Genomic DNA, 144,179 nt, shown 5'->3' with positions numbered 1-144,179 from the left:
ATAACGATGAAAGTGTACAGTGTTTTAGCAGGGTCACCTAATCTATGGAGAATCAGGAAAAGCTTTCTAGAGCAAGTGATTTCTGGCTCTGGCTTTTGGCTGAGATGAAGGATGATGAGTAGAAATTGGCCAAGTCCATAAAAGAAGGATGAGAGTTCTAGTCAGAGGAAACGACGTGAGAAAACTCTTTGGGGTAACAGTGAATGTGATGTTTTACAAACTGAAAGATGCTCACAATGGCTAGAGTGCCAAAGGACAGTAGCCAGATAACAAAGCCAAAAAGGTAAGCAGTGTCTGTATCATGAGAGGCTGTGTTACTTTTATTAAGTAGGTTGAATATTTTCCTGGGAGAAAAAGTAAGCTTTTGAAGAGTCTAAGTAGTGGCCAAAAATGAAAACATCAAATTGCCATTTTAGATGAAACAGTCTGGATATGTTGCCAATAGTTTGGAAGGTAGTAGCAAGAGGAGCGTCAAAGGGTCCAGGGAGGAGATTGCAGTAATTCAAGCAGAAGTCGGTAAATCCTGGCTTGACTTAAGTAATGGCAACAGGATAAATAGATATGAGAGGATTATAGAGAATTGACAGGAGTTGCAAGTTGATTAGCTATCAGGAATAGTGAAATATCAAGAATTTCAGGGAAATGCAAATCAAAACCACAGTGGGATAACCATTTCATACCTTTCAGGATTGCTGTAATCGAAAAGACAATAACAGGTGTTGAGTAGGATGTGGATAAACTGGAACCCTCATAAATTGCTGGTGGGAATGTAAAATGGTATAGCTGTTTTGGAAAACAGTTTCTGAAAAGGTTAAACGTGGGTTTAGCATATGACCTAGCAATTCCACTCCTGTGTATATACCCAAAGCGAAATGAAAACATAACTTCACACAAAATTTGTACACAAATGTTCATAGTGGCATTATTCAAAATGACCAAAAAGTGAAAACAAATAAAATGTTCATCAGCTGACGAATGGGTAGCCATCAAATGGAATATTATTCAGCAATAGAAAGAAGTGAAGTACTGACATATGCTAGTGTGGATGAACCTTAAAAACATCATGCTAAATGAAATGAAAAAAGAAAACATTATGTTAAATGAAAGATTGCATAAGACCACAAATTGTATAATTCCATTTCTGAAACATCAAGAAATAGGCTAATTTATAGAGACAGAAAGTAGATTAGTGGTTTCCTAGGGGAGATGGTAGGGGAAAATGGGGAGTGTCCGCTGATGGGAATGGGGTTTCTTTTTGGGGTGATAAAAATATTCTAAAATTGATTTTGGTGATGATTGCACAACTCTATGAATATACTAAAAACCATTAAAGTACATACTTCGAATGAGTGAATTGTATGGTACGTCAACCACAGCTCAATAAAGGTATTATTTAAAAAGAGCAAGAATAGGGGCGCCGGGGTGGCTCAGTCGTTAAGCGTCTGCCTTCGGCTCAGGGTCCCAAGGTTCTGGGATTGAGCCCTGCATCGGGCTCCGTGCTCTGCTGGGAGCCTGCTTCTTCCTCTCCCACTCCCCCTGCTTGTGTTCCCTCTCTCACTGGCTGTCTCTTTGTCAGATAAATAATCTTTTTTAAAAAATTAAAATTAAAAAAAATGAAGAGCAAGAATATTCTCAAGTTCTCTACGTTGGGCAGTTGGGTAGAGTATATTGTTATTTACTAAGATAGAGAAAGATTAAGGGGGGTATTGAGTTCAATTTTAGATTTGTTGAATTTGTAGGATTCACAGTAAATCCAAATGAAGATAATCTAGGAAGTGAGCTATCCATATCTGGTATTTAAGAATGTGGTCTACACAGAAAATACAGACTTGTGTCACTACCATATAGGTGGCAGTTGAAGAGAAGAGTGCATAGAGCAAAACCTTGAGGAAGACCAAGATTAATAAGACAGGAAAAGGAAAAACAAAGCCTGCAAAAGACAATGAGGAGTAGTAGCCAGAGAGAGTAAAAGGAAAATTGAGTATGTGATATGATGGAAACCAGTGAAAGAGATTGCTTTAAGGAAGGTGGAGTAATCTGCTGTGTTGAATGTTACTGACAGTTTAGGTAAGATGAGGTCTCTACTTGGTGGTGGCAGGTATCAGTGATCTGGAAAGAGTAGTGTGAATGGGAGTAGTGGAGATAAAAATAAGATTGTGGTGACTTGAGAAATATGTGGGAGATAAGAAATTAGAGTCAAAATTTGGATTCAAAGAGGAAGAAGGAAGATTAATTAGGGATATAGAATGCAAGGTTTTTGTTCTCGTCTTGGGGAGAGGGTTGCTGTTAAGATGAAAGAAATATGAACATTTTTTAATGCTGATGGGAATGAGCTAGTAGGGAGGGAGAATTTTTAGATATCCTGGAGATAGAGGAGATAATGTGTAGCGTGACATTTTTAACAGTGTTGAGGGGGATCTGAACACAGGTAGGGGTATTAACTTTAAATATGAGGAAGGATGAATTTCCATAACAGGAACAAAGGAAGAAAGGTAAATGGAAGCAAATGTATTTGTAGGTTTGTTGATAAGACATTCAAGGAATACTCATTGAATTACTTCCTGTTTTCTCTTTGTAGCAAAAAATCAGATCACCTGTTATGACTGAGTAATGGTGTTTGTGGAGAGTGGGGAAGTTTGAAATAGCTGTGAATATTGCAGAGAATAGTAGTGTAATAAAATAGGACTGGCAGTCAATACTGAAAGCACAGTTGAGACAAATGATCTTTTAGAGTGATGCTAGTTTGACTTACTATAAGATTCTCTTCTCTTGGGTTAAGGCAGGGGTCAGCTTACTAAGCTGCCCATAGGCCAAGTCTGGGCCCATGGCCTCTTTTTGCAAATAAAATGGGTTTTGTTTTTTTTTTTCGTCTATGGCTGCTTTGACACTACAGTGGCAGAAATAAGTAGTTGGAAGTGACAGAAATGAGTAATAGTCCTCAAAGCCCAAAATATTTACAGTCTTACCCATTACAGAAAAAGTTTGCTGACCTCTGGTGTAGATCAGAGTGGATATAGGTGCAGAGAAGGCAGACATTTGGAGTCATCCAGGGTTGAAGTCTTGACAGAGTGAAAGAATTAATGATAAAGGAGTTGAAGAGATGATGGCTGAAGTAAAGTATTGAACCTTGAAATCCACGCTGAAGAAGGAAAAAAAGCAAAGACGGGGAACTGATAGGAGTTTCGGGTTTTATTTGGATGTCTTGGAAGTAGTTGGGAAAAACTAAGCTGAAAATGGTAGAAGATTGTGGTCGTACATTACATACATGAAATGTATGATTTTGAAGGAAGAGCGAGGGTAGGTGAAGAAAGTACTGGGATATGGTAGCTGAGGCTGAATGGGACCGAGAGGCAGAGAACTGGCTAGATCACCTGTGTAGATGATGAAATTCCCCAGACTGGAGTGGAGAGGAAGATGGTGAGCCAGGTGGTTGTCTTTTCTTCATCCCTCGAATTTATTAAAGTTCTTTCTCTCACAAAAGGTACAGAGTGCAGTAAATAACATAGTATTTTTTTTTAAAGATTTTATTTATTGGGGCACCTGGGTGGCTCAGTCTTTGAGCGTCTGCCTTCGGCTCAGGGCGTGATCCCGGCGTTCTGGGATCGAGCCCTGCATCAGGCTCCTCTCCTGGGAGTCTGCTTCTTCCTCTCCCACTCCCCATGCTTGTGTTCCCTGTCTCGCTGGCTGACTCTCTCTCTCTCTCTCTGTCAAATAAATAAATAAATCTTAAAAAAAATAAAAGATTTTATTTATTTATTCATGAGGAGAGGGAGAGGCAGAGGGGGAAACAGGCTCCCTCCAGAGCAGGGAGCCCAATGCGTGACTGGATTCCAGGACTCTGGGATCACAACCTGAGCCAAAAGCAGACACTTAACTGACTGAGCCACCCAGGCGCCCCAGTAACATAGGATTTAAAATTAACAGGTTTTTGAGTGTATCACAATTCTATGTGTAAGTCAAGTAAATTACTAACAGTCATTTAAAAATTGGTAACAGTGTGGAAATAAGTAAATAGAATGTTTACTGCTTTTGTGATTATAATTAGAACTTACACTTTTCAAATGTCTTTTGATTATCAGACTGCAGATGTATTTAATTTTGAAGAAACTGTTTATAGTCATCATATGTCTCCAGTTGCCACCAAGCACTGTTTGGTAGCAGGTTTGTACCTGTACTCTTTTGCTTCTCAACATATTGAAACTTGCTCCCTTTTAATACCTAGTTAGTTTTGATATAGACATTTTAACCCAGATGAATATCACAATTCTTAAAAAAAAAAAAAAAAAAGCTCAAGTGTATAGTATATTTACATTTAGTTTATTGGTATGGTGCAAGTTGGGCACTGTGCTAGTGGATAGGATTCAAAGATTAAGAAAGCACATTTCTGTTCCCTAAGGAGTTAATTTTCAACAACCAAAGTTTCAAAGATTTTATTTACATGAACAAAATTGGGCAACTTTTTCAATTCAACACAATAAAAAAAATGGAATTTATTTCTTTTTCTCTAAGATTGTGTTACTCAAACATCCATTTTTATGAAAGCACCTACAACAAGAATTTTCATGTGTGAGGAAGAAAAAATGTTTTTCTGGTATCAGGTCCCTATGATTCCATTATTTGTTTGGCACTGCATGAATGTCTTCACCTGCAGATAGCAGTCAGCTGCATCATCTGTAGAGAAGAGCTGGGCACTAACCTGTCCTTAAGGTCCACTCAGTCTGTGTCCAGTGTCTGGAGGTATATCATTAATATGCAAAGGCTGAGGTAGTAAGTAAAATTATTTGATATAATAAAATAGCATAGAATTATGCATACACATTGCAGCAATGTAGATTTCCTGGTTTTGATATTGTGGTATAGTTAACTAACATAACAATGGTTGGGACAACATGCGTGAAAGTTACACAGGATCTCTCTGACCTATCTTTGCAACTTTCTGTGAATCTATAATTATTTCAAAACTAAACGTTAAGAACATAATGCAGTAATAGAGCTCTCTTAGTAGTAAGGTATAACTGCAATTACATTTTCTAATTATAAACATTAAAAATGATTTGAAGTGTATTTTTGGCATACATTTTTTTATATTTCTGTGTGGATGCAGAGAAGATACCATGATTCATAATGGTAGTTTCTCATTTCCTTTTGGTGATAATTTATAATAAAATTATCTTAAACCATTCTTGTTTTTGTTTTTACAGTTGGTACTAGAGGGCCCAAAGTACAACTTTGTGACTTAAAGTCTGGATCCTGTTCCCACATTTTACAGGGTATTTTTTTTTTATTTGAAACAACAACTACTTTGAGTAAACCATTCAATAAAAAGAAACATTACTAACAATGTGTTCTTTGTAACTGACATGACTGATGTATTTTGTGCTAGTTGTTAAAAGTCAACAGGGAAATAAAGATCCTTCTGTGCATTATTCTTATAAAACTGAACTATTGAGGAGACATTTATATAAACAATAGCCATAGGGTAAACTCAAAGGATATGGAAAGTCTAGCTGAAAAGCTTATCTTACTTCTACATTAAAAAAAAAATTATTTATGAACTTAGGTTGGCACATTTGTCTTATGAGCATTGTTTAGGCTTGTTCTAAGTAAGCATTCTTAATATTTAGGTGCTTTTTTATTCCTGAATGCAAATATTTTAGAAAAAGCTATTAAAATAATATTTTGGTTAAAATATATTAATTTGAATATTTTTGCTACTTTGTCATCAATATTAGACTACATCAATTCTAAACAATGGAAAGATGGCTTATAATTCAGAAATTTACATTTTTATTCATCCCTGAGAAACACATAATGTATCAAGAGAACCTGGTGAGATGGATAGCATCTGTTTTACATTGTCATGAATCTCTAGTAATATAAGTCAGGTAGATGAAAATATCTACTTTGAATAATGCACTTAGGCAAAAGTGGATTAAAATGCTGAAGTCAGTTGTCCTATGAATGTATCACCTGTGCTTTCTAGAAAAAAAATTTTTACCTAATGCTTTCTACATTCATGAATTTTTTTTTTAAATTTCTATTATAACTTTCTGAAAGTTAAAAACCATTTTTATTCTTTAGATGTTTAACTTATATGGTTTGTTGCAGTGGTTTTTTTTTTTTTTTAGTAGATATAAGTACTAAGCTTAAGCTATATTACTTAATAGTGGATTCACTTTTTAATCTAACAGCTGTATCAAAAAAGAAAGACTCACTTGCTCTTTCCAATGCAAAACCTGGCCATTAATAATGAGATAACATGGTGTGAGAAATGCCCCACAGACTTCATATTAATATTTAAACATAGATTATTATAAATGTGAAAAAGTGATGATCATATCAATTTTTTAAAATATTTAGTCTTCATTTTCTTCAAAATCAGACATATTTAATTACACTGTATCTTCTGATTTTTCAAGTATTTTACAAGACTTTTCATACAGTTATATTTGCAGGTCACAGACAAGAAATACTGGCAGTTTCCTGGTCGCCACGTTGTGAATATGTCTTGGCCACTGCAAGGTAACATACAAATTACTTGGTTTTGAAGTTAGTAATTAGTGATAAAAATTCTGGAAACACTATTTTTATAAGATGCATATTTAGTTATTAATTAGGCCCTTTAAATAATTGAGTTACAGTTTTTAAGTCCTATCACTACATCTTGAAGGTGCTCACCTTTTAAAATAGAGAAAACAAGAGAATCTCTGTAGCAATGCAAATCCGCTAGTACTACCCGTAAAATAACTGTGTTGTCATTTTTTTCTACCTAAGTAGAAAAAGTAGATTTAATTTTAAAACAGTAACATTTCAGTTCATTTTCATAAATACAGAATTATTTTGAATCTGATTCAACATTTACTCATTGATTCAATTTACTAAAATTTAATGACTGCCTACCATGAACCAAGCAGTTTAGTCCCCAGAGAAGCTTCCGTTAATAGTTTACAGAATGTGATATTGAGATCTGTGCTTTCTGAAGTAGAACAAGTCTAGAATGTACCCGTAAGAAGGCTGCCTAAAGAGGTGTGAAGGTGAAAAGCTAGGTGCTGGTTTTGGGTCCACGATAGGGCAAATTTATACTGTTCATGCCTAACTTGGTTTTTCCTCAAACCATGGGGAAGCTAAGAGGCTTTCAGTTTTCAGAGTACTGCAGGAATTTGAATAAATATGAGAATGGACCTAGTAATCAGTGTTAGGAATCAGGTAAGTCCAAATCTTATCTGTGTCAGAAAGTGCTTAAATCCTCAGACTCATCCCATTACAGACTTTTTCCCTAGCTGGAAAGAAAGAAAACCATTTTGAAAATGGTAAATGGCTAGCTTTTTGCTTGCTGTTCTAATTGGCTAGGTTTGATGGTGATCTGTGAAAAGAATCAAGACCACAGGAAGAGATAAGCCCTGTATCTGAAAAAAAAAGATTTATAAGTTAGAAATAGGCTTATAAAATGCATTGTATTGCTCTTTTTTTTTTTTAAAGATTTTATTTATTTATTCGACAGAGACAGACACAGCCAGCTAGAGAGGGAACACAAGCAGGGGGAGTGGGAGAGGAAGAAGCAGGCTCATAGCGGAGGAGCCTGACGTGGGGCTCGATCCCATAACGCCAGGATCACGCCCTGAGCCGAAGGCAGACACTTAACCGCTGTGCCACCCAGGCGCTCCTGTATTGCTCTTTCTAATTAAAGGAGCCTGGATAAACCCAATTTGTTAAAATATTCTTGAAGTCTTTTTTGAGAACATGATACATTAAACTGATTTATATTTTCTTTAGGAGCAGTTGATTTGAAGTTGTTACATGATCATAGTTTTTTGCCTTTATTCTTTTCACTTACTTGATATAAAACAAAAAGTGTCATTGCTAAGAAACGTTAAAGTTAGTTCTTGTCTATCTGGCAAAGATTGATTTGAGTATAGGAAACCAAATATAAATATATTGTCCATATTATTCACCTTAATTTTTTCATAAAAAAAGAAAACACCAAATTCATGCCAAATGAATTCTTAAAGTAAAATTAGCTGCTTGATTGTCCAGAAAACATTTGAATAACAAACAACAGAAAGGATGTAGTAACAAACTTGCTAAGGGACAAGCTCCAAAACTATCTGGTTTTGGCGGAGGAACCATTAAAAACAAGCAGAATTCTGTCCGTGTGATCTAAAAAAGGTTACCTTTTTTTTTCCTTGCTATTTTTTTCACTGCTTTTTGCTACTATTGACTTTGAATATTTGATGAAAAGGCAAAAGTTCAACAAACCAAAAGTACCAATATATTTGCACTAACATGCTGAGACTTCTGTGTGCCATAATATTGGAAAGGTAGGTGAAGAGTACAGTCATTGTCCTAGCTATATATGTCAGTGTAACATTTATTTCTTCTTAGTGCTGACAGTAGAGTAAAATTATGGGATGTGAGAAGAGCATCAGGATGTTTAATTACTCTTGATCAGCATAATGGAAGAAAGTCACAAGCTGCTGAATCAGGTAATGAAGAATACATTAATATAGAAATATGCCAATGATAGTAATTTTTATATTGAAAAATTTTAACTGAAACCAAGTAATTAATGTATAGAGACAAGTTGCAAATTTTATGATTTAAGAAACGGCATTCACAATAAATTTATTTCTAAAAGTACATATCTAAATTATGGTTGTCATTCTTCAAGATAGAAGTACGACATTTCATCTATCCCTAAATTTTCAAATGCAGAAACTTTTCTGAATTAATTTGTTACTTTTTTTTTCCTCCAATGAGGTCAGCTAATATAAATTTATTGCCACTTAGGAAACTATAATAAATTGAAGGAATAGTAACATTTTGTGGCCATTGTATGAAAATAGAATTTGCAAATTGTGTTAAATATATCAGCTGCTATCCAGGTGATAAAGTACACCTCAAGTGCGTTTTTCCAATAGAATTTAATTTCTTTTTTTTTTTAAGATTTTATTTACTTACTTGAGAGAGTGCGCATGCATGTGTGTACAAGCAGGCGTTGGGCAGAGGGAGAAGGAGAGAGAGAATCCTAAGCAGACTCCTACCTGAGGCAGGACCCTGAGATCATGACCTGGATGAAATCAAGAGTCAGACATTTAACTGACTGAGCCACCCAGGTGCCCCTAGAATTTAATTTTTGTGTAGGATAAGATTCTGATTTAGAATTAATTGTGGACCAGAAAAATCTAAGGATGAACTATATATAATTTTATGATTGTTTATTAATAATCTTTTTAATAAAATTAGGCTCTTGAGAATTATGCTTTCTCACATTTGGTCATTTTGAAAGTAATACAAGTTTTGAATGAAACTAGAACACTTATTCTGTCCCTTTTGAAGTTTTTTTAAAAATAGTAAATACTAGTATTACTGATTTTTAATAGTCCATGGAATGATTTTTAGATTAAAAATGAAAATAGTATATGAGAAATTTGGAAGGTATTTAACTTAAAAATTTAGTGTTAGGTGTATTTGAGTTTGACAGCACAGCTTACTCTCTGAAGAAAATTATATTTGGCAAGATTTCTTTCTCTTTAGTTTTCCTGTTTTTCTCCATTTTTATGGTTCTAATCTATATAGATTATAATATTCAAATAATCCAAATATAATCAACTTGTATATTTTAAAGTAATTCAGATAGTTGTCCTTTAATATGTTTAAATAACTGTATTATTAAGCATTAAGTGTGTGCTGAATACAAGAATAGATTAACTGAATTGTATTTTTCATTGCAGCAAACACTGCTCATAATGGGAAAGTTAATGGCTTATGTTTTACAAGTGATGGGCTTCATCTCCTTACTGTTGGTACGGATAATCGAATGAGGCTCTGGAATAGTTCCAATGGAGAAAACACACTAGTAAGAGATTTTAAATATCTCCAACTTTTTTTTTAATCTACACCCAATGTGGGGTTTGAACTCATAACCCTGCGATCAAGAGTCGCATGCTCTACTCATTGAACCAGCCAGGTGCCCCTCTAATCTTTTGAATATATATTTAAAAAATGGATCTGTTAAATACACTTGGTGTCCTTTTGTAGATTTAACTCTTTTCTTGTCTCTGTATCCCAGTTTTCTTTTTATATTTTTCCATTATGTGAACTAATAACTCTCAACACAGGATAGCCCACCCTACCACGCCCCCACCACACTCTCCACTTAGTGGAGAATTATTGCTCTACTGTGCATAATGTGAGCGTGCTGTATTTCTCAGGTATGTTGGAGAAGAATAAAAGATTGAGAAGAACTGATACAAATTAAACATATAAAGATAGTCAAATTCTATACTATATATGACTTGTAAACAAAATCTAAATGAATGTTATAGTACCAGAACATATTGTAGTTTAATACTGGAGTAAATATGTTTTAGATGTGCTAGAGTCTTATGAGGTATTTAATTTCTAACACTTTTTAAAAATTTATGTTATGGTCCTTACCAGGTGTACTTGTGGTTTAATAACATTTGGAATAAGCTAATAAGTTTGTAATTTGGTGGTAATATTAATAGCTAATATTTATTAAGTGCTTATGTGTCAGATACTGTGTTAATTAACATACAACATGTGCATATAGGGTCTTATTTAATCATCGAATCAATACTGTGAAGGTAGTTACTGTTATAATACCCATTTTACACATGAGGAAATGCTCATGCTTAGAGCTTCCAAGTACCCAGCTCTCACATGTAGTAGAATATACTGTGATCATCATTTCATGGAATGAAGGAAAAATAACTTACAACAGTGTGGCATAGTGGTTTTTGATTAGTGCAGTCTAGATTTAGTTTCTGATTCTGTAATTTGCTATCCCAAAGACCTTGATCAAAATACTTAACCTTTCTAAATGTTTTCTTTTTGTGTATTAATGCTGACTAGCTCATAGTATTGTTTTGAGTATTACATGAAATAACACATGTTAAACATTAAGCACATTGTCTGATATTTACAGCAAATGTTGGCATTCAGTAAATATTACCTGTCATTATTATCATGCTGATCATGGTTGGGCAATAAAATATGCTGCCTTGTGATGGAATCTCTGTGTCACTATAGGTATTAATTTAGTGACTAGATGTATATATTTCCTGGAACAGTAAAAGGGATTCATAAGATAAGGGGTTGGATTTGCCATCATCCTTATCCAAAGTCCCATGTCTTCCTCCACTCAAAATCTTTTCAAATCCTATACATACCACCTTTAAGACATCATAGCCAAAAGTGGCCTCTCCTCTACAGTACTTTAATAATAATATACATCATGTTATTTATTATACATTGGTAAGCATACATAGTCATAAAGTGGGAACCTTAGACAATCAGCTTGTATAACATATGACACATAGCATTAGCGAATGATAGGTCCTTCCTTTCCTTAATCTGTTATTAGAATTTTATTTCAAAGGTACTGAAAAGATCCTGATGATTTTGAGCCACAAGTGATTTGATCACAGCAGTGATTTACATAGATTAATAGGACTGTAAGTTGCAGGATGGAGTGGGGATGCCTAAGGACGAAGACAAGAGTTAGAGAGGCAGTTCAATATTCATACCTCATTTAATACTTTCTACTTCATATTTGGGAAAGAATATGGTAGAGTGGAAAGAACTCAGGCCTTATAGCTAGGTCCTCTGATAAATGGGAATAAGGTCATCACAGTCTAGCAGTTCAAAATTTTTCTAGCAAGAGCAGAGAATTTCTAGTTGAGATGTTTGTTTTTTCTCCATTCCCCCCCACTGTCATTCTACAAATAGTTACACATACAGGATCAAAAGATGCAAATATATGGGAATTAATAAATCTAGGGACTTATTGGATAGCTTTAAAGTTCTAGGTCTCTCATGTGCATTATTTTATCTGATTTTTCATAGTAACTTTGGTAAATGATCCTATTTCTATTTAATAGATTATAAAAATGAAACTCAGAGGCTAAGTCATTCATTACTCGTAAGAGGCAAAAGAGTAGAGAAGAAAAAGGTGGGTGGGGAGTGGAGTGGGTTTCTACAAACCAAGTCTACCAAATTTAAGTTTAATATTTCAATGTTTCATTCTACCACTGCTACAGTGGGATAGCTGAATGCACATGCTCATTTCCGTCACGTGTTAACCCGAAGGGTGGGTAAGGCAAGTGTAGTGTCCACGATGATCAGCATATATCCATTTGGGCCTCAGTATTTGTTTGTTTATATATATATATATATATATATATATATATATATTTTGAAGATTTTATTTATTTATTTTAGAGAACGCAAGCAGGGGGAGAGGGGGAGAGAGAGAGACTCTGCTGAGCGCAGAGCCCAATGCCCAGCTTGATCTCACAACACTGAGATCATGACCTGAGCCAAAATCAAGAGTCGGGCACTTAGCTGACTGAGCCACCCAGGCGCCCCTGTGTATGTATATTTATAAATATACACACACACACTCTCCCAACCTGACCTTTACAAAAAGAGAAAAAGGTAAATCACTGTCTGTCTAAACTCTAGTGTTAGCCATAGTATTGGGAGTGTTGGTGATCTTCCTGCTCATAATTCTCAAATGTTTAGCTACTGGTTTTACACCTACCCTAAACTACTTAATCTAAATAATCAACAGGAAGTAAACTTCACTTCCAATTTCTTTTGCCCAAAGCTTCTCAGACTGATGAGCCTTTAGACCACCTAGGGATTTTATTAAAATGAAGATTCTTGTTCAGTAGGATTGGGATAGGACCTGGAAATTTCCTTTTCGAACTGTGGAGGATATGGTGATATTGGGCTTGCATCTTTGGCATACAGGTGCAGAATTTTTATTTTTGTCCTAAAAATGTAATTATAGAAAGTTACAGTTGTATACTCACTATTTGTGTTCTGTGCTTTTTTTATACTTAGTTTTTATCCTTATTTCCTGCATAATTTTCATAATTATGATTTTAATTACTATATAAACTATAGCATTATTGTAACATTATTAGGGATTTACATCTATTTTTAGTTATTTTCCCATTCTAGATAATGCTGCATTGAATTCCTCTGGGCATATAGCTTTTTGGTGTTTAATTATTTCCCTAAGATAAAATCCCAGGAGTAATTAATTACTAGGTCAAGGAGTAAGAATAACTTTCTTGTGTAATGGGTACAAAGTTTCAGTTTTGCAGGATGAAAAGAGTTCTGGAGACTGAGGATGCTGAAGGCTACACAACAATGTGAATTAATGTCACTTAAGTGTACACTTAAATATGGTTAAGATGGCAAATTTTATGCTGTGTGTATTTTACCACAATTAAAAGTGTTTTAAAATAAGAAGAGAATTATTCCCTCCTCAAAAAAGAATGTATCTTGTTGCATAATAAATCATTTGGCCTTTTAGAAGTAATGACCAAATTACAGTGCCACTAGCATGTTACCTCACTTGTAACAGTATTCACTGTCTCAAGGTTTCTTGAAATTTTTTGCTGAATGGTCTAAAATGATTATTTAAGGTTGTCTTAATTTGCATTTTATTTCTAGCCTGGCTTAAATGTAAACGTTTGCTTTTGTGGATTTCTTTACTATTTGTATTTTCCTCTTATGTGAAACATATATTTATGTCATTGACCCTTGTTTCTTTCTGTTAGGACCTTGATCGTTTTCTTTAGATTTAATACAGCCCTTTCCATAGTATGTTATAATATTTTAAGTAAATATTTCTTCTAGTCTTTGTTGTCTTTTAAATTCAGATTTAAGAAATGAGTAATGTTATGATTTTACATCCTACAGGTAAACTATGGAAAAGTTTGTAATGATAGCAGAAAAGGACTGAAATTCACTGTCTCCTATGGCTGCAGTTCAGAATTTGTTTTTGTACCATATGGTAGCACCATTGCTGTTTATACAGTTTACTCAGGAGAACAGATAACAATGCTTAAGGGACATTATAAAAGTGTTGACTGCTGTGTATTCCAATCTAATTTCCAGGTGAGAATGATCCTTAAGGGAATTTAAAATGTTCAGGTAACTAGCTTGCCAGACTAGTTATTTATGAAAGAGTAAATTTGATTTCAGTCTGAGGAATTACACTTGTAATCCACATTTGAGCTAGGGTTTCTTTCTTTCTTTTCTTTTCTTTTTTTTTTTAAGATTTTATTTATTCATTTGAGAGAGAGAGACAGAGAGAGTACAAGCAGAGGGAAAGGCAGAGGGAGAGGGAGAAACAGACTCCCCCATGAATCGGGAGCCCGACGTGGGGCTCCATCCCAGAACCTGGAGATTGCGACCTGAGCCAAAGGCAGACGTTTAACCATCTGAGCCACCCAGGCACCCTTAGGGTTTCTTTAACAGAGGATTATACAGGATAAAGTTTCAGATAGTAGAGGATATTTGTATGAATCAATACAATACTGTGCAACTTGACTGAGATAAATTCTTTCTTCTGCTTATGGGCTCCATTTATTTACCAGATGAAAATCTCTAGCAAATTAAAATAATGTCTTGCAGTCATCTTTTGGGAAAAGATGGAATACATGTGTCTAATCTCAAAATACAGTTTTTGTATCTTGATTTATATATGTGTGAGTCTGTCTCAGATTTTATTTCTTCTTTATTTCCTGTCAGTGGCTAATCAGTTTACTTTTGAGTTGATGCAACTTACACGATACCTTAAATACCTATGGCTTTTGTTTGTTTCACATCCTGACCTTTCTCTTTCATCTTACCAACAGAGCAGATTATTTTTTTCAGAGAATATTGGCAAAAATTACTTCATGTGTTCCTTTAAATGAGTCTCTAATATAGCAAGACTGTTGGTATTTTCTGTATTTTGTAGGTAAAGAAAATGAGGTTCATGAGAGGTAGATACTGATAGTATAAAAACTATGGATTATTAGAGCTAGGAAGGACTTCATTCACCTGGTGAAGTTCTTAATCATTTATTCATTAATGCTAATTACTTAATTTGCATCTGACACTACAGTAAGATATACAGTACTTATTTTTCAGCCAGCGCACATCTGTATGGTAACAGCCATTATTAAAATATTCAATACATATTTTACTCTTTGCTAAATAGCTGTTGCACCAAGCCCTCTAAGATGCCTCTAGCTTCACCCCCTTTCCTGAGGCCTCCTAGATTACACCTCAACCCAGCACCTAAGAGGGACCATCAGGACCCTGCTCCCACTCTATGGCTGTTACGTCTGCTGATCAGTCAGTACCCTGATGTACTAGTTGTTAAATATTTTTAGTATTACTTCTGGGAGAAGAAGACTAAAACACCAGAGAAGTGACATGCATTGCCTCAAACCTGCAAGTAGGTATTCACAGAGCGTGGTTATCTATTCAAAGAAATTCTTGGAATACTGTACCTCTTCTCCTTATGTAGAGTCAGAGACACAGCCAAGATTTTAAACCAGATATCCTGACTATAAAATCTTTCTACCAAATCAGAATTCCTAACTCGTGTTCCTAGAATAGATTAAAAGTATGCCAAATACTGATTCCCATCAGCCCCTGGAATAGCCGAGACAAGCCGGTCACAGCCAGAAACCTGGGCCAGTTGCCTCCTGACAAATCCCATTTCTCTAGGTGCTACATACTCAGATTTGAATCACTGTACTACATCAGACAGCTTCCAGCTCTTATCCCATTATATCCATTATGATTTTTGAAAAGGAAAATAGTTCTAAGTCTCAAAAGCGAAATAGGGTAGTACTTTGCATCCACTTAGCAGAACTCCTTTTCAAATTAAATATTACACAATTCACAATGTGAAAACAAAATTGATAGTTATACTAGTTCTATCATAACTATAAAACTCTAACAAGATATACCTAACATCAAAATAAATAATGATGATACTGGATTATAACACATTGACTAAAATAAGGATCCATGAATTCATTCAGGTATAAGTAAGGAAACTAATAAATTGAAAGTCTAATGAGTGGGATATTTACATAGTCCCAAAGTACCTCCCTACAAAATATTAATTACAAAGGTAAAATGTATAATTTTACCTTGAAGAAGTCTGGCATACATCACCTCAGTCAAATGATCAAAGTACACGATATTCCTTCAGTGATAATCCTGACAAAGATGCATAACTCAATTCAATCATGAGGAAACAAAACTTGAAGGGCTTTCTACACAATAACTGGTATGTGGCTTCAAAACTGTCAAGGGCAGGAAGGCCAAGGGCAGACTGAAGAACAGTTCCAGATTGAAGGAAGGTTAGGAGACATGACAACTAAGTGCAGCTATGATTTTAATCTGGACCCTTTTTCTATAAAGGACATTTATTCAGACAATTGGTGAAATTTGAATGGAGTCTAAGAATTAGCTGGCAGTAATATACCCTTGTGAATTTTTTTTATTTTGTTCGATGCACTGTATTTGTATGAGAGTGTCCTTGTTCAAAGGAAATATACACTCAACCATTCAAGAGTGATAAGACTCATATTGTCAACTTAGTCTCTTATGTTGAGATTTTTTGTTAAATTTCCCAAATGAATACCTAAATTTATCCCAAAATCTTTAATACTCAATTCAAATCCCTCCATTTACCTTAAGTCCTTATTAGTCATTCTAGTTTAAGTGCTGTCTCTTGTAAGCTCTCTTTCTTGAACATCCACAGAATTTCCTTTGTCTCCATCATTGTGGCTGTACTCAACCACAAATTGCCTTGTAAGCTTATCTAAGTTATCTTGGAGGTGTGTGTGTGTGTGTGTGTGTGTGTGTGTGTGTGTGTGTGTCTATATTGTCGTAGAAAATTAAATTGCTCAAGGGCACTGAACATTTGAAAATATCTTTGCATCATCCACAGTTAATGTAACTATATATTCAAGATTAAACGATACAGTCTGTACAGTTTTGTTCCCTTCAGGAAGTTTGATATAACTAAATCAAATTTAATATTTTTACATCTATATTTCCTATAAATAACTTTATAATCTTAATTTTTCTTTATTTAGAACCTTTATTTTTTTTTTAGAAAAATACTAATTGTACCATACTTCAAATTTTGTGAGATGAACAGAATTGAAAGTAAATATTTGCATAGCAGAGCAGGAAAAAACTTCACTATTAGAAATGTTTGGGGGCGCCTGATGGCTCAGTCGGTTAAGCGTCCGACTCTTCATCTCAGCTCAGATCTTGATCTCAGGATTGTGAGTTCAAGCCCCATGTTGAACATGTTGAAAAACAAAATGTTTATGTAGAAATACAGAAATAAATCTGTGTGGAAAAAACCACTTAGTTGCTCATAGTTTTACAGCCGATTATCATTTTGCTGTGTTTTCTTTTTAGACTTTTTTCTTTTACATAGATTTTTCTTTTTTTTAATTGACCTCATGTTTTACATCTTGCTTTTTTCCTTCACATGATGACTCTGTGGTTCATAGCCTTCTCTTTTCTCTTGACATTGAGTATTTTCCCATGTTATTAAAAATTCTTAAAAAATGAATTTAATGATTATATGACTCCCATACAATGAGTGCAACATAAATTTATAGACAAATCATTACCCTACTTTTGGACAATTATTTCCATATTTTGTTATTTTAAATATAATACTGCTGATATCCTTGAATTTCATACATGTCTTTGTCAAGACTTCTTAGAAACACATACAGAAACTTTTGACATGTATCAAGATTCTGTTCTGCATAGATATACCAATTTATATCCTCTTTATATGAGAGTATCTATTTCACTGCTTCATAGGAATGTTTTTAGTACTAGGCAATATAACATATTCCTCAAGTTTTGGGGATGGAAATGAACATTGCTCAGCCGTGTGTAAATAGCATATTCATAAATACATTGACATAGACTGTGCATCAGCCCAAACTTCCCCTTATTAAATAAACTTCTCACTAAGCATGGCATATGGATGTAAAAGCTCTTCTGTTGAATAACAGCCTGTTAGACAGCTGTGAGCTAAATAATATTTTTTGTGAAGTTCTGGCCTATTTTAGCTAGAACTCATATGGGTTTTTTATTGATGTCTTTCTTAAAACTCAGTTATTGACAGAGAAGGACAGACTCTTGATTCCATCTTTTTTTTTTTTTTCCTAGTCTGACACTTGAAATAAATGGATACTGTGACTGATTAAAAAAATCACTAGGTGGTTGAATCTTTTTGTAAAATTTCCAGGTTAGCAAGCTCTAGCATATACTAATGATATTTTAAAATATAAAACAAAGCTTTATTGCATTTTAAGCAAACAAAAGATATCTGCTCAGTTTCTTTGGGGAGTAGAAATAGAATTAATCTAATTGCTCTAATGTAAGAATTAGTCCTTTAAATGATGTATTCGTTTCAGATTGGCACCAGCTTTAAACTGACCCAAAATTACATCTTTATTTTCTATGTTATAGGAACTTTATAGTGGTAGCAGAGACTGCAATATACTTGCTTGGATACCATCCTTATATGAACCAGTTCCTGATGAGGAGGAGGTAAATATTATTTACACAAATTACACAGTGACTTTCAAATCATAAAGAAAATAGTTTTATTAATTTACTTTATATGAGAGAGACCTTTTTTTAAAGATTTCTTCATTTGAGAGAGAGAGAGCACAAGTGGGGTGGGGCAGGGGGAGGCAGAGGGAGAGGGAGAATCGGACTCCCCACTGAGCAGGGAGCCTGTTGCAGGGCTTGATACCAGGACCTAGAGATCATGACTTGACCAGAAGGCAGACGGTTAACCATCTGAGCCGCCCAGGTGCCCCATGACAGAGACTGGCTGTTTTCAGATTGTGAAAATAGTTTCCCTATTATAACACATTTGAAAATCCAGAAAAATATTGAAAGAACAACTTAAATTTCTAAAGTTGGATTACTATTAACACTTTCGTTTACTTCATTCTTGTTTTTTCCTATGCATATATGTTTGTTTAAACATAGTTAATATGCTTGGACACACAACTTGGCATCCTACTTTATTAACTTAATAATAAACCTTCTTCCCTTTCATTAATAACTATTTGTAAATTTGTTTTTAATAACCTAGCATGCTGTCAATTATATATCACAGTTTACTTAAATATTTACCTATTTGGAGACATTTTTTTGATCACTATAAACAAAATAAGGTAACTATTTATAAATTACTTATATTTCTGATTGCTTATTTGGATAGATTCCTAGAAGTAGATTTTATCTCTTGAGTTATCACATATGACATTTTTAAGGTTTTTTATTCACACACTTGAATTTTACCAATTTACAGTCCTCTGTCAGCAGTCTGTTAGTGCCTATTTTAGATGTAAATTGATACAAATATGACCTATGGCCATGGGAATAAAGAGCCTTAAAAATGTGGTAAACAAAGATGAATAAGACATGCCCCCTGGTCTTAAGTAGTGGCCTCTGTATTTTTTTACTTCTGTGTTACACTGTCTAAAGGTGCTATCTTTCCCACCAAAGATTATTTTACTAAGCACTGTGAATCATCCATATTTATCTTAATTTCTAGGATATAAAAAGTCAAATGTCTAAAAACCAATATTTATGTATATAATTTTTTAAAGTTGGAAATATAAATAATGCAGTTAGAAACACCTTGAGTTAATCTTACTCAGGTCTCGGTGTAAAAGTAAAGCATCTTACATGGAGATGAAAAGTATTGGTAAAGCAAGTTTAATATTCTAAAAACATTTTTCACATATTTAGTTCCTTTGTGAAAACATGACTGTCCAAAACCACATGGAAATGAGTTTTTGTAGGGGTGGTTGATACCATTTAGCAGCTATTGACAGAATCTATTTCATACCTAGATATGCAACTGCTGTGGTTTACTGCAGTGTAAAGCCTGTGACTTATTTTTCTTTTGTCCCTAATCCAAATAAAAGAGAGAAAACACATAATGGTAAATCTTCAAGCAGCTGGCCAACGGCTGTATGAATATTTTCAGATTTCATCACGTGTAATTTGGTTTATTATGGCTGTGATTAGTTTTGGTGTACAGCTGCATTATATGACAGAATATTCTTCTGTAGAAGCTCAGTATGGTAAAATACTTTGGCTCAGCCATTTATTTGCATTATTTAATTACTGTGTCCTGCTGTTTAGGAATTACTCTATGCAATAAATCCAAGTTAAAACATTATAAAAAAAAAAAAAGGACCCCTCGAGGCTATGTTAGGAAGTATAACAATCACCAAATGAAAACAATAAAAATAAATTAAAAGTAAATCTATGACTTACATATGGAGAAAGGTATTAGAGGAAAACTAAATTGCTTAATTTATAAAGATAGTCTGTGACTCTGATGTTTTATTTATTTCTTACAATGTAGTTATAGTGATAGTTTGAACTCCTCATCTAGAAGAACTTTTGCATATGGGAAACTAAACGGAACAAGTAGAAAAGCAAATAGAGATACACAAAAAACAAGTTATCTTTATATTTAAGTTTTAGAGGTATAAAACCTTATCTTTTAAAATGTACTGTTTATACGCTTTAAAATAGCCATCATTCTCATAAAATGGTATGGGCTAAAATTATTTTCACAAAATTTTAGTTTGAAAGATTCCTTTGAATGTAGGTAGAACATGAATGAGATCATGGTATAGATCCAAGAGGAGAAGTCTGCACCAGACCCTACTCCTTACATGTATATTTACTATTTAACTCATATTTAGAAGTTTTTTAGGGGCGCCTGGGTGGCTTAGTCAGTTAAGCCTGTGGCTTAGGTCATGATCCTGGGTTCCTGGGATTGAACCCCACGTCAGGCTCTCTGCTCAGTGGGAAGTCTGCTTCTCCCTCTCCCTTTGCCCTACTCATGCTCTCTCTCGCTCTCCTTCTCTCTTAAATAAGTAAATAAAATCTTGAAAAAAAAAAGTGCTTTTATCTCAGCTATCAAATAAGTGATGCTGCAGTTTCCCAGAAGTGTGCAGGAACACATTTCAAAACAAAACACGCACATACATGCACACACATTCAGTCTTCAGTTTCAGGTAAACTAAATAATAATCATACTGGTAACTGGGTTTGAATTCCTGTTCTGCCATCCATTGTGGACTGAGGACAAGTTTATGGTATCTCCAAATACCAGATCGTCAAGCAAAATTGTTCTTTAGTTTCCTTTCAAATCTACCCTTGAGATGAGATTTACTTCCCCATCAACCAAGATATAATCCCTTAGTGGTATTTCTTCTGATAGCCAAGATAAAGTGGGAATTTAGTCCTACTGTAAGAAATTGAAAAGCACTGGATGATAGGGACAGGTTTTATGTTCTTTAAGCATAAATCTATATATTTAATTGGCAGGCTGTTTTATTATATTCTGAGGACTCTGCCTTCCTTTTGCCCTCTTTTCTTAAAACTTGGTCATGGTCAAGGCAAGCCTATATAACTCCTAATCACCTTTTCCTTCTTGAGACCTATAGGGCAGCTACATTATAGTTTAAATCTGACCTCTCACCAAGAATCTTACTTTATTTTGATAGTCACACAATACATAGCTGTTGTATTTACCACTTGGTAGATATGTGCAGTTGACCCTTTAACAACGAGGGTGCTGGCATCCACCCCCATGCAATCAGAAATCCTTATGTAACTTTCGACTCCTCCATAACTTAACCAGTAATAGCCTACTATTGACAGGAAGACTTACCCATAACATAAACAGTCAATTAACATATATTCTGTATATGTATTTTATACTGTATTTTTACAATAAAGTAAGCTAGAGAAAAGAAAATGTTATTAAGAAAAGCATAAGGAAGGGAAAATACATTTACAATACCGTACTGTATTTATCAAAAAAAAATCTGCATTTAAGTGGATCCACGAAGTTCAAAGCCATGTTGTTCAGGGTCAGCTGTAATCATTTGCTGACACAGACAGCCCTATTTTGTTCCTGTAGAGACTTCCCAGTAATTAACAGTAAGGAATTTAGAATATATCAAGATATATATGTGGTAGATGTAAGGGTTGGTGTTGTTCTTCCTTCCCATTATTTGGGCCTGGACTAGATCCATTCTAAATCATGCTTCTCTATCTCCATAACATTTACAACTGTCTCTCAATAGAACAGACAACCTGGTGAGGTTCAAGCATAGAAAGGATGTCCACTAGGAAGAGATGTTATAGAGAAAATTTAAGTGATGGTAGTTCCACTTCATCTGTGGGTCTCAAACGGTAATATGGCTACCACATCTATATACAACATTCTTACAGTAGCTTTTAATTACAAGTGTTTTTTTGTGACTTTTTAGCAATAAAATGTAACTGTAAAAATCGTACTATAATGCATTTATAGTGTTATCCTTTATTACTATAAACAGTAAAATTTATAATATTTGTGTATTAGTATAGTATTTATCAAAATTTATCAATAGTTCATTTCAATTTTCACATAATTATTTTGGTTTCTTTGCTCACTGTAGCAACAATAATTTACAACAAAATATAATTTTTCTTCTTTCTTAAGCCTTCAGATGAAATTCAAATGTTTAATAGGTTACATATTGGGCTTCCATAGTGTAGTTAGGAGGCATGACCTTTGTGTGGCTTATCCACACTCAGGGACATTTTTGGGAGATATCTAAGGCAGAGTTAAAGGCTTCTAAAGATAGAGTAAGGGAGAGGAATCACCTAACCCCCAAGGACAATACATCTTTTTTTTTTTTAATTTTAATTCCAGTATAGTTAACATAGAGTGTTATGTTAGTTTCAGGTGTACAATATAGTCACTCAGCAACAATTCTGTACAGTGAACATTGGATGAAAAATAAACAGACTTTGCTGTGGTACAGTCATTGATTGCAGATCAGTGGACTGCTGCTAGAAATAAGTGAATAATTAGCTGATGTTTGGTAATAGTTTTTTATCTAGACATTTGAGATGCAATGGAATTTTGTTTCTACCACTAAGTCATGATAGCCAACATTAAGTTTTAATAATGGTGCCAATAGCGGGCATTCGGTTTAGTAATAGATTCTGATCTATAGCTTTAATAGCCATAAGAAATACTTAAATTAATATGTCCTTTCCAACTATCCTGGGTGATATTGGGGAATTTACTGGAAGTTCACACTTTCTCTACTGTTATCATTGTTTAAATTTTAAGATTCTACGTCATCATATTAAAAAGGCAGTGAACATGCTTAGACACGGGTTCCTCTTAACATAAAACATTGCTGAATGTTGTAAAAGGCAATATATAAGGTAATATATAAGTGGTCTTGGTGCTAATACACTGTTGGATTCGGGGTCTGAACACACTTGTAGCATATGTAAAAGCTGCTCAATAAGAAGCAAATCTGGCTCAGAATGACCAGGTACTCAAAAAAATGAGACCATCTTAAAGCCCTTTAGTCACTTGCCAGAGAATAAGAAGGTAGCCATACAAAAAGCTTCCTCAGAAAGTGAATTGATTTGAAATGCCACAAATAATTAAAATTCCTCTAGTTGTTGACTACTTTTCTTAGGTAGGGCTCTAAAGTTGTAAGAATATTGTGATGTTTTGTTATTTTAAATAAACACACCATCCAAGTGCATGTTATCTTTCAAAGAAATCTCCCTGGAAAACCTGTAGGCTAATGACAAACATGTTACCATTTTTGACATATTTTTCATGTACTTGGGAACTGCTTTACTAGCTATGAAAAAATAAATAAGTAAACCTCACTACTTAATAACTCAAAGTAGTTTTTGGACCAAAAATGGTGTTATTCAGTTTGATGAACATCTTATTCCCGATATATGGATAATTTGCGTATTTATAGTCAGGTCCGTCCAAACAATAAAAAGTTGCCAACATTAGTATCTTGGGCTGTCAGGTCAGACTATAAACCTGAGTCCAGTCTTAGCCACGTGGATGTTAATGTGCAGCCTTCTCCAGGTAATTCCAAAGAGTTGCATTTCTGCATCATGATCAGAATGGCAATAGCTGATCATTTGTGTGTGTGTGTGCGCACGCGTGTGTGTATAGATGCATTTTATGTATGTGTTTTTGAAGGAAGCAGGTAATTGGATAAATTCTGGCTTGTCTATTTAAAAGGAAGTTACATTGTCTTACACTCTATGTAGGGTGTTTGTTACATTACTTTTGTTTTGAATTAGCAATTATATTACTTTCAAAATAATGTAATTGCTCTTCATTTGATAGATTTCATAACTATGTTATGAACCTAAAATTATGAGGTAAAATAATCAAATTTTCCTTTTTTGTCCCTTTTTTTAGCCTACAACCAAGTCACAATTAAATCCAGCATTTGAAGACGCGTGGAGTAGCAGTGATGAGGAAGGATGATTCTCAATCCTGAGTACCTTTGTGTCTCTATTGATGAAACTTTTAAAATGGGACTGTTTTTTGTTGTTATTGTTTTCTTCCTATGTGATGACAACTAAATTAGCCCTGAATTTGGGTGGTTTTTTTCACCCATGTTTTAAAATGAGGGTAGTATTTGCATGAAATCCTGAAGCAGACTTTTATATAGTTTATTTAATCAAAAGTGTCTCCTTGATCCCAGTTGTTGTGGCCTGGGGCATCCCCTATTGTTATAGTACTCTCTCTATACTGAAAGCTCTATATTGAGACAGGTCCTGGCAACAGCCCCCGCTCCCCCGGCCCTCTCATGTGGACCTTGAGCACATTGTGTGAACTGTAAGATGCAGTCTCAGAGGATGAGTGAGTAAAGGTTATCAGCACTGACTTTCTCAGACTGTTAGCATCCAATTTTTAAATTCTTTTTTATTCATGCATTCAGTTTTTGCAATGATTTCATTAAGCCGACCATTATCTAGCTTTAATTAAATATTTTTGGACTCAGTCCAAAAAGTGTGTATCACAGAAGGTTTTAACCTAAGGAAAATCCCATGTTTTCTTTATTTTAATGTGTTAGAGGGTAGTTTGTACTCATGCTTGAACTCCTTTTCTGTGAATCTTGTTAAGATGTGACCAAGTCCTGTTTCATTCATTAAAGCAGAAAATGCCCTGGCAGGAAATCTGGCTCAACATGAAATGTTGCCACAAAATTTCTATTTTATTGTCTACTCTTCTTGTATAATAACCCACAAATGATTATCATGAAGCTAATCTTAACTCCCTTTCTTTCTGATTCTTATCAGTAGGAGACTAGGAAAAGAGGTTTTTGTAGCTTGAACAAGTGTATAGTCATTGAGTTTTTAAGGGTGTGTTAGGCCTCATATCAGACCTTTCTGGCCAAATGTTTAACATATGTTTACTTTATAGTTGATTTTCTTAAGCTCTGACCAATACACTGTCACTTCTTCCCCCTCACGTTGGTGAGGATGCTTATGATCTTTGAGAATGCTATAGAAATTGGATTTTTTTTTAATTTAAAAAGAAGACTTCCTCTAAGCTGCAAATAACTATATTGCTTCTTTCTAGTTATATAAACATACATGCTGATTGTAAGTAATTCAAACAACATTAAAACTTACAAAAGAATATAATGGTCATTTGGAATCATATCACCCTAAGGTAATAACTACTATTATTTTGGTGGCCATTCTTCCATGCATCTTTTTATGACATAATTTTACATAATGGGGTGTTTGGCTTGCTGTTGCTCTCATGGAAATTCCTGTCCTCCCACATCAGCACCTCCCTCCCCATCCAACAATCCACAGTATTAACCACATATGCAACAGTGCATGTAATTAACCAAGTATAGTGTTCCTTCACATTACAATCCTATATGGACCTACATAGACATAGATGGAGAAATATTTTTATTTTGCAAAAATTGAATATATACAGTCTGTCTTGATTTTATTTTCCAGTTATAGCTAATAGAAATCTGTCATTTGGTATAAATAAGTGTGTTGTCTCTGTTTTTATTTTCTGTATTCTTGATACTCTAGCCTTTGGAGTCTTCATGCTGGTGATACTGCCCCTCCTAGGACTAGCTAATTCCTAGAGATAACAGAGGACTTCCTTGGGAGCATGCCTTTGATACACAAACCAACCAATCCAGAGTCCATACCCCCAATCCTCATACACCAAGGCAATATTCTCCCTGCCCTAACTCACTCCAGGGCTACCCCTATGTGCCAGAGTCTACTGAAATTATTCAAACTATCCAGTGCTAAACTTACTCAGTGTACTTACCCTTCCTCATTCAGTCCTTCCCATGAAAACTCCAGTAAAGGCTCTGAGCCATGCTGTGCCCTTCCCTTTGAAAGGTGGACTCCTGACCATCCCTGGTCCTTCCCCTGTGGCCCTAAATAGCATGATATGCCTTGTCTTCTGTTTTTAAGGATTTGTGAGTATAACTTCCTTCATGGCAATCATTTCTGTGTCTGCATGTCTTACCATACCTGATGAGCACAAATCCCAAGTGAAAATCTTAACACAGATGGCACAGCAGTCTGGGTGGTTTGATACCAAATGGAAATGATATGTTCTTAAACTTCTGTATCCTAACAGTCAGTGGCCACTGCCTGCAAGAGCACCCCTGATTTTGATAAACTTGCTGCTTGGTGGCTACTGCATTGTGGTGTTTGTTGTTGTTGTTGTTGGGTATTGCCTTGATTTCCTGATCTAAAGGGAGCACTCAACATATTTCCCCACATTGGGGGACCCCCCAGAGTCCAGGACAGAACCCATGGGGGTGTATAAGTAATTGGCTACATCTTGAAACGGTTCCTCCAAAGAGGATGAGAAGTGACTACCCTCCTAGTGCCATGGGAGTTGACACTGACTGGGGAGCACTGAGAAGCCGTGAGGCCATCTCAGTCATGGAGATGAAAGTACCTAATGTCTAGAACATTAAAAGATGTGTCTGCTTGCTACTGTCTCAAATAACTCGTTCCCCAAACCACTGGGGTGAAAGAGGTCCCATCTCTAGAGAGAGTGGCACAGTGTTTAATGGAAAAGGGGAGGAAGGGAAAGGAGCATCTGGTTCATTTCCGTTCTCCACCGAAAACCCTGAAGAGGTAATCCAGTTAATTTTTAAAAATGCAGAACACCTAAGCAGCTGTCTTAAGAGTTGCTGCTTATCAGCATGCAAAGGGTCTTATGCTCAAAACAAAAAACCTGTGAAAGATAAAGCTGATGCCACTGTTGCTCTCCAAAACATGGACTGTAGCTCCTCTAAGGTTGATTGGGACATCCTAGACAAGAGAGCTGCTGCTCACAGCAGACACCACCCAGGACCTCCAGGAGCTTATCAGACAAACATGTAAAAGATTAAAAAGGAGAAAGGTTAGCTGCCTAGAAATACAAACCCTTCTAAAAGATTCTGCTTTTTAAAAGGTAGGACTGTGAGGAAGCGAGTGAATATTCTGTGGACTGGGCCATTCCAGGGAGAGATTGCCTAGAGTCTTCAGGACTGTGCTTTTCCTCTTATCAACCAGAAAAAGAAAGTAAAGACTGAGCCTTCAGGGGCAAAAGCCTGAAACAGGGAGGAAACAAAGGAAAAAAGACTGCCATTATCTGTAGGCACAAGCCCAGGGGAAAAAAACAGAGACTTGAAATCATAGACACTTAGCAAATACCACTCTAGCAAACACAGTGCTGGTCCTCGATCACTTACTGATTTAAAAACAATAACAGGGGTACCTGGGTGGCTTAGTTGGTTAAGCGTCTGCCTTCAGCTCAGGTCATGATCCCAGTGTCCCCACATCAGGCTTCCTGCTCAGCAGGAGCCTGCTTCTTCCTCTCCCTGCCTCTCCCCCTGCTTGTACTCTCTCTCTGTCAAATAAATAAATAAAATCTTTAAAAAAAAAAAACAAATACAAAAAAAGCAGGCCCTTAGATACAGGGGGAGAAAGTAAAAAGTAATTAAATAATATATACATATATAATATAATAATATATGTATATATCTAATACATATATTGAAGTTTTATAATCCAATTGGAAATCTGAAATTTATATATTAAAATTAATATAATAAAGACTTTATATAACAAAAATATAAAGAAGGCATCTTATGGTGGGCTACTACAAACATTAATGCTGGGGTCCCATCCATTGGCCTCCCCATACCCAATATCAAATAGTAGGATTACTGATTCTGTTCAAACAACTGGCAAATATTTTGCTCTTGTAGATTTGGCTTATGTGTTCTGTTTAGTATCTATTTCAGTAGCCTCTCAGCTGCAGTTTGCTGCCACCTCACAGGGATGCAAGGAGACTTTCCCAGGCTCCACATCAGGTACCGCTAAGCTTTGCCATCACATACAACCTGTAGACCAGATCTCAGTTGCATCCGCCTTTTTCCAAGAGCACAGGTATAACATGACTTGACGACATCCTCTTCCAAGGAGACTCATTTGAAATACTCATTTAGGATATACAGTTCCAACATCTTTTAGTACTTTTGGGTTTCTGTTATCAACATATTCTTTATTTATGAATTTTACTTCTGAATTAAAATCAACAGGAACTCCCATTAGTGCCCTCAACAACTCCACTAAAGAGATTTTGGCAACCTCTTGTCATGCATCCTGGAGTCTCTGGACCTTAAGTTGCCCAAGGGCTTCTGATGCAAGAAACTGCCCCTCTCAGCCCTGTACTATATATACCCCATTAAGACAACAAATAAAAGAGATGCAGTGTTCTCCGGAAAATAGAGGCTCTCACAGACCCTGAGCCTGTGACCTTTCATGCCCAGCAGCCTATTAAGTTTTAAGTCATGAAAACAGCCAACCAGAATCTCAGTATAACTACCAAGGCCTCTTTACGGTAGGATAGAGCCAAATCTGGGCTCTCTGGTATATCCCACCTGCAGGAGGAGGTGGCTCTCTCTATCCTCAGTCCTTTGTCAGATGGCATGGTTCTGGAGAATGTCAGCACTCCCCTAGATCACTTGGCTGCCTGGGAAGACACTTGGGATTAACTGAATGAATAGCAATGGGAGTACCTACACTATGCAAATGGCACTGCTAGCCGTCATACGTGATGGAGCTCAGTGAAATGTTGCTCCTTTCCATCTCTTAGCCAAGATGTCCCTAATAAAGGACAGGACCCAAGAAACAACACACTTGGCCAAACTTCATGCAGTCATCTTAGTTTTCGATGCCCTGGCCAATAAGTAGCGTCATCTTTACATTTATAAACTGCTGGGCCATTGTCTAAAAATTGTCCCTTTCAAGGAGAAACAAACAAGCAAACTCTGGGACTCTCTTTCTTCACAGATACCCAAAATCTAAATCAAAATTAACACATCTATATCTGTATTAAGGTCACAATACAGTACCTTGCCTGGACACTCCGTATTACTTTCAGAGTTATAGACATTACTTATAATAAGCAAGACACGCATTTTACTTAACAAAATACACAATGCTAGCCTTTTGGGAAAGGTATTCAAGAGAACTTTTGTATCCCTCTTAGGTCCCAAATAGCTGGCTTAATTGAATGATATAATGGTCTTTTCAAATAACTCCTTTTCGAGTTCTCTATCTTACTTGCTCCAGGCTTTATCCTCTCTTAATTCAAGACCTTTTGGCCAAATTACACCTCACACCAACTTAGAAAACTTTTCCATTGCCCTTTCCCGTTTTTAAAGGGAGAAGTGTCTTGCCGCCATGTATATAAACATTCTTTCTTTATGAGGCCCTTTTTATAATGTTTTTGCCTGTCTTTATAAATTGTTTATCATTCCGCTATCCCAGAAGGGCTGGAGGCCATATCAAGGGCGCATACTCTTTTGGGACCCATTATCCAGATTGTCCATACATCAGACAGCTGTTCGTCTAATATATGACTCATTTGAGCCTAAACTTCTACCAAAAAACAAAAACCCTATGAGGTATAGCCACATATCTTTCTGTTGACTGTTGGTCTTATTACCACTGGTCTGCGCGATTTCATTAATTTACAATCTGGAGACCCAAACTCTCTAAATAAGCCATTGTTGCAAATGCTGAGACCCACATCACCTCAAGTGGGTACCCCTTTGGAAAGGATACCCCAGTTCCACATACTAGATGACATTGCCCCAGTCCAAGACCTCACTCTTAGGAGGTGAGCCCACAGGTACCTATGGGCTGCCTCTCCTAAGGCGGAAATTGGACACAGGACATTTTTGCTTTTCTTCCTTTGATAGTAGGGATCCCATTATGGGTCTGAGCTTACTGTCTGCTTAGCCCATGATCCAGCTACAATCTTTGTTCCCTGCCAAAGGCACACTCCTACCTTCTCATGCCCATAGGGAAATCTGGTAGAGTTTACTACTATCTTCCATTCTTTTTTTTTTTTTTAAAGATTTTATTTATTTATTCGACAGAGATAGAGACAGCCAGCGAGAGAGGGAACACAAGCAGGGGGAGTGGGAGAGGAAGAAGCAGGCTCATAGTGGAAGAGCCTGATGTGGGTGGGGCTCGATCCCATAACGCCGGGATCACACCCTGAGCCGAAGGCAGACGCTTAACTGCTGTGCCACCCAGGCGCCCCTACTATCTTCCATTCTAAATATTAATGGAGATTATTGCTTTCTCCTTCAGCACCTGCCTCATATTAGTAAAATCCTTCAACGCTCTGGGGAGAGAACCAGGTACTTCCCAAGACTTTGCCTCCTCTCATTTTGCTCTCCCACCATGACCACCACAACCATTCTTTTCCTCTTGGCTACATGATATCACTAATCTTTACAAACACTTTACTAACATACCATTTCATACCCTGCAACAAGTTAACTGCTCTGGACCCACCACCTTGATATATAGAAAGAGATAGATACATATATATCTCATACTTTTAACATACTTTACAACTCCACCCCAAGAATTTCAGATCTATTTTCTTGGCTAATGGCATCTTATGCCATACTCTCCACTAGCGCTGCCTCGAAGTTCCTTGATATGTTACAGTTGTATTAATTACATTTTCTTATTTTCTGTATTCTTGATACTCTGGCATTTGTGGCTTTCATCCTAGCAACACTGCCCCTTCCAGGACTAACTAATTTCCAGAGATAGCAAATGACTCCCCTGAGAGTGAGTCTTTGATATACAAACCAATCAATCCAGAGTCCACACACCCACAACCATCTCCTTTATCAAACTCAGTTTGATCAAACTCACACCAACACAGTATTCCTACTGCCCTAAATCACCGCAGGGCTAGACCCCAGACAACCAGGGACTACCCCAATAGCCCAGAGACCAAAATTATTCAAACTGTCCAATCCTAACTTTATTCAGTGTACCTACATGCTTCATCCATTCCTTGCCACAGAACCCCAGCAAAAGCTCCGGGCCTTGCCCTGTCCTCCCTCTCTGCCTCCTGACTAGCCATGGTCCTTCTCCATGTAGCCCTGCCTCCTGGTTGTGGGGATCTGTGGGTATAAACTTTCTTCTTCATGACAATCATTTCTTTGTCTTTGTGTCTTAGAACAAATCCCAGGTACAAAACTGAACACACTAAGTCATTTTTATTAACTGCCCAATACTCCCATCCTGTGAATGTACCACAGTTTCTTTAGCCAGTCCCCTGTTCAGGACGACATGTACAGTAGCAAAGATTATGAATGACCCATTTTCCTTAGGTGATATATTTGGACTATACCTGTAGTCATTAAATATCTTCTTTTCCTCTGGCAGAAGAAATGGTCATCTTGCTGGGTGTAGGATTCTTGGGTAATAGGCTTTTTCTTACTTAGTATGTAACTATATGTCCACTTTCTTCTGGATTCTGTTCTTGCAAATGAGAACTCCAAAACCACTCTGATTTTCTTCCCCTTTCTTGGGACCTTATTCTTTATAGCTGGAAGCTTGTCATCTGTGAGATTTTTTCCAAACCTCCTTATCCTTAGAGTTCCATAATTTTAGGAAAATATCTGAAAGATCAGTCTTTCCCCACCTTCTCCATCACTTCCTGGGCCTTTTATGAGCTTTTTCAATTTGAAGCTTCAGGTATTTTTTTTAGCTCAGGGATATTTTCTTTTAGTATTTGTTTGGCTTCTCCTCTTTTTTTCTTCTTCTCTATATTACCAAATAATTGCATGTAAGGTTGACTCTGATCTCTCCTTCATAGTTTTATCTTTTACTTCCTGCTTGCCTTTTTTTAAAAAAATCCTAGAACAGGAGCTAGTACAGAGTAGGTGCTCAGTAAATACTTGTTTTGTTATTTCTGTTGTATTGGAGATTTTGCCCTTGATCTTTGAAGTCACTAATTCAGGCCTGACTATAATCATTGAAAGAGGCTTTTTAATTATTGTTTTATTCTCTTCTCCACCTTAAACCTTTGTTTTGTTCTCTTTCTAAACATTTGCAGATTATATTAGAAAACTATGAAAGCTCCATGGAGGCTTCCATTTGAAACTTTTGTTTCATTTAATTGATGTTTGTTCTGCCTTATTGACAATTTATATCAATGAACCTATTACAGAGGTAGTTGGACTTCTCTCCGAGGCCTTTTACATTATACAAATTGTTCTTCCCCTCCTCTTCTGGCTAATAGTATGTGTCTTTTGGTCCTGTGAGGTGCTTGTACCAGACCACGGATCAAAGAAAACTTAAGCCAGTTGTTTACTTCCCCTCAAATTGATCCCACTTTTCATCAAAGTCACTCCTGATACACCCATGAAATGCCTACTTTTAAAAAACAGAAATAAATGCACATCCTTTATTGACAGAGCCCTAAACCTGTGTTTAATAGCAAGCCTGAAAATAGCATCATAGATAAGCTTTTAACTTTCTATTAAGCCTTTTCTTTATAATTAATTATGGAAGCAGGAATGGGGGGAAAAAAGAAATCTTCCTTTCAAGTGAAACAACTTTTCTGTTCAGTTTATACTAAAAAACTACATTATTTAAGCTAAATAAAAACATTTAAAGAAAGCTCTGGAGACAAACCCTTTAACTGTAACAGTTGTATTAACAGATAAAAATAACTTCAAAATGAAGAAATGGATACAAAGATGTAAAGCCTACTATTGGTGAGGCACCAGAAAACAAAACCTTTAGCTCTGTTACTTAAAATCTAAGTGGCACAATGATCGATGATCAAAAAAGTCTGTCTCAACTCATTTATCTTTGAAAGAAAAGTTACTATCTCATATTGGAAAGAAAAACCTCAAATTAGATATTAAGCTTATGGCTGCATAGCTCCAATGCAGAAATATTTCATCATTGTTCATTTATATACTAACACTTGGTTATTTCTATAAAAATGATAAAACTACTAAAGATTAGAAAAGCTAAAGACCTTTGAGTTATAATTTTTATAAACAAATATATTGATTACTTTTGTCTTTTTAAACGTAATTTTTTTTCTCTATATTCAGATGCTATATACTGAACCTGAATTTTAAAAAGTTTTGAGTATCATTAGAGCACTAAACTTAAAAATCAGCCAAACCAGGCCAGAAATGAAACTGGCAAAAAGCCTGGCCTGCTTGGGATTTTGTCTTTCAAAAAGTATAACAGGGAGAGCTAATTACAGAAAGGAAAATAATCACTTTGCTTTGTATTGTGATGAAGTTTCTAGGTATCTGAAGATTAATTCCAGTGCTAGGATAGGATTGGTTCTTCTGTTTTAACTCTGGAAAAATACTAAATTCAGGAGACCTATCTAACAAAGCTCAATCATGAACATGGCTTTTCGTCTTTACAAAGAAATATGTACAGTCCTGTGCTGCCTAGAGTCATGGTATTAAACCTTGGTGCCTAGAATTTATTACAAGTCATTTATTGTAATACAAGCTTGTCTGTCTTATTAGCTGTATCAGCAACATCCTCACATACAGAAGGTGTAATTGTTTTGCTGCCATCTAGATTTTTATTTTCTGCTTTTTAAAAAATTAGACAAAAAATAGAAAAAAAGAGGCACCTGGGTGGCTCAGTCAGTTAAGTGTCTGCCTTCGGCTCAGGTCATGATCTCAGGGTCCTGGGATCGAGCCCCTAGTCTGACTCCCTGATCAGTGGGAAGTCTGCTTCTCCCTCTCCCCCCACTTGTGCTCTCTGTCTCTGTCTCTCAAATAAATAAATAAATAAATTAATTAATTAATTAATTAAAAATGAAAAAGAGAAAAAAAACTAAGGAAAATAATAAGATAAACAACTGTATTGTGACCCTTTTTATTTCTCCATGCATAAGAGTCTGCAAATGGCCTATATGCTTCTGACTAACCACTTCTGTTTATCCTTACAAGGGTACTTGTAAACTTCGTTGCTAGTAGGTTAGTAAGGGCTCTCCTAAGGCTTTTTAAGAAATAAAATGTCACAATCCTAACCTGGTTTGTTATTTTGTCACTAAAAACACAAGGGAGTGATGTTTAAAACCAGGCTCCTCAAGCTTATATCTTTATGCCCTCACAGTCTGTCAGTGGTTACTGCATAGGGCTGGTAGCCTTAGGCCTGGCCACTGGCTTGTTTCCTTGACATTGGTGGTCAGCTCTTGAAGGCAACAAACAATTGGCTCAAGTGATTGGTGCAAGCCATTTCTTTTTTGTTCATCTCATTCTTGGTGGCAAGAGTTAGCAACATCACTAACTTAGGGTGTCTTAACACCTTCCTGTTCAAACAGCAGCAGGAGCTGGAGAGCTACTCCTTCCCAAGGGGCGCACGCTCAAATCCAGCTGCTCTTCACCCTGTACAGTGACATCATTCACTGTCATTTGAATCTTTCTATTTTCTATATAACTATACTGTTGTGCTAAAATGAGGAATAATCCTAAGTCTTTGATAATTGAGTTATTAATTTTTTGTACCATTTTAGTGTTATATATATTATATATGCAAAATTTTGTTAGAGTTTCAGTAAGAACTGTGGGGAAAAAAAGATATTCCAAATGACTCAGTGGTGATTACTATGAACATTAAAGAATGGTAAGATTATCAAAACTGTGACAGTTTCATAAAGAAATAAATAATAATAAATGGACTGGAAATCAGAAGACCAGATCCTTAATCTTAGTTTTATTACCAAGTAAACATACGAGTTTGAATAATATTTTTTTTTAAGATTTTTTATTTATTTATTTGACAGAGATAGAGACAGCCAGCGAGAGAGGGAACACAAGCAGGGGGAGTGGGAGAGGAAGAAGCAGGCTCATAGCAGAAGAGCCTGATGTGGGGCTCGATCCCATAACGCCGGGATCACGCCCTGAGCCGAAGGCAGACACTTAACCGCTGTGCCACCCAGGCGCCCCTTGAATAATATTTTTACTTCCTTTTTCTCATTAGTTAAAAGAAAATTGGAATAGAAAATAGTTAAATTCAGGGGCGCCTGGGTGGCACAGTGGTTAAGCGTCTGCCTTCGGCTCAGGGCGTGATCCCGGCGTTATGGGATCGAGCCCCACATCAGGCTCCTCTGCTATGAGCCTGCTTCTTCCTCTCCCACTCCCCCTGCTTGTGTTCCCTCTCTCACTGGCTGTCTCTATCTCTGTCAAATTAATAAATAAAATCTTTAAAAAAAAAAAAAAAGAAAATAGTTAAATTCATTCCTGCTCCAAAATCACACATTGTAATATGTAGAAAGCATTTGAAAATGGTATTTACTGTATGAAATGTGTAAGTAGAGGGTTATATTCAAGATTAAGTGAAGTTCATTGAAGGCAAAGGTGGAATGTCTTCATATAAAAGTTTTAGGAATTAGGTCATACTGAATGAACATTGAGATTCTAATGGAATGAATGAACATGCTCTTTTGCCTACACTAAAACTAGTTTCCATCTACATTATGATGGAACTACCACTGATTAGCTGTTAGATTAAGCAAGTTCCTTAGCCTTCCTAAGTTTCTTCATTTGTGGAAAGGGACTATAATACACCTTGCAGAGCTGTAAGGCTAAATGAAATAAAGTCCTGATGTATAAGAATTGTTGAGCTAATGAAACTCATTACTTAAAATCTCAAGATTATTGGGCTCTGAGCTCTTGTCAAAATTCTCTCAAATTTCACCTCCTCAGAACATGGTCTGCTTATTTATTTTGTCCTTCTCTCCCTTCTAGAACGTATACTCCATGAGGTCAGGAATTTTATCTGTTTTGCTTATTGCTGTAATCCTCAGCACCTAGAGCACTGCTTGACAAATAGAAGATGCAAAAAAGGTATATATATTTATTGAGTTAATTAGCAAACAACACCATTAGTAATCACCTAACTACCAAATAACAATTCCACTACAATCTGTAAATGATAAAGTGCTTAACTGATTGTGTTCTTGTAACTTACTATGTATGAAATTTTAAGTATTATTAAATATTAGTTAATAACTTGGGCATTACATTAATCTTGCAGTCTTTTTACAGAGTGGCAAAGAGTCCTATTCTCAAGGTTTCTATTGGCCTGTACACCCAACACAGATCGTCCCTGAATCTATTAGACAGCTGCTATATACAGCAGACTTGCTTTGTGAATCTCTATAGCTGAACAAAATTAGAGGAGCTTTATGAAGCCTTGAGTTCAGATTTCTTTATGTGGTCCCTTCCAACTACAGCCCATTCACACCTGATAATATTATGGTTAGATGGAACTTCTCCATTGCCTATGGCTCTAAAGTTCTGGGTCTTCTCGTTATGGAAAAATGACAGATACATCTCATCTGGGAATTTTACATATTTCAGGTCATTAATTATCTTTATGCCCAGGAAGAATGCAAGAAAGGCAAGATGAAGGCTTACAGTCTCACATGATTACAAAGGTCAGGAGAATATGGTAAATGAGTGAAGGAATGGGAGTAACAAAGATCAAATATGAGAGTTATAATCATATCTTTTATTGCACTTCGGTAAAAGGTTGTAACATAAACATATATTGGAGATTCAATTTTCTGATGTAAAATTTAAATACCCAATTAGATGATATTTTAAATACCCAATTAGATATATTTTTCTTGTCTGATCCATTATTTTGTTATCTTGAACCAGAGAAATGTGACATTTTTCTTCTGTATCATCTGGGAGCAATATTAATTTTCTTCAAACTAATAATGTAAAAGTTTTTCACAGATAGGTCTTTTTTTTTAATTTAAATTCAAGTTAGTTAACATTTAGTGTAGTATTAGTTTCAGGAGTAGAAGTTAGTGATTCATCATTTGCATATAACACCCAGTGCTCATCCCAACAAGTGCCCTCCTTAATGCCCATCACCCATTTAGCACATCTCTCTTACCCCTTCTCTTCCCCAACCCTCAGTTTGTTCTCTATAGTTAAGAGTCTCTTATGCTTTTCCTCCCTCTTATTTCATTTTTCCTTACCTTCTCACAGATAGGATTTTCTAAAACATAGATCTTGTTCAGCTTTTTTGCATATTTAAAATGTCTGCGTTATTTATTGAATTCAGTTCATGGTTACTTTTTAGAGCTACACTTCAGAACGCTAACTTTCTTTTTTTTTTTTGGATTTTTATGTACATCAGTATTAGCTGAAAAAAGACAAACTGATACAAGTTTGTTCATTTTTATAAATTTTGAAATCAAATAACTTTTTAAGAATCAATTCTTAGGTCCACAAGGGATAATCATCACTTAAATTTCTGAAAAATGATTTCTGCATATGAAAGTAGGCCAGATTTTTCCTGGTTAAGTCAGTTTCCCAAAGGCACAATTTGGTTAGAAATAAGATGAATAAGGGGCGCCTGGGTGGCACAGCGGTTGAGCGTCTGCCTTCGGCTCAGGGCGTGATCCCGGCGTTATGGGATCGAGCCCCACATCAGGCTCTTCCTCTGTGAGCCTGCTTCTTCCTCTCCCACTCCCCCTGCTTGTGTTCCCTATCTCGCTGGCTGTCTCTCTCTCTGTTGAATAAAGAAATTANAAAAAAAAAAAAAAAAACTTTAAAAAAAAAAAAAAGAAAGAAGATGAATAAAATGAATGATTTGTTTGTGTAAGTGGTTATGAACACACTTGTAGAGAACTAGTGTATAATGTCAACCAAAGGCCCAGTCTTTGACTAAATCTTCATTAATGAGTTTAGCTGACACTTTTCTTAGATAACACAAACTAATTTCTTACAAACACCCACCTCCCCCACTCCACAAAACACCTTCAGTCTCACACATCTATTGTACCTACAGTCCCTCAGGAAGACACTGATGCGTGTCCCGTGCTTCAAACCATGGTAGTACATCCACTTCACAGTATTCATGGCTACATTCAAGACATGTTCTCTTTTTCTAATTTAAATGTGACCCCCCCACACTGAATTATGAAATACATGTATGTTGTGTGCAAACTGCCAGCATTGGTCTAAGTTTGTAAAGCAAGTGCAGGGTGAGCACTGACCTGCTGGAGCACCACCTGCATCCCTGTGCCCAGTGCACTCAGCACAAAAACAGTTTCCTGAAAGGCCCATTACCAGTGTGATACTCAGAAGCTGGTCAAACACGTCAAACCTTCCAGACATCACAAACAACTATAGCTAATAGGGCGGTATTTATATCTTTTATATCTGTACTCTCATTGGTGGGTGTGGAGGACTACAAATGATTGCATCTTTTCAGGTAACTTTGTGCTCTATGTCTCTTCACCCCAGCTTCAACATGCTAAGAAATATGTTAAACTTATATTTACAAATGGTAGTTTTTGTTTAGGATGCACTTTCTGCTCTAGTCAACCTTTTTATAAACCCATCCTTGGTAAAAGCTTTTCATGCCAAGATTTTTTTTTTTTTTTACTTAATATATTTTACACCAGTAACACTACTGTAATTCCAGCCCTTGTTTCCAGTTCATTAAGTTTTTCATCAAGTTAACTTTGTCATTAACATGTCTTTGCTATTCTGGTCATACTTCTTACTGTGGTTCATTTCACAATAGCTTCTTAAGTCATGTAAATTTAATACAGTGTGCATTAATATTTGGTGTGCAGTATTTGTCACATAGGAATAGTCTACTTCCACAATTCATAAGCTCTTCAACCACTCCTGAAATACATGGCTCTATCAGTCTTTCACTTTCTCCTTTTTAGTACAGAGAAAAGCAGTGTGATGTGATGATAAATGGCAACTCCTGGGCAATGTTAGGTAGACATCCAGTAGTAATGGCAGTTGTGATAAATCTGAGAACACCTGCCCAAGGGCAGCAGCTTTTATGAATTAGGGTTAGATTTACCTGAAAGCCCAAAATTACAGAGCTTAAATAAAAATATAAATGCATTTCTCTTGATAAAAGTCCAGGAAAGCAGACCTCAGCCAGTATGCCATCAGGAAAATAGGCCCTTTTTTTCCTAACTGCCCTCACACCCTCCATCAGCAGCTTCCCCCTTGTGATTCAGCATGCTTGCTCTAGCCATTATATCCACATTCCTCCCAACAATAAAAGGAAAAGGAAGAAAAAGGCATGCTCCCTCCCTTTGAGAACACTTCTGAGAAGGTTCATACACCACTTTCACTGACATCCTATTGGCTAGAATTCCTGGCCACACCCACCTGAAAAGGAAGCTGAGTCTTTAGGTGACCATGTGCTCAGCCAAAAACTGGGATAACAGTTACTGTTAACAAAAAGGAAAATAGATCCTGGAAAACAACTAACTGCCTATGCCACATGACTACTGGGCTCCAGCTAGTTTAGGCCATGTGCAAATGTGGACCTATTGAGATGAAATGCTAGTTACTCAAGTGAAAATCCATATTTTTATGTGAAATAGTATAATTTTTTGATGTTGCCACGTGATTCAAAAAATGTTCATAGCTTGAGAATCAAAATATCTGTGGTCTACATCCTATCTCTTATGTAGATAAGAGTATAGAAAATCATGAAAAAGGGGCGCCTGGGTGGCACAGCGGTTAAGCGGCTGCCTTCGGCTCAGGGCGTGATCCCGGCGTTATGGGATCAAGCCCCACATCAGGCTCCTCCGCTAGGAGCCTGCTTCTTCCTCTCCCACTCCCCCTGCTTGTGTTCCCTCTCTCGCTGGCTGTCTCTATCTCTGTTGAATAAATAAATAAAAACTTTAAAAAAAAAAAAAAGAAAATCATGAAAAAGATCTGTTACATGTCTTCATGTTGCAACATTTATGCAAAAGGCAAAAAAGGATTTATCTTGGTAGGATGAAGTTGCATGTATTAACAAATGTTTATCCTCAGAGGGGAGACACACCTGCTCCTTACTAGGTACTGATACAGTGAAGAACTATATTCATATTAACTTGTGGGGGGGAGGAGTGCAGGGACAGGGGAAGAGGGAGAGAAAGAATTTTAAGCAGGCTCCATGCCCAGTGTGGAGCCTGATGTGGGACTCAGTCTCACCACCCCGAGATCATGACCTGAGCTGAAATCAAGAGTCAGACACTTAACCGACTGAGCCACCCAGATACCCCGAAGTAGTTTTGAATATATTTTGAAGGTAGAGTTGGCAGAAAAGAAGAGAAGAGTCAAAGATGACTCCCAGATTCTTGGCCTGAGCAACCAAAAGAATAGAGTTGCTATTAAATGAGACAACACAAAAGAAGGGGGGAGGGGCGCCTGGGTGGCACAGCGGTTAAGCTTCTGCCTTCGGCTCAGGGCGTGATCCCGGCGTTATGGGATTGAGCCCCACATCAGGCTCTTCCCCTGTGAGCCTGCTTCTTCCTCTCCCACTCCCCCTGCTTGTGTTCCCTCTCTCGCTGGCTGTCTCTATCTCTGTCAANAAAAAAAAGTGAAAAATCTTTAAAAAAAAAAAAAAAAAAAGAAGGGGGGAGATATCAGGGACTGTATTGTGGACATTTAAATTGGAGATACTTACTAGACATCTGATAGGAGAGGCCCATTAGACACTGAGATATACAGGTCTGGAGTTCAGGAAAGAGTCACAAGCTGGAGATACACATTTGGGTACCATGAGTAGACAGATGGCATTTAAAGCTCCGAGACTGGTTCAGATCACCTGTGGAATGAGTGTACAGAGATGAGAAAAAGATCAAGGGCTGAAACCCAGGCACCCCAACATTTAAAGGTCAGATGAGAGGGAAACTGCTGAAAGACCTGAGAAGGAATGGCCAGGAAAGTAGGAAAAGAGGTGGTCAAGTGTGTTACAGTAATCAACTCTGTCAAATGATGTTGACAGGTCAGCTAAGATAAGGACTAAAAAGGGACCACTGGCTCATACTCTCAACAACTACATCAGCTTCCAGTCCTGGAAGAAGAGCAAGTTTCTCCAGAAGATTTTTCCCTGCCGTATCCCAGTTTGAATTAGAGGAATTTCTCTTTAGTGCTCCTTTGGCATATAACACATATCTATATAATAGCATTTAAGCATTCAACAAAAATATAGCTATTATTTATTATTCCCCAAGTACTACTCTAGGCTGGCAATCTAACAAAAAAATCCTTTCTCATGGAGCTTTCATTTTAATGGGGGAAGAGAGGGCACAGACAATAACATTAAAAAGAAAATTTGTATAGTATGTTGAAGATACTAAGTACTATGGAGAAAAATAATATAGGGAAGGGGTATAAGGAATATAAGGAGTTATAATTTTAAATAATGTGCTCAGAAAAGGTCTGTCTGAGCAAAGAGCAAGCCACATGGGTAGCTGGGAGAATATTACTGGCAGAGGGAACAAAACACAAGCCCTGAGGCAAGAATACGCTGGCCATGTTCAAGAAATAGTAGGGAAGTTTGTGTGGTTAGATCGGAGTAAGCGAAAAGGAGAGTGTAGGAGAGAAAGGTGGCTTATTACCCAAGAAGTTGCCAGGTCTTATCCAGCAAATACCAAAGAGAGGCCAAAGGAAGAGGTAACCATTTCCTGCAGTTCTCACTAAATCAATCTTTAAACTTCAAAGCAATCTAAAATCAAAAATCCTACCATAGATTTTGACGGGGGTGGGGGGGGGGAAGCTGCTCTTAAAATTTACAAATGTTACTCTATGTAAACAATACAACAGTACCTGGCAGCAGTGTATGTATTAACTATTGATATTAACACTACAAGACTGCAAATAACCTACATGTTTATTGATAGGGAGCTGATTAAGTAAATTATGGTTGAGTCATATAATATAGAAGTAAAAGATGAATAATTTTCTATGGAAGTATCTCAAGATATATTTAGTGAAAAAAAATAGGTACACAGCAATGCATATGGTATTTAGTATTTGTATTCAAAAAGACACAGGAAGAATAAACTTCTAAAAAAAAATTCTTTTACATCTCCAGAAGTATATCAGAAAGGCATGAAGGGGCGCATGGGTGGCTGAGTTGGTTAAGCGGCTGACTATTGATTTCTGCTCAGGTCATGATCTCAGGGTCCTGAAATTGAGTCCTTCATTGGGCTCCATGCCCAGCACACTTCCTGCATGAGATTCTCTCTCTCCCTCTGCCCCTTTTCTGCTCGCTCTCTCGCTCTTAAATAAATAAATAAATTTTTATTTAAAAAAATTGGCATGGATGGGAGAGGAGGTGGAGGGAGATTTTTCACTGTATGCCTTTTTGATATGAAAGTTATGTGAATGTGTTACCTGTTCAAAAATAATAATTTTAAAGCAGTTCCAGACAGATTAAAGATCTAAATTTAATAAGAACGAAAACCTAGATTTTAGAAAACAAAAATGAGTACATTTATGACTTCAGAAAAAGGAAATAATTCTAGTATAAGAGGTAAAATGCAAAAGAAAAAATAGGGAAAATATTGATCAACTTAACTACATTAAAAATTTTTAAACTTATGAAAAACAAAAATCCTCATAAATTAAAATATAACCCTTAGATTGAGAAAAGATATTGTAAAACCTATAACTGACAAAATTCGCACAAATTAACAAGAACAATATAAATAACTATGTAAAAAGCAAATGACATGAAAAAGCAATTCAGAGGAGACATCTCAATGGCTAAAAAAAATATGAAAAATGTTTAGTATCCAAGGAATCCTGAAAATATATATTAAAACAACAGTGGGAAGCCATTTCCCACCCATCAGACTGGCAAAAATAGAAGGTTTAAAAACATGGAATGTTGACAAGGATTTGGGGAAAGGTGAACTATTCTATAATGTGGTGGGAGTATAAATTAGCACCACTTAGGAGTAAGTCAGTCAGGGTCCTCAATAGGAAACAAAAAAACTAAATGACTAATTTAAAAAGAAAAGGTGTTGGGGCGCCTGGGTGGCACAGCGGTTAAGCGTCTGCCTTCGGCTCAGGGCGTGATCCTGGCGTTATGGGATTCGAGCCCCACATCAGGCTCCTGCGCTATGAGCCTGCTTCTTCCTCTCCCACTCCCCCTGCTTGTGTTCCCTCTCTCGCTGGCTGTCTCTATCTCTGTCGAATAAATTTAAAAAATTTAAAAAAAAAAATAAAAAATAAAAAATAAAAAGAAAAGGTGTTTATGTTTGTTGAAAAAGTACTAAGAAGCTTACAGACTTCCACAAAGCCTGGATAACAGGCTTGGAAAAAGAGAACAAAGGAATGCCCTGCTGACAATCCAGAGCAAATTTTATGCCAGTAAACTAGTCTGGGGAGCCGTCCATGCCTCTAACAAGCACAATTTCTTGTGTCACTAGATTCAACATCAGTGTCCTGAGTGGGGGAAGGGAGTGGGAGATATCTGTTTGGCCCAACTTTAGTCACAGCCTTGTGCTCTAGCTGCCCAAGAGGCTGGCAGAGTATCACACACTTCAGCTTCTATAATGGGAGGTGAGCTCTGCCTCCTATGAAGTCTTATAATAGAAGCTTCCTCAAATATAGGAAGAGGGTTCAGATTCAGGGCAGCGAAAAAATACCAAATTCCATAGAAAAGAACAATCTATTCCATGACCAGCAATTCCATTTCTGAGTGTAAACCCTAGAAATTTTGCTACATGTGTTCAAGCAAATATTTACTCATATATTCACTGCCACATTGTCTCCAAAAGGGAAAAGTTGGAAGTTACCCAGTTTCATTCATTAGCAAGCAAATGGATAAATGGTTTTACTCATACTGTATAATATCATAATTAAATGAATGAACAAGATCTATATGTATCAACATGAATAAATCCTCAAAAACAGTGGTGACAAAACACAGTTGCAGAAGAATACACCGTATGATAGTATTTACATAAAATTTAACCATATGTAAAATTATATATTTAGAGAGATGCATATAATAAAATAAGAAACACATTCATGGAAATGATACATAGCTACTTCAGGATACCTTTGAGAAAAAGGGGTTAGGGTAGTTTTAACCATAACATTTTATTTCTTTAAAAAAAGGAAAATTTGGTAAATATTAATATTTGGATTGTGGATGATGTCAGTTTCACCCAGATCCCATTGGATTACTTAATGGCCTCAATAAGTCAACTCAGACACAACTTTCTCTCTCAGGTCTGCCTCTGGGGAACTTGATAAGACCATCTATAACACGAGCTCCTACTTCCCCCAACACATGCCAGTAACTCTGCCTTCCCTCTGTTACCTAGGGTGAATGTGCATGTTCAGATCTAAGGTCAAATTCTCTACCTGTGTACCAAATCCCACCCCTCTCAATACTCCAGGACATCACTACAAGAGTTGTCTTCTTTCTGGCCTTCTGAAGTATACAAACATACTGTAAATGCCACTATCTTTAACAACAACAACAACAAAAAACACCAAAAACTCTAGATCCAATTCCCCTTCCTGCCATGAGTGCATTTCTTTGCTCGTTTAGGTCACAAAAGTCTTTGATAGAATTGTCTAAACTTTTCTCCAATTTCTGTCTTCCCACTTACTCTTGAAACTCACTCAAATTAGATTTTCATTCCTTGGACTCCTCCAAACCTGTTCTTACCATGGTCAACCAATGGTTTCCATATTGCTAAATCAATAGTCAACTTCTGATCTTCAGTTTACAGCATTTGACACAGATAAGCACTTCCTCTACCTTGAAACACTTCCTTCCCTTGCTGTAATAAAAGCTGGGGTTATTGTTTAGCAGCTACCCCTCACACTTCCACTGTAGGCATTTCTTTTTTAAAATTTGAGTCATATGATGTCATTTCTCTACTAAAAAATGCTTCCCTTAATTCTTTGATCTCATTTATTACTGATGCCCTCACTTACCCCAATTCAACCACTCTGGCTTCCTTGCTGTTCTGTGAACATAACTATCCCAGGCACACTCATGCCCCAGGGCCTTTAGCCTTGCTGTTCTACCAACTGGAATGCTGTTACCCAGTTGGACACACAGGCTTGCCCACCTCACCTCCTTAATATTTTGGCTCAAATGCCTCCTTCCATTGAGGTCTTCCCTAACCACTTTAACATTGCACCTCCCTATCTCCAACTTCCCTCTCCCCTTTCCGCTCTATTTTTCTTCATAGCAGTTACCACAACATGAACACCACGTATTTTATTTATTCATTTATGGTCTCCAATTAGAATGTACATTCCAGAAATATAGATAATTTTTTTTTCATCTGTTGTCTGTTGAATCTTGAGGGCTTGGAATATAGCAGTACTTAATAAACATTTGTTAAATGAAAGAATACATCTGACATTCTACGAATTTGAAATTTCATCAATATATGTAGATATTTAGAGATAGACTATAGAGAGATAGACTCAAAGGGAAATACAATTAAGTAAATGTCTCCAATTCACAAAGGATCTTCCAAATCTAATAAACTATTTGTTTATGTTTTTATTATAAAAGCAGAGTTAACCTAAAAGGAAGGAGAACGCTTGAGTTTCCTTGACTTCAACGTTCTCTTAATCTTAAGCTTTCATCTGTTTTGCATTCCTTTCAATGGCTACTATGTGCGTTCTCAACATTTTACACAAAACATTTAAAGCCTCTTGTTCAATGCAATAGGGTTAGGTGTGGAAGGCAAACAGTATGTGTGGAAAATATGCTTCTGGCCCACCGAATATTCTCCCTATGCACCATTCCTGGTCGTCTGGATCCTTTGTCAGGATTCCATGCTTGAAACTTAGAGCACAAACCCAGAGGCCACGCTTGTGAGGAGCTTGGGTCGGGACTGCAGCCTGTCAGGTTATTTTTCAAATTTCTAGAAGACTACTCAATTCCAGTTCTTGGTTTTGCTTCCTAAGCACGGAACTTCTTCGGACTTCTGTTTTGCCTCCCAGCTGTTGATGCCATGACCATAACTAGCCACAAGGCCAGGTAAGTTAAAAAATAATGGAGCACGCATACACATACCTGACGTTCATCCTCGCTCCACTCCCCAAGCCCACAGTAGCAGATAAGGAGAAATCAGTTTGCTAGACTTTGTTCTCTGCAGCAGCTAGTGTGACTAACCAGGAAGAAAGTTAACTTAGATTTTATATTTGTTTCCACTGCTCTAAAAACCCCCTCCACTCCCCAGTATTTGCAGCAATTTTGTCCAGTTTCTTATTAAGCAGGGATGGAGCTGACCCAAATTGGGCTTCTCTCCTTGGTTGGGTCTGGCCTCCATTTTAGATATGAGTTAACCCTCCGAAAAGCTTTATCAGAAGCAGGAACTCCCCCTGCCAACCCCCCCACCCCCCCCCAGCCTCACCTTGGCCAGGTTTTCCTCATTTCATATTTTTCTACAATTCATTCCTGAGTCATGCATGACGACAACTTTCACACAATTTACGTTACGTCTCCAGATGACCTCAGGTGATGGCAGGGGTGATCAGAAAGAAATGTAACAGTCCAAAGGTCAGACCCCATATCCCAAAGTGGCCCGCAGTCCCTCGTAGCGGGCCACGCTCCGGGGGTCTGGGCGCGGAGGAGAGCGGAGGCGGGGCGCTCGCTCCGGGAGAGCGGCTGGCTCCTCCCTCCCACCCCTCGCGGGTACCTGGCGGCCGGCGGGGGCGGTGCTGCGCGGCGTCACGCGGCTGGGTGGGAGAGCCGGCAGGTGACACCCCGGCGCCGCCTCCCCTTTTCCAGCTCGGTTGGCGGCAGGGGCAGCAGGGGCCGCTGTGAGGAGCTCCGCGCTCGCGCCGCCGCCGCCCGCCGCCGCCGCCCTCTGCTCCCGCGCGCGCCGGCCGCTTCGGCTCCGCTCCCCGCGGGGTGAGTGCGGGACTCCAAGCCCGCGGGCTGGGGCCAAACTTTTCCGGGGCGCGGAGAAGCGATGGGGGAAGGGAAAGAGATCCCGTCGGCAGGGGTCCGGAGCAGCCGGATGGAGGGACCTGGGCGCGGCGCGCAGGCAGCGGGATCCGGGTGCGGGAGACTGGGGATCCTGGCCAGGCCCGCCGCGGGCTGTGGGGAGGCGCTTCGGAAGTTCTCGCACCACGGCCTGTGGGTGCGGAGGGCGAAGGCCCTTGCCGCGTGAGGGTGAGCTGCTGCGCTCACCTGCACGCTCCCTGGGAGCCCCCCGCCGCCTCGGCATCCCAAAGGGCGGGTGCTCCCGGACCGCCTCGGAGCTTTGAGCCTCCCGGAGCGCTCCCGGGGGGCGGGGGCCCTGCTACTCCGGCCGGGAGGGCTCGCTGGTGGGACTGGGAGAAGGACCTGCTCGACCTTGGACACCGAGGTCACTTTCCCAGCTCGGGATCTGGCCTCGCAAGCCCCCCACCCTCCACCCCCCAAATTCCCGAGCCCCTTTCTTTCTGCTTCCTTCCCCTCTGGGGGCGCTTTTCTGTCCTCGAGGCCGGAATGAACTTGGGGGGCTGCTCTCGTAGCGTGGCGCTGCCTCTTTGGCTCCCTGAGCTGAACTGTGTCCCGGCGACTGCCCCTGGCTGAGGAGGGTGATGAGTATTGAGCCGTAGAACAGGTCGTGCTGGAGATGGAGATGGGAAAGCCTGTTGTTTCAGCTTCCAAGGTATCGTTGGTTAGGAAATTGGCCTTTCCCCCCTCGTCAGTCAGCGCTGATTCAAACTTCCCGGATGCGGAGCGAGCTCTCCTTCGAGCTCCCTGGGGAGCCGGGACAGGAAGGGTCCGTTCTTACCCCTGTCCAGCTCCCGGTGGGGCTGGGGAAACACGGCCCACGCCGACTGAAGAATCGTTTCGGCGAGCCAAGGCTTTCCTCTCTTGCTGAGATAGCTCCTCGGAAAGCGTTTTTACTTAACCGCATACTCGCAGGTTACTTTGTTTCACAACTCCCATTTATCTTTCAGCTGCTGACAAGCATCCATACTCTGTGATTACCTCCGCCTTCTTCCTGCTCTCTTCCTTACTAATTCCCTCACTTTGTAGTTTCTGCTCCTACTACTGGCCAGAAATTGTTCTCCCCAAGGTCACCGAGGACTAGCAAAATCTTTTCCTCTCAATGGCAGGCATTTATTTAGTGTTTATGTGACGGGCACGGTTCTAAGAACTTACATTAACTCTTAATCCTCGCAAGGATCCTGTGAGGTTAAAGGATTATGTTATCGTCATTTTACGGATGAGGAACTGGATACCTCGTAACTTGCCCATGATCACACAAGTAGCAGGAAGGGATTCCAACTCAGGAGCTCTGGACCAACCACCGTGCCTACTGCCTCATCTAGCATTCCTTTCTTCCTCTTTATTTCCTGAAGTCCTGACCTGAGCTCTTTGAAGCATCCCTGACCAGATTCTCATTCTCGGATCGCTCTTGTGTGGCTTTGTACTAGTCTAGGTTCTTTTTATTTATTTATCATTATTTATTTAGAGATTTCACAGAACCCTTTTACTTCAGTTATCACCTCTAGTTATGTGATTTAATATTCTGTGCTTTTCATGTGTCTGAATCAATTTTAGAGCTGCATCTGTCAATTTATACTGTAATATTCCTTGTGGACTTGCCCTCTTTTGCCTCAAAGCATTTTGAATTAATATCATTTATGTCAGGGGCCCCATCATTACCCTAGTCACTCAGGTGCAAAACTCAGCGGTCCTGTCTCATGTCATCTCTCTCCCGATCATGATACCTCTCCAACTTTTACCTTGTCTCTTCCTTCTAGCTTTCATTGAGCCTTACCCCCTCCCTCACACTTCTTCCCCAGTCTCCCTGTTCCCTACCTCTGAACACTCATTTATCACCTATCATTTGTCATTTTCTCCTGTTGGGTATCTTCTCTTGTAAATGTTCCATATCCACAGAAATATTGTAAACAGCTTAGGACATTAAATCTTCAGGCCTTACATGTAGTAGTTGCTCCATTAACATTTGCAGGATATGATGCAATATGAATTAAGGTAATACACAGGTGCAGTTGATGATGGTAGAAACTTTTTTGAAAATTTTAAGCCAGGTTTTAAAGGGTGTTAAGGATTTTGCGTTGGTAGAAATGGAGGAGCTGGCAGACGCTGTGGGAGAGGAGAAAAGCCTCTGCTGACTTCATTTCTGCAGCTAGGAATCCAGTTATCCTGGCTAAGCATTAGTTAGTAATGTAGCCATAGGACCATATCAGTGGACAGTTATGAATCCCAATCTTACCTTAACAAAACAAGACATGAAACCAACCACAGTAACTTATAAAAGAAAAAGCCATCTTTTATTGCAAAATATAACACATACATATAAATCCATGAAACATAGATGAAGAGTTGACCACAGTAGACATATTTAGCAGTGGGATGACTGTCTTCTTATTCTGGCAGGAGATGTGATGATAGTGGGTTGAGACTGCAGACACGCCTAATAGGAACTTTTTCCCAAAAGCTCTGTAAAGGTGATGTGAGCCTGGACTAGTCCCAAGAGGGTGTCACGAAAGAACTGGCTGTGCTTGCAGAGGTTTGAAATGAGGAGAAGAGGAAACCAAGGAGGTACTTAAAGTGAGACTAGGGAACCAAAGAGAGTTTTGACCCATTGAGAGCCATTCTACCACAGTGATGTGTTGCAATTTTGCCTTTGTCTCTCTACATTTTTCTAATTATTATCTGATGTTTCTATTAGCTAATGTTTTTCTATTAGCTAATTAGCAAATCTGATTTCCAAAACGCCTTCTGTTTGTGTTATATTCTAGCAGTTGTAATGTACTAATCCTCTACTATTGAACAGGTATCAGCAACACTTACAAACAACCTGTTACAGTAATACTTACCTTTGCAGTTGGGTCATTTTATGAATTGGGGTTTGTTTCTTTATGTCAGACATTGGAATGTACATAAAAGAAAATCCCTGTCCTCAAATTATTTGTAGTTGAGTGGAAGAAATAGGACTTTTCCTAATTTGTTAAATTGTTTATTCTCCTTGGTGTGCTATGTATGCAAACATCAGTTTTAGGATATAGAAGAATGCTATTTACCGAACAAATAATTTTGGAGACTTTGTATGTCTGTTACATGTTAAATTGAGAACTAACCTTGAATTTTTTTTAAGATTTTATTTATTTATTTGACGGAGAGAGAGACAGCCAGTGAGAGAGGGAACACAAGCAGGGGGCGTGGGAGAGGAAGAAGCAGGCTCATAGTGGTGGAGCCTGATGTGGGGCTCGATCCCATAACGCCGGGATCACGCCCTGAGCCAAAGGCAGACGCTTAACGACTGCACCACCCAGGCGCCCCTAACCTTGAATTTTAATCTAACACATCATATAGCATGGAAAGAAGCCTGCGATAAATACATTTTGAGAGAGGAGTATATCTTAGATGTGTTTCTGTCACTCATCCAATTTGGACTACTCACAAGTTATGAAAAAGTTGAAAATGAATGCAAATTTAGCATTTTTAAGACTGATATTCTAAAAAAATCACCATTTCCAATTTTTCCTAATTTAAATGTATTAAAAACACCTGTTATTACATTGGGAAGTAAAATTATCTGTTTGGCTAATGATAGAAGTAGCCACACCATCATAAATACTTCTAAGCAGGCTATTACTGAGATGAACTAAGTTACCGTATCACATATAGCATACAGGTCTGCCGTGTAAAATACAAATTTTCATCCGTCTTGAGAAGCAGCCTCACAGCCTTTGAACACAAGCAGTCTAGCTTCTTCTTCCTCTCTGAGATAAGGTACTAGAGCTAAATCTAGTTGAAATTAGGGAGTTTTGGAAGCTGTGTATTCCACAAACATTTAAATGAGTGCCAGTTTTGTGTCAGGCAAAGTGATAAGCAAAATGCCGAAGCCACATCAGGGTTTCAGGGAGGTAAACAGTTATGGTGCAGTGCGATCAACTATGAGCAACACAGATATTTGGGGAAGCTGAGTGGAAGAAGGCAGACACAATCGTCTTCTTGAGCCAAAAGAAGAAAGAGTGGGAGTTAGGGCAGCAGAGAAATGAGGTGAGGGCAGGAAATCAGATTGAGGCTGAGAGAAGGCAGATGCCTTGCAGAGAGTGGAAATAGTGTGAAACAAGTGCAGAGGAGGGTGTGAGGTGAGATTGCCTAGGCCTGCAGTTTGCTGAGAGCCTAGTTTGACCTGAAGGATTTGGATTTTCTCCTAAAATCGGCGGGGAGCCATTGAAGACATGCAAGAAGGTGAAGGGCCTGTTCACATTGGAATTTTAAAAGCATCCCTCTGACATTTGTATCTTCACCTTTCCAAAACCTCTCCTCCTGGTGGAGGCTCTCTCTCTGTCTCCTCTACCTGACAGCTAGCTCATAGCTTGTTTCTCTTTGGAAAGGACAGCCACCTTCAGTGTTTATGTTAGATATCTTGATTATGCTCTGTTGGCATAACAATTTTGGAACAGAAAATAAGCTTTTATGAGTGTCCTTGTGCCACATGTTTATAAAATGCTCAAGCTTGCATTTAAGTTTTCAATCTTCTATTGATGAAAATTTTGGCATCTTTTAGGTATCATGATAATTGCAACAAGGCACTTTACATGCATTTTCTCATGAATCCTCAGAGACTGGCAAGGTCTGTATCATGATTCTTGTAGTGCACATGGGTGCAGAAACGTGAAGAAAGGTGCTCAGGTGAAGAAAGCAGACAGGGTGCTCAGGATACACTGTTGGAAGTATGCAGCTAGGGACTGAACCCAGGTGAAACTACAATGTTTAGGTTCTTCCCACTCTGCATTGTAAATCTGTGGGTTGATATTTTAGAGGGTATAAGACACACTAGGGTTCTGATATGCTATAGTAGTTTGGTGAGGGCATAAGGGCAACCCTAAAGATAAAACTGATTTAGATTTTTCAGGGTCACTGGTAGAAATGGGAGAACTAGAAAAAGAGCGTTTGGCTAGTAGTTCCTCATGTAAATACAGCCCCTTCTCCTTTCTGTCCCAAATTTCTGGGTTTTGTCTTAATAGCACATCTGTGATGTATTTGTTTATTACAATCAAATGATAGAACAGAGACAGAATAAGGACAGTAAAGTGTGATCATATTTAAGGATAACTTATCGTAGGTCTTTCTGGGGGCTTCTCTGCCCACTCCCCTTCTTATCTGTCTTTTTCCTGCCTTCTCTAGGCAGACAGTGCTGGGTTGGTTCCCGTGAGTTAAAAAGATTTACGTCTCAGAAGCAAGCAAATAAACAAACAAACTAGTGCTGACCTCACATTTTAATCCCTCTGCTGTTTTTCATTCAGTTAGCCAGAAGGCACCTGCTGATACCTTCGGGTCTCTGAAATTCTAACAGGTGTGACGTTAACTTGAAGAAAGATACGAGGTAGAAGTAACATTCCTAGGAAACCAGAGTCCAGATACCGATTATTCAGTAGCTTAGCGTGAGTTCCTGGGTATATGTAGAGTGGTATTTAAAAAACGTTGCAGGAAGTACTATTCCTTGTTCAAAGGGAGAAAAATAAATAGGTAGTAGATAATACTTCACAGTGAATTGTAGCTCATGTTTCTTAACAAATACTGGGTTAGACATAGGCACTTGCCATTTCTCTAGGTAAAAGACAGTTAGATGTTGGCAATTGCATATGGTTTATCCTAATAAATGACAGTTCTCTTGACATCTCACAGGTTGACCCAATGAGCTGAGCCTATACTCTTCATTTCCCCTTAAAGCAGACTGAGTGCAGGAGATTGAGTGCAGCCAGGCCTGGTGAACACGGCTGCTAGTAGCCCGTTCCCGGATCCAGCTGCTGGGTTACTGGCTCAACAGCAGTCTATTGTATTTATCATAAACCTGTTGGTGCCAGCTACACTTGTTATTGTGATTAGATCATTTAAATACCAGTAATAGTTGTGTAAATCTATGAAACGCAAGTGCAAAAGGAAAGAGTATTGTTTCTGTGAAAAGAATATTGAATACTTTAGAAAGAGCCCATAAAAGCGAGCGACTAAAAAAGTGGGCAGGGAAACTAAAAGATTAGAGAGAATATCGTGAACATTTTAAAGAAAATATCCTGACCTTGCTTTACAAGTTTATTGTTTTGTCTTTGTTTTTTAGTTATCAGTCCACTGAGAAAATTAAAACCAGAAATTATAGAAAATAAATTCTGACTGTGGTTTGCATAAAAAAATTGGGGGGGGAGAATTCTTCAAGGAATACGTTGGAATTACTTTGGGACATTGGGGAATCAATGCATATTTATATGTCTTAAGGTAAAGTAAATGTTTATGGGGGATACACAATTTTTTGATTCTTTAAATACATTTTTTTAAGATTTTTTTATTTATTTGTGTGAGAGGGAGAGAGAGAGCGAGAGCACACAAGCAGGTGGGAGCAGCAGGCAGAGGGAGAAGCAGGCCCCCACTGAGCAAGGAGCCTGATGTGGGACTCAATCCCAGGACCATGGGAGCTGAAGGCAGATGCTTAACCAACTGAGTCATCCAGGTGTCCCTAAACAGATTTTTTTTTATTAAAGATTGATTTATTTGAGAGAGTGAGCATGCATGGTGCGCAGAGGGGCGGGGAGGAAAGGGAGAGAGGATCCTAAGCAGACTGTGCTGAGCGTGGAGTCTGATGTAGGGCTCTTTCCCACAACCCTGAGATCATGACCTGAGCTGAAACCAAGAATCAGAACTCAAGCAACTGTGCCACCCAGGTGCCCCAGTGTTTTTGATTAACCAGTCAGAACTAGTCAAAGTTGCTGCTATTAGTCTGACTGTGCAGTTAATGGCATAGCTTGCTGAGCAGTCACAGCCTTTGCCTCTGTAGTTATTCTATGGGCCTACGTTAACAAAGGAGAACTTTGCCATTGGGAATGTGAAAAGCAGGGCACATGGAGATTTTTTTTCTTTGCTTACCATGTCATGCTAATGTCACATAACTCACATTTCTTATTTTAAATTAAGCTTTTAGCAACCATATAACATTCAAGTTTATTTTAATAATGTGAACCAGTATGTAGATCCTAGGGCTGATTTCTACCTCCTTTAAGTGTCTTCCATAAAAATTGAAAACAAAAATTGAAAAGAAAATCCATAGTGTAGTATTAGCTAGAGTCTATTAAACTTAATAAATTTCTTAGTGTTACCAAGCTGGACAAGTTGAATTAGGCAGGGTGTAACTTATTCTAGATTCAAATACTAACTTCAGAAGTATAATAATTATTTTCTGAAGCGTTACAAGTTAGTGAAAGAAGACCAAACTTGTAAAATAGAAAAAATAAAAGTACATTTTTATAGTAATAGCATTTATTGAATACTTGCTATATGCCAGGCATTGGAATAAATTTTACATATGCCTTCGCTCATTTAATCTTCATAGCAGCCCTACTGAGAAGGTTACGTTGTTCCCATTTCCTAGACAAGGAAACTGATACAGTATAGATGTTAAGAAATATGCCCAAAGTCAAGTGGTTAGTAGCAGAACTGGGCATCAGATCCATTTCATTCTGAACCCTAGTGCCCATATGCCCATGCTCTTACCACTTTTTCAGAAAGATTTTATTTATTTGAGAGAGTGGAAAAGAGGAAGAGAGAGAGCGCGCGTGAGCAGGGGGAGGGGCCAAGGGAGAAGCAGACTCCCCACTGAGTGGGGTGACTGACGCAGGGCTTGATCCCAGGACCCTGGGCTCATGACCTGAGCCCAAGGCAGATGCTTAACCCAGTGAGCCACCCAGGCGCCCCTGCTCTTATCACTTTAATAAGGTAGTACTTTTCACCTGAATTTTCAACGTAGGGTTTTTTTGGGGTTTTTTGGTAAGCAGTTTATTGGAGAGGTGATTCTAGACATTATCAGCAGGAAGAGAGAAAGGAGGCAGCCAGTATAGGATGTGTTCATGAAGACGCTCCTGTAGGCACCTGCTTCACTCCCACCGGGTTATGCCTCGTTGTTGTCCTAGCACCTAACGGGTGAAGAGCTAGAACCTTTGCTGGAACATGAGCATGTAGATAATTTACTAATAACATGTTAAAGTGTTCTGACCTGGAAAGGACTTTGTGATCATTTAGGCCAACCTCCTCTTTGACAGATGAGGAACCTGAGGACCAGTGAGGCCAAGCCATTTAGCACGGCCACAGGCCTGTTGATCATCCTGGGGCGAGAAACAAAGTTCCTTATTAGAGTCCAGGTGCTTTTCTAACCTCCTCATTATTTTTTCTTTGTTAACCTTAACTCTGAGCATGCCTTTACTCCTGAATTTTGAAGTACCTAAATTACCCCACCCCATCTTTGTCTACAAGTAACAATATTGATTACTCCCTATACCTTACTGTAGAATACGAATGGGGCAAGGATCATGTTTCCCCTGTGTTACGTATGGAAAGCCTGAAGCTCAAAGCAACACAGTGATGTCCTCAGGCCCATGTATTATAAAACCCAACCCTGAGCTATGACTGGAAATGTAAAGGAAGAAAAATGCATTATGTTAGCAAAGATGACTAAACCATCCAGCGCAAGCCATGTTGTCTCATTTAGTAATCCCTTCCCGTGCTCATTTTCTTTCCTTAGCCCAAGTTCATGCCCTATAGGTGACTGCCTGACAATCTCAGAGAAGTAGCATCTATGGGGCTGGGTAAGGATAATCTCGGTGGAGAGTTAGTGCCCACTGCTTTGCTAGGTACCCACTGAAAAATCTGCCAGCCCGCCACCCTTGATCTTCACCATGTCATCAGTAGACAGAGCAAGGATAGATGTTGGTCATCTCCTTATTACCAGGCACGTATGTACTGCAGCAGCTCTTGCTGTTTCTCCTCCTTCTCCCTCTTTGCCTCTGTGTGTCCCAGAAAACTTTTTGCATGCATCATCTCAGTCCTTACTGCAACCCCGTGTGATATGTGCTCTTATCTCAACTTTAGAAACCAAAAATCTGAGACTCCAGGAAATGTCAATGATTTCTGCCAAGTTCACTTAGGTGGTGAATGGTAAACCTGGGTCTGCAGTACAGATGTTCTGACTGTACATCCTGCCACTGACTGTGTGTGGCCTCTGAGTCGATTTCCACAACTTTAGAAAAATAACATGGAGGAGGGCAGAGGATATACATAGGAAATAGGACAGTTTTGAAGTTTGCATGTGATAATTAGTAATTTACGTTCCACTTTTTCCGAAAAGATTTGAAATGCGCATAATAATATAGTAAGATCCAAGCATTGAAATGGAAAATGTAGGTAACGTAGTTGTGGTAAGGGGAACCCTAAATTTTAACTGTTAGCTAGGCGCTCATATTGCAAAAGTAAGAAAAATGTTTTCACAATTCTAATGGTTTGTTTTTTAAAAAAGGAAACATAAATGTGTCAGATAATATTTCCCCCCGGAAATGAATTGTAGAAGGGATTTGTCATGTAGGTCCTTTGAAAGAGGATCTTGAATAACTCCATGTGCAATACTTTAATTAACAGTTTTGCTAAAGATGCAAAGATATTTTTTAAATTAGTATTGGTTCTTGATAACTCATTTATTGTGGATATTAGTGAAAATAAACTCTTTGAAACATTTCTCCAGAGTCTCCAGGGCTGAGCTAATAAAGTCTAGATTCTCATAATGATGGATAATAATAACTCACATGAGGAGGAGCAGAGCTTTTTAATCTAAGGTTGGCCTATCGATGGAATTCAGAAGGTCTGTAACTCTCCAAAACGTAGATTTGTATACACATGTGATCAGAAACGTGGCCCATAGCACTTGAGTCTCAAAGGATAAAAGCTATTGATTTAGGAAAGACATGAAATAATATATTTCATGTATGTAAAATGCTTAATAAAATTTAACTGTGTACGTGGAAAAGGATTAGCCTTTAATGTGAATGTGGAATTAAGCATATAATGTCAACTGACCCAACTGTGTAGACTTCATCCATGTGTTTACAAGGATGCAATTAGTATAGGTAGTTAGACCCTCGAAAAAAGATACCATCTCCTGCATTCATGGTAGTTTTCATTTCTGTTGTCCTAACTCTCTGGGAATAAAGGCTTCTACTTATTTATGAACTAAACATTGCCTATTTGCTATGGGCTGGATACTGAGAGGTAAAAATATAGAAGTCACATTCTCTTCTCATTTCTGTCTTTATCTTATACCCACATCCAAATTAGTAGCAATTCTGTCAGCTACGTCCACAAAATATCCTGAATCTATCTACTTCAGTAAGCTCCTAATCCTTCTGTCTCACTACAATCAATTCTTTACTGAGCAACCAAGTTAATTTTAAAAAATGTAAGTCCTGTCACTCCTTTGCTTAAAAGATCCTGTCACTACTTTGCTTAAAAGCCTCTGATGAGAGTTTCAATTTTGCAAGATGTTGATTTCTAGAGATGGATGGTGGCTGTGTTTGCACAACAATATGAATCTACTAAATACTGTTGAACAATATACTTAAAAATGGTTAAGATGGTGAATTTGATGTTATGTGTATTTTACCATAAGTTTAAAAAAGGAAAATAAATAATCTGCAGCAACAACCAAAAAAACCTCTGGTGGTATCCCTAGATGGACCTAGAATAAAACCCCTGCTCTTTAACTGAGGCCTCGACCGTGCATGTCCACATCCCCGAGGCATCCAGATCACGACTCCTTGTGCTCTGCTCTCTGTTCCTCTGACTTAGTGAGTTTGTTCCTGCCTCCAGGCCTTTGCCCTCGTTGTCTTCTCCAGGACTGATTGCCCTTCATATCTCAAATGTTCTAGCTCTTTCTGATTACCCTTGTACTGTTGCAGCCCTCTGCCCTTGGTAACCCTGTCTTTATCACTCTGTTCAGTTTCATTTTCTTCCAGACTTTTGCCATGGTTGTCTTATTTATGTTAGTGTCTGTCTTTGTTTACTTGTGTATCTTCCCGTACAAGTAGACTGCATGAGAATAGAGATCTTGCTGTATCCTTAGTGTGGAGAAGGGTGCTTGGCACATAGTAGGTTGTTCACATATTTATTGAATAAATGAGTGGAGATGTGGTCCCTTCCCCCAAGGACCTTGCAGTTTCTGTTACTGATTCTCAGTCTCAGTTGTGATTCTGAGCAAGGTCTTTGAGAGCCTCTCAGCCAGGTCTCACACAGAGAATGGGTAACTAGTTCTGCACAAAATAAAATGATGTGGGGAAGGAGGGGAAAGGGGAGGAGGAAGAGGAGAGAATGATATTGGGGCCAAAAGAGTAAAAAACACATAAATTATTTCCTCTCATTCAAGGTTTCCTCTCTTCTAACTCCCTCTTCACCTAAAAAAACAAAACAAAACAACAATAACAAGAACAAAAAAGCACAAGAGAAAACAAAAATTTAGCTACATATCAGTATCCAAGCATGAAGCCTGCCTAAACCAAGCTTAAAATGAAAATCGTATGTGATATCATATATCACATTCCCAGAAATGCCTGACTCCTCTGGACCATTTGCTCTTAGAGGGTCCCTTATGAGCCCTCATTTGTATTAGGCAATAAGACTGTCCTGCCAAAATGAGTCCATAATCTTACCAATCTTTCTGTCATTCCAGAATTACCTACTCTAGCACGCACTTCCCTAGTGAAGGTTAGACACAGTTTAAAGGCACACAAGCACTTTTAGATATTTTCACTTGTAGAATCCTCACCCCCCACCCCCTGCACTAGACTGCAGATCAGAACTCACCCTTTCCATCCTCCTGTCAAACTACAGGCCATTTTGTAGATAACTGGAGTTTCATATTCATGTTTTTCATTAATGTTTTTCATGGGAAATATAAAAGAAAGTATAGAGATTTATGACATAGACACATTTTCTATGTATGCCTACTGTGAAAAATCATACTTTCATATAATCAGAAAAATCAGATTATTTTCTGACTATGATAATAGTATATGCTGATTTTAGATTGGAAAACATAACAAAACAAAACCAAAAAAAAGCTTGTAACAAAAAACAGACCTCACCCATAATCCCATCAACCAGAAATTACCATTGCTAACATTTTGATAAATTGCTTTGCAGCCTCTTAAAGGCATTTTTAAAACGTTGAAGTTTTTCTTGAGGGAAAAGAATTGACGGCTATTTAAATGAAGAGTAAGAGTCATCTAGTATACTTCAAAAAAATTTTTACAAGCATTTGCAACATGGACATTTTATTTCTTCCTTCAAAGAAAACTCATATTAAGGAAATTTCCAAACATTTATAATAGTAGAGAGAATAATATAATGAACTGGATGAACACATCACCCAGGCTCATGGCTAAACTTATTTCATCTGTCAATATTTCAGTATATCTTCAAAAGATAAGGACTTTTAAAAATCACTGCAATTATTGCACCTTGTAATAAAAAAAATTTTTTATGCTCTTAAAGATACATGATAACCTTTAAAGGAAAAAAGGGCAAAATCCTGAGAATCTCTGAATAACTTATATCTGTTTCAATTATTGTGAGGGTTTATTAGAGAGAATTTGGGAAACAGCAAGAACATCTGCTTGGCCAAGAGAGTAATTTGATCAGGAATCAGAGTGAGAGGGGAGGGTAAAGTGTAAGTGGGGTCCAGTTAATCTAGTCTATGATCAGGAATTCCAGCTTGGTTCAAAACTCCATTACATATTGCGAGAGGATTCTGAAAAGACCTGGTCAGAGTGTTCTGCGTTGGGCAATCCAGGTTGCTGATTTGTCACATTGTCAGTGGAAACTAGGGTGTAAAATGGAGGACGTTGATCCCTTGAAGCAGCACAAAGCCCGGACTGAGAAGGGCAGAGACAGTGCAGGAAAAGTTGAGAAGAAAGTCTGGATGAGGGAAAGATAGGAGGTCAAGGTTCCAAGCCTAGAAACGGGTAAATTGTGGTGCCCAAATTGGTCTTGGGGAAACTGGGTTGGGAAACGCTTTGTTTGAGATTCTGGAAATTTCTTCATTTCTGTTCATTGATAATCATTGCAGGTTAAGTGAACAAGCTCATTTGTAGAATTTGAGACTTTTAACCAAGGTGGCCTCTTCCAGCCAATTCTTTTATGTGGGGCAGTTAGAATTTGTTCTTGTGAGATATTCCACAAGTCAGGTGGTTAAAACTCATAATGGTAGCTAAAGCCAGAAAAACTAGAATTTCTCCCTTGCCTCTCTCCTCTCCTACCAGGAGGAGAATCCATGGAAGTTATTTAAGTATCTCATGTAAAACTAACTAGGAAGAGAAGTCTTTCTTTGTTTACCTAGAAATACATTTGTAAATATTCACCATGACCACTTTTATAGGGTGCTCGTTGTTCTTATCTTGTATTACCTGTCATTTCTGTTTGCTGATGCTGGGCTATTGTTTGAAAGGGCCATACCTGGAGAGGCTCACATTGAGACAATATTGAACTAAGTGATATTTTTCTGTCCAGATAAATAGTGGGGGGAAATGTTAGTGTAAGTTGTTGCTTTTGGAATCTTTCATACCAAAATTATTTTACCTAAAAATTAAGTAATGCTATTTAGCTATACTATCCTGTATTACAAATATATTTTATATATATTATGCATTAAATAAATATGTCTACTTGCCCAGGAGTGTAACTGCTCTTTCCTTGGGAAAATCTTTTCTTTGGTTAAAATAACCAAATTATAGATTTTGTTTTCAACTGGAGATGTCTTTTGCAGACATGGAATAAATGCAAATCTTATCCTAATCTGTATTAGTTTTTAATTTGTTAAACAAAACTGAGACACCTTAATAATAATCATTTTATTAAAACTGAATGAAGAAGGTTGTGTAGATACAGAAACAGCCTGCTAACTCAGAGGACGTTTATCATGAAGCTTTGGTACCTAAAATGCTGTTGGAAATCAGCAAGAAAGCAGAGAAATCATCCCTGAGCAGAGAAATCTGTGTCCTGAAGTCCATTGAGTAAATCTGTATCTGACCTGTAGGGAGAACCTCTGCTATTTAATCATAGTCTATTTAACATTATTTTAAATATTCCAACATCCTTGGTTATTTTATTTCCTGTCCCATAGCAGATAAAGGACTGCAAATGAGAATAAGTATGATCTTGTAGAAACAAGAATGCTGGTAACAAGCCAAGTGGTGGCTAACCAGCTGATAGGGAGGAGACAGGAAATCTATTAAAAGCAGATGCAGGTATTTAAAACGCTTGGCAATTTGGAAATTTTTAGTGTAGGGCAAAGGTCATAACTCCAGCCCTGGTAGTCACAGAGGGCACTGTTGTGATACCATTGCTCTCAATAATATCCCCAAATCATCCAGGCTTAAGTGCAGTGTGTAAGATGATTGTAATCTTTCAAAAGATGTTTTCCTTTTTTTTTCAGAAGTACTTTTTAAAGTAATTACACCAACAGATAAGTATTTCTGTTATCTAAAATGTTTACTTCCATGGAACACTGCATTCCAGTGGTAAGGCTGAATAAATGAATTGTACCCATACGTAGAAAAACAGGATGAAGTAATTTAATCTTACTATTGGTTACTTTTCTTATTCACAATTTTCATTGGGACCACTTGTTTTTTCTTCCTTTTATAGGCTTATCTGTGTCTTTCATGGATGTGTATTATTATGTATTGTATAATAATTTCCCATGTTTAAATGTGTAGTGGGAAAGACAAGTATGATTATTGTGTTTTCCGGGGTTCATCAATCCACATAACCCAGCTTTGGGTACCATCTCCCTCTCCTAATAGGGCTCCTGCCCTATTCCTCGTCCCACCTGGACTGAATCTGTTATTGCCACTTCTGGTTTGTCTGAAAGGCAGGGTATTGGAGACCAGTTGACTCTCACTCTTCCTCTCATTCTTGTAATTCTCAGTTATGGCCTAAAAGAGAAACCCCTTACTGGGTATTTCAGCCTTTCTGTCGTCTCTTGCCATTAACCACACTTTCTTCTCTGTCTTCTATCCTTTGAAACCATCGTCCATTGTGTTCACAAACTCTCTTCAGTCCTCAGTCCCATCACCTTCCATGCCCGTGAATATGGCTCTTTCTCTATACCCCATGTCCATGCAGTACTAAGAGAAGGTTCATCCATTCATCTATTCAACAAATATTTGAGTGTCTGCCACATCTAGGTACTGTCTCGGTACTAGAGAGGCAGCAATGCACAGAATGGATAGAGATCCCTGCCTCTGAAGAGTTTATATTCTAGAGTGTTATGGAGGAGTATGGGGAATCACACAAACAAATAAATATAGAATATTGGTGAGATATAGATAAATAATGTTAAAAAGTGCTAGGGAGAAAATATAAAAGTGATAAAGATGGGGAAGTACATAGTAGTGGGGTGCTGAAGGTGACATTTTATCAGAGATCTGACAGAAGTAAAGCCACAGCCATGGCAGATATCTTGAAGAAGAGAATTCCAGGTAGTGGGGAGAGTGGTTTCAGATGCTTCCAGGCAAGAGCATTCTTGATGTGTTCACGGAAGGGCAAGGAACCCAATGCGGCTGAAGCTAAGAAAAGAAGTGGGGAGTAGGGAAGGTCAAAGAGGTTGTCAGGGCCCAGATGGTGGAGAGCCATTTGGCCCATTATAAGGTAGAAAGACATCGCCATGTTTTAGGCAGAGAAGTGATAGGACTTCGGTATTTTTTATTTTGTTTTGTTTTCTCTAGTGTGAAGACTATGTTGAAGAAGGACAAAAGTGACATTGGGAAGACCAGTTAGGAGGTTATTGTAGTAAATCAGATAAGGGACTGACAGTGGTTTGGATGACAGTCGGAATGAAAAATGGCTGGATTCTAGAATACATTTAGAAGACAGGGTTGTCAGGATTTCCTGATGGGTTTGATGCAGAGGTGAAAGAAATGGAGGCTTTCTCCCATATTGAAACGTACTAAGGTAGACTGGCCAGAATTTCCCTCTTTTCCCATTGCCACATGTGAATCAAACTGTTACTTTTTCACTTTCATGATAAAATAAAACACTCTCCTTTTCTGAATGTCTCTCTCACAGGCTCTCTGCGCTCTGCATTGTGGATTTTGGCATTTGACTTGTCCACCTCTCCATCCCACACCTACTGTCGCTCTGAGAGACTTCAAAAATCCTTTTTGATGCCAGCATGTCAGTAGCTGTCTGACCCAACTGTGATCATGTCTACAGCCCTGGAGCACTTGCTTTCATAGCCATTCTCTGAACCTTATCATCTGAACATATGCTAAGAAGAAATAATTGTACTATCCCCTCTTTCAACCATAGTAACCCTCTCTTCAGCTGTCCTACACCTTCCTCTCTTCATGTTCAGAGAGACCTTAGTTTTCCCTCAGTTTCTCAGCAATATACTTGTTTCACTTTCATACGTATTTGGCAAAGCACCAACTCCAAAATTGACCCTATAGTCATCCTCTGCACATTCATTGCAGAAAATTGGGTGGAGTCATTAATCTATCAGTTCATGGTTTCCAGTCTCCATTTAACTCCGACCTCCATCCAATTACCTCATCCTTCCACTCAGTGACTCTCAACCTTGATTGCATAATAGAAGCCTTTAGGAACTTTAAAAAACCCAATGTCTGGGCTGCCAAGTCCTAGTAAATCTGAACTTTGGAGGTAGAACTCAAACATCAGTATTTCTTTTTTTTCTTTTTTTTTTTTAATTTTTATTATTTATTCGACAGAGATAGAGACAGCCAGCGAGAGAGGGAACACAAGCAGGGGGAGAGGGAGAGGAAGAAACAGGCTCATAGCAGAGGAGCCTGATGGGGCTCGATCCCATAACGCCGGGATCACGCCCTGAGCCGAAGGCAGACGCTTAACCGCTGTGCCGCCCAGGCACCCCCAAACATCAGTATTTCTTAATCTCCAGGTGATTGCACCATGCAACCAAGATTGAAAACCACTGCTTTATATTTGTCCTTGAAGGGTTTTCATTTTTCCATTCTTCTCAAAAGCTATCCTATTCTTCCCATGCTCTCCAGAACCATGCCCAATGAACCCGATTTTATAAACTCTCAGCAATTGGCCTCACTTCCTACTTTGCTAGAAAAATTGAAGCTTTTGTTGCTGAATCTCTTTGAATTTTTTGTCCCCATTTAGTCAAGTAAACATTTAATTAGGGCATAGTTTGTGCCAGGCATTCTGCTAGATATGGAGCTTAGAGTGGTGAACAGGACAAATACAGCCCATGCCTTCCTGGAGTGGGCAGTCCAGTGCTGCATGCAGGCAGATAAATGAGGCAGTTACAGCACATGGTAAGTGCTATGGTGAGGCAGCAAAGTGTTATCGAAGCACATAGGTAGGACCCTAATCCAAACATGGGCCCTGGGGAAGACTTCCTTCCTCTCATTAAACTCCTCTACATTTTGCCCTCCTTTCTCTTTTCCCTTTTTTGGAGAATGAGGGGTCATCCTGCTCCAGTGGAAGAAGAGCTCCATCTTGTATCTGGCTCCGTTCTCTCCATTTCTCCTCCAGACCTTCTTTGGTTGTTCCTCCTTGTTTCTCTCTATTGCTTCTTCCTTTCACTGTAAACACACTTAAGGTTTTACCAAAATGATAAAGCTTGATTTTGCATCTCCTTTCTCTTTTCCTGGCCTCTTAAGCAAGCCACTTAAGAGTGGCCTGTCCAATGTCTTCTGTTACTCACCAGCTTTTATATTTTGGTTTCTGCCTCATCACTCAGCTTTATCTTCCTAAAGTCACAGAGGCTTCTGGGTTGACTTAAGTTAGTGGAGACCATTCAGCTCTGTCACACTGGGCCTCTCTGTGGATATGGCTGTGTTCATCACTCTTCCTTCTTCAGAATTTTCTGCACTTCTCTTTCTGTGATTCTGTATGTGCTCATTTCTTCTGATATCATCTTCCTTTTAAGAGTCCTTCCTTCAGCCCACTGCTTATAAAGAATGGTATTCTCCATTGGTTTGTCCTTACGCACCTGTTTTTCCTCATTCATCGACTAACGTGGTTTTAATCACCATCTAGGTGTGAAAGCTTCCACAATCTGTATCTTCCACCTTGACCTTTTGCCCCAGTGCTTACTAGGCATCTCCACCTAAATGTTCCATAGGTTTGTCACACTGAAATTTACGAATCCTTTGCCACTTAAACTTGTTCCTCTTTCTGTGTTCCTTATCTTGTCTGGTGGTACAACCATGCATATTGTCACTCAAACCAAACCAGGAACTTTGGTCATGGTACCCTATCCCTTTATCCTGTCTAGTGAATCACCTAACCCTTCCTGTATTGACTCATAAATAGTTCTTGACTTTGTGTCTACCACTACTGCATATCACCCATCTGTCTCTACCCTTGTTGAAGCCCTCAAGCATTTCTCATTGGGATATTTGTAGTTAAATCCCAGTTGGTGTCCTTACCCTTAGGCTCACCCCATCACATTCATTCTTTACACAGCTAGGTTACAACACTGGTTTAAAACCCATCAGAGGCTCCCTCTGCCTATGGCTAAGGTTTGCAGTGAGCACTGAGGGGTTGCTTTTGGGGTAAACTTTGGGGGGTCAGGATGGTAGGACATTGGCAGAACTATCTAGTTGAATTATTTCACATAATTGTCTTCTGCATAATATTTCACCTTTTGAAAGTTTTCCACTGCCTGTGCAGTATCTTTTCTTGCTATGCCTCATTGGCAATTCTTTCTCAGTGCATTTTCCCATCCTGGTACCTCAAAGTGCTCATCATGTCCTCCCCATCACTAAGAAGTAGCTTAGATCTCATGTCTTTCAGGAAGTCTTCTAATCAATCATGTCTTTATTGATTTTCTCACTGATATTTATTGGACAACTCTATTGTTTAGGCAGCCAATAATATCCCAGAAAGTGGGAGATGAGAACATACCTGAGTGCATTAGAGCAATGCTTTCAGACTCTCTGTGGTAGTGGACCAATTGGGTCTTTTGTTTGGTCGGTTTTGTTCTGTCATGGACCAAGAAGTGGTCTTGTTGAACATGATTAAAATGCAGTTTACGCCACATGTGACTCACCACATAAATTCAACAACACCCAAACTGGTCTCTATCTTGTTTAACAAGTATTGCATACTTGGATGTCACTGCAATTCCAATTGCCATAAACATTTCTAAATGCTTACACTTGATTTCTGAACTTAGCTTGATCCAGACAGGTAATAAGCTAAGCCATTTGTACATTAGCACCAGTCCACAGGCCACCTTTGAGTAGCATTGCACTAGAAAGTTGCTTTCAGTGTGATAGTAAGAAGAGGGGACAGCTTACAGCAGGGGCTCAGAAGAGACCAGACACTTCCTGAATGGTTGAGCTATAAGGGCAGGAGAAATCCTATTAAAGGAGGGCAAAATCTTAAAAAATGAGATCTGCTTACCAGCTAGAGGAACATGGCTTTTTAGCCATGAGGATAAATTAGAGCATAGAGTGAGGGCAAATGGAGCAGCCTGGGACTGCTGAGTCTATCGTAGGTGCATTGTGCAAGGGGGCTGCTATAAGATAAGGGATGAGGCTGGAGTCAGGGGTTGATTTTATTAATTCAACAAATACTTTCTGAGAGTCAGCTATCTAGCAGATCCTTCCTAGGCCCCAGGTTTAGAAGCCAAGGAGAGGCAGTTTTTGCCCTACTGGAGTTTAGAAGTGTTGCTAAGGGTAGCTAAGGAGTTAGACTTTTACCTGTAAGCCGTCTTCAAAAGATTTTTGAGCTGGTGCACAGCACGAACAGTTTAATTCTTGGAGAGATGGCTCAGGTGGATTAAGGGAAATGATGGCTAGAAATTGAATCTGGAAAGTTAGTTGAGAAGTAAGTAATCCAGGTAAGAGATGATCAGTATCAGGAAGGAGCAGTCAGGGGTTGAGGGAAGTAGTAGGGAAAGGGAATTTTATGAGAAATATTATTAGGTTGATATAAGCCACAGGTCTTGAGGAGTCAGTGGAGTTGAGGATGGCTTGCAATTTCTGACTTGTCATAAGGTTGATGGTATAATTCATTGGGGAAGGACTTTTTAGGTGGGGAAGGGATTAGAGCAGTGATAAGCAAACTATCTGAAGAGGTGGTACCAGTTAGGTGCCTGCTTTCTGTAGTCCTGGAGTGTGTTGTGCTAACCTCTGTCATTGTATTGGTCAGTGGATTTCAGGATTTGCGAGTTCCTTGAGAAAGTGTACCCAGTTTTCTATCCTAAATACTTGGCACAGGGCCTAACGTGTAGCAACAAATCATCACACACTTAGTGGATTAAAACAACACAAATTTAAAACTCATATTATTTCTTTATCATCTTCTGTAGGTTAGAAGTCCAGGTTGGCAAGGGTGATTGCTCTGCTCTGTGTTTCACAAGGTACTGGCCATCTGGCTTTTTCTCAGAAGGCTCTAGAATGAATCTGTTTCCAAGCTCTTTCAGGTTTCTAGCAGAATGCAGTTCTTCGTGGTTGCAGGACTGAGGTCCCTGTGTCTTTGCTGGCTGTCAGCTAGAGGATATGCTTCAGGGCCTGTCTCCAGTCCTCAAATGTGGGCCCCAACATCTCAGAGCCTGCAATCATGCTTTGGATCCTCATGCTTCGAATCTCTCTGCCTCCCTCTTCTGTCACATATCTTTTGTCTTTCTCTTCTTGAAGCCAGAAACAGTTCTCTGTTTATAAGGGCTCATGTAATTACATTGGGCCTACCTGGATAATCTAGGATAATCTCCGCACTTCAAGGTCTGTAACCTTAATTATATCTGTAGAGTCCCTTTTGCAGCGTAACACAGTCACAGATTCCAAGGATTAGGGCATGAACATTTCAGGGGCATTATTTTGAGCATTATTTTGCCAACCATATTAGTAATTATCCATCAAGTCATGTAGGGATCATCATGGTTCTTAAACACACATTCTGGCGCCTTCTATTTGTACAGGGAAGTACAAGGAAGGTAATTCTTACCCAGTGTCACAGGGAAATAGCAGAGGTAGATCACAGCCTTCAGTTCTGTTCTTTCTTCTAATCACTCATCTGTTTATTCATCCCATCCATCTATCTCTCTGTCCCATCCATTCATCCTTTCTGTCATTCATTCACTCATAAGCTTTATTTCAAGGGTCTGTGCTAGTTTGGGAAATGAGGAAGAAAGTGAGCTACAAAGATAACACCTGATTTGTGTCAGCTGATTTTCAATATTTTGGGGTCTCCCATCAAATTTTCTTAAATCCACTCCATCTACTGATGACTTTGGCTTGTGTGGATGATGTTACTGTCCCTATTTAGTGAATCATCTGTGTTTAGTATGATGTGGCTTCAGACCTGTACCAGGGACTCAGTAAATGTATATAATTATGATCATTGCTGCTTGGCTCACTCCCTCTATGTTTGGCCATAAAATGTAGGAAACAATAAATATATGTCATTGTTTTAGTTTTTAACTTTATTCAAATAAGTAACCAATGTTACCAGTTTTTTATTGATCTTTCCAGAGATATTTTATGCGTGTAACAACGAAGTATTTGTCTTGTACTGGGCATTAATTTACGTTGTAGCAGCTATTCCATAGCAGATAGGTAAAGCTACTTCATTCTTTTTTATAATTACATAGGAGTACCTGGCATGAATGTACCAGCTTGTTAAGAAGTCTCACCTTGGTGAACATTTGGATAGTTTCTACTTCTTTCGCTTTTAAAAGATTATTGTAAAAAATCTTGTACATACACCTTTCACACAAATGTTAAGCATACACATAGAATAATTGTATTGCAACAGTTATTGCCAAATTAGAGGCTGTGCCAATTCACATTCCCATCAGCAATGTATGAGACTAACTGTTTCTCTACACCTTGTCCAACAAAGTATGTCATCAAACTTTATGGTCTTAACCAATCTAATTAGAAAAAATGGTATTTCTTTTTTTTTTTTTTAAGATTTTATTTATTTATTTGACAGAGATAGAGACAGCCAGCGAGAGAGGGAACACAAGCAGGGGGAGTGGGAGAGGAAGAAGCAGGCTTATAGCGGAGGAGCCCGATGCAGGGCTCAATCCCATAATGACGGATCACACCCTGAGCTGAAGGCAGACGCTCAATGACTGCGCCACCCAGGCGCCCCAGAAAAAGTGGTATTTCTATTTTTCTAATCTTGAATTTGCATTTGTCACATGGCTGACCAAGGTTGGTCATCTTTTTTGTATGTTTTTTAGAGCTATTTCTATTTCATTTTTTTTTTTTTTTTTAAAGATTTTATTTATTTATTCGACAGAGATAGAGACAGCCAGCGAGAGAGGGAACACAAGCAGGGGAGTGGGAGAGGAAGAAGCAGGCTCATAGCAGAGGAGCCTGATGTGGGGCTCGATCCCATAACGCCGGGATCACGCCCTGAGCCGAAGGCAGACGCTCAACCGCTGTGCCACCCAGGCGCCCCTCTATTTCATTTTCTATAAACAGTTCATATCTTACCTATTTCTTTGTTGGGTGTTTGCTTTTTTCTTACTAATTTGCTGGTTGTCTATATATTAAGGAAATTAGCTTATGAGATACATGTCTTTCAGGATATGAAATGGGATATAAGATGCATATATTTTTTTTTGTCTTCTGATTTGTATGCTTAGGCTTTTGACATGCATAAACATTTAATTGTAGGTGGGCATATTTAGTTAATCTTAACATCTTTGTCTTTGTGCTTTGTGTTATTATCGGAAAGGCCTTCCTTGTTTCAGTATTAGAAAATAATTATCTCAGGTTTCACCAAATGTTTTTTTATCTTTTTATTTTGAAATAATTATAGATTTATAGGAACTTGTAAAGTTAGTACAGAAAGATTGCTTGTACTCTTCTTTACTCAGTTCCCCTAACCACCAGATATTTTTATGGTTTTATTTTTTGTGTTTAAATTGTTGATGCATCTGAAATTAATTTGGTAAAAGATAAGATATGGATTCCAATTTATTTTTTTCCACTTAGTTACCTATTCATCCTAATATCATTTACTGAATAATCTATATTTTCTCCAGTAATGTAAAATGAATATGTATCAATCATGTGTTAAATTCCTAAGTATACTGGTCATTTTTTAAAAAATATTTAAAGTACCACAACTTGCAGAGAAGCTGAAATGTCACTGTGTATTTTTCCAAGAGCTCCGTGTTGAGATGACCAGGGCTGGCCCTCTTTCAAAATTGTATCCTGGTGTAATTTGGCCTATTTGTCGAGAATTGACTTTGTGGTGTTGCGGGTTGTGCTAGGGTACAGGTAAATAACATTCAGTTCTTAGCCTCCAGGAGTACCTCTTAGCTTATTGATCCCGCTCTATTAATGTAAAGCCTTTACCCTATGTAGTGCTTAAGGTTAACCATGCCCTTAATCCTTGCAAAATCTTTCAGGGGGTGTATATTATCTTTGTTTTGTAGATAGAAAGTAGAGACTCAGAAAGATTAAAACTGCCCAGACCTCAGGTCATAGAGCAAGTTGGCAGCATGCAGATGGTCCTGGGCTTGTGATTGGCATTATCACACAGTATTTGAGGACATGCCACAAATCTGCCCGAGTGCCTCTTCTCTTCAGTGATCTGAGATAAAAACTACTGTAACTCCTGGGCTAGAACGTAGCTCCACTGTTCCACCTCTGCTTTAGTGAACCTAAAGGTTTTGACCATTTTTAGCTCCTCCTTTTCAGTGGAAAGGTTAGGGGAAGACAGATGAGTTTTCTAAGGCTTTTCTGACTTCGCTGAACAATCCTAAAGGAAAAATAAAATACTCATTTGCCCATCTGGTTGTCTGAACATAGAGGGTAGATTTAGATAATTCTAAAATGCTTCCCCAGCTCTATGATTCTAGATATATGTGTTTTTATCTCATTCGTATTTTCTGTAGTTTTATGTTCTCATATAGGAGGAAGTGAACAAAAGCATTTAAAGAATGACAAGTATTTTCATGTGGGTTATTTAGAGGGAAAACATGTTAGAAATTCTTTAATCCAATTAGAAATCACATCTGTTAGGAGAAGTCATGTAGGCTGGTTATTGTATAATAAAAAGTACTCTCAATTTTAGTTCATTATGTTAGCTTGCTAGAATATATTTAAAGACCACCACTTAAAATTCTGTAGGTAGCTTGAGTCCAAGGTTATCAGTTCACACACCCTTTTAAGATCCTCTAGGTTCTTGTTAGCTGCAGTGTAATCAATGTGATGCTCTTCACGAGACAGGGGTTTTAGGATAAGTAAAGCAGGTGGGTCTCCAGCTCCGAATTTTCACTTAAGTGTTAAGAATTATCGCTCTAACGTAGTGAAGAGAAGGGCCATATGCACCCCAATGTTCATAGCTGCATTGTCCACAATAGCTAAATCGTGGAAGGAGCCGAGATGCCCTTCAACAGATGACTGGATTAAGAAGCTGTGGTCCATATATACAATGGAATATTACTCAGCTATCAGAAAGAACGAATTCTCAACATTTGCTGCAACATGGACGGCACTGGAGGAGATAATGCTAAGTGAAATAAGTCAAGCAGAGAAAGACAATTATCATATGATTTCTCTCATCTATGGAACATAAGAACTAGGATGATCGGTAGGGGAAGAAAGGGATAAAGAAAGGGGGGGTAATCAGAAGGGGGAATGAAACATGAGAGACTATGGACTATAAGAAACAAAGTGAAGACTTCGGGGGGGGGGAATGGGATAGACTGGTGATGGGTAGTAAGGAGGGCACGTATTGCATGGTGCACTGGGTGTTATACGCAACTAATGAAGCATCGAACTTTACATCGGAATCCGGGGATGTACTGTATGGTGATTAACATAATATAATAAAAAAATCATTAAAAAAAAAAAAGAATTATCGCTCTAGCAAAGTAAGGTCTTCCAGATCATTTTACCCGCTTCTCTTGGAAGCTGTGTCTGAGGTCTCCATGGACAACCCTCAAACTGGCCGTTTTGGATACTTACATACAAAAGTCACTTAGTGTGCTTGGAAGGGACAAATATATTCTTAGGGCCTAAGTAGTTAATGCAAGGCCAGCCACACTCAGGAAACTGGTTTATAAACTAGAATTCCCCATTCATTTAAAATTGGTTATATATGTAGAAAAAGTAAAGATTGAGCAAAGTTGCAAGTAGGTAATTCTGCTTAGGAGTTCCAGGGCTAGATGAGAAAATTGGTGAAATTAAAGCAAAAAGAGCTTGGTAATCTTATTCTCCTCTCCAGAGGTCATTCTGTCTTTTAAAACCTTCACTCTACACACCATTCTGTGGAGTGCTAGATAACTCCAGTGAGTAACTAACTGTGTTTTTGAGATTTTTTTTTTTTTAAGATTTGTTTATTTTAGAGAACGGGGGAAGAAGGGCAGAGGGAGAGAAAGTCTTAAACAGATTCGGAGCGGAGCCCAACACAAGGCTCAATCCCACAACCCATGGGATCATGACTTGAGCTGAAACCAAGAGTTGGACACTTAACTGACTGAGCCACCCAGGTGCCCCTGTGTTTTTGAGATTTTAAAGAAACTTCTGCCTTCCAGTTGCATTCAGCTTCACATCAGCTTCTGTAATTTTAATAGAACTATCACAGTCTACTGAAGTTAGTCACTTCATAAATTTTAAATTATTTCTTTTATATGAAGGGTGGCACCTAATTGCTAACATAAGCAGGCTGTCTTTCTTTCCCCATCTATTGTATGGACAGGCCTCTTCATGCAATGACTTTTGGCTCTGTGTTAACCTCTGTGTAAGGGTGGGTGGTCGACACTTCTAGATTTTGTTCCCGAATTTGGAGATTTGTCCCACTAAGGGACTTGAACTTTCTTTCCCTGAGTCTACCTTTACTCCTTTTTGAGACTTTTCCATATGGTGGACTAGAGAAATTAGCAGTAAGGAGAACCACAAGCCATCTCAGGTGTAAAAGTCTCAGCAGGACTAGTGTGTATTAACTTTCTCATATTAGATATCCCCAGGTTACATTTCTGCAGGATACACCAGCCTTGCTCCTACTTATCCTCTCAAAGATCTGCTCAGACTTGACTTCCTCCAGGAAGACTTTCTTCATCTGTGCCCATGACTCTAGCTACCAGGCTGGATTAAGTACCATCTCCTCTTTGCTGCGAAAGCACTCTAGACTTGTTGCTACTGTAGAGCATATGCTGTATAACTGTTTACTTGTATATGCACTCCAAGAGGGCAAGCAGTCTGTCTAGTCTACATTTTAAAAATAACTCCACTGAGATAGAATTCACATACCACACAATCCACCCATTCAAAGGGCACAAATCAGTGGTTGTTAGTTTGCTCACAGGGTTGTATAGCCAGCACTGCAATCAACTTTGGAACATTTTCTTCACCCCCAGAGGAAATCCAGTGCCCATTAGCAGTCACTCCTCACTTCTCCCTCCAATTCCGCAGCTGAGCAAATTACCAGTCTACGGTCCATCTCTATGTATTTGCTTTTTCTGGACATTTCATGTAAATGAAAGCATATAATATGGATCTTGTGTGACTTGCTTCTTTTACTTAGCATGTTTTCAAGGTTCATCCACGTTGTAGCCTGAGTCAGTACCTCATTCCTTTTTATTGCCCAATAATATTTAATTGTATGGCTATGCCACATTATATATATTGGCTCAGTTGATGGACATTTGGGTTGTTTCTACTTTTTGGTTGTTACAAATAAAGCAGCTATGAACATTTAGGCACAAGTTTTTGTGTAGACACATGTTTTCAGTTCTCTTAGGGACATACCTAGGAGTAGGCTCCTGTGGTAACTCTATGTCAAATTGTTTTTTACAGTGACTGCACCATTTTCCAATCCCAGCAGCAATATGTGAATGTTCCAACCTCCCCCCCTCCCCCGACATCTTTGCCAAGACTAATTATTGTCTGTGTTTTTTTATTGCAGTTATCCTAGTGGGTGTAAAGTGGTTGTTTAGTCCACTTTTGAATCCCCAGCATAGGGCCTACTCTGGGGTTAACCAATGTTGGTTGATTGGCTAAGTCTTTTGCCGTCTTGCTCCTCTTACCACCCTCAACACTGGAAAGCTATGTGCAGCAGTGGATGAGCAAAGACTAGAGTCCTGTTGAATTTTGAACAGCTGCTCTGCGACATAATAACTGTGTGATTGGGAGCAAGTTACTTAACTTCTCTGTGCTTCAGTTTCCTTATCTGTGACATAGAAATAATGAGATATCTTTCATAGTGTTGCTATGAAGATTAAATAGATAATATGAGTGAAACACCTAGTATAGTACTTGATACAGAGCCCTGGACAAGTGGGCACTGTTGTTGTTCTCTTGGATTACTTGGGTGGTAACTGGCTCTCCCTTGCCTCAGGAAATAGAGGCAACATTGGATTTCAGATGTGCGTGGTTGCACTGCCAGTGGTATGTGAGATCAGCTCCCTTTGTTTCTTCAAGAGGACTCCCTCCTCACAGGATTTGTTAACATGTCTTTGGTTTTTGAGCAATACTCCAAGACTCCCGAGGCCTGATGAGAGCCGATTATCGTCTGTGGTTCTGCTGCTGCTTTATCAATTCCTACTCAAGTTTTAACCAACTGTTTCACAAATTTGCTTGTCTCTATTAACTCGTTACTAAAATGGTATTCTTTTCAGGAGTACCAACTTTTAAAACTTTAATCAAAACAGCTTTTTAATGGCAAAAGTCCCCAGTAAGGAGTCCAGGTTGTCACAGGTTGATTTGGGCAATGGGAGAAACATCTTTCTGACCTTTGTCAGAGTAAAGGTCTGCTTGGGCTAGTACAGCTTGTTGCTGCCTTGCTTTTGAACCTTTGGTTAATTTATGAAAGCAGAGGAACTGCTTTCATCTGAGACACACAGTGGCAAAGTTCCCATGGCAGGAAGTGTTTGTTCGTACCAGTCTCATATATAATGGTCACAAGGGAGATGGTGTTTTGTTTTACTTGTTTGTGCTTTATTGTGATTTCATGATTGTATCAGTGTTTTTACCTGAGAGCTAAGTCTCTAAGAGAAATAAATATGGGGGCGCCTGGGTGGCACAGCGGTTAAGCATCTGCCTTCGGCTCAGGGCGTGATCCCGGAGTTATGGGATCGAGCCCCACATCAGGCTCCCCTGCTATGAACCTGCTTCTTCCTCTCCCACTCCCCCTGCTTGTGTTCCCTCTCTCGCTGGCTATCTCTATCTCTGTTGAATAAATAAATAAAATCTTAAAAAAAAAAAAAAAGAAATAAATATGACACTCTTTCCCTTAGGGATCTTCATTATTCAGCCCTGATCTGCCTGTCCAGATTAGCTGCTGCTTCTCTTTCTAAATCCTCATGTGCTACAACTGGGCTCATGGCCTGTGAACAGGCACCCTCTGAAATTGCCAAATCCCCATTTTCATAAAAAGAAAAAATGTGATAGGAACAAAACCAAACATGACTTTTCGTGTTGGGAGGGGCGGGTAGGGACAGGTGGGAAATGGCTTACTGGATAAAAAAGGGTTTTAACATCAAAGACTGGAAGAGTGGTGGAAAGTAAATGTCAATGGGGAGAGTAGACTCAGATAATGGAGCTGAGAATGTGGGACTTGATGTGATTTATAATAGGGCATCGTTATAGGTTCTGGAATAGAAGGAAAAGAAGATAAAAGTGATATGTTAGGATGACTTCTTTTTTTTTTCCTGGTAATAATATTAACCAAAGGAAATAAGAGTGGAGGCAGGAGTTATCCAGGCCCAGTTGCAGTAAGACAGGTATGCCGTGGGGTTCTAGGTATTAGCAGTGAGAATGGTTGGGAAAGGTGTCATCTAAAAAAAAGTCAGAGGATTTGTAACAGTTCACAGGTTAGAGGTGAAAGAGCAGAGTCGAATATGATTGTCATGTTGTGGATCAGAAGAAAAGTCAAGCCACTAATATCGGTGTTGGATAAAGAAGCCAGTTGGTGGGAGGAGTTGGATAAGATGAGTTGCTTTTGGGATTAGGTTGGGTAAAATGAGTTCCTTTTGGGATTAGTTAGGTTTCATGTGACAGTGGAATGACCAGGTTACAGTGTTTATTGGCAGTTGGAAATGGTGAACTCCAGCATAGATACAGGGTTGGGGTTCAGACTGTAGACTTGGGATGTTACCATAGTAGTAGAAACAAGTAGGTTTTTTTTTTTTTTAAATACCACAGATTGAGGGGAGAAACCCCCAGTATGGGAGTATGAAGAAAAAACCCAGCAGAGCAAAATGATAAAGGGCTGACAGATAGGCAGGCATGAGGCCAGTTAGAAGAGTGCTATGTTCTGAAAGCCAGAGTCAGGGCTTCAGAAAGGAAGGAGAGGTCAACAGTGTGGGACTGTAGGGAAATTAGGGTAGGTAAGAACTCTAGAAAAGCCTTTGAGTTTAGCAAGAAGAAGGTCCCTAACCTTTGTGTACAACTTCAGCGACAGAGGACACCTTTAACCAAGCAAAATGGTTATCGGAGGGCAGTCACACCCTCCTCTAAGCACCGCCTAAAGATGCGGGGGTCCAGAATCCCCACTGTGATGAATCACAGTTATTTTGGATCTATTCAGGAACAATCCCTTTTTCTTATTTTATCATCATATGCCTATTCTTAGTTTTTCCATTTAGATTGAGCAGCTGGCCTGCTCCAACCCAGTGAGGGTCTTGTCCCTGCTGATACTGATTTACCAACATAGGCCACAAACAGTTAAACTTTGTCCTATCACAACCCATGTTTTTTAATGAAAAGTAAATAGATACCAAACAATAAGTTTGGCTCTCCATTGTCAAACATACTGGCAAGGACCCCTCTGTTACTTTGTGCTCTTTCCTTTCCTCTCAAGATAAGTTTTTATTGTTTATATTTCTCATTTTTGCTTTTTTCTAGGACTTGCCTTAGATTAAGATTGAAACTAGGTAAATAAAGAAGCATTCTCAGTAGAGAATAAAGGGGAGCTAGGGTCATGAGAAGGGTAGGATGACAGTGGTGTCTCGGGGAATATGTCTTATAGAATTGAGGAGGAGATTGCTTGATTACTACCCTTAAAACCATAGCTCAGCCTTCTAAGAACCCCATGAATGATGTTTGAGTGAGAAATAGAAATCAACACACTTAATATAAGCGTGATTCAGAGTTACATTCACAAACCCTATAGCTCAGATGACACATTGGAGGAAATCCAATAAATACTGCACCTGTCTTGCACGGGAAAAAGTGAAAGAGCAAAGGTGAAATCCTTTGTAGTTTAAATGGTGTGGCTTACTGGTAGGGTTGCATTTTTATATAATGATTGATTATTTGAGCTACTGAAGTCTATTAAAAAGAAGTTCTAGATGACAAAAATGTAGCTAGCTACCATGCTATATGGATATCTGAAATTTGGTAATTTGTAGGTGATAAATATCTCTGTAGAAAGCTATTCTGAAAAGATCTTGTATGGCCTTAGTTACAGTGAAGATTCTGTAACTTACGCCAAAATTATTTTTGTAGATTTCATTTCACTTTTTAAAAAATTTTAGATAGATACTGAACTTATGTTTGGTCAAATACACAGTAAACAAATGGTAAAGAAACATTTTTATGTACAATTCAGTTAATTATGAGTTCTTCAGANGTGATTCTACAGAGTTACATTCACAAACCCTATAGCTCAGATGACACATTGGAGGAAATCCAATAAATACTGCACCTGTCTTGCACGGGAAAAAGTGAAAGAGCAAAGGTGAAATCCTTTGTAGTTTAAATGGTGTGGCTTACTGGTAGGGTTGCATTTTTATATAATGATTGATTATTTGAGCTACTGAAGTCTATTAAAGAAGTTCTAGATGACAAAAATGTAGCTAGCTACCATGCTATATGGATATCTGAAATTTGGTAATTTGTAGGTGATAAATATCTCTGTAGAAAGCTATTCTGAAAAGATCTTGTATGGCCTTAGTTACAGTGAAGATTCTGTAACTTACGCCAAAATTATTTTTGTAGATTTCATTTCACTTTTTAAAAAATTTTAGATAGATACTGAACTTATGTTTGGTCAAATACACAGTAAACAAATGGTAAAGAAACATTTTTATGTACAATTCAGTTAATTATGAGTTCTTCAGATTTGTAATAATATTCTATCTTTCGACTATTGTCCAAAAGGGAAAATACACCAAATTTGGGGGAAATTTATATTGGCAATAGGAAGGAATGTGTTTCTGATAAATCGTGTGTGTAGCAGTACTGAATTTTGGTACCTTTTTGTATTTTTGCAAGTAAACCTCAAAGGTGAAGTCCAATGAAGAACAAAGGTTGACTCCCTTTGTATAAGTTATCCGGGCCCCAGTTTCTCAGTTTCTGTTCTTTATTCTTGGTATTTCATTATTCATTAGCCTTTCTAACAAAGTAGAGTGGGAAAGAGAGAAAGAAAACTCCAATTAGTCTTGCTGCTTATCGGGAACCAACTTAAATGAACTAATAGACACTGAAGCCAGTAAAGAGAAAGCTTAGAATTCCCAGTACACTAGCTCAACAATACTATCTTCTAGACTATTAGTTTACATAATATTAAGCGTACAAGATTAAATACATATACTTTATAGTATATGTATACTATTGTATACATACATATTATTATGTTATACAGTATAGTTATTACTATTATGTTATAGCATATATACATATTATATAGTACATATGATTATAATATATATATATACTGTATACACACACACACACACACACACACTGTAATTTAAATGCATTATGTCTCCCTTTAAGCCATGAGGATTTAATTAAATAATCATAATTCAAATGAGTAAAATGCAACTAATCTTATCCCTAGAGTTAAAAAAAAAAAATGCAACTGACCTTAATGAAAACGCATTCCTCAAGAATCAAATCCCATTGAAGGAAATCTTTTGAGAAGATCAAATATAGTTTCTTAGTAAAAGTCAAGCACACAAGCAGAATAAAATTAAACAACAAGGGACGCTTGGGTGGCTCAGTTGGTAAACGTCAGCCTTCAGCTCAGCTAATGATCCCGGGGTCCTGGGATCCAGTCCCATATCAGGCTCCTTGCTCGGTGGGGAGGCTGTTTCTCTCTCTGCCTGCCGCTCCCCCTGTTTGTGCTCATTCTCTCTCTCTCTCTCTCTCTCTCCCTCTCTGACAAATAATTAAAATCTTTCAAAAAATTAAACAACAAAATGATAAAAATATACATTGTCATGTGAGTTATTTACAGATAAATATGTCTTATAGGCTTGTGCTTGTAACTTAAATTTGAAGCTCAGAAAATTGGGTCTTCCTGTTAGCTAGTTCAACAAAATGTGATCATCAGCTATGATAGTTTTCTTTACTTATTGATTAATACCATAGACCTTTCTTGCTTCACCACCCCTCAGTTAGTTTTGTATAAGGTATGAATTTGTATGCACATCCCTGCCACCATACACCACAAGAACTTACAGAGTTTTAGGAGATGTAAGACAAGTTTGCAAGTAACATAAAATGCAGTATGGTGGCTACCAAATATAGAAGTACATGCATGAGTGAGAACCAAAATATTAACAACCAGTATGGCATGGATGTCCAACCTATCACATAAGATGCCAGCTATGAAAAACTAACCTGGCTGTCTCAATGCAGAAAAGCAGAGTGTTAGTACGCGTTTTTATATACTGTGCTGTAGGACTGCATATAATTTGTATAATTTAGTAATTTATTCACCTGAATAATAATATATGGTACTAAGCTAGTCCGTCTTCAGTTTTAGAACGATATTTCTAACATCATGAATTCTCCATAGAATCTCTTTAAGCAAAAGTTGAGATTAGCTAAGCAAGCAGGGTTAGAAACACCCCTGTGAAAAGCCTCTAATGAATGAATGAACTTATCTTCTGCCTTCCCCTTTCATATGAAATTCTAATGTCAGGGTCCTCACCCATGAATGTGAAATGAAGGTGTGTATTAAGTATTAATACATAGCAGAAAGAGGATCCTAGGGGCACTGCCCTAGGCTGGGCCAACCTGCTTCTCTAGTTCTGTCCCAAAACATTTTTCTTCACACTGTAAGAAATGCTTTATTTCATTTTCTTAAGTATCTAGAACACTCAGCTAAACATTCATTTGTGTTAACAAGCATTGTCTTAAAATCAGAAAATAAGAGTGCAGTGTTACCTGAATATGATTGAAGGCTCATTGGAATGAGATTGCCATGGTGGGGGTAGCGGGGGAGCCCTAGAAATATACCTTTTCAACAAGTATCTTAGGAAAGTCTAAGGCACATTAATATTTAAGAATTACTCTCTTTCTTTTTTTTAAGATTTTATTTATTTATCAGAGAGCGAGCACAAGCAGGGTGAGCGGCAGGCAGAGAGAGAAGCAGTCTCCCCCACTGAGCAAGGAGCCTGATGTGGGACTTGATCACAGAACCCTGGGATCATGACCTGAGCCGAAGGCAGATGTTTAACCAATTGAGCCACCTAGGTGTTCCAAGAATTACTCTCTTATTCTAAATAATGATGAAATTGTTTTCTTTCCAGTATCTAACCAACATGAGTTGCAATTTAATGAATGTTCTGTTTGTTGTTGAAGGATTAGGTAATTGTGTACTTGGAACATTTTTGGTGGGACTAAGGCCCTGGTAGATAGTTGTACTGGGGGATTTAGGGCAGAATGCTCTGGGCATAAAATGTACCCAGGTATAGTTTATCTTGAGGACCTAGGGAAGGTATTCTCTCTCCTCTGTTGCACCAGAAGTATCTGTTTCTCAGAGCTAGAACTCCAGTTAAACTGTATTTACTCATTTTGTGGGCTAAGACAGTATTTGTCGCTTTTCTAGAAAACTAAGTGTCCATTATACTTTTGTTTTGATGGAATACTTTGAATTTCCCAACAACTAAAATATAAATGCACTTTAGAAACCCAGCTCCTTACAGGTTGAGTTATAGGCATCGAAATGTAGACTTCTTGCCTGACTTTCATGCGGATGTGACCAGTACATCTTTACTTGGGGCTCTGGTTTCAGTTTTTTCCTACTTTGTTCTGACTTCCTGTGAAATCCGTATTCACGTCTGATGCATATACACACATATTCTCACGATTTCAGCCTCTCTTCTACCACCAACTTTTCCTGGTCCTCCAACTGTATTCAGGATGTTTTTGTGTTTGAAATAAATCTTTCACCCTTTATCTCCTTCCTCCTATAAATAAATATCTTGAGTAATAGACCGCATAGGATGGGAAAGAGCCCAGAATTCATTTGAGCTCAGAATGGAGCCCAGTTCTTTTTTAGAAAATTTTTCAGAACTTCAGTCCTCACAACTAGACCAACTCTTGGAGGTCCCTCCAGCTTAAATTTTCCTCAAGGATAAAATTTATGTATATTTATGCTAACTAGTTTCAGTTCCTCCTTAACACTTAGAGACCTAGATTTGATTTTTACTACTCAACTGTGCAGTAAAAGTTTCCAAACTATGTGCTAGTTTCATAATTCATTAGTTTTTTCTTCATTTTAATTCATTTTAACTAGTTCTCACACTGAAGAACTAGTGTTCCTTTGTGGCTTCTTGCACACTACCCATACTAACTGTTGGCTTAACATTCTTTGCTTTGCCTGCCTTCTTTCCTTTTCCTCCCTCCCTCCCTCCCTCCCTCCCTTTCTTTCTTTCTTTCTTTCTTTCTTTCTTTCTTTCTTTCTTTCTTTCTCTTTCTTTCAAGATTTATTTATTTATTTATTTGAGAGGGGGGCAGGGAGGGGCAGAGGGAGAGAGAATCTCAAGCAGATTCTGCACCAAACCCAGAGCCTATCACGGGGCTCGATCCCACAACCTTGAGACCGTGACCTGAACAGAAACCAAGAGTCATTGCTTAACCAACCATGCCATCCAGCCCCTCTCTTTTCTTTCTTTTTAAAAAATATTTTAAAGTGGAACTTTCAGATATACAGAAAAGTAGAGATATATAATTAACATCCACGTGCCAGCACATTTCCTCAAAAATTATCAACATTTGGCCAGTTTCTTAATATCATTTTTTAAAGAAAAAAAATCATCTTTTTCTCATAAAATAGTATATACTCATTCTAGAGGATTTAAGCAATGGAGGAAAACCCAAGGAAAAATATGTGGTTTTTTTTTAAAATAAACCACCTCAAATCCAACCACCCAGAAATAATAATATAATCATAGAAATATTATTATTAGATGTTACTATTATATCAACATCATTCCAGATATCTGTTATAGGCTTGTGTACAGATGAAATGCTGGTTCTGGCTGAATAGCTGGATAGCTCGACAGATACATTTTTACAAAGTTGATCATTTATGCTACTTGTAAATAAAAACATATTAAATTTAATTATGTTTGACTTTATGAGGCAAAAAAGAACCTGAAGTGAACCTGAAAAGATTGCTGAACTTCAAACAAATGTTTTTCCACACAGATCAGTTTCTTAAATGAGCCCTTAAATTATGAAGAGATTGCAAAAAACATGAAAAGGTTAGAGTTACTCTTTTTTAAAAAATTTTAGGCATGGGGCTCCTGGGTGGCACAGCGGTTAAGCGTCTGCCTTCGGCTCAGGGCGTGATCCCGGCGTTATGGGATCGAGCCCCACATCAGGCTCCTCTGCTATGAGCCTGCTTCTTCCTCTCGCACTCCCCCTGCTTGTGTTCCCTCTCTCGCTGGCTGTCTCTATCTCTGTCAAATAAATAAATAAAATCTTTAAAAAAAATTTTAGGCAATCATAATTTTGGGCCACAGTAATTGACTTACTAATATAAAACATGAGGATACTGACATCTCACATTTCTTTCCCCTTCCTTCTCCCACCTTCAGCTTTTTGTCAGTTCAGTTATTTTAATTTGGAAAGTCAATGTAATGTGGTGGTTAGTGGAACCTGGGTTCAGTGACCAGACCACCGGGTTACTCAACTCTGTGTCTTGGTTTTCGTCATCTATAAAGAAGGATGGAGTTGTTAGGGAATGTAAATGAGTTGACTGACATAAAGAATCACGTGTATAGTAAGCATTCAGTATACATTATTTATGGTTATGCCTTCATGTTTTAGGGATTATAATATTTACATTCTGTTTTGTAACCCTGACATTCTTTCCATATTTAAATGGATTCTGCTCACCACCAACTAGTCTTTTTAAAAGGGCTTCTCTATTTCTGCATTTTTTTATTCATCTCTATACTGGCTTGATTTTTTTACCTTATAGCTTTTTCAAGAAAGCTGATGTTATATTCCCTAAGTTCTTCCATTTTTGAAGAGGTATTTCTGCTGCTTTTGTACTTCAGCAAGATCTTAGTTAGGTATAATATTCCTGGGTTATACTTTGTTTCTTTCAAAATGTTGTGTTAATCCTTATCATTCATTGAACGTTGCTTTAGAGAAGTCTGGTGCAGCCTAAATGTCTTCTCTTTTGTATATGATTTGCTTCTTGGGGGATTTTAAAATCTTTTAAATTTATTTTCAGTAAATTAACTCTTTTTACATTGTGTAAATTCATTGTTTTCATAGTTCTGTGAGTTTTGACTCATAGAGTCCTGTAACCAGCATCAGAGTTAAGATACAGATATTTCTATCACCCTAAAACATTTCCTTGTGTTGTGTTTTGTAATTACCCCTTCTTCCAAACTCCATCCCCTGGCAACCATTGATATGTTCTCTCTTTATAGCTTTGCTTTATTCAGAATATCATAAATGGAATCATATATTATGTGGTCTTTTGAGTCTGGTATATTTTACTTAGCATAAACATATTTAAGATTCGTCCATGCTGTGAATATCAACAGTCTCTGTTTTTATTGCTGAGTAGCATTTCATTGAAAGGATATACCATGCTTTGTTTATCCACTTATTAGTTGTAGAACATTTGGGTTGTTTACAGTTTAGGGTGATTATGAATAAAGTCACCATAAACATTTTATATAGGTTTTTATGTGTATATCGTCTGGATATATTTAATTTGCCTTCTGTAAAGATTCTTTCTCCAAATAAGATCATATGCGGATGTACTGGGGGGTTGAACTTCAGCATACAAATTTTAAGGGGATACAATTCAATGTATAACATTTGATTTTTCACTTACACCACAAATATTATGTGCTACATGCCAGGCACTAGTCTAGGCACTAGGAACACAAAGATAATGAGGCTTAGTTTCTTCCCTTTTGATGAATAGAAAAATAAGAATTAATAAACAGGCATTTGCAATATTATGCAATAAGTGCTATCATAGGTAAGACAACTTATTATGAGAACACCTCCATGAGACATTCAATCCTGACTGATTAAATCAGGGATGACATCTCAAAGGAAGGGATGTTTATGCTGGATCCTTCCCAATAGGATGCAATAGCTGCATAATTGTTCTCCCCCCTTCCAAACCACACCCTCAGTTACCCAGCCCTGAACTCTGCCACCTAGTTAATCTTTCCAAGTACCACCTTCGTTAAGACATTCCCTGGTTGAGAAACCTCTAATGACTCCTCATCGTCAACAGAACTAACTCCGAAAAAATTATCCTGGCTTTTGGTGCCTCCACAATCAAGTACCACCACTGGAATCTACCAATCCTGTTTTGATCTTTCTTTTGTTCCCCTCCTTAATTCTATGTGTTATCAAAATAGACTAACAAACAGTTTGGAAATGCACCAGGAGCTCTTCTATAATTTCATGAAGGCAGGATTTTTGTTTTGTTTTCTATTATATCACTGGCACCTAAAACAGTGCTTGACATGTAACAGATTCTTAAAAATATTGGTTGATATATATGCACCCAACATAGGATTACCAAAATATAGAAAGCAAATATTAACGGATCAAAAGGGAGAAAATGACAGTAATACAATAATAGTAGGGGATTTTAACATCCCCCTTGATCAATGGATAAATTAGACAGGATATTAATAAGGAAATATCAGCCTTAAATGACACATTAGACCAGGTAGATTTAGTAGATATATATGGAACGTTCCATCCAAAAGCAGCAGAATTCACGTTCTTCTCAAGTGCATATGGAACAATTCCAGGATAGATCACATGTTAGGCCACAAAACAAGTCTCAGTAAATTCAAGAAGATTGAAATCATATCAAGCATCTTTTCTGACCACAATAGTATGAAACTAGAACTGGAGGGGCACCTGGGTGGCTCATTGGGTTAAGCGTCTGCCTTTGGCTCAGGTCATAATCCCAGAGTCCTGGGATCGGGCCTCATGTCGGGCTCCCCGCTCATGGGGAGCTTGCTTCTCCCTCTCCTCCCCACTCATGCTCTCTCTTGCTATCTCTCTCTCTCTCTCTCTCAAATAAATAAATCTTTTTTTTAAAAAAGGAAGAAAACTGGAAAACGACAAATACACACAGATTGAACATGTTACTGAACAACTTCTAAGTGATAGAAGTCAAAGGAGAAATAATAAAAACACCTAGAATGAAAACAAAAATACAACCTACCGAAACTTTGGGTTGCAGCAAAAGCAGTTCTAAGAGGGAAGTCCATAGCAATACAGGTCTACCTCAAGAAACAAGAGAAATCTCAAACAGTTTAATTTTGTACTGAAGGGAATTAGAAAAAGAACAAATCAAGTCCAATGTTAGTAGAAGGAAGGACTAATAAAGATCAGAGCAGAAATAATGAAATAGAGACAAAAGGCCAAAAAGGTCAATGGAACTAAGAGCTGTTTCTTTGAAAAGAGAAACAAAATTGACAAACCTTGAACTAGACTCACCAAGAAAAAAAGAGAGGATGCAAATTAAAAAAAAAAATCAGAAAAGAAAAAGAAGTTACAACTCATACCATAGAAATACAAAGGATCATGAGACCATTATGAATGATATACACCAACAAATTGGACATTCTAGGAGAGATAAATTCCTGGGTATTTATAGTCTTCCAAGACTGAATCAGGGAGAAATAGAAAGTCTTAGTAGACTAATTGCTAGTAAGGATATTGAATCATTAGTCAAAAACCTTCCAACAGACTAAAGTCCAGGACCAGACAGCTTCACTGGTGAATTCTACCAAACATTCAAAGAAGATTTAATACCCATCCTTCTCTAACTCTTCCAAAAATTTGAAGAAGAAGGAAGGCTTCCAAACTCATTTCACAAGGCCAGCATTACCCTGATACCCAAGCCAGACAAGGAATTACAGGTTAATATCCCTTATAAACCTAGATGCAAAAATTGTCAACAAAATATTAGCAAACTGAATTCAACAATAAATTTAAATGATCATACCCTGTGATCAAGTGCAATTTACTTCAGGGATGCAAAGATGGTTCAGCATCCACAAAATAATGTGATACACCATATTAACAAAATGAAAAGTAAAAATTATATGATCATCTCAGTAGATGGACAAAAAGCATTTGACAAAATTCAACATCCATTTATGATAAAAGCTCTCAACAAAGTGGATATAGAGGGAACATATCTCAACATATAAAGGCCATATATTAAAAACCCATAGCTAATGTCAGACTTAACTGTGAAAAGCTGAAGACTTTTCCTTTAAGGTGAGTAACAAGACAAGGATGCTCACTATCCCCACTTTATTCAACATAGTATTAGAAGTCCTAGTCACATCACCTTGTCAAGAAAAAAAAATAAAAGGCATCCAAATTGGAAAAGAGGAAGTAAAACTGCCACCATATGCAGATGACATGATACTGTGTATAAAAAACCCTAAAGACTCCACTAAAAAACTACTAGAACTGATCAATGAATTCAGTAACGTTTCTGGATACAAACTTAATATGCAAAAATCTGTTGCACTTCTATACACTGATAACAAAGTATCAGAAAGAGAAATCAAGGAAATGTTACATTTACAATTACATCAAAAAGAATAAAATATGTAGGAATAAATTTGACCAAGTAGGTGAAAGATCTGTCCATTGAAAAGTATAAGGCATTGAAGAAAGAAATGGAAGTTATCCTGTGCTTATGGATTGGAAGAATTAATATTGTTAAAGTGCCCATACTACCAAAGCAATCTACAGATTCAATGCAATCCCTATCAAAATTCTGGTGACATCTTTCACAAAACTAGAGCAAATAATGATATTTGTATGGAACCACAAAAGACCCTGAGTAGCCAAAACAATTGTGAGAAAGAACAAAGCCAGAGATATCACACGCTTAGATTTCAAACTATACTACAAAGCTATAGTAATCAGAACAGTATGATATTGGTATAAAAACAGATATATAGATCAGTGGGACAGAATGGAGAGCCCAAAAATAAACCCACACATATATGGTCAAAGGAGTCAAGAAAATATGATGGGGAAAGGACTGTCTCTTCAATAAATTGTATTGGGAAAACTGGGCCACTATCTTACACTTTATGCAAAAATCTACTGAAAATGGATTAGAGATTTGAACACAAGACTTGAAACCATAGTCCTCCTAGAAGAAAATATAGGCAGTAAACTTCTTGACATCAGTCTTCACTATGTTTTGTTTTGTTTTTTGGTTCTGACTCCAAAGGCAAGGAAACAAAAGCAAAATTAAAGAAATAGAACTACATCAAACTAAAAAGTTTCTGCAGGGGGCACTTACAGGGGGCTCTGTCGGTTGAGCATCCAACTCCTGGTTTTGGCTCAGGTGGTGAAGTTTAGTGTCCTGGGGTTGAGCCCTGTGTCAGGCTCTTTGGTCAGTGGGGAGTCTGCTTCCCCTCTTCCTCTCTCTTTGCCCCTCCCCTGGCTCACTTGCTTTCTCTCTCTAAAATAGATAAATCTGGGGTGCCTGGGTGGCGCAGTCGTTAAGCGTCTGCCTTTGGCTCAGGGCGTGATCCCAGCGTTATGGGATTGAGCCCCGCATCAGGCTTCTCTGCTGGGAGCCTGCTTCTTCCTCTCCCACTCCCCCTGCTTGTGTTCCCTCTCTCGCTGGCTGTCTCTATCTCTGTCAAATAAATAAATAATCTAAAAAAAAAAAAGAAAAAAGAAAAAGATAAATCTTAAAAAAAAAAAAAGCTTCTACAGAGTGAAGGAAACTGTCAACAAAATGAAAAGGCCACCTACTGAGTGGGAGAAGATATTTGCTAATCATATACCTGAAAAGAGATAAATATCCAAAATGTATAAAGAGCTCATACAACTCAACAAAAAATGAACAATCCAGTTAAAAATGGGCAGAGGTTTTAAATAGACATTTTTCCAAAGAAGAGACACAAATGGACACCAGGCACAAGAAGAGATGTTCAACATCACTAATCATCAAGAAAACACAAATCAAAACCAAAATGAGATAGCACCTTACACCTATCAGAATGGTTATCATCAAAAAGACAAAAAATAACAAGTATTGGCCAGGATGTGAAGAAAAAGAAATCTTTGGGTACTGTTATGGGAACATAAATTGGTTTAACCACTATGGAAAATAGTCCTCAAAAAATTAAAAATAGAGCTACCATATAATTCAGCAATTCTACCAGGTATTGACCTGAAGAAAACAAAATCACTAATTCAAAATATATATATATATATATATATATATGTTAATTGCAGCATTTCTTATCACTGCGTCATACATCTAAAACTAATATAATATTGTATGTTAATTAAACCACAATAAATAAAAATCAGTCATATCCAATTAAAAAAAAAAGAGATATGGAAGCAATCTAAGTGTTCATCAGTCATCAACAGGTAAATGGATAAAGAAGATATGGTGTATATATGTGTGTGTGTGTGGAACTTGAGGGTACTATGCTAAGTGGAATAAGTCAGACACAGAAGAATAAATACAGCATGATATCACTTTCATGTGCAATCTAAAAAAACAAAAGCAGACTTACAGATACAGAAAAAAGATTAGTCATTGTCACAGGGAGGGGGGTTGGGGGGTGAAATGGGTGAAGGGGATTAGGAGGTACAGACTTAAGTTATAAAATAAATCAGTCACAGGGATATAAATGTACAGCATGGGGAATATAGTCAATAGCATTGTATTAACTTTGTAAGGTGACAGATGGTTAACTAGATTTATTTTGGTAACCATTACACAATGTATACGAACGTCAAATCACAATGTTGTACACCTAAAACTGTCAATTGTATGTCAGTTATATGTCAATTATACCTTAATAAGTAAAATCAATCCTATCCAGCAAAAAGAAAAAAAAGCAATAATGTTAGTTGAGTAAACGAATGAGTTTTCCCTTAGAGGTCCCTCTGCTTGCAGTGCGTGTCCCTCCTCTCTGCCAGGTGCACACATTTTTGCCTATTGAAATCTTATTCTCAAAGCTCAGGTCATGTATCCTTCCATCCATCATGCCTTTCTTCCTGGTCACATGTGCCAGAAGTGAACCTTTATTCCTAGAAGCTGCAGTACTCTCTGTCAACTGTTTGCCTGACCCTGTGTTCTGCTTTGCATTCTTGATATCTGTGTAGGCACTTATTTTTCCTGCCAAAGCGAAAGTTGTTTCAATTGAGGGACCACGGTTTTAAAATAATTTTGTATCCTGGTCAGCACTTCCTTGCACAATAACAAATGCTCAAAAAAATACCTTTGGTTTGAAGAGAAAATGAATGAGGGGAGTATGGCATTCATTGGGAAAATGTGGAGAAGGCCTAAGGGATGGGGTATTTGGTCTGGCCCCCTTGCCTTGCCTTTCTTTTTTTTTTTTTCCCTGAGTTTACAACATTTCAAAAATTCATTCAGCAGATGATTATCGAGTACCTGTTTTACTCAAGGCATTGTTCTAGGAATTAGGTTACAAATAGGAATTAAACTGTCCTGGAGGTATTCCTCACTTCTTCTGACAGAGAATCAAGTCTTCTGGGTCCTGGTGGTCACTTCATCTGTACAGTTTTTTGGATGCTTTTCTCAGACTTACTCATCCCATTTTCTAAAATCTTTCCATGTGTTGAGGCTGTCTGAGGGCAGGATTCCCATTTTCATTGTCCCGTTCCCTACTGCGTTGGACTGAGTTTTAGACCTGCTAATAATTTAAGCGAGTTCCTTATTTACCCTAAATGTTCTCTGAGTCTTCTCTAAATTTGCTTGGTGTTTCCAGTGATAAATGCTGAATTGGGGCCAGAGACTTGGCAAGGATACTAATGGCTCTACCTAGATTGGGAAGCCCTCTGTTATCACGAGTGACAGTAAGCACAATAAATAGCATGCTTAGCATTGTGCTAAAGGTTTACATGACTTCTGTTTCCTGCTGCACCCTGTTGCTAATATCACTGGTTTCTTGTCATATTAACATGTTGAAGTTGTTAAATGAGCGTCTAAAGTTTACCTGCTTCTTTGTTCAAACTCATGAGTACTGCTAAAGGTGCCGAGCTCAAGCCGAACAGAAAGGTAATCTGAATTAGTCTGGTGGGTCTAGCATATATGGTGTTATATTTTCCAGAGGCATCTAATATTAAAAAGTCCCTCTACTAAGGGAAAGTAAAGAAGTGGAAATCAAGATGAAATAATAGAAGTAAGGAGTGGAGTGGATGGTAAAGATACTTGTTTTGAGGTCCTGGTTGACATGGAAATTATAACTCTTAAACCTGATTGAAGGGCAGGCCTGAGTCTATCCATATAGAGAGAGTGTGAATATGTATCATGTCATTGTTACTGGGGGTGAGAAACACCCATTTTATTTAAACATGCTATATACCAGTCAGAAAAACGTAAGCTCCTGGAAGTGGCATAACAATTACACTTATAAGTTCAACCCTATGCTGTCCTGTGTTTATGAATTTACAGTGTGTCACCTGTATCACCAAAGAGACTGTGGTACAAGAAAATTCTAAAGAGCAGATATATTAAAAGTCACGAGAAAGTCTTCTATGGTGCTGCAAAGCATGCTTAACATAGTAACCATGTCTTATTTGAACAAAGTCAAGATTAGCTTATCCTGAGCACCTATCAGCAGGACAAGCAGCCCTTAGAAGGATGGGCTCACTCTCAAAGCTCCAGTCCATATTAGAAATGTCACTACAGAGTAATCCCTTCAACACACAGTTTCAGCAGCCATTGTTTCTCAAAGCTAACCACTTTTCTTCCTTGTGGGATAACCACTCTTCTCTCTTATATCAGGCTCCTCTTCCTCTCTGAACCCCTGTGCTTCCCCATGTCACTGTGGGGTTGTGGTAAACGAGTACTAGTTACCTTAAAGAAACCACTGGGGTCCCCATCATTTCTCAGGGCTTGGCTTAGATATTGACATGGGATGCACCTCCAGGAAGGGACGTTTCAAGGGCTTCTGGGGACCATTGCAAAGGGCAAGTTTAAAGCTCCTAAAAAAGAGAGACAGAGAAAAGTCCCCTTTCCTGGTCTGAATGAAGGTGTATGAGAATGTGATATTTGGAATGACTGCCACTATCTTTTTCCATCAAAAGGACAAAACAGATATTAATCAACTCAGAAGACATTTCCTACTTCAAATTGAGTGTTCTCTTACAGACAAAAATCTCTTCCCTGATACCATAACATTCCTGTTTGCAAAACAGAAGGTTAGATAGTTAGTTTCTTTATTTGAGATTTGGGGTCAGTTTTGTTTGCCTAAAAGGCAAGGCTTATATTCTAATTTTCTGTAATTTGCCAAGACCCAAGATGTAGCAATGATTTTCCCTTTCCCAGATGTTTGGGAACTTCAAGCTTATTTCGCTCTCAAAATAGGAGGTTAGTTTCCTTATATCTTGGGTGTATGTGCTAACTAAAAGGTCTCTCAGATTTCACATCTCTTATGGGATGTTTTGCATCATCAGAGAAAACTTCCCTGTATTGATTGCACCTCCTCTTCCTGCCCTTCTTGACCCAGATGCCTTATCATATCCAGGTGACATTCGTTAACTGAATTTTATGCCATTTCCTCATGCTGTGGGTGTTGTGTCTGAGAATGGCTTATGCAGCATTGAGAAAGGTTTCCAAACCTGTCCCATCCCCAGAATCTCCCCAAACGTACTAACTGAATCCAGATTTCTCTCCAGGTAATTCTGATTTTCAACCAGGCCTGGCAACCACTGAGATAAGGGATAGGGAAAGGAGAAAAATTGTACTGACCTGATTCCATACCTAAAGTAAATGTTTCCAAACCTCAACTGACAAAGTCAGCTATGTAAGAGCAAAATTTTATTTCTTTATAGCTCAATTTTTATTTTTTTTAAAATAAGGGTTTCTTTATTCTTTTGGGTGGCAGGAACCTATTTCAAGCAATTCTAAATATGGCTACCCCACTCCATCCCCCTCAGCAAATTAAAACAAGTTTATGTAAGATCACGTTAGTCAGAAGGAGGATCCCTGTAGTCCTTGATGTCCTTGGTCAACATTGCTATCCCCTGAGACATTCCGGGTCCCATCCACTCTTTGGCCACTTGTCCCCGCAGATCTGTGCTGTTGCTCGCTGCAGCACTGCTTCATTTTCTACAACTCTTCTGCGGTTCTTCCGGGTCTGTCGAGGGTACTCGGAAGTGTTTCTGCTGCTCCTGCTCCATGCAGTAAGAGAAACTCTCCACGCCACCCTAAGGCCCCATCAGCCACCTGTTCTCCCTCTACCTGGGCAACTGAGCCTGACCCCTCCTGCTCTCTCTTCCCTTAATCCTCCCTGGCATCTTGCGTGGGCTTCTTGTCCTTCTCTTTGAGGTCGGCTCTAATTGCTTTCCCTCCACTTCTTCCTCCCTCAGTCCTGAAGCTCTCTGTTCTGTGCTAGGAGGCCTGGAAACGTCAGATGTCTCCCCTCAGATCTCTTGTTTATGTCTTTTGGTTCTTCTGTATGGCTAAAGTGCCTGAGCTTTCCTAACTCCAAAGCCAGGACAAAACTTTCTGTTTCTCTGCCTTCTACTGTTCTGTTTCACTCCTGAGTCCATTTATACCGTGTAGCTATGGAATAGAGATGGCAAAAAAAAAAGAGGGGGGGGTTCGTGATAAAGGAAATTCCAAGAAGGATCATATATATATGAAACCTTAAAATAAAATGCAAAATCCTTTATGGAAGGTGTGTCAAACATGTATTTTTGCATCTGCAGTGTGTGTGTGCGTGTGTGTATTATAGTACATTCACACATACCCATATTGTAATTCACAACATTGAAAATCTGTCATTTGAAATCATTTCTCACTGAGTCTATTTCAGGTTCTAAATTCACTTTCTTTTTTTTTTTAAGATTTTATTTATTTATTTGACAGAGAGAGAGACAGCCGGCAAGAGAGGGAACACAAACAGGGGGAGTGGGAGAGGAAGAAGCAGGCTGGCTCCCAGCAGAGCAGGGAGCCTGATGCAGGGCTCGATCCCAGGACTCCGGGATCACGCCCTGAACCGAAGGCAGACGCTTAACGACTGAGCCACCCAGACGCCCCTAAATTCACTTTCTTTTAGTTGGAGTTCATAGTACATGATAGAGAAAAAGATTTAAACTAATATGCTGGAATGTATACATATAAATGAGTGTTTCCTCAGATACCTCAGGCTACTATTCATTTATTCCACTAATATTGCTATGACTCTAAACATTTCTGGATTTTTTTTTGAAATTGTCTTAATGTTACAAAGCACCAGTTAAAAATGTTAGTAGTGAATTATGAGTAAAGCTACTCTGTTGCCCCTGTTCCCACCCCACTTAACAATGTGGAGCTCAGCTTCACCCATTTACCTTCAGGATCATTCTTTAAAAAAAAAAAATTATTGGGGCGCCTGGGTGGCACAGCGGTTAAGCGTCTGCCTTCGGCTCAGGGCGTGATCCCGGCGTTACGGGATCGAGCCCCCACATCAGGCTCTTCTGCTATGAGCCTGCTTCTTCCTCTCCCACTCCCCCTGCTTGTGTTCCCTCTCTCGCTGGCTGTTTCTATCTCTGTCAAATAAATAAATAAAATCTTTAAAAAAAAAAATTATTTATTTGAGAGAGAGAAAGAGCTGGGGAAGGGGTGGGGGAGTGGAGGGAGAGGGTGAAGCAGACTCCCTGCTGAGCAGGGAGTCCAATGTGGGACTCGGACCCCGAGATCATTACCTGAGCCAAAGTCAGACACTTTAACTGACTGAGCCATTGAGGCACCCCCAGAATCATTGTTAACTTATGATTGTTTATGACCTGAGTTTTAGAAATAGTAGGCAAAGATTTTTTTTTTCCCTTAGAGCTGTTCAAATGACTTTCCGAAAAACTTGGAAATCATTTTGTGAAGAAAAGCTCAAAATCTTTTTTTGAATGACAGCATCACTGAAATAAATGTATAATTGCTCAAGTGATGACTCTAAACCAACTACTCTTATCTGGGTGAATAAATGTGGGTAGTTTAGTTTAAACTAGGGATTCTCAACTAGGGATTGGCAATTTGGCAATTTCTCAAAATTTTTGGTTGTCTTCAACTGGGGAGTTCCTGGCCTCTAGTGGGTGGAGGCCAGGGTCGGTGTTAAACATCCTACAATGCTTAGGACAGCTTCCCACAACTAAGAATTGTCTGTCTCCAAATGTCAGTACAACCAAGGTTGAGAAATCCAGGTTTAAACAAACAAATAATTATTTTATAGTCATTCCTCACATTTTAATGTGCTTAAAAGTTTCTGATCCCCTTCTCCCAGCCTCAGTCTAGCTAAACCATTGGGTTGGAACAAACTCAGGCACCCAAACCTTCCTTCCACACTTAGACTCAGGACCTCTTTTAGGCCTTCTTTCTGCTTACGTAGAGAGGATGGGGGTGGAAGGGGAAACTGGATCCAGGGAGGAAACAGGCGGGGTGGGGAGTACACAGGAAACCTGCAGATTAATATCTAGGTGGAGGTTTCCCTAGCAGTCTTTGAATTCTTCCTGAGACTTTTACCTCTTATTTCAGAGTTTTTTCTTTACTTTTCTTTTTTATAATAATATTTTTTATTATATTATATTAGTCACCATACAGTAAATCTCTAGTTTTTGATATAAAGTTCCATGATTCATTACTTGTGTATAACACCTAGTGTACCATGCAATACATGCCCTCCTTAATACCCATATTTTCTTTTCGACACTCCCTGTGAACTCTGGTTTTCCAGGATCATTACTCAGAAAGAGGCTGTCTGACACTTTTCACCTGAAGACCTTTTACCACCAGGTAGGCTAAGGTCCCAACGCCTACTTCTGACTCACTACTGAAACCCCCCTGTCCTCTTCTAATGAGTCAGGGTTAAGTGCGTTTTCCTTTTGCTTCTCAATTGGCTCTGCTCTCCTCCTTTGTAACACCATCTCCATTTGAAGGCACTTTTATCTTATCAGTTCTCTGATAAGCAATTATGATTTCTATGAAAGAGCTTGATTTGGCCTGTCCCTCTCTCCTTCCTTGCTTTGTACAAGGGTAAAGTTTCAAACCACCACCTCGTTGTGGGGCCAGATAGGGCTTTCCACAGGAAGGTCAGCTGCTTTGTTCTTACCCTGCTGTCATCATTTCCACCATAGACCTCCATCCCTATGCTGGTACCTTCCTGTAGCTCCTTTTGTGTCCCCCAGCAGTATGTGTGGCTAGCCAGATGTGTTCTTGCAGGTTTTGTCCCTGACGTCTGATTTCCAAAGCAAAGATCAGCGGGGAGCCCAGAACCTTTCAAACATCTAAGAGAAAGGGAAAACCTTATGGCCTTGTTCCTGGATCTTAGATATGCCCTAAGAAAGCCATATGCTGACTTTACCACTCCTTTCCCCCAGGGAAGGTATCCCATACATATTTTACTGGGTTTTGATAAATCTCTACACATGAGGGTTCACCTGGAAATGGTGGGCCATGGTTTTAGATTTCTGGACTTCTGCTAGGTACTTCCTATCACAGGTAACTCTAAGGTCCCATCCTCGTCTGGGTGCATTCCACCAAGAAGTTCTTTCAGACGAGTTCTGCCTTGCGATTACTGTTAAGAGGGCTTTGAGCCAAATGGATGAAATAATCAGATATCTCAAGTATGCCCTCTGTGTTTTGGTGTTCTATCCATGCTGCACTGACATAAGCCGCTTCTGGTTTTGGGTAGTCTCCAGGGAAGCTGCCCATGGGAAGGGGCTTCTGTTGGCAGCAGGCACATTTCTCACATTTGAACTTGACATCTTTAATATAGGCTTTTTAACTAATGGTTTTTAACTAACGAAGCTAGTCTGGGCAGTTTCAGCCTCTTCTCTACCAAATGACCCAGTCACCACGTGATACTGTCGAAAACAAGGAGAACTCATGGGTCAGTTGTAGGTAGTGGAATTCCAGTCCTCCATCAACAAGCTCCCATTGACTGCCACATAGTTTTGAGGCCCTTGGAGGTGGGCCCCTCCAGTGCCTCCTTTGTCTCTTTCCTTGATGGAGGTGTGGTCATTTGTCTACCATTTTTGAGTTTTAAGTCTGCTTCACTTACAGGAGAACGCTGATTTTTGTGACATCACTTACCCTGAAATTTTATGCTATTAAGCATTTTTAATTGGTTATTAAGGTCCCGGTTCTGCTGTTAGCTAGAAGATACCTCTATACCTTCACCACATGGAGTAAGTTTCTTCTCATCTCTATGTACCACACTATCTAGCAGTCAGGGGTCCGATTTAAGTCATATTGTAATTAGGGTTCAAGAAGATGCCTGACTCTAGTCTAAGAGTAACACTATATCTTTTGCAGGACAACCCAGGTTGCCCCAAATTCAGTTGTTAAGAATTTTCTAGACCAATCCCTACAATGTAATATTGGCGTCCAGTCCAGTACTGTTGTGCTCTCACTTCCAGCAAAGTTAAAGGATCAGAATTTTTTTTCATGCCTCATCCCTACACAATTATGCTCACTCCTCCTTCTCTTCTGGTAGGTCCACAAGTGTTAAGGACTGTTGAATATCAGGCTATATACAAGTAAAGGATCAGTGAGAGAGTCCAGAGTCAGGAACTTGGGATAGTGGATCCCTTTCCTACCTCACCAGTGCTCCATCTCTCACCTCCCCAGAGAACATCTATGCTCTAAACTTCACAAGTATATGTTACCTCACATGGTCCTCCAAACAACTCTGAGTTAATGTATTTTAATTTTGGTAGGTTGTAGCATCACCATTTTACAGATTAGGAAAGTGAGCTTTCATTTTGCTCAGGGTCATATAGCTATTAAATGATAAGATTCAAATCAAGGCCTTTGTGACCCTAGAGCCCCTGCTCCTGGGCCCACATCACACCTTCGTTGTAGGAAGGATCCATAGGGAAGCAAGAGCCCAGGCTGACTCGAGCAAGACCCTGGCATCACCACAGCCAATCTTGAGTCTCAACTCAGCTTGAGGACATAAGATGTACCAAAGCCATGCTGAGAGACTTCCCTGACGTTGGAGAGATCCTCTGGAGGGGATGGACCCTTGAGGAATTAATATAAAAATCTCTCTTTTGTGTGTATGTGCATTTGTGTATGGTTGTTTAAGTAGGAATGTTCCAGCAAAGGTGCAGGTGATCCTATTTTTTTTTCCTTTGAAATATTTTAATTCTTTATTTTTGGTTAGGTAATCTATTCACATTAGTTAAAAACCAAACAGTATAAGGTCTGCCTTCTCCCATTCAGCCCACTTTGTACCTTATTCACTTACCCACAGATATCATTTCAGAATTTGTTTTGTGCTAATATAAATAAATGCAAATTTATATTCTCATTCCTTCCCCCCTTTTTTATAAAAAGTCAGTTTAAAATTATGTACCTTCCTTTGGTTTTTTCACATGGAGATTTATCTTGAATACATTTCCATATTAGCACATGGAGAACGTCCTTATTCTTACTTAACATAATATTTGATGGTTTAGATGTATTATCATTTATTAACCAGTCCACTCTTGTTAGATACTTGGCTTGTTTCCAGTCTTTTGCTGTTACTAACTGATGCAACAAGTGACGTTGAATATATGTCATTCTGCATATATGCATGTGTATCTATCAGATGAGTTTCTAGGAGTAGCATTACTAGGTTAAAAATATGCATTTATACTTTCTAGTGATAGTGCTACATTGGCATTACTAAGGATTATGATCATTTGCACTCTGACCAGCAATGTATGAGTTTGCCTTAGTCCTCTCAACACATTTTTGGATTTGGGCCAATTGGATTGATAAAAATGTTTGGACTTTAGCCTATCCACTGCAATAAAATATTATAAATTTCTTACTATGATTAAAGGTAAGCAACTTTTCAGATGTTTAAGAGCCATTGGTATTTCCTTTCCCATGAAATTTGCCCTTGTTCTTCTTGGCTTACAGGTCTTTTTCTTATCAATTTCTTAGAATTTTTTATATATTAAGGAGAGTAGCATTTGTCTGTGGTATGAACTGAACATATTTTTTCCTGTTTGTCATTTTTTACTTTTTAATTTTTTCCTCTTGATTTTCATGTGGTTATATTTGTTACTCTGTTCTTACGTCTTCTGTATTTTAAGTAAAAGTTAGAAAGTCCTTTCCCACTCCAAGGCTAGAAAAGTGTTCTCTATGTTGTCATCTAGTACTTTCATGGTTCTGTTTTTCTTTTCTTTCTTTTTTTTTTCTATTTTTCTTATTTAAATCTTCGATCTCCTTGAAGTTTATCTTGGTTTATAGTATAATGTTTGGATCCAACTTTTTTTTCCCAGATGGCTATCGTCAGACCATTTTTTGCTGGTAATTCAGTGCCCACTGGTTTGAGATGCCACCTTTATCATATACTATATGTCTGAAAAATAAATATCTTATATTCTAAATATATCATATTTATATTCTAAAATTTCTTTCATGGGGCACCTGGGTGGCACAGCAGTTAAGCGTCTGCCTTCGGCTCAGGGCGTGATCCCGGCGTTATGGGATCGAGCCCCACATCAGTCTCCTCCACTCTGAGCCTGCTTCTTCCTCTCCCACTCCCCCTGCTTGTGTTCCCTCTCTCGCTGGCTGTCTCTCTCTCTGTCAAATAAATAAATAAAATCTTTAAAATAAATAAATAAATAAATAAAATTTCTTTCAGAATGCTAGAAGGAAGTTTGAATTTTCCTGTTGCGGCCTAAAGGATTTCTTTTTTATTGTGATAAAACCTATGTAATGTAAAATTTACCATTTTAACCATTTTTAAGTGTGAAGTTCAGTGACATTAAGTACACTTACATTGTTGTGCAATCATTACCATCATCCATCTCCAGAGCTCTTTAATCTTCCCACTTTATGACTTTGAATCAAACACACTGTTCATTTTATGACACACCATACATTAATATGACATATGCTGATTTCGGAGGTGTTAAAATGTGGGAAAGTGTACATCTGAGAATTTACAAAATAAATTTCTAAATTCCTAACTGTATTTGGTGTATTTCTGGATGTTCTGCTGTATTCCATTGGTTTGTTTCCTCATGTGTCATTGTCACATTGTGTTAATTATTGAAGATTTAGATTATCTTTTAATATATAATTGAGCTAGTTTCCTTTCACTGGTTTTTTTTTTTTCAGAAGACTTCTTTTTCCAACTATACTTATCTGTCTGTCCAGATAAACAAGGCTGCTTTTGCTTTGCTGTTATAGAACTTCTTTCCTTCCCTCTTTCTACCTATATTCCACTTAAATTGTAGAAACTTGCATACAGAAAACCTTGTTATGCCTGAAGATCAGCTATAAGTCCTGGTTCAGAGTAACTTATCTGAATGTTTGTATATCTTCTTGACTTTCTTCTACTTATGAAAGTTCTTGGAATCATTTACTCCTTTTATATCTTGTACATAGAATGTTAGCCTTTTTCAGCAAAGTAAGCATTGTTCTTCTAATGATGAAAAATCTTGAACGTTTCCCACTGTATCAGGGTTTAATGTGGTTCACTAAGGCATTTACCCTCAGTACAAGTTTGTTGTTTTGCCATAATCCTATTAAATATTTAGCATTTATCATATTGTTTTATTAGAACTTGGCTTTATTTGCATTTATAGATCATAAATTCATTTCTTTTTTTCTTATACTGAAGAACCCATTGTAAGAGCCAGTAAATCCTGTGGAAAATGGCCTTCAGTGATCTTACATCAAGAACTGTGCGTCTTTATGATAATTGGATCAAAGATGCTGGTAAGTAACCAAACTTCCTACTTACGGCACATCTTGTCTTTTTACGTCAGATTCCAATATTTAAAAGGATTTCAGTGAAACAGAATGAGAGACTGCAACTTAACACTCCCTCATAGACACCTCAAATCTTAATTTTTATTACTAGTTATCAAAGGGGAAGTATCAAAGTTCTCATGACAAATATGTACAAAGATAGAGCTACACAGATGTTTATTATGATGTTTATAATAATGAAAATAGTTTTAATATCCAGTGAAGGAAATTGGTTAATAGATGATGGTACATTCCAACTCAGCAGTCATTAAAAGTGATTTTTGGAGGCACAGTGCTCTTAGGCTTGCTTCTGCCCTCATGTTCCTAAGGGAAATAGCAGTTACTGCCAACAGTGATGATTCTTGAATGGGAGGGGCTGCACCCTCAGGAGTATATAAGAGAGGGCAGGGAGTGTTTCATAGGGTCATCCCTAAGTAATTCTGAAATGTCTGGCTTCTTGCTGTACCCATTAAAAAAAAAATCAATGTTCTAGGAAAACATTTAATGCCAAATCAAGTTTAAATACGTTAAATGAAAAACAGGTTATGAAACAGCACATACATTTCTTCTGTGAGAGCCATTGTCTCTGTGTGATAGGATTATGGGTACTTTCTTTTTACTTATCTACTTATCTATGTCTGTTTTCTTATACCACTCAAATGTGTGTTGCTTTTATAGCCATCACAGAACATTTTAAAAATGTAACAAAGGTGGAGCTCCTGGGTGGCTCAGTCAGTTAAGCATCCAACTCTTGATTTTGGCTCAGGTCATGATCTCAGGGTCGTGAGATTGAGCCCCTCATTGGGCTCTGTGCCAGGCTCCCCGAGGAGCCCGTTTAAGATTCTCTCTATCCCTCCCCACTGCCACTCCCCCCATACATATATATGACAAAGGTAAAATGATTTTTAAATAAACAAGGAATCAATGTTATAGAGCTGAGGCAGACCTCATCAAAGGTAGTATCATCAAAGCTAACTCCTCATTTTAGAATTAAAGACACTGAGGCTCAGAGATGTGACCTTGTTGAGAATTTGGTTAATTGTTGCCAGGGAAGACCAGAACCTATGTTTTCTGGTTTTGACTAGATTTCTGGTATTTCACATTTGGAATTGTTTTACACATATTTACTAGCATCACCACTTCACATTAGCTCTTCCCTATCAATCAGAAATTACATGTTCTCCAAATTCAGGAAGAAAAAGTGCCACCTCTTGTCATTTAACACAACTGGAATTATTTTCCAGTTTATGCAGATTTCAGCAAAGATACACTGTGTCATGGTGGTTGCCATCTTTCTCAGGAGACTGCTAAAGACCAATTTTATTTCACTAAAAAAGATCTCAACAGATTTGCCCTGGAAAGGCGCCAAGGGTTTTTGAGTATCCTGTGAATAGTGAAGCTTCAATCTGGTAGGGAAATGGAGAATAACTGTTTCCTTGTTTCTTCCTTTTTTTCTTAGTTTTTCAACTTATATAATGATTTTGAGAACATATAGGTTTCTTAAGAGGCACCCTTCTTGGAAGGTTTACAGTAGTTCTCATAAATTCAGTATTTAGCTTAAACAGTTTATTTGTCTTGTTTTAATGGCTTTTGCTTTTGTTTGTATTTTTTAAAATATTAATATTTTAATTGCTTTTCAAAGTAGAGGTATGCCTTGCTACCTGAAATGTCATGATTTGAAGTTGGGAGCCAAGTAGGGTTGGGTGCATTTTTTGAAATGGACCCGTCTGGAAGCACAAGTGTCTTGCTATTCGCTATACAAAATGTAGGAGCTCAAGAGAGTTAGATAATCAGTATCGTAACTCAAGAGCCAAATTGATTTAGATGATGATTAATATCTATAGAGCTGGAAGTATAAAATGTTTTTAAATGAACAACTTCTGAATTCCACTTCCACTATAATCCATGTAATGACTCTCTGCTTTTTATTAGGAATACTTACATTGAAAAGTTGAGCAATATTAGGTCAGAAAAAGGAATGATGAAGGGCAGGAGGTGGTTAGGGAGAGACAAAGGGAGCCCCTGAAAAAGCATTGCAAACAGTACAGGGAAAGTGAGCGGGAGGGACAGACAATGCTACATCTCTGGTTTTGCTAATTCGAAGTCATGAGGCTGGGGAGAGAGTATGGGGATGTATAATAAGAATACCTAGATTTAAGTTCTACCGTTTCCATGGTCTGGCTGGGTGGTCTTGAACTAATTATTGTCTATGTTAAATAGACATTTCTTTTTCAGCCAAACAGAGGTGAGGTTGGTACCTATGAGCTACCAGACAACATGATTCAAAGTGCTCTGTGACTTAGAAAGTATCCCAACACAGATGGTGGTGGTTGTTACAGGTGATAGAAAGAGCACTGTCATCTGAAAATACTTTTAATATAGCATATACTTTTTAAAAATGTCTATTCATAGATATATATATAGATATAGATCTATATCTATGTCTATATCTATATATGTCTATAGATCTATATCTATGTCTATATCTATATATGTCTAATTTTTTTTTGAACAGAGTCTAGAGGGTTAAAATGTTTTGTGTTAGATTTACAGCTTTGTGAGAACACTATCAGGTAGAACAGGAGAGGTTTTTTTGTTTCTGCTTAGGGTGTTATTGATCTCAGATAGCCATTAGAGATCACTCCTGGCCATCTTAGTCCAGTTTTACTTTCCTTACCCTGGGAAGGTCTGAACCCATGGTCAAGGGCCAAGAATTTCAAGTGTATTCTTGGCTTTGGCCCTATTTCTGAGTAGCATTCCGGAAACCTACTGTTATTCATTGGTTTCCTGATTGCTAGAGAAGTAGTGGTCTTGCATAATTATTTCATGTGGAAAATTCCACAGCTACAGATTTAAATATGGTTTAATTAACATCTAAGCTATAAGAGGCTTTATTATGATTCCTGGATATGAGATGTCAAATTTTGAAGTCATGCTCTAGTAGCATTTTGGACTGTAGAGAAATGGAAACTTGTTAATGTTTTGAAAACAACTTTCCTTGTGTTTGGTTAGTAATAATGGCTTTTCAAACCTAGTTATGATCTTCTTACAAGAGGCTGGAGTATGAATCGGGTTGTTGACATTCTGAACGTTTAGTACTTCACAAAGTGCTGGAGGTGCGTGTTTGCTTGTCCTCCCAGCGTCTTCATCTTGTTGGTGCATTGACTTTTAAAGGGTGTTCTTGAGCTAGTAGTACATGCTACTGAAGAAGAGAACACTCTCTTACAAGGAACTGATGGAAAGGCTCATTAAAATTCTATGTTTGTGGCAGTTCTACTTTCCCTGTACTCTCTCTGGAACTCTCTTAGAAAAGAATTATTAGGCTAGCAATAAGTCAGAACTTCGGTAATGACTGGGGTATGGACTTCAGACAACCTGCCCACCATCCTCTTATTTCATCTTGGCTCAACTCATGACACTTAAACCCAACCCTGATGCCAAATAGAAGGTACATGAAACACTCTTCCCTCAGCCTCTTGTGTCTGGGGAAAACAGAGTTCACCTCACCCCTGAATCTTTTGTAATTTGTGGCATCACAGAGTGAGTCTTTATCCAGACTTTAAGTGTAGTCTGATCACAGACTTTAAATGTCATTGAGCAGTCCCCCCTACAACTTCCCTGATCAAGTCACCTCCATATCTGAATTTTAGGCATCTTGTCAGGGGGAGCCTCCTACCTCGCATGCAAGTGGGCTCCCTATTCAGAAAGGTATAACCGTTACTGAACAAGAAGGCGGGCAGCACAAACAGTTGTCACAGTCATTAACAATAGCCGGAGTCATGAACATCATATTGAAGACTTTGAATTTCATTTGCTCCATAGGGAGAGCTAATGTAAGCAAAGGAATAATCTGAGCAGAGCTGTACTTTTCTAAAGTGAGTTTGGCAGTTGTATGGAAGACAAGGTGTAGCAGATTGGATCAGGGGCAGGGCAACCACATAAAAGACAACTGCAGAGCACCTAGTGAGGGATGCTGAGGACCCCAGTGTAGGTGAGGGAAGCACTGAACCCCTGGTTCTTAACTCTGACAGTTCACCGTGGTTACCTCAGTATCTGTGGATGCCTGGGACCCATGCCCTAGGATTCTGATGCACTTAGAACAGGGTCATTTTATTACCATTTGATTTGTAAATACTACAGAGGTGATTCTGCTATACTGACAGAATTTACATCTGCTGTAATAGTAGCAGTGCGTACTTACTGAGCCCTTAGGTTGTGCTGGGCTCTTTACATATAGTAACTCATTAAAGCCCCTATGAGATACATGCTGCTTTATGCCCAATTCACAGATGAGGAAAGTAAGCACAGAGAAGTGACGTCAGTGACCCCAGATCCCATGAGTCAGTGGGAGAGCCAGGATCAGAACCCAGGCCAGCTGACTCCAAAGCTTGGCTGAAATTTAAAAACAAACAAACCAACTAACTTGATATACTGTTTTATGAAAATAACATGAAATTAGCCAGCTTTTCCCAAAAAATACAATGATATTTTCAAATTTATAGAACTTGAAAGTCACACATAGGATTTTAAAAGAAGGTGTATGCGTAAAATATTAAATTATGGGAAAAAATTATTTATTTTAAAGTTATTTTTTTCTGCTTCCTGAGCTAACCCAGCATGCTTTTCCTGGCTTGTTTTCTTTCTACTGCTACCAGAGGAAGAACAGAAAGATGATGTCATTTGATATTTTTCCCCCTGTTGAGTCAGTAAAAGAAAAAAATAAAATATATCTTTAATTCAGGAATTCCTTTACGGACATACAAAAAACTAGGTTTCAGTCATAGCTATGATGTCTGTTAAGCATAGAAACATTTTAAATTACGTAAAGAGGAGAAGAAAAAAATTAAAATCATCCATACTGTCACCATCCAAAGGTGACCGTGTTAACTAACATCCTCCCAGTGGTCTTCTTTGGTACTGGCTGAAAGTCCTTATTTCATTGGAGGTAAAAGCTAGACATATTCATATGGCTTATGATATTCCTATATTCAAACTTCAGATTACCCACTGATAGAAGACAGTTGGAGCAGTTCTGACTCCGCCCCTTAGTCCCCATTTGTGTGACAACTTTTATTTACTGTGACTTCCCTGGTGAGTTAGCAGCCTGTGGCCGTTGAAACTGCATGTTTGGCCCTGATGTCCTGGGGAACTTGTGGAAGGGAAGGAGGGTAACTAACAGAAGCAATAAAAGACTTCAGTGACATGTACCTGGATAGCTGATTTTGAAACTTATTCTGATTTTAAGCTGTGACAATCTTTTTTTTTTTTTTTTAAGATTTCATTCATTTATTCGACAGAGATAGAGACAGCCAGCGAGAGAGGGAACACAAGCAGGGGGAGTGGGAGAGGAAGAAGCAGGCTCATAGCGGAGGAGCCTGATGTGGGGCTCGATCCCATAATGCCGGGATCACGCCCTGAGCCGAAGGCAGACGCTCAACCGCTGTGCCATCCAGGCGCCCCATAAGCTGTGACAATCTTAATATGAGGGAAAAAATTTAATTTTGTGAACTTTGTGTTTTTATGAATACCTATCAGCAAACTTTTGTTGAATTTCTATCTCATGCAGGATACTTTACTAAAATTGTTCCTCCTAAGAGCATCAGTGACTTCCTTTTGTTAAAGCCAGGGTCACTTTTCAGACTACATTTTACTTTCTGTCTCTGCTTCATTGTGTCTTTTGACTCCTTCCAAAGATTCACTCTTCCGTTAGCCTCAGGATAGCTCACTTCTGTGGTTTTCCTTCTTCCTCTCTGGCCTCTCATTGGTCTTTTTTTTTTTTTTAATAGTTTTCTCATCTACCATCCCTCCTACAAAGATTAAGTCCTCAAGATTCTGACTTGAACCACTTACTCTCCTTACTCTACCCACTTTCCTGAGCCACTTTCATGGCTCTGTTGTTCACCTTTTATGTGATAAAGGTCCCAAATAGCACATCTCTGGCCCAGATCTCTCTCCTACTTCCACATTCAAATTTCCAGGTGCCTCTAGGGGTCTCCATAGACATATTTTAGAGGTAGGCCAAATGTAAGATGTTCGAAAACGTAAACCATCTCTCCCTGACCAGTCTTGCTCCGTATCCTGCATTCCTAGTCTCAGCAATAGTACAGTTATCTAAACAAAAATCTCAGTTTTTCCTTAACTTCCACCTGTTTCTCATTCCCTGTGTTTAACCATTTACAAAATTTTGTTTTCTGCCTCCTTACTATATCTCAAAATGATCAGATCCTATATTTATCTTCATCACTACCTGATTTTTAAAATTTTAATTACAGTATAATTAGCATACAGTGTTATATTAGCGTCAGGTGTACAATATAGTGACTCAGCAATTCTGTACATTACTCAGTGCACTCATCATAAGTGTACTTGTAATCCCCTATCACTACCTAATTTTTAAATCACTGCCTTATTTTTAATGACTTAATTTAAAGATTTATTTCAGCAGAGAGCTCTTTCCGTAACTGTGTTCCACAGTGTTCGTTCCATAAGGTGTTAAATGGTATTCTACAAAATATCAGTTTGAGAAATGGCCAAATAAGTTTGAGGAATGTGGCATACCACCATTCTTATCTTGGCAATTCACAATGAACACAAAGCACGAAAACCCTGCAGAAAAACAGTTTGCTTGTTTAGCATTCCCATTAGCCTCACCCTACTTTTTCTGGGGACAGAATTTAAATGTCTTGCTTCCATTGTAAAGATTGGGCCAAGGTTGTATAGTATGTGAGGTAAGGATCATACTCTTTTTTCTTCCAAGTATTCGTTTTTTCCTGTCAACATTTGTTGAATAATCTCTCCTTTCCCTGCTTGTTTATGGGTCTTCCTTTATTATATATTAAATTCCTAAATATCTTGGGGTCTGTTTTAGAGCTGACATTTGGGTTTTTTTATTTATTTTTTTAAGATAGGGCATCTATTGGTATTTTTGATGGAAATCCATCTGAACATAGAACGCATCATCTTTGATAGCTAAAGCCATGCCATCATATATCCGAGTAACAGATATGAACTCTATAGTAATAAAATTGAGGCCAGGTGAGTCCTCAACCATGAAGCCTGTTGAAGAAATTTTTACACTGGGTAGGAAGGAAGTCAGACTTGAAGGGGTATTCAAAGTGTTTTGGTAATTGGCTACATCAGTAGCAGTTTAAATGAGCAAGGGCTCTATTCCTCCCACCCCTCTTTTCCAGTCAACAAAAGTGATGGTGTTTAACAACCTAAGGTTAGTCAAGACTCAGTTTTTAGTCAGATATACTTAGAAACCTGTTCATACTTATCTTCCTTTGTAATGCTCTGGTTTCAGGAGGCAATTTAGTAAAATCACACCTGAACTACTTAAGATTATAGAATTAATCACATCTTTTTTTTTTTTTATTGTGTCATTCTTTATTTTAAGAATATTTTCAGGGGTGGCCCAGTTGGTTGAGCATTTGACTCTTGGTTTTGGCTCAGGTCATGATCTCAGGCTCATGAGATCAAACTCCATGTGGGGCTCTTCACTCAGTGGGGAGTCTGCTCGAGATTCTCTGTCCCTCTGCCTTTCCCGCTCATGCTTGCGCTCTCTCTCCCTGTCTCTCTCAAATAAATAAATATGTAAAAATTTATTTTCAGACATTAAAACATAACCATAATGTTATAATCACACCAAAATAAAACATGATCATCAAGAATTCAACCAGTATTCATATTTTCCCACGTATCTCATAAAAGTATTTTTAACTGCTAGCTTGGTCACTTTTTATATTTGAGGAATTAAAATAATTACTCAAATGATTTATCCTGAAATAATAGCCCAAATTAGAAGTAATAATAACAATTTTGACTTTATTTTTTTTTCCTTTTCTACTTGAACAACATTCTTAATATATTACATCAGTTTGATGTAATATAATTACATGCCTAGATTACATCAATTTTTCTATAAGTCTCTATATACATGGATCCTTTTTTTGTGGTCAAGTGGTCTTAAGAGACTTCTGGAATAAGCCTGACGTTTTTCCATTTTGAGATTTGTTGCTTCTTTCATCATGCTTATGGAATTTTTGTTTATCTTTGCAATACAAGAACTTTACCTACATACAGCCAGTTTTGCTTATTCATTAGTATTTACTTGCTGGTACATGATAAGTACTTTGATACAAAGATTTAGTTTTGATTTTCATTTTTCAGAAAAATATTTTATGATCTATTTGAATATTTGTCTGTTTTTCTTTTCTATTTTACTTCTGTTCGGGAATACCTATTATAATTGCAAGTCCTCTGTTTATTTGGCATATATATTTTTTTCTCAAACGCTCTTTAAAAAAATTCATTATTGAAGAATAATTAACATACAGTGTTATATTAGTTTCAGGGGTACAAGATATTGATTCAGCGATTCTATACATTACTCAACACTCACTATGATAAGCGTCACCATACAGTATTATTACATTATTGACTATATACCCTATGTTGTACTTTTCATTTCCAAATCATATTTTATCTTGAGTTGTAATTTTTAACTGATATAATTATCCTGTCCTAGAATGAGTAGTGACCAGGTGAATATCTTTTTACATGGCTGTGAGGCTAATACAGTTTGTTTTGTTTTGTTTTTTGTGCTCACATTGATTAACCTATTTTGGACACCTAGAACCCATACTTTTTGTAGATGATGCTATGGTCCCTTTCAATTCTATGATTCTATGATACAGCATATATGGAAATGTCCTAGTTTCCTTGGGGGAAAGAAGAAAGTTAAGAAACAGCAAACACAGACATATTTTTGTATCTAAAAGAATATCTGGGTAGAGAAACTCTAAAATGTTCCTAGTGGTTATAGATGCATGGTGGAACTTTGCTATGTGTCTTCTGTTCCCCAGATCCATCCTGCACCCTGTGCTGGACCCTGGGGAATGACCAGTAGAGACTATAACTATGGGCTTGCTCCCCTAACTTCTGGTTTCTGGTTGGGTTCAGCCAATGGAGAGTCCTAGGGAGTTGGGGGGAGGTGGTACTGAGATATTGATTCCCCAGCCACTTATTTCCAGAATTGCCTTGCGCTGGCCCATTCCCTCCACAGAAGGTCACTGCTCTTCTCCAGGAGAGCTTCTCCATTTGACTCCTGGGTTCTAGTAACCACTACCTCCCTTTGCCCTTTGATACCTGTGGTGATAACAGCCCCACTCTTCCTAGCCCCGTCACTATCTCTGGTGATTTCCCTTGATCCTTCTTTAAGGTAGTAGATTGTTGACTGACTAGTCTGCTGTCAACATTAGGATCTAGGTGCTTGCTTAAAGAAATGCTGGTTGCTGTCAGTTATTTCTTGGCTAAATGGATGTGCACTTACTTTTTGTTTTTAGATCCAAGAGTTGAAGACTGGTTCCTCATGTCCTCACCTCTGCCACAAACCATCATCCTGGGACTCTATGTCTATTTTGTCACTTCTCTAGGACCAAAGCTCATGGAGAATCGAAAGCCCTTTGAACTCAAGAAAGCGATGATAACATACAATTTTTCCATAGTTCTCTTTTCTGTGTATATGTGTTACGAGGCAAGTGTCTTCAGTATTCCTAATGGGAGTATTTTGCCTGAATCTTCCTGTTTTTCTGTCATTATGTTTCTTGTTATGATTATAATGGTAACTCTGAAATTTAAGGAATTTTAGAAATTTAGCTTAAATTTTTGCCAAAAAATTGTTATGTATAGACGTGATATTGACCTATTTAGAGGACCTCAGTATAGTCTACCTCACAAGTAGTGAGAAAAGTTAACATTAAGTCCAGGAACTTGCACGTAGTTAATAGATGATTGAATGAATCCGTGTAGCTTTAAGGCAACTCATACATGTAGAAATTAAGTACTTACTCAAAGTAACATAGCTGGTTATTGAAGGACTGATTTTTGAATCCAGGTCTGTCTGACGTTGGGAGCTTATCTTGACTCTGTAATGAGTTATCATCCTCATCATGGGAACCTCAGATGAGCTGTAAGATTGTTTAGGTTGGGTTTAGCTGAGCCTTGAGGGGACAGAGAATTTAAACTCATACAAAGCAGTAGGTGAGGGAGCCTGTCCCTTAATTGTCAGTAAGAGAGATGGGGTTCTTCCAGGACCCAAGAGTAGACTCATGGATTCTCTCTCACCTACTGTACTGTTAACAACCTTCGCCCAGCCTCACTTACCTGCTTTTCTAGGATTCCTTGCTGCTTTTCCAATACTGGCTTGGCTTCCTCATCTTCTACTATTTATTTTCTTCTTTGCAACATAGCTTGTGCTTCCTCATAACTGGAACTCTCGAGGGCCCACCATGACCCCTCTGGCCCCTCTTGACACTCTGACCTTTCCACATGCATCCCTCCAACTTGATTCCTGCTGCAAAGCCACCTGAATAAGTCACCTTATGTGTGCTGTAGCCTCATGTCTCACTGGCCTCGTTCAAGTCTGGACTAACCTTGCTACCTTCTATTTCTTCTATTTTATTACCAAAATTAACTACAAGCTATCTTACTGTCCCTTCTGGATCATGAGTAACTGAAAGGGAAGGAGTAACAGAGGTGGGGAGCAGAAAAAATACATGCTTTTACCAAGTTATGACAGAGAGGAAATAGCCTGTTGGACAGTGTTAAGTGCAGACCTAGAAGCCGGGAGACCAGGGGCTAATTAGTGCCAGTTATGCTACTAACCAGCTGCCTGATTTTTGAGCAAGTTACTTAACCTCTGGGCCTTAGTTCTCCCATTATATAGAGTCATGATTAAACCAAATTATTTCTCACGTCCCTTTATGCTCCATGTCTGACTATGTCATTCAGTGTATGTCCCCAAATATGTTTCTCAGGAAGGAATTTAATTATAGCCAGTAAGTTTGTGTTCCTGTTTTAGCAAATACAATGTAAAAGAAGTTTTGAAAATATCTGAATGTAGCCATTTCTGTCTCTCATTAATCACTCATACTAGAGTTACTTGTATACCAATGTTGGGGTTTATTGCCTGCCAAATATAAATTATTGCTCGTTCTTCTTGATAACCTGAAATATAGAAATGTTAAGAGCTTCATAGACTATTAGAATGTTCTTAAAATTAATATCGGGGAAGCGCTAATTTCCACTCTCTCTTTAAACAAAGAGTTTTGGCAGCCGGTCAGCATGTCATCTCCAGGACACTGAACACATCACATGGTTTATTGGATAGAGCACAATTGCAGTAGAAATACAGAGGAAACACCTCTACTTACGAATGTTAGGGAAAATATGAGCAAGGTGGAAGGGAAGTACATCAGACTAAAGGAACCCACATTCCTTATCATATAGCGATGGCTAGTTACTTGACACTAGTCAGACATTAATGAAGAGAGACTCTTGAAGATCTCACAGAAGGCCATGTCACAGAGCTTCTCTTGTTCAGCTCTGTCCTTATATGGGGTAGGGTAAAGTGGAGAACCCATCATCCCAGTTAAGTAAGGGGACTTTTGGTTTTACTTGCAGCAGTCAGTAGAGAGTCTGAATAGAAGAGAATATGACGCTCACTGACAGATCAGGATTTTGTAGAATTAAATATTTTTCTACTACATTCCCTTGTCCCTTTGAGAAATATCTGTTGACTTGTTTTTGTAAGTCATTTTTCTTACCCATGAAATATGTTTTATACTTTTCTGAATCTTAAGATAATCTTTTTAAAGATTTCATCATTTACCAAGTTAACAGTGGGATTAAACATCTTGTGATTCACGCTAGGAGCTAATATCAGGGACGGATGGTGTGATTTTGAATACCACAGTGTAAACAGTTGTTCTTTCTTCTTTTGCTTCTTTTTGTTTTTGACCATTAAAATATCATTCTGATAAGCCGCATAAATTTTTGCTTTTAAAATTAATTTATGGTAAAGCTTTTATTTTAGCTTTAATAGTAATTAAAAATAGACATTTGAACTGTGCACTAATGGCAGAAAATGATGTAAACCATTATACTGAGAAAGAAGACACTCCGAGGAAGATGTTGGCACTTGTGAGAAGAGGATGTCAGAGAAGAGCTGATCATATTGTCAGAACACTCAGTTAAGCCAACCATTTAATATATACATTAATTTAAAATTAGAACGCTTAGCTTTTCATTTTCAGATACTGTTTTATTCTTCTTTTTATTTTTTTTGAAATTTTTATTTGAATCAAATACTGTTTTAAAAGAAGAACTTCCCACCATCATACTAAAAGAATGTCAATATAATCTTTGAATTAAGGTTCAGATAAAAACAATAGGCTTTTTCTTCTCACCACTAGTCTAAGGTCACTTTGTGGGTGTGCTGGAATTAAGGCATGCCAGATTGTGCTCTTATTGTTAACATTTTCATCTCTTACTTGTCATGTGAATCCAAACTGAACTAATCTCTGAGTCTTGTGTTTAATCAATCTTGATTTTAAGAGCCATAGACTACCACTTCACATTATAAGCACTAGCCAAGGACAGGAAAACCCAGTTGTAGCAGCCATCTAATAGTACAGTGAGGAATTTTGGTTTGCACATTCATTTACTGAAGGGTGGAGGTTAGAAATTACCAGAAAAGACTGTTTTCAGACTGTTATTCCCTTCAGAGTACACAAACATATTCGTGAGCATATATACATATATATATGTTTTTTATATATATATATGTATATATATATATGCACCTGCCAGTATTTGCTATTTAATCTAACCACTCCTAGTGTTTTATTCTCTACTGTATTAGAATAATCATCCTAAGAAATGGACATTTGAGTCAGAACACAGTTGATATAAATAATATATGACTGTATGATTTTGAAAATTCTTGTTGCTTTATCAAGCGAGTTCCCAGTTTGTAATTATTCTGGCCTGCCTTTTCTTCTGCACTGCATACTGAATCAGCTGAGATTGTGGTAAAGAGACACAATCAAAAGTACCATTGTTGTAGCTGTTGAGCAAATTCTTCCTTCTTTAATATACATGTGCTCTCTTACAGTTTGTGATGTCTGGCTGGGGTACAGGTTATTCACTTCGATGCGAAATTGTTGACTACTCACAGTCACCTTCAGCATTGAGGGTGAGTCTTTTTGGAAAAACTTGTAACTCAAATATTAAAACTTTTTAGACTGTTTTATTAACACTTAATGTGAACTCAGAAGAAATAAATGACTCAATTACCAAATTATATGGACTGAGAGAAAAAAAAACTAAAAATTATCAGAATGAATAAGTCAGGTGCATAGTTTTCTGTTAAATGAAAATTGGTGCTTTTATTTTTTAATTTCCTGGATTTAAAAATAAATTCATATCTGGTTCCTCAAAAAATTAAAAATAGAATTACCATATGATCTGTCAATTCCATCTGGATATATACCTGGAAGTATTGAAAACAGGGACTCAAAGAGATACTTGTACACCCATATTCATAGCAGCATTATTCATAATAGCCAAAAAGTAGAGGCAACCCAAATGTCCACAGACAGATGAACAGATAAAGAAAATGTGGTATATCCATACAATGGAATATTATCCAGCCTTAGCAAGGAAGGAAATTCTGACATGGGCTGTAGCATGGATGAGCCTTGAGGACATTATGCTAAGTGAAATCATCCAGGCACAAAAAGACAAATACTGTATGATTCTATTATATGAGGTACCTGGAATAGTCAGATTCAGGGACAGAAAGTAAAATGGTAGTTGTCAGGGGCTGGTGGGAAAGGGAGATCAAGAGTTATTGTTTAATAGGCACAGAGTCTCACTTTTGCAAGATGAAAGGAGTTCAACGGATGGGTGGTGGTGATGGTTGCACAGCAATGTGAATGTACTAAATACCACCAAACTGAATGCTTAGAGATGGTTAAGATGGTAAATTGGGTTATGTATATTTTGCCAAAATTAAAAAGATAAAAATTTGCTCCATATAAAAAAATAAAATAAATTTGTATCTATGTGTTTCTGCAGATGGCACGCACCTGCTGGCTTTATTACTTCTCCAAATTTATTGAGTTATTAGATACTGTGAGTATGTGGTCACCACACTTGGTAAATGTTTGATGTTTCAGTAGAAGCAATAAACTGCTAGAGTTCAGTTGTTTGATAACGCTGGTTATCTCTCCACTTGAGGCAGACCTCCTATTATCTTTTACCTTTTATTATCAGAAATTTTAGAGAGTAGATAGGATAAGCATTTTTTTTCAGTCTTTTGCAAACTCCAGAAGGTTTTCTTATGTACCTACCCCCTGACGAAGATAAGCATGTGACTGTCACATACACTGCAAAACTGTGCTTCTTTATGGTGGTGGGTGACAGGTATTTAGGGAAGCAAGTTCATGAAGCAAAGAGCAGAGAACATTCTACCTTGGGCTCTTTTGGTATAAACCAAAGCACTATGTCATCCATATTCGTCTAAGAGGGTAAGTGCTTCAAAATTCGTAAACTTACATTAGGATATTATCCCTGGGATATCAGTAGTTTTGGTAATATCAAAACTATCTCTAGCTGCCTTTCTGAAGTTTATACTTACTACATCTTCTCTCTTCCAACTAAGATCCTGTTGAGGATCGACTCTGAATTTGGGTGACAGGCTCTGGGAGAAGCAGGTGCCATGGATTAGGATCCTTGATGAGAGGGGACAACTGTGTCCTTCTGTTTCCAGAGTAGCTTTGGAAAGGGGGCATGTAGGTCTCAGTTATCTGGAACCAGTTCTGGGTCTAAGAAAAGTGTGTTCTCTCTTCAGGATACATATTACAATTACATATTACAGAATACATATTTCTTCTCTTTTTTATTTTTATTTTATAATTTAAATTCAATCGATTAACATATAACATATTACTAGTTTCAGAGGTAGAGGTCAGTGACAAAGTACATATTTCTTGTAGCAAATCTCAACATGCTTCACCTTCTCAGCTGAATAATTGCATAATGTTAGAATTGGAAAGGACTTTAGTGAGCATAGAATACAGTGGTTCTCAAACTTGGGCTTGCCTTAGAATCACCTGTGTGAAACACACACAGATGCCTGGACCCCACCCCTAAAGTTTCTGTTGCAGTGTGTTGGGCTCAAGAAGTTGCATTTCTTTTAAGTTCTCAGGTGATGTTATTGCTGTTGGTCCAGGGTCCACACTTGGACACCCCTGCTGTAGTTCAGTGCTTCTCAGCCTTCATGGTGCAGGAGCATTAACTGCATTAGGAAGAAACCCAAAAACCTGGGCCCCACCTCCAGAGATTTGGTACCAGGTGGTCTACAGTTAGAGACTAGGCATGGCTATTTTTATAAAGCTTCTTGGACATTGTAATATGCAGCCAGGGTTGTGAACCACTGATCTGGTCCAAAACAATTGAAGCCAGAAAGGTAAGTAACTCACCCAGAGGAATGCCACTACTGCCTGGGACCGGGACCCCAGATAGTTAGTTTGGGGCTTTTTCATTGCATCATGCTGCCGTCTTCCATGTGCATAAGCAAATGCATTTTGGCTTCATTGTTTCTGCTTTGCATGTTCTCATTTCCAGGTTCCACAAGGAAACTGATGCTACCTCTATGTACTTCCCTAAACCACATTTCTCAAATACTATTATGGATACTTTTGTTTGTGGTGCTCTGCTTAGTCCTATATTTAGAAGTCTGACTCATCACTGGTATTCTGAATTTTGAATATTTTTTGAACACTTAATTCTGCTTTTGAATTTTTTTTTGGAAAAAATTTCCCCCTGCAAAAGCCTTCCTGTTCTCCTCTTTGTTTGTTTGTAGGGTTTCTGCAAACCATGGGTACATTCAGTCTGGATGGTGCCTTTGTTGCCTTTCTCCTTTTTCTAGGCTGCATTTTTCCCCCTATCCTATTTTTCCATATCCCCTCAAGTTTTTCCCTTTTCATCTTTTTTTAGTAATAATATGCTTACTTTTGCTTTGTTGCAAGTCCTCTTTTCAGTTTGCTTAATCCCTCATCTAAATTAGTAGGATGTCTTAGAGAGCAATATAGAATAGTTTCTGTCCTAAGAATTGAGACTCTGCTTTCCCACATACTTCAAAATCTACATGGATGTTTTCCTACCAGTAACATTTCTTTCAATATTTGGCTATGTTCCTCACCTTCCATTTTTGATTTTCAAATCTGCATACATTTTCCTTAACACCTTTTTATTGATTCTCCCATGACTAGTCATCATACCTAAGTTCTTTCATACTAATTAGCTTTTTAGCTGCCGCTTGGAGAATCAGCTGCTCTATGAGCATTCTCTAAGGCAGCCCTTTCAATGCAAATTATGGTGTAAAATAGTTTGTACTTTGCAAATATTTTTGTAGATAAATCAGTAGATCAGTCATTGCATGATTTTCTATGAACTTGATTTTTTTAAAATTATTTCAGATCTTTTTTGTTCTGCGTAAGAAAAATAGCCAAGTGACTTTCCTGCATGTCTTCCATCATACCATCATGCCATGGACCTGGTGGTTTGGAGTCAAATTTGCCGCAGGTAGCCAAGGGAGAGTTGGGATCATGTGTTATAAACGATTACATTTCTGTATGTTGTAAACACAAATTCTGTCCTTAAATGTGATTTAGAAGAAACTCAAAACATCAAAGGATGACTTTGATCGAACTTCCGACTTTCATTATTACCTGAAACATAAATGTAAGACTTTATCCTAGATCCCTCCCCCACCCTTCATTCTTTAGATACACATGACTTTTGGGTACAGCCTTCTACCCATATCCTGTAGTTGTTTGGTTTGGATTTTACTCTCTTCCTGTATAGTTCTATTAAATATTATTAAATAAACAAACAATAAACAACTAAAATGGTAGAAGCCTTAGTTTTATAGAAATATAGTTAGATATCTATAACTTACAGCTTTCCAGGAAGTTAGAATGTTTATCTTAAGTTCCAGTCGTCTTTGCATTCAAAATTCCAATAACTGATATCCCCTACCAATTCTTTAAAGATGTGTCAAATTGTGGTTGAAGGATATTGTTTTGATATTTTTTGAAGTCAAAACTGGTTTAAATCAAAAGCTTGGCAGAGAGCCTCTTTTGCTCGTTTGGTTTTGGTTTATGCCTCTGAACATCTAGAATCGGAAAAAACAGGTTAAGCAATTTTACCCTATCATAACGTGTTAAATAAATGATGTCTCCAAGGACATATACTTATTAGCAGAAGTTGGTTGGGAAATTTTTTTTATCGAGTTTAAGAAGTCTAAATTTAAGAAGTCTCTGAGTAGATCTGCAGCCCATGTTAGACAAAGCTTTAAAATTTCTGTGAATAGCTCATTTCTATTAGGTATTCTGACTTTGTAGTACGAAAAAGAGAAACCACAATTGAGGAATTCTTGTTTGAGTTTTATAGTCTCTAGGCATGGGGGAAAAATCTTCATGTCTCAGAGCATGAGAGGGCATGAATAAGCCATTGGCATGAGATACCAGAACCTGGAGGAGCCAGGAGGACTGTCCCCACTGTGGCCTATGGGCATCAGATTTTCCAGTATGTGAGGTGTTTTCTTTCCCCAGATTGGCATTTTTATGTCATGGATTTTTAAAAAATAAATGTCATTGGTTTTTCTTATAATGTATGTTAATGTAAAAATGTAGCTCACATTATGAGAAGATAGTCTCATCTGTGTCCATTTTATAAATTAAGGATAGCGATTATTTATCTCCATTATTTTACTTCTCTTTATATGTTTTTTTTCTCTCACATCAGTTCTCTGTATAGTGATATTCATTGACATCTTATTTGTGTTGGCCAAAAATTGGAAAATACCTAACCATCCATTAATAAGATGGTTATGAATTCTTGTGTATATATAATTGTGAAATGCAAATGATACTGAGAGACATTTAGCTCATCTTCTCTTTTAAGCAGTTTGACTCCAAAATTATCAGAAATAGGTGTCTATTCTATTTTAAAGTATGCTAGAAAAAGTTCTTTCACACTCTTATAATTTATTTATTCAGATTTCTTCTCTGAGACCAAATATTACATCACAACACTGAAAAATAAATATAAATAGGAAAAAGATTGGGAGGTAATACCCCAAAATACAGTGATTTAGAGGTACTAACACAAAAAGTGCGTTCTCTCTCCATCTTTAGCCTCTCTGCATTTTCTAACTTTTCTGTATTTGAATAGCTGTAAGTTCTATAATGGGGAAAATGAAGTTTATTTGAAGAATAAAGTTGAGCACTTTTGTAATGCCTATCTTTGAGCCCATTGATAGTCTGGCTTCCATTTTCAAACAAGCATTGCTTTCAATAATGAAAATTTAAACATGAAATTCCTTGGTTTTTTAATGTTACCCTGTTTATGGACATCAGACACTTTGTGGCAGGTTCATTGTCCACACCTTAATCCCCCTGCTGCTTTACAAAACGTAAATACTTTCTTCTTTCTTATACGTCCCATGAGTTGGCATTTCTGTTCAGTCTTGCATGTGAAATCTGGTAGATACTTGTACACCTAATATCTATTTAGTGACAAGTACAGCAATAAGAGCTGAGATATTTCCAGAAATGTGGTCTAGCATTGGCTTCCATTCCTAGAATGAAACTGTCCGGTTTACACTGTTCTTTCAAAGACTTGAGCACAACTGATCTCTGTCTAGTATTTAATTTCCTGTTTGCCTGTTGTGCAATTCTCCGGCATAAAAAGTATTCCAACTTTTCTTTGGAATATGATGCAGATGTTTCTCTGGCAGGTTTTTATATTCATTATGCACATACTCCCTTCCAGAGATAAGGAGAATTGTGATAATTACCCAGGTGATTCTTTTATTTCTCTAAAAAGGAATAAAATGAAATGGCACTAATTACAACTCATTCCAAGATGTTAGCTTTGCAAAACTATTGTTGTAAAGAAGAAAGCAAGCTTAGAAAATACTTTATTAGGAAAGCCTTACAAAGAAGATGTGGAAAACATTGCTAATTAAAATGTGACTGTTCTATGAATGAACTTATTAACAGATCTGAAAAAATAATCATAACTAGACGAAATCAGCAAGTTAATTTTATTTGATAGCTGATTTTGATTAGTAATCCCTACTAAACCCTGTTAGCTACACTAGTGCTTTGTTAAATTCCTGTCCATAGGATCCTCATTTTAGGACATTTAAATAATAAAAGATTCTGGATGGAAAATAGTCTTCTACCAAAAAATGGGACAAGTATCTTAGTGAGAAAAGCTCTGATGTAGTTTGTGTCCTCTGTGTTTATATAATCACAAGACACAAATGGACATGAGAGGTATTTGGCTTATGCTGCTGTTAAGCAGCTTAACTCCTGGGGCGCCTGGGTGGCAGAGCGGTTAAGCGTCTGCCTTCGGCTCAGGGCGTGATCCCGGCATTGTGGGATCGAGCCCCACATCAGGCTCCTCTGCTAGGAGCCTGCTTCTTCCTCTCCCACTCCCCCTGCGTGTTCCCTCTCTCGCTGGCTGTCTCTATCTCTGTCAAATAAATAAATAAAATCTTAAAAAAAAAAAAAGCAGCTTAACTCCTAAACTATCAGAAATAGACAACTACTATATTTTTAAATCAACCTAGAAAATGTGTTTTCACACCACTATAATTTATTTATTCAAGTTTCTTTTGGGAAAAAAGACTAATCCAAATGTAAATAGTAAAAGGTGGGAGGTTGTTAATAAGCTTCATTAATTCAGTTTCTTCTGACTTGAAATTTGTGATAATTGGCTGCAATTTTATTTATTCTACTGAGAGAAAGTTTATGAAGCACAGTATAGCATAAATGAGACATTGGGGGAATATTTAAATTACTCAAAAATAATTATTTCAAACAGGTTATTTTAAAGGCATACTTTAGCAGTGGTAGTGTCTAGAAGTATCTGGAATTTTTGCAATTATGAATGATTATTAAAATGTAATTAGTTTCTGTTATGCAACAATTTTTATTTTGCTTTAAACTTTCTATAATACATAGTGTTTATGAATTTAGTCCCTTTTCTAACGTAATTTTTCCACATTTGTGGGGTTTCACTTTATTTCTGTAATTAAAGAATACTGAAATAAAGAAAGTAGAATATTTTGGAGAAGAATTTAAATCCGAGGTCAGCATCACTAAGCTGAATCAGGCTGTACATGAAGAATGCAGCTTCTTCCAGATTGTGCCTCTTAGGAAAGATGCTAAGGAAGAGTGTTTTGGTTTTTCCCCCTGCTATCAGCTAGTCACCTTGCTACCCCTTCCACTGTGCTACAGGTCAGATAAAGACAGTTGAAATGATCTTTGCTTCTGTTGCCCCAGGGTTCTTTGCTTCTACTCTAAATTGAATGTGATCAGTAGGAGACGTAGTGGCTGGAAGAGGAAAATCAAGATAGGAGGACACAATTGATAATAATCAAATGGAAGCCGTAAACAAAGATGGCTTAACAATTAATAAAGGTTTATTTTGGAAAAACAATACTTGTTTTTAAATAATTAAAGCAAACTTAGCACAGCCTACTAATGAAAGCCAGTGTTTACTGCCAAAGTTTTATAGCACAAGAGAACGTATTGTGATACATTCATACAGTGCAATGCTGTACTACTGAACAGCAGTAAGAAAGCAAACTACTAATACAGCAACATAGATAAATTTTAAAAATATTATGTTGATTGGAAGAAAGTAGGCCTACAAAATTATCCTGTATAATTCTATTTATATGAAGTTTAATATCAGGCAAACTAATAGTTGATGACAGAAGTCAGCATAAAGGTCACGTTGAGAGGGGTATATTCTTGGAAGGGGTATGTAGGAACCATACGTGATGTTGGAAATGTTCTATATTGTGACTTTGATGGATGGCTATGTGGGTGTATACCTGCATACACAATCATCACTTAAGATTAGTGCATTTGTGTACTTTATATATGTCAACCCTCACTAAAAAGAGGAATCTGATCACTATTATTAAGCATCTACCATTAAAAAACTCAACTTAGTTTGTTAAAGTGAACCCAAACCAAAAGACCATCTTAAGGTTAAGATATAACAATAAGTAAAGGCATTCTAATTTATTTTTGGAGATTTGCATCTTATATTTTACTGAATGAATGTGTTATCCAGCTCCCTCTGATTGGGTAGCTGTTTAACAATATTGATGTCGTGTATGTTTTTCTTTCTACTAAAATTAAAGAAATAGTTACTCTAAAATCTCAGTTCAGACAAAAATGAATCTCATTTTAAGGAACATTGCCCCCATTTTACAATAATTTTATTTTCCAGGTGGTTTGGGAACATTCCATGCCTTTCTAAATACAGCTGTACACGTAGTCATGTATTCCTACTATGGGCTGTCTGCACTGGGGCCAGCCTTCCAGAAGTATCTGTGGTGGAAAAAATATTTGACATCATTACAGCTTGTGAGTAATTCATTTTCTTTAAAACCAGACATTAAACTAGAGTCATTTCTCTTTCCCATGAATCAGAATACTAACTAAAGAACAAAAGCTACAGAACAATAGGAATATAGAGTGTGTGGCCCCTGTATTGCATCCCATCATTATCTTTTCCATGTTATTTAAACTTTTGGCAAGAACTGTGTTGAAAACAAAGTGTATTTGGCAGCCAAGAGGCTCAGACAGTTAAGCCAGAATGTGTATCTTTAGGCCATCTTTATACTATTTTATGCTTTTATATAAAATAAATATATTTATGATCAAGATAATCTCACAGTTATTTGAACTGCAGCAGGCATAATATTAAATTAGAAGTTAGAAATTCCATATTCTAGATCTAAATGACTTTGACGGAGGGAACGTAACTGAGGGCATTATGCGTCTTCCTGTATGCCTGCCTCTAAGTCTGTTTTTCCTCCAAATGGTAAACATATATGCAGATGAAAAAGGTAGGGGGACGGTATATTGCATATATTGACAAAATTGACAATGCTCTAAATAATCAAGTGTAAGGAAGTAGTGAAATAAATTATTTTAATTCCTACTTAGCGATATTATGAAATCAAGAAAATTATTCACAGTTGCTTTCTTTTTAAGTATTTTTTCTGATTGTAAAGTAACATGTGCTCATCGCCAAGAAATTAGAACATCTAATTAACCAAAGAGAAAGAAGAATAGGCATAATTCCACATACATGTGTATACCTGTTGCATGATTTGCATTATACCGCATGGACAATTTTGTATTGGGCTTTTTTTTTTACTTACCTACTCTTAAATGTTGTAAAAACTTTTTAATAATGTGGCAAAATACTAAAATAGAAGAAAGAATAGATATTTATTATTATCTCGAACATGTTGGTTATACACAAACATGCCTGTGTCGGATATTGAAGGTGTCACTGAGGCTTCCAAAGGTGTCATCTTCCTGTCTGCAAAATGAGAGAAGTAAGTGTGGTTACTGCACAAGAATGTCATAGAAGTTTCTTAAGATAATGCAAGGAAAGTTGAGGATGATCATAAAAGAAACTGTGAAAAGCTTAACTATGGTTATAACTGGAAGATTATAGGTAATTGTTATTTATTTTTATTTATGGAATTTTACTTTTCTAACATTCCCGCAGAGCACATGTTGCCTTTTAATCAGAAGAAGAAAGATATGCAAAAAATCTGGACATTAGCCTGGGAAGTGTTCCTCTTAAGACTGTGTAGAATGTTCTGGAACAAAGAGCCCTTGAGTATCACGAGAAGGGTCATCAGTACTGTGTTACTCCTTACAGAGTCTCTGCTGCCATTGGCAGGATATATTTTTATCCCGATCTAAGTGTGGGTGACAAGTGGCAGATACCAGGACTCAGGGATGCTTTGGCTCCTACAGAATTGCTGGGGCTCTAATTAGAATGTTTGTGTTTCCCCAAAATTGAAATACCTCATCTAACCACAAGACAGAATATTTGAAATTGAGACTCTTCTAGAAAATTAAGCTGTAAGATAGTGGTCCCATGTGTATTTCATCAAGTCAAGGACTCAAGACAGAGACTTGCCAGGACAACCTGCTCTGATGGTTCTTTCTCTGGGGACGAAAGGGCTGCTGCACCGCACAGCTCCCGGGCCATTTACGTAGGGCTGCTGGAGTTGTAGAGTTGGGCAGGACTGAATAGTGGTTCCCCATTCCCGTCTGGATTTTGACACTGTCCCACCCACTCTCACATCCACAGAGGCTAGACTGAAAGATAAAATTCCCTACCCAACAGTAGCCTAGCTGTGGTTGCAGACTGTTTAAGCATAAGCAGCCAAAGAATGCATTAAATGATTGCTCCTTTGTGACTTCGTACCTGAATAATATTTCTCATTCTTTCATCTGTTAGGCCCAGTTCATTATTGTCACCATCCACATAGGCCAGTTCTTTTTCATGGAAGATTGCAAGTACCAGTTTCCGGTCTTTCTGTACATCATTATGAGTTATGGGTGCATCTTTCTGCTGCTCTTTCTCCATTTCTGGTACCGTGCTTACACCAAAGGCCAGCGGCTGCCCAAAACTGTGAAAAATAGAACCTGCAAAAACAAAGATCACTGAAATGCAAGCACGACATGAATCTGTGACTGAGACTGGTATCTTACTTTCCTTGACAATCAAGAGCTATTTCCATGTGAAGTGCATTTTGTATATTTTTCAAAACCAAGAGCTTGTATTTTTATGATAAGTTATTGGGGTTTCTGATATTTGAGAGCCCAAAGCTCCCAGATAACAGAGTCTAATTAGAGCCTAAAGCAGGCAGTTTTTCAGCTGCTTTTAAACCTAATCGTAAGGTTTTATTTAATACATTTTGTTATAGCGAAAGGAGGATATGAAACAGTATAGTACTTTTCAAAGAAGTCCAGTACAGATGAAAAATATCATCAGATATTTTGACCGTGGACAGAGATCCATGCCGTACTATAGATTCCTTCTGCCAGCTCTGAAAACCTCTAACTGGGGGTTCTGGCTTTGTTGCTTGTTGATTATATTCAGAGACACTATATTTACTCCAAAGTTAAATTCCCATTCTAAAGAGCTAACACTGGTGAACATGAAGTGAATTTTTGATAAGTTGTCATTTAACATCACTAACAATAATTTTTAATGGATCTCTCGTGTAGCCACCACTAGTTTTGCTGATAAGACTTTCCTACAACACTTTCGTTGTATATACTGTCTAAAAGTAACAATTTTGGGGGTTAGTACATTGATGCACTTGACACTAAGGTTAAGTTACTATGCTGAAAACAAGATGATTTGTTCTGTGGCTTAACAAGCACTGTGCTATTACGGTTTTGCAGTTAACTTTGTATATTTCTGGAAAGAGGCGAAATTTGTCAATGGAAAAAGTACTCTGTAGTTCAGTGGGAAAAATCTGTTGTCTGTTGTATTATAATGTCACTCTCTCATATTGTCATGGCTTAAAGGATTATCTTGTTAAATATGTATTGGTTAGATATGTAAATGTTCATATCATTAGCTCACTGCAGGTACCCTTGAATCGTAAATGATTTCAGACCTCCCATTATACACAGTTTCCAGAGATGTGTTAGAATCATTTGTGAAGCAACTGGAGGAAAATGGTGGCACAGAAATTCACCAGGGACTATTTAGTTACGTAAAGGTCTCTTAGTAAAGAGAGAGAGAGAACCTATTTAATAGTCGTTATAGATACACTGCATGGAAAAACATACCCAGAATTATAAATTAATTAATAGCCTGGATTTCTTTTTTTCAAACCTATAAACTATATAATGAAGACCTGAAATTCATTTTGCCTACTTTTGTTTTTCCATAATTACTGCTTTCTAAAATTCTCTTGTTCTCACATTTTCTTGTTGGCAAACTGAAACTATTGGTCAATAGAGTTTTGTCCCAGAAACAATGATATTTAGACATTTCTGAATTTTCCCCTTTTCTTTCTTGTTATATTTCTACTTGATTTTGAAGGACTGCTTATGCTTATATGACTTTAAACAATTAGTACTTATGGGTCTCCGTTATGTAACAGACAGTGATAGCATTGTCCATCAAAGCCTGAGTGTTTCCTCACTGTAAACTCCTGTAGTTCAATGTGTCACCCTAGGCATTTAATCTATACCATGGCCTTTTCTCTCACACTTACCAGATTTATAAGGTTATTTGCTTTTAAGTGACCTTTACTGATTTTACTTGCTTACAATACGAGAAGATGAGGGTTGATAAATGGGGGAAAGATCTTATTTTTCTCAAATAAAGAAAAGAAAGCAGAAAGAGCTAAAAGAACAGCAGTCAAAATTTATTTCCCCAAGGGTCTCAGGGTTCCTATACTCTTTTCCTGTTTCGGCTCTTCACATCTAATCTGCGCTAAAAGGAGACAGTGTTGTGGGTGCTGTTACACAATGCACATGATTTCCAAAGACCGAAGTAGGGTAAAGACCAAAAGGAAGCACAAAGAGATGAAACAGGAGAGTTTGGTTTTCACAATACTTTCTGTCCTGCATTGTACAACCTCTCCTAACCTTACTGTAGTCTTTACAATGTCTGACCTGCCTCTGAACTAACATCAGCGTGTGTTGCAACCATGTTCTAAATTATGTGAATAAAAGTGGAGAGCTGGAATATTACATGAAAAGAAATCACAACTAGCAGAAGTATCCTTCATATAAACGTCATTAGATCAAAATGCATATCACTGGATGTAGGATGTGCATGGACAGTATTTTATTAAAGGGCTCTATGGGTCACATAGAGTTTCTATTGGGGTTTCATCCACTTTTCAGGACTTTTTGCCTTTGGGTTTGCTTACCTAACAATTAAAGAGACCAGTTACAAAATCTGGTTTACAACATGAAGTTCTATGAATCCTTGAAACCTATGTCTACTATAAATAAATACAAATACAAAATTTTAAGTATCTATGGAACATTGCCAGTTTACAGTCTTAATTGAGTTGAATTCTTAATTGAGTGGACTACATTGTTACCTAAATTATAAAATTATGAGTTTATGCTTCCTCAGTTGTCTCTTATTTCTGTTAAATTTTTAAAGACTATGGAAAACTCTGTGGATTTTGTCAAAGTGTGTGTGCGTGTGTGTGTGTGATAAATTTGTGGTAGTATGGGTGTATGTGTGTCTTTTATTTTGGAATAAACTGCTTATGTTTGCATGGGTAGGTGGTTTTAATCCTGAAAACTCATTTAACCAAAGCATTTTACACATTTGTTGCACATTGATATATTGAGAGCCCCTGCTAGATATTAGAGTGATACAAAGATGCCTCAGACATAGTTGGGCCTCCTGAAACTTACAGACTGACAGAGGAAGTTATGTAACAGGGCAGCTCGGTGTCATATGAGTGGAAGTTCTGTCACTTAGACAGCAGGGAAGGCTCTATGAAGGAATTAGAACTTGTGTGTTTAAGATGTACAGAACTTCAAAATGGGTGGTGGGTTAGTGGGCAAGGTGTAAGTGAAAAGAGATAACAAATCAAGGTCTAGGAAAAGGAAAGTTTAGGGAATGGCCAATAGACCAAATTAGAGAAAGGCCTCCTGCAGTTGATACAGAGAGATGAGACCAGAAGGGGAAGTGGCCTCAGACCTTGGAGGCACTTGGCTTTGGCATCTGGGCTTGATTCTGCAGGAAATTGAAAGCATTCAGTGGCTTTGAAGGAGGTGAGGTTTGATCTAAGTAGTACCTTAAGAGTCATCTGGTGGGGTGGGATGGCGGCTTTAGACACTTAACGGCAGAGCTAAATTGGTTGATTAAGGATGAGTAAAGGAGAGCCAGTGTGTGTGCCCAGAAAGAAAGATGGATGTGAGAAAGCTTTGGAAGGGAGACTCTCATCTAGACTGACCATGGATAGGATGGCTAGCAGTGTCCAACGAAGCCGTGGGGTAGTGTGGAAAGTGGGCTGAATCTAAAGCCATGAGACATGGATATTAAATAACAGGTGACCTTGGACAAGCCAGTTAACCTCTCTCAGCTTCTGTTTCTTCATCTATAAAATGAGAACAATAGTACAAGCTTTCCTTGCTGGATTGTTCTGTGGCTTAAATGAAATAATGTATTTCATTGTAGTGATTGGTAAAAATATGGACATACACACAGAGAATACAGACTCAGCAGATTTAAATGGGGAGGAAAATGTGGGTCCCTAGCTCAAAAGAGAGCAAAGTTTATGGTTCTCTCTACTTTAGGTGGAGTAAGATATGTGATGATTGCAGAGGGGATGGGATAAATGGATTGAGAGAATTTTTTTTTTCTTTTAAAGAAGCAGCATAAACATATTTATTCTAGGAAGAATATTCTTTGAAGAGTAAAAAAGTTGCATAAACTGCGGGAGATGGATGTGCTTAGGGATAGACACAATTCAAATATTTCCCAGCCTCTAGCAGAGCCCTGTTTAGGCTGGAGACCATACATTTGTAGTGATCCCAATATGCATAATTTTGTTAGGCCCATAATCATGTGGGCATGGAGAAGACTTGCATTGACCAAGGTGAGGATTTGCAAGGAAAATGCAGCGGGACAAGGGAGGACGTTGAGAACACCAGCAAGACTGGGTGCAGTGATGCATTGTGGGAGCTGAGACTGAGACTCTCAAAGGACAATGGTTCTTACTGAGCTCCTTATATTTCTCATGCAATGAGATCCTCACAATATTCCTACAAGAGAGATATAATGAGGTGGCTACAGATAAGGAAATTGATGCTTACACCATTTACATAAATTTTGACCAAGATCAGGAAGTTATTAGCTGTTAGAACTGGGTGTCAAACCAACTTTCTTTTGATTTCAAAGCTCTTACTTTTAACCAACATGCTATACTGCCAAGAAAAGTTGATGGAATAAGGGAGTGAACTGTTTCATAAGTTTAACTAGGATTGATGAAAACCTAAAAATAGCAGTTACTTAAGATAGAAGTTTTTTCCAATATAAGGTTCCAGAGGTATGGAGTCAGAGTTGGGTCGGTTGTACTATAGTATCAGAGACCCAGGGATTTTGTCTCGCAGTTCTGCGAGTCACCTCATGATCCGAAATGGATGTTGGAACTCCAGCCATTAATACACATTTCAGTTAGTATGAAAGAGGAAGAAAATAAGAGAAGGAGCTGTTCTCTACATTTAAGGACCTATAAAAAACCTGATACATCACTCACTGGCCAGAATTTAGTCATATAGGTCAGAAAGTGGAGAAGTATACCCTATCCTAGGCGACTCTGAAGTTGAAGTGAGGGATTCTATGACTCTGGAAGAAGGAGATGAATGGGAATAGTGGCGGCTATAGTCTGGTCAGCAATTTAAAGTGTAGAGGTAGTGCTATATGGCTCTGGAAGTGAGCGGCTGATACAGAAAGTGTATGATGGTTATTGGAATTGAACAGATGGATGAAGCACTAAGCATGGTGCTGGGTGGAATGTCCATCCACATGAATGTGAAAGAGCCTCGATGATGAAGAGTCTTGGAATGAAGATGAGCTAGATGAGAAAGTACTCTGAATATGGATATATCTCCAAGAAGATAGTGGGTGACAATGATGAGAAGAGCAATGTGACACAGGCCTCAAAATCTGGGATTGTGCATGAATGGAGTTCTTTTTAAAAATAAACCTAATTTTAGGATAGTTCAAATCTACAAAAAAATTATGAAGTTAGTGCAGAGAATTGCCATATATGCATACCCAATTTCCCTATTATTAATATCTTACATAAATATAGTATTTATTACAACTGATGCACCAATGTTGATATTTTATTACTAACTAAAGTCCATTCATTCAGATTTCCTCAGTTTTTACCTAATGTCTTTTTTCTGTTGCAGGATTCCATCCAGGATGCCACTATATTTAGTTGTCCTGTGTCCTTAAGCTCGTTTTGGCTGTCAGGATTTCTCAGACATTCCTTTTTTTTTTTTTTAAGATTTACTTATTTATTTTAGAGAGAGGGAGGGGAAGGGGGGAGGGGCAGAGGAAGAGGGAAAGAAATATCTTAATTAGGCTCCATCCCCAGCAGGGAGCCCAAAGTGGGGCTCCATCTTAGAACCCTGAGATCATGACCCGAGCCGAAATCAAAGAGTCAGACACTCACCAACTGAACCACCCAGGTGCCCCAGGCTTTTCTTATTTTTGATGACCTTGACAGTTTGGGGGAATATTGGCCAAGTATTTTGTAGAATGCCCCTCAATTAGAATTTGTCTGATGTTTTTGGGGCGCCTGGGTGGCACAGCGGTTAAGCGTCTGCCTTCAGCTCAGGGCATGATCCTGGCGTTTATGGGATCGAGCCCCACATCAGACTTCTCCGCTATGAGCCTGCTTCTTCCTCTCCCACTCCCTCTGCTTATGTTCCCTCCTCGCTGGCTGTCTCTCTCTCTCTGTCAAATAAATAAATAAAATCTTTAAAAAAATCCAAAAGAAGTTAAAAAAAAAGAATTTGATGTTTTTTTTCGTGATTAGACAGGGGTTATTAGTTTTTAGGTGGAAGACAGTAGAGGTCAAGTACTATTCTTGTCACATCATATCAAGGGTATATACTAACAATATGACTTTTCACTGTTGATGTTAACCTTGGTCACCTGGTTGAGGTAATGTTATTCTTTTTCTTCTTTCATGCTTTGTTCTTTGGAAGGGAGTCACTCTGTAGTCACACTTAAGGATAACTCCTTGAGCGCAAAGTATCTACACAAATTTGGAATTCTTCTGCCTAGGTTAGTTGCCTGTTCTCTCCCATTTATTTATTCAATGATCTGTTTACATTAATATGGACTCATGAATATCTATTTGCTACTTTGGGATATAATCTAATATTACATTACTTATTTAATTGCTCAAATTCTTCCACCTTTAGCCATTAAGCGTTCTTCTTCATGGCTTCTCTGTCATTTTGACATATTCCCTCTTTCTTACCTTCTGGCACTACAAGATGCTCCAGACTCATCTTGAATATTTCCTGCCCTAGTTCTAGAATCAACCAATTCTCCAAGGGGTCCTGATTCCTTTCAATGGAGAATGGTATTAGTAAGGCAGTAGGTGTGCTCATGGCTACTGGAGTGCCATTGCTTCTAGGCCCTCTTAGCTGACAGCAAAGAATTGTATGTGTGTATACTAACTAATACATAGACACATACCTGTAAATATTTTTATATGTAACCATCTGTATACATCTTAAGTAAACAGGAGTTCGTGTTGGTATCTCCAATTCTAATCTATTACCACATGGATCATTCTAGCCCTTGCCCCTTGCTTGCCTGTAACTCCAGTAGTGAGAAACCTGGTTCTCACATCTGCCATGAATTTACTTAATAGTTCAATTCTAATATACATGTAAAATGATTTCAGAATTGTTAACCCCTTGCACACTTTATGAACTAGAGTTCCTTTTGTTCTTCATTTACGGACTCCACTCATTTCCAAAATTACTTAGGTCAGCACCTTTCCCCCTCACCCTGTTCAATGAGGTTGTTTCATATATTTATAATACAGCTGGGTTATTTTACCATTCTACATTCCTTCCTAGACTCTCTCACCTTCTAAATGATTTTTACAAGTTTTGCATCTTTTAAGTTTGACTCTTTGCCCTAAAGCTCTTCGAGTTTTGACAAATGTGTGACGTTATATATTCATCATTACAGTCTCGTACAGAATAGTTTCACTGCCCCCCCAAAATCCTCTGTGCTTCGTTGATTCAACCTTTCCTCATCCTGAAGCCCTGTCATCCACTGATCTGTTTACCATCTCTATAGTCGTGCCTTTTCTAAAATGTCATATAAATGGGAATGTTTTAAGTTTTTATTTAAATTCCAGTTAGTTAGCATTTAGTGTAATATTAGTTTCACGTGTGCAGTAGTGATTCAACACTTCATATGTCACGAGTGCCCTCCTTAGTCCCCATCACCTACTTCACCCATTGCCCCTCCCATCTCCCCTCTGGTGACCATCAGTATTGTATCTATAGTTAAGCGTCTGTTTCGTATTGTTTTTATTTTATTTATTTTACTACATTTTCCCCATGACAAATGATTTAGTATAATCGAGTTCTTTTTCTTCCTCACATGGGATGCCTTTTATTTTCTGATCTTTGCCAATTTCCATAGATTCTCCAGTCTTTGTTCAAGTGCTTTTTCCTCAATGAAATCTTTACAGATCTTATTAGCCCTCTTAGCAACACCTTCCTCTTTTGAATTCCTTTTTTTTTTTTTTTAAGATTTTATTTATGTGACAGAGAGACAGCCAGCGAGAGAGGGAACACAGCAGGGGGAGTGCGAGAGGAAGAAGCAGGCTCCCAACGGAGGAGCCCGATGTGGGACATCAGGATCACGCCCTGAGCTGAAGGCAGAGGCTTAACGACTCCGCTACCCAGGCTCCCCCCTCTTTTGAATTTCTATTGCACTATACCACAGTTAGTCATCCCATATCCAAGTTACTCAAACTCAGTTACAGATTCACAATCTTTTCCTGTGATTATGAAATCCCAAAGTCCCTGAAAACCAAAGCTTATAAGTTGGCAGCACAAATGTTTGGTGGTCAGGCCTGACTTGGGTACTGAGAGATCATTTGTCTTTTTATTCATCCACTAAGTGACTATTAATATATTTCACTGCAGAAACATGAATGTGTTTGAGTGTGGGATGCTGCCTGAGCCCTCCTGTGACATTGAATAATATATGGTATATGTACAACATAATCCCCTCAGAAAGATCCTAGAATGTGCTTAATAATCCCCAGGGGAATTGAAGTATTTTAATTTTCTAGGGACAGATAGGGAATGAACTGAAAAGGCTGAGAGATACCTTTGGCTCCTGAGAGCAGAGGGGCCTTCACTTTTCTTCTGATAGTATTTCTGGAGAGGTGCTACTCCAGGAGAAATGGCTGCAGGGGGCATTCGGTCAAACAGGGCCAGGAAGATCCTGGGCTTTTAGACTGGTCCTAATGTAGAGAGGAGCTGTTGAATCCATGGGGAGAGGGAGAGAAGGTCAACAGACATCACAAGGACCATCTGGAAAGTCAGATGACAAAAGGCATATGTCCACCCCTCCTCCCCACCCTACTGCCCCCCCTTCCCATACCTTGAGAAAACTGGAAAGGACTGAGGGTACATTTTCATTTGTTAAAATAAATAAGCTCAAGCCAATAAGAATAAAGGTCAGGGTTAGAAACTGGATAAAATTTTTTTTTTAATTTTTTGGAATCACGAATTTGTGGACTAAGAATTATGTCTGACATATAAAGGTAAAATTACATCTAGTCCTCACAGAGAGGATTTTATTCTTGGTCTTATTTTTTGCATTTTATTGAAATAAACTGCTCTGGGTCTCACCTCTTGGAGGTCTTTGAATCAGCATTCAAACCTGAGGCTACTAATTGAGAGCTCAATGAGTCTCTTCTGGTTTCTGTTAGTTCATAGCCCTGTAGTGTCCTGTGGACTGATTGCTTACGTTATGGTTCTGATTCATGTATTTTTCTCCACCTGTGTAGTGTGTAATTCTCCAACTTTCTTCCTTGTACCATTTTGCAGGTGAATCAAGATAAATTCTTTCCACAATTCTCCTACTCATTGTAAGAGTAATCACAGTTGCCAGGGAAGATGCTATAAGACTGATTTTAAGAGTATGAATCAGAGATGCAGATGTAGTGAAGAGAAGGGCCATATGCACCCCAATGTTCATAGCAGCATTGTCCACAATAGCTAAATCATGGAAGGAGCCGAGATGCCCTTCAACAGATGACTGGATTAAGAAGCTGTGGTCCATATATACAATGGAATATTACTCAGCTATCAGAAAGAACGAATTCTCAACATTTGCTGCAACATGGACGGCACTGGAGCAGATAATGCTAAGTGAAATAAGTCAAGCAGAGAAAGACAATTACCATATGATTTCTCAAATCTATGGAACATAAAAACTAGGATGATCGGTAGGGGAATAAAGGGATAAAGAAAGGGGGGTAATCAGAAGGGGGAATGAAACATGAGAGACTATGGACTATGAGAAACAAACTGAGGACTTCAGAGGGGAGGGGGTTGGGGGAATGGGATAGACTGGTGATGGGTGGTAAGGAGGGCGCGTATTGCATGGTGCACTGGGTGTTATACGCAACTAATGAAGCATCGAACTTTACATCGGAATCCGGGGATGTACTGTATGGTGACTAACATAATATAATAAAAAATCATTAAAAAAAAAAAAAGAGTATGAATCAGTTTCATACCTACAGACAAAGTAGCCTAGCATGGCAATTCCTCATTTAAAATATTCCCGGGGGCACCTGGGTGGCTCAGTTGATTGAGTGTCCTAGTCTTGGCTTCGCTTGGGTCATGATCTCATGGGTTGTGAAATCCAACCCCGTGTTGGGCTCCGAGGGGAGTCTGCTTGAAGATTTTCTCCTGCCCCTACTCATGGATGAGTTCTCTCTCTCTCTCTCTCTCTTTCTCTAATAAATAAATAAATCTTTGCAACATTCCCTTTGCATCATTTACCTCATTCACTGAAGAGCACTTTTGCATAAAACTGCAATATATTTTGTCCTAGTCAAATCAAACAGAGTTACTTTAAGGTAGTAGCATTTCATTTCTTGTTCCTAGCTACAGGAAGGAGGGGAGTGTCTGTTGCAACTGGATGGTGGTGGTGGTGGTGTGATATGTGATTGTTTTTCGTATCTAGTGGCCTCCTTCCCCACCTTGGTAACTGCCAGTTTCTTCCTTCTGGGCTACTCCTGACTACTGTGGACAAATGATGCAGACTCTTCTTGGTCTTCTCTCCCAGGGTGGGACACATACATCTCCAAACTGATTATAATCACTGCTTTTAGAATCTTTCATTATCTGTGATTCAGAATCACACTGTCATTTTGTATGGAGTCTTTGTTGTCATTCCTTAATAGTCTCTAATACTTTAGGGTTGTGAGACCTGTATTACTATTAATTTTATCTTTGTTTAATTCATTATCGTATGCTTGTTTAATTTTTTCCATTTCTTTTTTCAGCTTTATTGAGGTATAATTGACAAATAGGAATTGTACATATTTAAGGTATACAACTTGATGTTTGTATATTATGAATTGATCACTACAATCAAGCTAATTAACATATTCATTATCTCACATAATTATCATTTTCTTTATTTTTCTGTGGTAAGAATACTTAAGATCTATGCTCTTAGTAAATATCAAGTATACAATACAGTACTGTTAACTATAGTCACCACACTGTACGTTAAATCTCTAGAACTTGTTTGTCTTGCATAATTGAAACTTTGTTCCCTTTGACCAATATCTCCCTATGCCCCACAACCCCCAGCCCCAGCCCCTGGCAACTGCCATTCTACTTTCTGCTTCTATCGGTTTGACCGTTTCAGAGTCCATATGTAAGTGAGATCATGCAGTATTCGTCTTTCAGTGTCTGGCTTATTTCACTTTGTATAATATCCTCCAGGTTCATTCATGTTGTCACTAATGACAGGAGCTCCTTTTTTAAAGTTCAATAACATTCCGTTGTATATATACATACTACATTTTCTTTACCCATTCATCTGTCGGTGGATACTTAAGTTGTTTCTGTATCTTCGCTATTGAGAATAATGCTGCAGTGAACATGGGAGTGAAAAGATATCTTCTTGAAATAATGATTTCATTTCCTTTGAATATATACTCAGAAATGAGATTGCTAGATCATGTGGTAGTTCTTTTTTTAATTTTTTGAGGAACCTCCATACTGTTTTCCATAACGATGGTACCAATTTATATTCCCATCAACATTGTGAAAGTGTTCTTTTTTCTCCACTTCTTTGCTGACACTTGTTCTTTTTTGTCTTTTTTATAATAGCCATTCTAACAATTGCACAATGATGTTGTGAGCCAGGATGTAACTAGGGAAGTTAACGCAAATCAGGGCTAACTAAAAGCTATCAGCAGAAGGGAGGAGGGGAAGGGGCCAAAGCAGGGAAGGAATGTGTTTTGTTTTGCAGAACCAACAGTTCCAGCCAAGGAGATGCCCAGCTAGGTGTTTCACCTGATAGTCCCTTGCTAGGTGTTTTGCTGGGTAATCCCTTCTATGAGCCAGTTTGAGCCAGATTGGAGCTGACCTACAGAGAAGCCTCCCCCACCCCCGTGAGTTGCTCTTTTTTTTTTTAAGATTATTTATTTATTTGAGAGAGAGTGCACACATGGAGGGGAGGGGGCAGCCATGTGGCCTAAATTATAGAACATTCTTAAATTAACTTTTTCAAATGTATCCTTGTAGGGGATATGTTTTTATGGCTATACATACCCAAGTGGCAGACCTACATAAGACAGTCTTACGACCAAAGACAAAAATGGGCTAATGTGGAAAAAGACATGGACTATACAGATAAATAACTCTTTACTCTGATACATGAAGTGAGAAGATGGGACAGAGAGTTACCACGGCTTATGAACAGGTGGGTGTGATTCTTCAGTTTTGTGAGGGCTACATTTTGAATTCTTTCCCTCTAAGTAGCTGGTGCTTGAATAACGTATTGCTCCTTCACAGTATCTCCTTTCCTTATGTTTGTAATAAAAGAAGAAAAAAGTTGTTAGATAAGGCAGAAATGTGTGCTTTGTGTGTGTAGAGGAGTTGGAAAGCCTTTCAAAATCTTTTACACTTTGAAATAGCTTATGAATTGTATGTGGTTTGAAGGAATCATTCAAGTTATTCTCTGGCTCCCTTCCTCCCAGCCATCACTGCTAGAATTCATCTCTCACACATTCCCTGTCCCCACCTTACTATAGACCCCATTCCTTCCTGATTTTCTTTCACCATTACCCCTGTTCTCAGTTGCAAACATTTTCCACACCTGGGACAGACCAGGTTTGAAGTGATGCCACATCTTATGGTGGCAGAAGAGCAGGTCCTATGGAGTAAGGGTTGGGTAAGGGTGCTCAGCACCCCCGTTAACCTCTCATCCATCCTTCCCTTCTCACAGAAGAGCCAAATTTCTAGCCCCATCCCATCTCTTTCCCTTCCTCCAGAGGCCTCCACCCTACTTTTGAAGTGTTTGGTTTTTGCCTGTGTGTACATTTCTGCTCCTAAACTCTCACCGTGATCAACTCTAATCTCACCTTTGTGTTTCCCTACTGGATATAAAAGAGTAACAGGGAGCAGAGAGAGTGCGGGCGGGGAGGGAGAGCTTAGGGAGGAGCCCATTAGTTCATCTAGTTAGATGCGCGATTGTCTGTAGAAATCTTTAGAGGGCCCAGAATGGATGTGTGCTAGCTGCAGTGGCAGGAAGTGACAGGAAGTGACAGTGATGTGTCACAGCCACCACCCCATAACGCATTACGCGGCAGCTCTCTGTGCACTACCACAGAGAGCCTTCTATCTGGATGCTAACATGCCTCCTTTCCCCGGTCCATCTTTTCTGTATTAGCCATTATTCGTTTGAAAATGCAGATCTAATTATGACTCTCTCTCCTGCTTAAGCCCTTGAATGGCTTCCCATGACTTGGAAGATAAAGACGAAATCCTCTAACTTGCCCTCAGGGCCCTACAGAGTGAGCATCTGCCCAGCCTTCCTGCCGCACAGATAGTCCCTTACCCTAGCTCCTGGCTGAATAGGGACCTCCACCCTCTTCTGGTTTCTCAAGTTCCTCTCTTAACCTCGGCCTGGAACCTGCTCAACTGACTACCTCTCTTATCTTCTGTTTCCACCACCACAGCCCCCAGCATATACACAAACCTCTTACCCTTGAACTGAGTAACTCCTATTTTTCAGTTCATATGTTTAAGGAAGCCTTTCCAACTACTCAGAGTATATCAGATTCCCTGTAGTACACTTAGAACTCTAGAATAGTATGCCTATTTTTAGCACACTTACAGTATTTTTAAATATTTGTATGATCATCTGGTTCATATTTGCCCTCTGCCCTAGACTGTAAGCACCATGAAAGCCACAAGTGCATTTGTTTTGCTTCAGATTTTATCCTGGGTGCTTAGCTTAACCCTGCACAGTGTATACAAAGTCAGCTTGAAATATCTCGCAGTAAAAATAAAAGCTACTTAAAAACTAAAGGGGACATACTGAAAGAACACAAGTGCTGGTTTCAAAAAGACAAATAACTAATGAATCATAATTTGTTAAATAAGCAAAGATTCATGAGTCCATAATGATACTCAAAAAAGCAGCAGATGGGAAAAACCAAAACCAAAACAAACAAACAAAAAACCGCCAGAAGTGGAGTAGAGGGAACAAAAGCTCTTATTTATAGTGGAACGTCAGCTAAAACATGTAGGAGAAATGGTAGCGTTAGAAAATTGCTATTTGCAACCACCATTGTAATAACTGTTCACCAACGGAATGTTAAAACCATTGGGTATAAGTTTGGAGGGGAACAGGATATTCATATGATCTCATAGATTCACCCTACAGATTATTTATTTATTAAGCATGAAGGAAAAAGATACCTCTAAAATGAAGAATTCAGGTGGGAACCACTTAATTCAGTGATTAAACTCTGCATCAGAGATTATGGGACAAACTGACATGATCTTCCTGATGTTATTGGAGGCACCCAGCATCATCAGCTGATGTGACTGGAGGCACCCAACATCATCAGTATGATATTCTTGCTAAATATTGGAGATGAGTCTAATCATAAGGCAGCATCATTATGTTTGGCGTATTCTGCAATACATTCTGGCCTTTTCACGTTTGTCAATGTCTTGTAAAAAGGAGGAAGATTATTCTAGATCATGGAGACTAAAGAGACAAGACAAGTAAATGTAGAGGGGGGTCCTTAAAATAGGTATAAAAGAAATGTTGAGATAATTGGAGAAATTTAAATACGGATTATAGTTTAGGTAATATTAATGTATCAGTGTTAAACGTCTTGAGGGTAAAATGGTGTCGTGGTGAAGTAGACACATGCCCTTGTTTTTAGGAGATACCAGTAAACTATGGGGATTCAGCAGGGGAGGCTGGGGGGTGGCAAATGGAGCACAATGTTAACATCTGATGAATGAATGTATGTAGGTGTCATTGGACTAATCTTTGAACTTTGCTGTAGGTTTGAAATATTTCCAAATAGAAGTTGGGGAGGTAAGTGTTAGGACAAGATGGCTTTAAGCCTGTTCACGAAGCAAGCTTCCTCACCCCTAGATTAGATAGACTTACCTTGTCCTAGTCACCCCTGGACAACCGCAGGCTTCTCCCAGCTTCCGTTCCCTGTGCCCCTTGCCACAGGGCCTATTATTATAAAAGTGATGGTTCAGAGTAGCTGAACAGATTTGGTCAACTTTGCGGGCAGGCAAATCCCAAAGAAAACCCAGCAGAGTCTGAGACATGCTTGTGGTTTCACTGTCTAAACTCACTGTTCAGAGAAGTTCCAAGGCCAGAAATATGCGTCCAGGGCAATGGTGCTCCAACTAGACTGCACATTAGAACCTCTTGAAACTCCGATACCCAGGCTGTTCATTCCCAGAACAATTAAAGCACAATGTATGGAAGAGGAATCCAGGCATCAGTAGTTTTTGTTTGTTTGTTTGTTTAAGATTTTATTTATTTATTTGAGAGAGAGAGAGAGCACAAGCGGGAGGGACAGAGAGACAGACAGACTCCCCACTGATCAGGGAGCCTGATCCGAAGCTTGATCCCAGGACCCTGAGATCATGACCTGAGCTGGACCTACTGAGCCACCCAGGTGCCCCCAGGCATCAGTAATCTTTGAGGCTCCAGTGTACAGACAAGTTTGAGAACCACTACCCTAAAGAAGTCTGTCTCTGTGGGACTAGGATTATGTGAGGACTGGAGTATTCACTCCCAACATCAGTCAGAGAAGAAAAGCAACCCACCTGGGGCCCCAGGTTGTGGGTAGGATGCAGGCTTAGAAGGGAAAAACTTTTCTTATTAGCTTTAGCAGCTATTTTGTAGACCTCATGGGAATTTCTGCGTAGACAATCATGTTGTCTAGAAATAAAAACTGTTATAGTTATTCTAATCTGGATGCTTTGTATTTCTTTTTCCTGCCTCGTTACTCTAGTTAGAATCTCCAGCACAATACTGAATAAAAATGATGAGAGCAGACATCCTTGTCTTGTTGCTGATCTCATGGAGAAAGTGTTCACTCTTTTACCATTAATTATGAGGTTAGCTGTAGGATGTTCATAGATTCTTATTAAGTTGAGAAACCTCCCTTCTATTCTCTGGTTTATTGAGGTGTGTGTATGTGTGGTTGTGTCTCTGTGTCTGTGTGTGTGTGTTTAAATCAGGAATGGATGTTGGATATGGTCAAATGTTTTTTTTTCTTTTCCCTTATTTTAACAAAACAACGTTTAAAAATGGAAATTTCCAACATAGCAAAAGTAGTCAGAATAGTAATAAGGAATCCTCCTGTACCCATCATCTACCTAGGTAGAAATGCAAATTCTCAAGCCGCCATAAAGTCCTACAGAATAAAAACTCTGGGAGGAGGGTCCAGTAATCTGTGGATTAATCAGTCCTCCAGGTGGGTGTGTTGCATGCTAAATTCTACAATCACTGCCCTAGAAGAGTTTAAGGAGGCTTTGAAAAGATAACTACAATACTATGATCACAGCTAAAATTTTAAACTGCAATTCCTGATTATCTTCAACTACCTGCCCAGTGTGCCAACTCCCATTTGTCTCATAATTGCTTTTTAAATTTTTTAGTTTTTATTATTTTTACAGTTGGTGGAATTATAGTTCAAATCATGTCCACACACTGTGATGAGTTCATTTGTCTTTTATCTTCTGGGTTCTCCCTCCATCCTCTACTCTCCCCCTTCCTTGTAACTGCAAGCAGCTGCTCATTATAGATTCTCCCACATTCCAGATTTGCTGGTTGCAACCCCCCATATTCTCCCATCCTCTGTATTTCCTGAAAATCGGTAGCTGGATCATAACAATGAGGTGCGGTCAGGTTTAGGTTCTATTTGGGGGGCAGGAGGCAAGAATCCTTGGTACATTGTGGTTCTTGTCTCTTTGAAAAGCTCCCGGCCCAACCTTGGTTCTGGCTATTTGCACTGTGGTTCTGTTGTTTCTCTAGGCTCTGCCTCAAGCCTATTTCATTGTACCTCCCCTGCTCCCATCTCCTTGAATTCTTTACTTTTCATGGCCCATTTTGGAGACCTGACTTGAGTGTTGCTTATGGCCTTTATTGAACATTCCTTTAGGGTGCTACTTCTGGTAACTTCTTCAGCTTCAGCATAGAACACACAGGAGGCACTCTCTCCTGTATCGCTGCCCAGGCCCTCAGGATACTTCTTGGAGGGCCTGCAGAACCTTACTGCTGTGGTCAGCTGGCCTGTGGGAGGGGATCAGAGAGTAGTGTTTCTGTGGTTGAGCCTCTTGTCCCTTCTATCCAGAACAGCTACGTTCAGGGGTCCTGGAGTCAGGACTGAAGTCTGTGTTTTTATAAGTTTTGAGATTTCTGGAGTGTGGACAGGCTGGGGGGCCACTTGAGAGTGAAATCTGCGTGGACACTCTCCCTCCTTCCTATTCCTTCCTTGGAGCTGGAATCAAAACATTGTCCCATTGTTAATTCCAGGAGCAACCCAATCAGAGATTTTCCAGAGAGAGCTAGATAAGAAAATGTAGTCAAACAGGTTTGAATGTCTAGAAAGTCTCTCTTTAATTTTAAATGAAAAGTCACAAATGGTATATCCAGTCAAGCTGGAAACCGAATGCTGTGTTTTGTCCACTAAATAAAATCCTTTGATCTCTTCCCCCTCGACTTTCATAGTTGCTGTTTGGATCAGCATGTAGATGGACTAAATTCTTAGTAATCTGTGAGTTGGCTCATGTTCCCTCTTTGGTCTGGGGTACACTCCTTCTTTCTTTTCTTTCTTTTTTTTTTTTTCTCACATAGCCAAAGACCTGTGACAATTATTCTTGGGGGGTGGAGACCAGAGGGGGTGTGAGAATGTCTGCTCAGGTGCTGGCCATGTTTTGTTTCTTGATTGGAGTGCTGGTTGCAAGGGTGTGTTCATTTGTGAACATTCCAGGATTGTCTGCTGCTGCTGCTGCAGGAAATACCTGGTCAAAGAGCTTACCTTGCAGTGAGCACGACTTCCAAGTGTGTGGTGGTGAGATCTGGCAGCCGTGTTTTCTGAAAGTTCTGCACATTCTCCCCCTCCTCTACTTTTTATTGTTGCTGTTGTTGTTGTACCTTCAATTCTTGTTGGCTATATTAACTACAGTTGCTACCTCACAGGCTATACGTGATGAATCTTTTTAAAAGGCGGATGATGTCATCCTAGTTTTGAGACATTTCTTCAAAGTGAGCTTAGGTGCTACCAGTCAAGACAATTGATCTGCTAATACTGGGGTTTATCATTTGACTACTTGGGAGCTACCCCAAAGTTCAGAAGCATGTATTGATTTGTAATTCTGCTGAGCCTAGAACTGGAATCTGGTGCCTTTGGCAGTAAGACAGAAGAGAAGGTCTTTGATGGAGGTCCAGAACTTAAGCCTACAGAGAGGGAACCGAGAATGGGAAAAGCTCCTAATCAAGCTGTCACCAGCTCAGGGCAGGCTGGGGAAATAAGGTAAGTGAAGTGACAGGAGTGGGCAGGGAAACCTAGGGCTGAAATGGAACGGAGGAGAAGCCCTCTGTTCTCTCTGTATTCTTCCTTCCTCAAAGTCCTCATGCAGCTGTAGGGCTCCAGCTTACCCAATTCTATCTCCTCTGCCCTTTCAATCCAATATTTTCAATCCAGGGACATCCCTCACCTCTATTTGGATCTTTCACTGCCAGTCAAATGCTGCATGTCCAAAACCCAACTTCTTTTGGCCTTTGGCATTTAGAAGGAACAGGTCCAGTGACTCAGGTGAATTCTCAAATACCAGTAAATATTTTCCCCACAATGTGCATAAACATGAAGGGGAGAGAATGTCAGAGGCATATTGAGTGGGCGAATCCTAGGTGGTGGCCCAGGCTCACTCTGAGCTAGATGACATGCTCCTATACCAGCCTTCAAGGTGGGAGTTTTAAGGTTTTGCCTCATCAAAACTAGAAATCTGTGCAAGTCACGGATCTCTGGAGTCACTGGTAAGGAGTCAAACCATAAAAACCTATGGGATATAGATACCTCTGTGGGAGGAATCCATAAAACTGAATTTTAAACAAGCAACTGTGGTGATTCTTATGAATAGTCAAGTCCCTTCTCTTTGTTCCTTCTTGCTTACCCAGACAAAGCCTGTTTCACTGTGACTAATGGTGCAATCTTTCTGCCAGTCTTCTAGGTGACATTTAGAGCCGCATCTGGCTTTCTCTTTTCCCTCATCCCTTCTAGCTAACCATTCGCTAAGTCCTGACATTTCTACTATGCCCTCTCCTGCCATGCAGTAGCCAGAACAAACATTAATTGAGAGCTTGTGTATACAAGATGTATCAGTTTTCTATTGTCATATAAAGAATTACAATACACTGAACACTTAAAAATAACATTGGTTTATTAGCTCACAGTTCAGCAGGTCAGAAGTCTAGAGGGGGGCGGCCGTGCTCTCTGCTCAGTGTATTAGGTGTTGGCAGCCTGAAATCAAGACATCAGCCAGGCTGAGTTCCCCTGTGGAGGCTCTGGTGAAAAATCTGCTTCCACGTTCATTCAGGGTGACAGAATTCACTACCACATCGAATCTCTGACTCTGCCACCAGCTGGAGAAAAAACTCTCCTCTTAAAGGGTTCAGGTGATTAAGTCAGGCTCATCTAGGTTATCTCCCTACTCCAAGGTCAACTGATTTGGAATCTTAATATCATAAGCAAATTCCCTTTACAGCAGCACCTGGGGTCGTGTTTGACTGAAAAAAATGGGAGGAGTAGATACACCGGGTCTGGGAATCTTGGAGACCATCTTGGAATTCTGCCTAGTACACAAGGGAAGCAGAATTCTAACAAATCTGCGTGTATTTCCTTAAGTAAGTCTTTCAATAGCCCTATGATACAGATACCACTAATTCCATTTTTTTAAAAATTAGAAACTGACACACAGGAGAAGAGGCTTGCCCATGGTTACACAGCTGTTTTCATAACACTCCACTGCTTTTGGATTTTCATGTCTGTTTTCATTCAACTACCTTCTAAATGGCTTTCCTGTCTCCATGGTCTTCTTCCCTGAATATATCCGATACTCCTTGGCCAGACCAATGTTGGTTAAATTTTTTTTTGTCATCAAGTGGCTTTCCTAGATACAAATAAGTATACTTAGCGATAGCAACAAGGAAGCCCTATCCTGATGTGTGAGAAACTGAACTTATGCCCAAATCTAAGAATCAATTCAACTGTATCCCTGGCAAAGCTTTCACTATGCTATCTTAGAACTGTAACGGTTTGATTGTGAAGTGGCAGGGGAGGTGTGTGTGTGTGTGTGTGTGTGTGTGTGTGTGTGTGTCTGTGATTATAACACAAAGTACCGGGTATGGATTGTGTCTTCTCAGACTCAAAAGGGAGGAGCGAGTGTGGATAATTCTTTAACAATAAGACAAAACAGAATAGTAGCTTTAGTAGCAAATTTTATAGGTCATACTGAAAATATAAAATATTATATTGCAGAGTATATGCATGTAAGATATATTTAGAGACAGAATGAATTGAATGAATCTTTAGGAGATGAATAAATTATGAAGCTTAGTTTTACTTGCTCATCCTTTTACTTTTTCAACAAGTACTTGTTGAATGACACCATGTGCCAAGCATTGTATCAACCACATTGATTTATTGTTTTCTCCTAAAGTATTGCAAGCTTCTGAACTGGTTTTCCTGCTTTCACTCCACACCTACCCCCATTCCAATCCGCTACCCACACAGTGGCCAGAGATGCTTTAAAAACCTATTGAGATCTTGACACACTCTCAAAACTTTCTAATACATTTTCAGCCAATTCAGAGTAAAATCCAAACCCCATGACCCATAATGTGACCTAAAGAGCTCTTCTTCTCTCTGTGTCCAAACCCATTTCCTCCCCATCCCTTCCATTCACTCCACTTTAGAGAACACAGACCTCCTTCCCATGTTCCCTGGATGTGGCAATCATGTGTCCACCTCATGCTTTTACATGGGCCATTATTCCATCATCTTAGAAGGTCCTCCCCCAGAGAGCTACTTTTTTTTTTTTAAGATTTTATTTATTTATTTGACGGATAGACAGACAGCCAGCGAGAGAGGGAACACAAGCAGGGGGAGTGGGAGAGGAAGAAGCAGGCTCCCAGCAGAGGAGCCTGATGCGGGGCTTGATACCAGAACGCCAGGATCACGCCCTGAGCCAAAGGCAGACGCTTAATGACTGAGCCACACAAGCGCTCCCCCAAACAGCTACTTCTTTATTTGACTCAGATTGTTGACTCAAATGTCACTTCCCCTGGCCACCTGAGCCAAAATAGCATCCCTGTCTCCACCATCCTCTCCTTTTTATTCTACTTTTCTTCCCGACACTAAATTACCACCTGATAAATTGTATCTATTTTTATGCATATAGTTGGTTTGCCATCTCCTCCGCTACTAGAATGTCAGCTCCTAGGAACAGGGACTTTGTCTTTTCTCCTAAAATATTCCAGTGACTGGAACAGTGCCCGGCACATTGTAGGAACTCAGACATAGTGAATAAGTGAATGAATGAATGTAAATCTCTATTTTTTGTGGTATTTATTTTTTAAATGCTGAAATAAAAATATGATTTAACAGTTTCAATGAAAGAGTATGGTTTTACATTCTCCATATGTTTTTAGCCTTTCTTCGTCATCCATATCCCCAAAGAATATGATGCCCCTATTAGTGA

The 144,179-nt window shown here is 38.3% G+C and overlaps 2 protein-coding genes across 7 annotated transcripts in view; both read left to right on the top strand.

Moving 5' to 3' along the window:
• Window positions 1-25,753, top strand: part of ERCC8 (ERCC excision repair 8, CSA ubiquitin ligase complex subunit) — a 51,764-nt gene extending 26,011 nt beyond the window's left edge. For 3 of the 6 annotated variants that reach the window (XM_034656270.1, XM_034656268.1, XM_034656266.1), the window contains 8 exons: window positions 4,080-4,161; window positions 5,202-5,270; window positions 6,444-6,522; window positions 8,383-8,483; window positions 9,732-9,856; window positions 13,738-13,935; window positions 18,334-18,414; window positions 24,152-25,753. In XM_034656270.1, coding sequence (XP_034512161.1) covers window positions 4,080-4,161; window positions 5,202-5,270; window positions 6,444-6,522; window positions 8,383-8,483; window positions 9,732-9,856; window positions 13,738-13,935; window positions 18,334-18,414; window positions 24,152-24,220 — 804 coding nt within the window. In that variant the 3' untranslated portion in view covers window positions 24,221-25,753. The remainder of the gene's footprint in view (window positions 1-4,079; window positions 4,162-5,201; window positions 5,271-6,443; window positions 6,523-8,382; window positions 8,484-9,731; window positions 9,857-13,737; window positions 13,936-18,333; window positions 18,415-24,151) is intronic. The other 3 variants (XM_002916289.4, XM_034656267.1, XM_034656269.1) reach the window with 3 other exon arrangements.
• Window positions 25,754-46,564: 20,811 nt separating this feature from the next.
• ELOVL7 (ELOVL fatty acid elongase 7) lies at window positions 46,565-125,793 on the top strand. The gene is made up of 8 exons (XM_034656264.1): window positions 46,565-46,761; window positions 99,470-99,567; window positions 108,945-109,135; window positions 112,556-112,636; window positions 113,521-113,577; window positions 115,926-116,031; window positions 120,766-120,902; window positions 122,806-125,793. Exons 2-8 carry the CDS (start codon window positions 99,504-99,506, stop codon window positions 123,013-123,015), a joined length of 846 nt encoding a protein of 281 aa, XP_034512155.1. The 5' UTR covers window positions 46,565-46,761; window positions 99,470-99,503; the 3' UTR covers window positions 123,016-125,793.
• Window positions 125,794-144,179: the final 18,386 nt, after the last annotated feature.

This window comes from Ailuropoda melanoleuca, chromosome 3 (assembly GCF_002007445.2).
Source record: "Ailuropoda melanoleuca isolate Jingjing chromosome 3, ASM200744v2, whole genome shotgun sequence".
Lineage (NCBI taxonomy): Eukaryota > Metazoa > Chordata > Mammalia > Carnivora > Ursidae > Ailuropoda > Ailuropoda melanoleuca.
This window is presented reverse-complemented; position numbering and strand designations above follow the sequence as displayed.

Coding starts and splice junctions, on each gene's coding strand:
- ELOVL7 (XM_034656264.1), top strand. CDS start 99,504: ATGGCCTTCAGTGATCTTACATCAAGAACTGTGCGTCTTTATGATAAT. Junction 99,568..108,944: donor TAATTGGATCAAAGATGCTG/GTAAGTAACCAA, acceptor TTTTGTTTTTAG/ATCCAAGAGTTGAAGACTGG. Junction 112,637..113,520: donor AGTCACCTTCAGCATTGAGG/GTGAGTCTTTTT, acceptor GTGTTTCTGCAG/ATGGCACGCACCTGCTGGCT.